At 35.2% G+C, this 136,297-nt stretch overlaps 13 protein-coding genes across 17 annotated transcripts; 6 read left to right on the forward strand and 7 right to left on the reverse strand.

Moving 5' to 3' along the window:
- Positions 1-476: 476 nt before the first annotated feature.
- On the reverse strand, positions 477-6,219 carry LOC126690596 (uncharacterized). Its single transcript, XM_050385818.1, has 7 exons — positions 5,512-6,219; positions 4,627-4,874; positions 4,378-4,533; positions 4,091-4,247; positions 3,821-3,963; positions 3,648-3,683; positions 477-1,815 (listed from the first exon to the last, which is right to left on the reverse strand). The coding sequence occupies exons 1-7, from the start codon at positions 5,585-5,587 to the stop codon at positions 1,135-1,137; spliced, it is 1,497 nt and encodes a 498-aa protein (XP_050241775.1). The 5' UTR covers positions 5,588-6,219; the 3' UTR covers positions 477-1,134.
- Positions 6,220-8,436: 2,217 nt separating this feature from the next.
- On the reverse strand, positions 8,437-11,174 carry LOC126690597 (60S ribosomal protein L30-like). The gene is made up of 4 exons (XM_050385819.1): positions 11,040-11,174; positions 10,821-10,922; positions 8,781-8,849; positions 8,437-8,698 (listed from the first exon to the last, which is right to left on the reverse strand). The coding sequence occupies exons 1-4, from the start codon at positions 11,101-11,103 to the stop codon at positions 8,658-8,660; spliced, it is 276 nt and encodes a 91-aa protein (XP_050241776.1). The 5' UTR covers positions 11,104-11,174; the 3' UTR covers positions 8,437-8,657.
- Positions 11,175-12,580: 1,406 nt separating this feature from the next.
- LOC126690598 (uncharacterized) lies at positions 12,581-18,490 on the reverse strand. The gene is made up of 5 exons (XM_050385820.1): positions 17,939-18,490; positions 15,564-16,959; positions 14,112-14,312; positions 13,870-14,021; positions 12,581-13,480 (listed from the first exon to the last, which is right to left on the reverse strand). Exons 2-5 carry the CDS (start codon positions 16,927-16,929, stop codon positions 13,016-13,018), a joined length of 2,184 nt encoding a protein of 727 aa, XP_050241777.1. The 5' UTR covers positions 16,930-16,959; positions 17,939-18,490; the 3' UTR covers positions 12,581-13,015.
- Positions 18,491-26,619: 8,129 nt separating this feature from the next.
- On the reverse strand, positions 26,620-35,268 carry LOC126690599 (uncharacterized). Its single transcript, XM_050385821.1, has 10 exons — positions 35,050-35,268; positions 34,916-34,944; positions 34,770-34,816; positions 34,009-34,076; positions 33,166-33,204; positions 32,400-32,536; positions 29,307-29,397; positions 28,481-28,552; positions 27,284-27,396; positions 26,620-26,995 (listed from the first exon to the last, which is right to left on the reverse strand). Exons 1-10 carry the CDS (start codon positions 35,130-35,132, stop codon positions 26,874-26,876), a joined length of 801 nt encoding a protein of 266 aa, XP_050241778.1. The 5' UTR covers positions 35,133-35,268; the 3' UTR covers positions 26,620-26,873.
- A 1,908-nt stretch (positions 35,269-37,176) lies between these two features.
- LOC126690600 (DNA-directed RNA polymerases II and V subunit 8A-like) lies at positions 37,177-43,692 on the reverse strand. Its single transcript, XM_050385822.1, has 5 exons — positions 43,497-43,692; positions 43,285-43,397; positions 41,887-42,014; positions 39,031-39,149; positions 37,177-37,595 (listed from the first exon to the last, which is right to left on the reverse strand). Exons 2-5 carry the CDS (start codon positions 43,355-43,357, stop codon positions 37,481-37,483), a joined length of 435 nt encoding a protein of 144 aa, XP_050241779.1. The 5' UTR covers positions 43,358-43,397; positions 43,497-43,692; the 3' UTR covers positions 37,177-37,480.
- Positions 43,693-44,768: 1,076 nt separating this feature from the next.
- On the forward strand, positions 44,769-56,198 carry LOC126690601 (MICOS complex subunit MIC60). Its single transcript, XM_050385823.1, has 12 exons — positions 44,769-45,035; positions 45,127-45,190; positions 45,508-46,173; positions 46,855-46,992; positions 47,118-47,270; positions 47,401-47,478; positions 48,990-49,082; positions 49,176-49,295; positions 53,055-53,132; positions 53,702-53,881; positions 55,588-55,689; positions 55,783-56,198. The coding sequence occupies exons 1-12, from the start codon at positions 45,025-45,027 to the stop codon at positions 56,014-56,016; spliced, it is 1,917 nt and encodes a 638-aa protein (XP_050241780.1). The 5' UTR covers positions 44,769-45,024; the 3' UTR covers positions 56,017-56,198.
- Positions 56,199-64,905: 8,707 nt separating this feature from the next.
- On the forward strand, positions 64,906-75,426 carry LOC126690602 (protein CELLULOSE SYNTHASE INTERACTIVE 1). Of its 2 annotated transcripts, none has more exons than XM_050385824.1 (8): positions 64,906-65,077; positions 65,511-65,679; positions 66,304-66,377; positions 67,181-70,238; positions 70,445-72,989; positions 73,617-74,071; positions 74,573-74,689; positions 74,815-75,426. In XM_050385824.1, exons 2-8 carry the CDS (start codon positions 65,677-65,679, stop codon positions 74,953-74,955), a joined length of 6,393 nt encoding a protein of 2,130 aa, XP_050241781.1. In that variant the 5' UTR covers positions 64,906-65,077; positions 65,511-65,676; the 3' UTR covers positions 74,956-75,426. The 2 variants fall into 2 exon arrangements, with proteins under 2 accessions (XP_050241781.1, XP_050241782.1); XM_050385825.1 differs by lacking the exon at positions 64,906-65,077 and adding an exon at positions 65,089-65,396.
- A 9,844-nt stretch (positions 75,427-85,270) lies between these two features.
- On the forward strand, positions 85,271-92,609 carry LOC126690604 (aspartic proteinase-like protein 1). The gene is made up of 10 exons (XM_050385826.1): positions 85,271-85,810; positions 85,899-86,037; positions 89,245-89,486; positions 89,610-89,837; positions 89,971-90,109; positions 90,190-90,260; positions 90,379-90,478; positions 91,577-91,637; positions 91,773-91,844; positions 92,118-92,609. The coding sequence occupies exons 1-10, from the start codon at positions 85,479-85,481 to the stop codon at positions 92,381-92,383; spliced, it is 1,650 nt and encodes a 549-aa protein (XP_050241783.1). The 5' UTR covers positions 85,271-85,478; the 3' UTR covers positions 92,384-92,609.
- Positions 92,610-105,159: 12,550 nt separating this feature from the next.
- Positions 105,160-106,395, forward strand: LOC126690606 (heavy metal-associated isoprenylated plant protein 23). Its single transcript, XM_050385832.1, has 2 exons — positions 105,160-105,671; positions 105,764-106,395. The coding sequence occupies exons 1-2, from the start codon at positions 105,515-105,517 to the stop codon at positions 106,060-106,062; spliced, it is 456 nt and encodes a 151-aa protein (XP_050241789.1). The 5' UTR covers positions 105,160-105,514; the 3' UTR covers positions 106,063-106,395.
- A 2,360-nt stretch (positions 106,396-108,755) lies between these two features.
- LOC126690605 (photosynthetic NDH subunit of lumenal location 4, chloroplastic) lies at positions 108,756-116,166 on the reverse strand. Of its 4 annotated transcripts, none has more exons than XM_050385829.1 (6): positions 115,706-116,166; positions 113,309-113,401; positions 112,393-112,449; positions 112,181-112,249; positions 111,072-111,198; positions 108,756-109,035 (listed from the first exon to the last, which is right to left on the reverse strand). In XM_050385829.1, exons 1-5 carry the CDS (start codon positions 116,084-116,086, stop codon positions 111,094-111,096), a joined length of 705 nt encoding a protein of 234 aa, XP_050241786.1. In that variant the 5' UTR covers positions 116,087-116,166; the 3' UTR covers positions 108,756-109,035; positions 111,072-111,093. The 4 variants fall into 4 exon arrangements, with proteins under 4 accessions (XP_050241786.1, XP_050241784.1, XP_050241788.1 ...); XM_050385827.1 differs by having other exon boundaries at positions 108,756-109,055; positions 115,706-116,165; XM_050385831.1 differs by having other exon boundaries at positions 112,389-112,449; positions 115,706-116,164.
- Positions 116,167-117,886: 1,720 nt separating this feature from the next.
- LOC126689593 (agamous-like MADS-box protein AGL104) lies at positions 117,887-120,413 on the forward strand. The gene is made up of 11 exons (XM_050384827.1): positions 117,887-118,071; positions 118,324-118,377; positions 118,492-118,510; positions 118,629-118,690; positions 118,778-118,805; positions 118,918-118,979; positions 119,068-119,167; positions 119,263-119,313; positions 119,478-119,605; positions 119,803-119,992; positions 120,276-120,413. The coding sequence occupies exons 1-11, from the start codon at positions 117,887-117,889 to the stop codon at positions 120,411-120,413; spliced, it is 1,017 nt and encodes a 338-aa protein (XP_050240784.1).
- Positions 120,414-121,325: 912 nt separating this feature from the next.
- On the reverse strand, positions 121,326-128,794 carry LOC126689594 (uncharacterized). Its single transcript, XM_050384828.1, has 11 exons — positions 128,613-128,794; positions 128,465-128,518; positions 125,404-125,571; positions 125,198-125,297; positions 125,021-125,071; positions 124,635-124,789; positions 124,234-124,420; positions 124,046-124,123; positions 122,471-122,607; positions 122,173-122,371; positions 121,326-121,457 (listed from the first exon to the last, which is right to left on the reverse strand). The coding sequence occupies exons 1-11, from the start codon at positions 128,792-128,794 to the stop codon at positions 121,326-121,328; spliced, it is 1,443 nt and encodes a 480-aa protein (XP_050240785.1).
- Positions 128,795-131,884: 3,090 nt separating this feature from the next.
- LOC126689595 (uncharacterized) lies at positions 131,885-132,421 on the forward strand. The gene has a single exon (XM_050384829.1). It carries the CDS (start codon positions 131,885-131,887, stop codon positions 132,419-132,421), a length of 537 nt encoding a protein of 178 aa, XP_050240786.1.
- Positions 132,422-136,297: the final 3,876 nt, after the last annotated feature.

The raw sequence follows: 136,297 nt of genomic DNA on the forward strand, positions 1-136,297 counted from the left end.
TTCAATTACAAAATAATTATTTATTCCCACATATCCGGGGAGTCTAAGATTAGTCATAACAAAAGAAGAAAAAAAAAATTATATTACGTTAAACTGGTCTGTGTATTGCATGGGTGATGTATATTGCATGGGTTACAGGCTAGTCCACATGCAAATTCCATATACATGTGAGACAATATGAGGAATACCAAGTACACTTGTTGAAACCCACACTGGCATATGTATTCACAATTCCAATTAATATTTCTCAATTAGTGTAGTGTCAATTTTTTGACTAAATATTAGGGATAATTCAACCCACCAATCAATTTTTTTGTGAGTTGAGCCATGTTTGGATTATAGCTCTTACAATCCATCAAACCCAACCCAACAAACGTGTATTTTATTACCATTTTTTTTTTTTAGTTCGATTTATTTTTGGTATTTTAAGAATTAGTTTTAATGAATTTGAAAATTAAGAATACAATTCAAGCATATTATGGAAATGTAATAATTTATTGAAAAGATAAATGAATTTAATAGTTAGTAAACAACCAATTTGTTACAAAGCACAAAACATCTAAATCCAATCAGTCAACCCAATCTAACAAAAAAACATGAGTTGGGTTAATTCCTACACGTCATGGATTGGAAACTTCTCCAATTAAAGAAACCCTCCAGCCCAACCTAATAATTTTCCAAGAGAATCCCAAATCATTGCTGATTTATCACAATTTCATTCTAGGGGCTTGACCAAATTTGTTACTTTGTTACAGATAATTTTGCCTTTTACAAGCAAGAAAGAATAGTCCTCAAATTAAAGATGACATGTACAATGATTCTGCAATCTAGAGTGACCCCAACATTTTCTCTCTCCCTCCCTTATGTTCATTACATTTTAATGATATATTTAAATAACCTAGTCATTTTTGGTACATCTAGGCTAGTTGATCTAGCCACCCTAGATGTGGTGAATTGCACGAATGGGCCATCAATTCGAGGTTCTCAATAAATCCATCCATGAAAGGGTTGTTAATAGCGAAATCACCTGTGTATCTCAAAAAAGCCAATTTGAGCAGACAAAATTTCCAAGTTCTCAAGAAAATGCATGTATGAAAACATGATTAACTATTTACCTAGCTCAGTTTACTTTTTTCACTGAGAAAGGTGAGGATTAGCATAGAATACCATCCCAGGAGGCTGAAGTGGCCGGAAACTAGGGGGCGCTGGGGGTTGCTGAGTTACTTGCAAAGTCAAAGGCACCATTGGACTGACCATATGGGGTGGGGGAGGTGGCGGTCCTGGTGGTAAGGGTGGAATACTATTATAACCATACGGGGTCATGATCCCTCCTGATGGCTGCAAATACTGTTGGGAAGATGGGTTTGGAATTATATGATATTGAGCTTGAGAGGTTGGGACTTGGTTCTGCACTGTTGATTGTGGAACCAAAACTGATTGATACGAATGGTTTGGTGGTGTAGTAAACGGCTGTGTGGACAAGAAAGCAATAGGCTCTGAAACTGGCAACGACTTCTCAGGTTTTACTGTTGAATCGGAATTTGAAGGCGTGGACACTTTTGCTAATCCAGCATTCTTTGCCTCTTCCGCTGCAAATGTAGAGAGAACAGAAGTCATTATCAGTTGAGAGGAGCTAGAAGCTGCAAGCCTGTCTGCAACCTCAGCTGCAATGGCTGCAGCTGACTTCTTAGTTGTTTGCCCTGCTTTTGAGTTTGCATCAATTGGAGTGGTTGCAGTGGATGGTTTTGATACATAATCTTCATCATCAAGCCGCTTCCGCATGTTGCTGGCTTCCTCTGCCTGTGCCTGAGCTACCTGTGATTGGTTCAGAAACATAGTGTTTAGATAATTCAATCCATTGACACCAAAAGGTCCTAAACAGTATAGTATTTTTATGCAAATACAAACAACTGCAGAGCCCAACCAGATATAAAAACCCTCTACCCCTTGTTTATGAGAGATAGAGAAGCCATTGGGTCCAAAGACCATTGTCCTAGCTTCAATACATAAACAGCATAACTAAATTGCAAAAATTACATAAAATCTCATAACTTCAAGTATAGAGTTAAGTCAGTGTCTTAACAATTTAATTAACCCTAAACAATTGTTTGGACACTTCAGATTGCATCCAAGAAATATCTGAATAGCCTTAGAGGAAACTCTTTACCCTTGATTGTCCTGGAGGATCTAAACTCAAAACAAGTTCACCATAAGTTTGAAACACTATATTGGAGCCATATGGCTGCTGACTTAGTTTATTAGAAAGGCAAATATTAGAGTACTACATGATTTAAAGACCTTCTATACTGATGAAATATGTCCATTTTGACACTACAAAACAAACCCCTTCAAGGAGGACCGGAAAATGGCAGCAGAAGTAAAAGATAGGCTCAAGCGCATTTCCTATTGAGCATCTTGAGATGCTTGACTAACAGAAACAATTTTTTAAAACTAATTATTCCGCTCTTCACAAATAAAGCTTTCACGGTCTACTTATCGGCTTTCACAGTCTTCTTATCAACACATGTGAAAGATTTACGTGTGCTGAGTTAATTTAATGTGCATGAGGAGCCATAATCAGCTTCAAGAAACTTATAGAAGGAAACTTGGAGAGTCAGCTTGAGATAAGTATAAACCCAAGAAATAAAACATCCAATCCAAGAGCAGATTTTTCATCAGCTAGACACTTAAACTGAAAGAAGTCAACACTTCAGCATATGCTTGAACTGATTGCATCTATTAGCCCATAATATTCACCTAGTAAGGAAAGAGGATGAATTGGACCTGTGAAGCTTTGGTATTGGCCCATTGACAAAAGATTACATGTAGAAGAGATTCGAGTAATAAGAAACAATAAATTTTTTTCTTATAGTAATAACCAGAGTAACAAGTTGTGTAGAGAGCAAATCACACAAGTCACTGCTAAATTATAAAATTCACAAAATTTTGAAAATCAGAGGCTAGCTAGATTTTTCATCTGTTCTTATCTATTTGACTTCTAAGAAGCAGGTTTGACATTGGCCTTGCAGTGATTTGTGGTATTCCAGGAAATCTTGATTCCTAAGTGGTACAGTTTCTCTAAGGACCAATTTTGTGGCAACAAAAACATAGTGTTGATCTTTTTGCCAACCACAAACGCTACACTGGTTCTTAGTCATTATCTAAACAATGAACTTTCTGATATTTTGATGAACTCTCATCACTTCATTTTCTTTTTTAACTTTCTGGGTTCTTTCCTTAACATAGTATGCTAGAGAAACTTGAACTTAACTCCAGAACAGCGCCCCCCCATCAGGCTAAAAAAACGACACACAATCTTCTAGCTCAACAGGGAGCCAACCCAAAAATAAAAGTTCTCAATTATTCCAACATTGTCAAATGTTTTCAGTAGCCAAGTGGATCTTTTACTGAAGAGATCAGCCCAAAACAGAATATGTAGTGTCACAAAGAAACAATATTTTCAAGCTTTTTCTAAGTTGTTAGAGCATGTAAAAGCAGGCTAAAAGATATAATTGCATAATAGTACACATGCTAAATAAGTAAATATATACCCATCTTTCTTGGTAAATAAATATACAACCATCTTACACTGGGGAATGAATGAATATTGGACTAATTTTTATGGATATAATCAATGGAGAACATACCTGCATCTGAGTTCGGACGTTCTCCAGTTCAGATTCCTGAAAAAATTCAGACGGTGAGCACATAATTGCATAGATTTGTCATTTGTAGCAGACAAACAGATCATCACTCATTGCATATGTTAGATAATTAAAAACTCATTAGACATTTGAAAAGTGGTGGTATGATCAAGTACCTGTTCATGTAGAGCTTCTTTTAACTGAGATACAAGCGCTACTCTACTTGCTTCAACTGATTTAAGTTTTTCAATACACTGTTTCAAAATATTTTCCTCCTCCTCAAGTTCTTTTGACAGAGTTTTTCGCTTTGGATCCTTTGCTGAGGAACAAAGAAAGCAAGCTATAAATACAATCCGGATATCTTTACAGAGAAACATGTAATAACAAACCAGTCAAAAGAAATTAAGTCTGAGCCACCACTTCAATACACATTGTAGGTAGCTTACCGTTAGAACAGGTGAAATCAAAATCTTTCTCCATCCTCCTCACACGGTGAACTGCAGACTTGCATTTACTCATTTCGGCATCTTCATTAGGATGTTCACTGAGCACCAAGTGAAATGCTGAAACTATTTTTTCAGCTGTACCTCCAATGGACAATTTCTGGTTTCCAAATAAATAATACACTAGTGAGCCACATCTCAGACATGCAGAGTAAAATGGAAGAAGAATATGTAACTTCTAAAAAACTAAACAGAATGAAGCAGAAAGAGAACAAGGCCCTCATTCTAACCGTTCTAATAGAGCGTGAATCCCTTTTTACAATTCTGACTGAACGCGAACGTTTTTTGCTGAACTCCAAGGGTGGAGGCAATTCCTCTCCAAGCATTATATCTTTGAGGCTCCGTGCACGGGATCCAAAAACTCTCCTTTCTTCCCATATAGCAACCTAAAAATAATACAAGCACTAGTTTAATTGGTGAAACAATGTATGGCCTATGTCATCAGTTCTTCAAACCAAATAAAGCAAAGAAGGCATTACCAATCTAGAGACCACATTTTTTCCTTGATCATCTCCTGTTCCAGTAACGCTTTTGAGTGCAGCAGGAAGAACCTTCCAAAACTCAGTAACAAACTCATTTCCTTTTCGTTTACTATTTTGTAGGATGTCATTTGCTAGATACAACAGGGGAACTTTCTGAACCATCTGCGAACTGTGGAACTGTTTATCCCATGTCGAAACAACCAGTTCTGCTTTGCTCCGGTGAAATATACACCAATGTGACAAAGCTATACAAAAGCAAAAGTCAAGACAAAACATTACGTTACATGAAATAAAAACTAGATATGACGCTTCATAATGCTTAAGATATGTTGATACATCCACTTTAGCAAATCATTGATATAACAAATCAATATAAAATTCAACAAATACACTACGAAAGTTACACAACCCGAGAAAGCACAAGCCATATCTGCTCTATACCCTAAAAGGACTAATAAAATTATAATTGGAGCATCTCTTAATCACTTATATAGTCCAGTTTGACCTAGTAAACATCCGAAGTGGGACTTAGCACACGTCCACACAACACACACCTATCCAATCCAATCCACAAAAAGCAAATCAATGTGTCTTCAAGAACTGAACTTTCAATTATCTAACCTCAATACCAACAGTTTACCCTCCAATGACTAATGTTACAGATAAAACTGTTCAGTTGACCACAAAAATTGGAAATCTTTATGAGTCAAATACATTTCCAAATTTAGCAAAACCCCAATAAAAGCCCAACCACATAAAAAAAACAAACACACAAATCTATAAAGCAACCATTTTTATTACAGACAAAGAATTTAACATGTTCATTCAAATTTATAAAAAAAATAAAATTGAAATGAGCAAATAAAAAAGGACTGGATTTACTTTCAATGCACTGCTGGGTGCTGTTGACCTTGGAGAGTTTATCAGCAAGAATCTGCTCATTGAAAACACTATTCATCACACCTCCCACCAATCCAGTACTTAGAGAAAAACCACTTCAATCTGAAAATTAGTTAAATTAGTCTTCAAAGAGCAAAATTGAATAGAAACTCCAAGTTCAAGGCACGCAGGTCGAAGTTCTGAGCTGTTTGAAAACCCTAGAAATAATTTCTTTTTTCTTTTTTTCCAAAAGAGAGTAGCTAAGAGCAAGCTTCAATTGGCAAAAGAAGAAGAAGAAGAAGAAGAAGAAAAAAAAAAAAAAACGGTGGCGTTTCTTGAAATTGGAGCAAATGCAGGAAGAACCGGAGGAGCAGAAATTAATGCCGGAGAACGATTTGATTGAAACGACGGCGTTTGCGGGAATCACAGTGAGAGAGAGAGAGAGAGAGAAGGTTTGGTAGTGTGGATTATAGGAGAGGTGTTTGTGAAAGAGAAACCCTAGAAACGGGTTTGTGTTCTTTTCTGTGCGTAGAGAAGAAACGTTTCGAAAGGAACTGAGAGGAGTTCAGAGAAGAGGGTTTGAATAGAATAGAGTTGCAGAGATAATGCGAGAGAGAGAGTGAGAGAGGTTTTAGCATGGGGTGTAATTTCGGGCTATTTGGCGCAAACCATTAGAGAGGGATGTTTTTTTGTCTAAACGACGATGCTCAAATTTTATTTAATCCAAAAATAAAGAGGAGAGTGAACTTATATTTTCTTTTATTTTAATTTCCCAAATTCTATTTCCTCTTTCAATTTCATAACTTTATTTTTCCTTAAGTAGAATTGTGATTTGTGAATCCCATGCAATGTCATATTTAACGACACAGCAAAAACAAAGGGTTGAGACCTCTTCTTTCTTTCTTTTTTGAAAATAAAAAATGCCTTATTTGCTTAATAAATAAAATACAATTAAACTACAAAGGTTAGTTTTAAAGATAAAGACTTACCCAGTCCTCATCTCTCAATCAATTATTTAACAAAATAAACCAAAAAAAAAAATAGTCTCTATAATATAATTCTAATTTTGAATTAAGAATTTGAAGCATGACATAACACTTATATATTCAAGTTGAGTTCATAAAAAATTTTAAAACAAAATTAAAAAAAAAGAAGAAGAGCTCATTAGGAAATTTGTAAATTCTTCAAAATAATTGGAAATATTATTTGTCATTCTCATTTTAGTTCATATTTCATATAAACAAAGTTTGGCTCCAAACATATTTAGAGCTATATTTTATAATTCATTACATGACAATTTATAAAACTATTCATGTACATTATTTAAACAAGTCATATAATTTATTAACAAAATCATGTGACTAAAATGACACATGAATTGTCTCTTCAATCGCCACATAGTAGGTTGAAAAATGTGGCTCCAAACATGACTTTTTCCATTTTTTAATAGTAGTGTGAATATTCTAATGGATATTTAATGGATGCTCACACAAAAAGAAGGTCAGTTCACAATGAGCTCAGCAACCTTGGTAAGGGTGGTAATGAGCACTTAGAAGTTTAAGTTAGTGTTTCAAAAGATCTAATGAATCGAAATTTGTTTGGGTTTAGAACTACGTACCTTCAAGAAAATAACAAGGGGGTATTTATACCCTTGATTGGCGTGTGCTTGGCATAAGGAATTCATCCTTGCCCTCTTATGTTACTTCTAGTTGATGTGACAAGCCCTTGCCCATCTTGGCGACATGGGCGTGCTTCTAAAGTGGTTATGATTCTCTCTTAAGAGACATGCCACATTGCATTAAATGCTGAATAAGTTTTTGAGTGTAATACATGTGATACAAAATGATTTGACCTCCTGAATAGTTTATTCAAATCAGCTATTATAAACAATACACCGAGCCAATCGATGTGGAAGTAACCATTTTACCATTGCGCCACCCCACATTTCCTTTGAGTAAAGAAAAAAAAGAGGGAAAAATGGAGCAAGCACATTACAAAAGTCTCTGGTGATCATAATTGTTAACTTTTTTTTTTCTTCGCTTAACAACATAATCTAACATTCATAAATTAATTCTTCAAAATCAAAATGTGTACTCAAGAGATAACTTAACTTTCATTGAGTTATTTGGTTAAAAAATAGGTTAAATAAAAATACAATTATACTTTCTAAAAAAATAAACTTCCAAAAACTATAAATGTAAAAGCAACCTAATTGATAATATGTGCCAAACAGAATTTAGTCCATTTTCCAAACATCTATTTCTAAACAATATCCATGCTTACGTTACCCCCTAACAAGTAACCATGTTCAAAACCCGGGTAGAATACAATAAAACCCTTAAGTTTTTTTCTTTCTTTTTTCTTTTTCCACCAATTTAATACATAAAACCTTGTTCTACAGCAATAAACCCATTATGTAAAAGTGAAACGAAAGAGATCTCACTATAAGAGCACAAAGGTTTTAGTACATTCTTTTAATGATTTTGTACCAAAAATAATAATGTTATAATAGGCAGAAAGATGGGTAGAAAGGATAGAATGAATCCATTAGCTATAATACCAAAGTTTATGTACTAAATCGCAATTGCAATAGAAGAAGCGGAGTCTTACTGCAACAATCTAAAAGTTTATACGGTCTTGTCTTAATGCATTTCACCTATTTTTGTTTGATGCCCTGAGAAGATGAATTTTTTTTTTTTTTTTTTTAAGTAAAATACTTGCACTATATCTAATTTGCTCAAAGCCAAAACGACATCATAGGAATCCCTTTGTTGTTACACTTACGCCAACACTAAATCTGGATGATGGTAGGAGTCATAGGAAATTGTAAGATTTTCTTATAATATTCATTTATAAGATCGATAAGCCAGAGACAAGCCTATGTGAACTAACCACTTTATAATACAAAAATAAAAGCTGTGTTGGCTATTTCGGAAGCAAACATGTAAACCTGCATCTCATCCATCAAAGCAAAATTTGCCATTAAATTACAACCATTTGCCGTGAACATCACAAATTGAACAAATATGTGGGATCAAATATCTTGAAAAAATTTAAAAATAAAAAATAAAATAGAAAATTTAGAAAACTGATATAATTCTATTCTCCAATGACAAGAACCTTGGAGGAAGGCTTCTAACTCAATCTGATTAATGGTCACCTGGCAGGGTCTTAATGATATCAGAATCACCTGCAAGAAAAAGAAGAGGTCAATAAATTTCTCAGGCCATTGGCTAAAAGGACAGTTCTAAGACACTAGTATATGGTGTTACCTGGATCAATAATGCTAAGGCAAGACACCCGATAATACTTGCCACAAGCTGTTCCCAAGTCATTATTGTCTAAAAATTAAGGGAAATAGAAAAGGGAGGGGAGAAGAAAGAGAGATTAGTTTCACATCAAATGTACCCAAAAAATAATAAACTTTATAGCAAAGCTATTTCAAAAGATGAGGGAACTTATGATTGATCATTGTTTTGGGTAAACATTATGAACATCACTCAAATATGGTTAGCGTCGGTTGGTGAATTAACAGATATGGAGATAACAGACACAAGCTCTACTGCCCAATTGGACAACAATTCTATAAGATCAATTATCTTTTATCCAATTATCTAATCTTCCAATACTGCAAGCAACTCTAAATCTATTTTGTTTGTGGTAAAATAATTTTTATTGGAACAATTTGTGAGATTAGATTTTGGTATTGTTGATTTTGTGTTCATTGTGTTAGATTTGAGAGATTGTACAATGTTCACCCAAAAAATGTTTTCAGTTGTAAACATTTTTCGTCAAAACAAGCACAGACTTAGAACAAACCAGGAAAACCACCGTAATAATGATATTAGCAACATAATCCAGCCCCCCCCAACTACCTGGCAAAAGTATTAGAAGTCAGCATCCTCTCCCACTTGTGCTTGAACAAAAATAACCCTTATAAAACTTAATGGGGCACTATGGGTCCGTTTGAATAACTGAAAACTGAAATCACTGTACTAAAATAATTTTTAAATGTGTGAATAGTACCGTGGGACCCATTTTTAATGAAAAATTTGTTGAGGTTTGTGGGTCCCGTGAACAGTGCATGGGACCCACTGGTGTGCACAAAAGTAAAAAAACACGGCTAAAAAAAAGAGGAAACGCAGACGCAAGCACTGTTCACATGCCTAAATGCACTGTTCATGGGACATGAACAGTGCAAGAGGCGCTCAGCTGAAAAAAAAAAAAAAAAAAAAACGCAAAACGTGGCCACAAAACGCAGAAACGCAAAATCCAAACACATACTATATTAAATTCATACATTTCCCACCCATTCATTCTTGTTACAATGACTCTAAATTTCTTTCTCTTTCAATCAATCCTTGCAAAGTTGAACGAAAACATCATGACCGCATATCTTCACCCTTTTTTTTCCATCTCCTCCAAAGATCAAACCGTTTTTCTTTATGAGTTCTATACATCTTAATTTATTCTTCAAAGAAACAGATTATCTACAGGTGCTAATTGAGAAGCAGGAAAAATATTAAATTGTTTTTGCAGTGAACAGTGGTAATATTAATTAGCAAGTGGTTTTTGTAGTTTATTGTGGGAAAGAACCTAGAATAGACCAATTGATATTTATGGCATAGTTAAAACTTAAACTCATAGAGAATCTCGGATTCAAGGGGGCATAGTTGTGGGACCCAAATTTACCTAGAAATCTGTGTTTTGCTGAGTTTGGTGAAAAAGTAAACAGTACCCATGAGACCCACTATAAAACGCAGAACACGCAGATTGGGCAAAACGCCCAATCCAAACGCAGGCTTAACGTATATAATGCAACTTGGCTAGGATTGAGCAACCAGCCTCACATTGGGATTCTATTAAATGCACAATCTTTCATGCCGCACACAATGGACATATAAGGGAAAAGAACAATTGTCAATGTCACCAAAATATCATACTACTAAAAATTTTATACCATTTCTACTAAAAGCAAGCACAACAGTCCACATCAACAAATTGACAGACATTGTCCCTAGACAGGAGGGATAACTGACCTACACTCGATAAACACGGTGATTGTATACAAGGTACAACCTGGTTTTTCTACACCAGAATACAGTTCCCACATTTAGCATTTTAAATGGGGTCTACTACACGAGATCATTACATTTTAACATTTGTCGACTATGTTAATACCGTGTCAAATTAGCTTACACGGGCAAATTTCACTTTCAAAAAGCAAACGAAAGTACTTCCATAACAATGCTAACTAACCAAATGCCTAAGCTAAACAAATCAATTCTCAATAAATAGAAATTGAGACTTACTTCCAACAAAATGGTGAACCCCAACTTTGGCGAGCATTGCATAGTACTCAATCTCGGATTTCCTCAGCGGTGGACAATTACTCGATATTATAATAAGTTTTCCTATCATTAATCAAATCGCACCAAAATTTCAAGTCAAATATTCTGTTACAAAATAAATAGAAAACGATAGCAATATAGAAATAAAAGAAAAGAAGAAAAGAAAAAAAAAAAAAAAACCTCTGGAGTTTCTGAGAGAGCGAAGAACGGTTTTGTAGCCGAGCGTGTATTTGCCGCTCTTCATGACGAGGGCGAGCCTGTTGTTGATGCTCTCATGGGTCTTCTTCTGCAACCAAATTCACATACCACAAATATAAATAAATAAATAAAGAGAATCAGAGCTAATTATATTTAATAAAATGCGAAGGCTTTGAATTGAAAAAAAGAGATCGTGTTCTGTTTTAAAATTATATATTAGATTCTTTATCTCTTCTTAACTTTTAAGAAAAAATTTAGCTTTAAATTGGTTTGTAAGTTTTTTTCGGTAAAAATTGGTTTGTAAGTTAACTTCTTTCAATTCATTATATAACTTTTTTTTTTTTTTTTTTAAGCTTAGTTAGAATCGCAACTACTCAATGGTTGATAGACTATCTCAATGGTCAATGGTTAATAGACTATCTCAATGGTTGATATTTGTAATGTGGTTTATTTAAATAATAAACATAGATCATTTTACCAATCATCATATGATGAGTTAAAGAAGATTCTTCTAAATTGATTTAAAGTTAATATTTGACCTAATTTTAACCCAAAAAAAAATTTTCAAAATTAACTTTATCTTTAAAAAAATTTTATAATGAACTGTTAACATATGCTTTAGTTTCACTTTGTCGTCTTAAATAATTTTGTTAAGATTAAAAAAAATGAAAATTTAATAATTAAATTGATTTAATTTAAAAATTAAGGGATTAAATTTAAACGGTTCAAAATTAAAATGATTAAATTTTCACAATTAATATCTCAAGAAACCAAATGTCCAAAGTCTGGTAGCAATTGATTGGCCTTTTCATGTTCGTTCAAATCTTCCCTCTCAACTATTAGATTATAATTTTTTTTTTTGAAGTATTTGAGGAACCACATTAATATAGCCAATACTCTTTTTCTTTTCTTTTTTTCCTTTTTTTGAGAAACAATATAGCCTACTTTGATTCTAGAGAATCATACAAAAATATTTGGAATTAAATAATTTCAATTACAATTGATCAAATTTAATTAAATTCTGCAAAATAGATTCATGTTATAATATTTGTTCCAATTACATTTTCTAATATTGGGTTCAATAATAAATATAACAATCCTCTCTCCCTCCATTTCAAATAATTTTGAGATATAAACCATGTTTAAAGTATAGATTTTCTTTTTTTCAATTAAGGCAAGACAAATTCTAACGAGACACAACTCAATACATTAGATTGCAAGCAATGCACAAATTACTTGGCAGTATTTTTTTTATAACAGTTAAGTTGACAAGCTAGTCCTAACTCTCATCTAGATGCACCACTGAAATCATATTTTTATTTACTATTAACAACTTGCCACATTTGCATATATCAAATTTTTTTGTTCCGAATTTCTTGTAAGGTGTGCCTCTCGAGAAGAGAGATGAGAGGGAACCAATGGGACCAGCCCTCCGAATCTCGATTGATAATAACCCGAACTCCATGGTTCTATGAAGAAGCAGAAAGTTGGCATACAGAAGAAAATACTAATAGCAGTTTAAATGCCTAAAACATGTGCGCACTCATCAACATATAGATCCTACACCTCAGACAAAATCTGAATGTTTGAATAAGACATTATCCAATAGAAATTTAGACACTAACAAATAAAGTTTACAAAGTAAAAACTAAAAACTCTGGTTCCACGGGTAAACAAGATGCCATGGTAATCAGTCCACTTAAAGAGAGCTCTAGGTTTGCAGGGTTCTAACATCAAGTAAAACTTAGCCTCAACCCAAAGCAAACTCCTGGCAAAAAACCCAAACCCAGCTACGAACTGGATCCTTCTGCTTGGCTGGAACAATCTCTTCCTACAAGCAACACCTGCAGACCTGCAAAGATGTAATCATATGATACTTTCTTACCATTATCTAACATACTGAACAACCCATAAGAAAATCCATTGAGCAGGCAAGGGATAGATTATAGCCTGATCCCCTACTGCCTGGTGTTTTTGCCCTGCGCTGTGAGTTTTGCTGCTACTTGTTCTTCTGTCAAAGGCAAATAGTAGATCCGAGGGGTTGCCTTGGTTTTCCGGAAGAGATCATCCAAAGTGACAATAGGAGGGTCAAGTTTCTCCGGAAGTGGAGGTGGAGGTGGAAGTTGAACCCGCTCTCTTGACTGAGGTGGGTTAGACAAAGGTGGCGGTGGTGGTAGAGGAGGTGGTGGTGGAAGCTGCGGCCTATGTTGACGGGGTGAGGGCTGGGGCTGCGAGGTGGGAGGGGCAGGAGGAACAATGGGACCAGCACTTGTAGGTGTAACTGGAGTCTGAGGAGCCTCCACCCGCGATTTCACTTCCTGAGGATCAACAAAGTCAGCCACTAGGAGGCGCCCACCATTTGGAGGCCATTGCAAGTTAAAAACAGCGTTCCTTGTCTCTACAGCTTCTTCCACTGATGAGTACTGCATCACAACGGTTTGCAGAATAGAAGGGTTAGAATTATATTTAAATGATCAAAAATTGAGATTCGTTTATTCATAAAACATAACTAGATGAATGTGAAGGTGATCTTCTTTTGAAGGGAATTCTCATATTTACATGACATAGATCCTAAAATGACTGCTAAAAACACCAGCCTTGGTAGCAGTAGCACAGCAGTACATCCCCCAATTTGGAATACAGAAATATAGTTATGGACTTATGGATTTCTGAGAACGGAAGGCCATTGCTCTCCCCCCACCCCAATCCCCACAAAAATATAGGTTGCCTACTATTGCCACATGATATGCCTGTGCGCACTAATGTGAAAACCTGCTAAGGAATGGTGAGTAGAGAAAAGAATTAGTCTTACAGTAACATAGCAATGGGTCTTGATGTGGTCCATCCAAAAGCTGGTAACACTCCCAGTTTTGCCAAGAAGTTCTTGCACTGCTTTCAATGTAAAGGGACGCAGAAATCGATCAATTCTAAGAGAATTAGTTGGAGATTTTGGTGATGGAGGAACTGCCCATAGATAAAAGGAAGACCATTAATAAATTATATCAACTATTGCTGGAAATTTTCAAATCCAACAAGAAAATGGCAATAACTCACCAACACGTTCCTTGGGAGTATCCTCACTATTTGTAGAGTCCGATCTAGAGAAGTTACGTTTTGTAGCAGCAGACTGGAAAGTGTCCTTCGGCGTAGTTGTAGGGGTAGAATTAGTGCTCTGGGGCTCTGGAACTTTGAGGCCTTCAGATTTCCACCTACGTTGCCTCTTGATTGGCTCACTATTTCCAACTGCTGGTTGATCTGTAAAAACAGCCAAAAGATCATCAAATACAATCAAAAATAAAAATAAAAATAAAAGTTCTCAAAGAAATACGGACAACTTAAAAAATAAAAAATTGGGGAATGAGTGAAGGATTCTAGAGATGTGACAGTTGCCAAGTATTAAATTCCATGAAAATTACAGTTTCCATTGAGTTCAGGCATTTTCATAGGTATATGCCATTTGACTTTTTAAAGGATATCACTTCACATACTTATTTCTTCAAAATTATAATAAAAAGCCAAAAAAAGAAATGGAAAAGCTGAACAGAACTTCAAACAACAACAGACTCCAACGACTCAAATACAATTCTAAGACGCTGACAAATCAATCATAGCATCAAGCTTAAAGCAGGAAATTGTACATCCAACAATTGTAAATTTTAGGCAGAAGACTAGCCGATTTAAATATAATTCATAAGGGCCAGAGTGCTACTCCTATTGAATAAGCTTTTTACTACCATACTAACAATAATAACACATTTTGGACTCACAAACCAATCTTTTACAACCCTCAAAAGTTCAAGTATTCCTCTCCTGCCAAACACATGAGACAACGAGCAATCGTACTCCATATGGAAGCATTACTGCACCTGCTAAACTTGCCCTGCCAACTATCTAAAAGCTCCACAACAACTCTCAGCATAACCCAATGAACCACAAACAGTGAAAAAACCATAGTGAGCTAAGCTTACATAGAATAAACGGTCCAAAGATGTTCAATAGAAAAATATCACTCAATCACTGAAGGCAAATATGGTCTGAAGTCTGAACATATTCACTGAAGAAAAATATCTTAATGATAAGCAATCAAGTTCAAAGAAAAGAATTATTGTTTTACATGATAACCCCACCAAGAGTATATCAAGCCTCTCACAACACAAGATATAAGGTGAGAAGAAGTATAGATATTTAAATCTGGAAGCCATGGCAATGGCAGGGTGAAAACTACTCCAATCTTGATTTCCCTTCATCAAACGATCTATTAAGTACTAACTAATCCACTTGGCAGCTACGTTCAAAGTTAGGGCATTAGGCTTTTTCAGGCATGAAAATAGGGAGAAGTATCAATGTAACATATGGAAAAGAAATGATAAGAGTAATTTTCAAAACAAAACAACTTAAAACTTCAAGACAATGCAAAAATAAGGAAGTTAATAAATGCAATAAATTTATTGATTAAATAAAATAATGATAATAGCAGTTAATAATGACCCTGACTCCAAGCCTTACCATTGAATTTTCTTTTCTCAGCAGGTGCAGCTGGATGACTCTTACTCTCAACATTGACTTCCTTTTTTTCAGCAGATAAAGCATCCCCAAGAACAGCAACATGACTTTCCTCTTTCACAACATGACTTTTCTCAATCTTAATTTCTACTTCTTCAGAGTTATACTTAGAATCAATTTGCTTACTCTCCAGCACATCCTCTTCCATGGAATCATCACCAGAACTCCTGTCCAAATTTAACTTTTCAGAGTACCCTACATCTGCACTATCAATTTTCTTGTTTATATCTGCATCTGTAGCATTGCAGCTATCTTTCCCTCCATCAGATGCCTTGTTCTCATGTGGCTCCTCAACATCCATTGGATGTGATTCACCACCAACTGGGACAACATGGCTGGATGATGGTTCCACCATCTCAGGCTTAACAACATCTAGTTCTAAATTGACATGATCAGCAATTACATTATCCTTTAGTTCAATCGTTTCATTAATTGACACAGAATCAGTAGAAATAGAATCAGATTTTACTTGAGACCCTAAAATAGGGCTGACTTCAGATACCTGGTTGTCTGGAGTAGAAAGGTCGAGCATGACACCCTCGGATGGAGGATTTAAACTCTCATTTTCCAGCTGGGGCTTTGATTCCTCACTCTCCAACTGGGGCTTTGATTCCTCACTCTCCAACTGGGGCTTTGATTCCTCAATCTCCAGATGGGACTTCAGATCATCATTTTCCAGCTGGGATTTTATGTTTCCATTCTCCTCGTGGGTTTCAACGTTCTCTGAATCTTGCTCACTCAACACTACCTCAGATACCACAGTCTCAGTTACTTCAATGCTGGTTTCGACAGTGGTTGTCTGAACAACTATCTCCTCTTCCACCCTAGAAGAATCAATATGACCAAGCATGTCACTTTCCTCAACTTTTTCTTGATCCAAGGTTGCCTCACTCTCATTAATATCAACCTCAACTGTAACATCATCTGCATTTTTGTTCTTGTTATTTTTATCACTGTCATCTGCAAGGTCTTTATCAGTTTCTGCAGCAACTTGCACTGACTGCACATCTTTTGATCCAACTACAGATTCAACTCCACATTCAAATCCATTATCCGCATCCTTTGCAGCCTTTTCCATTTCAGCAAGCTTTGCTGCATTTTCCATTTCGGCAAGCTTTGCCGCATTTTCCATTTCAGCAAGCTTTGCAGCATTTTCCCTTTCGATGAGAATAGCTTCATCCAGACGTTTAATCAAATCAGCCTTTAAACCAGTAGTTGTTAATCTCCTTCTTTTAAGCTCCTCTTTTAGCTCTGTAACCTTCCATTGATCAATTGGTCGATTGTCAAGAATTGGATACTGTGATGACATCTTTTCCAAATAAAACTCACCTTCACAACCCTGATTAAGCATTAGAAATGATACACAATCAGCCACTTAAAGAGATTAACATAACCAAAAAGAACTCGGAAAAAACAATAAGAGGTAGTCTCCAACCAGTACTAACACAGAACAATTACTTAAAAATAAGAGTAATAATCCGCATCATCTCATAAAATAGTCACAATCTGGAAACCATATCGGAAGTGCAGAGATAACAACCAACTGCCTAAGCAACTTAACTTACATATAGCCCAAGGGTAATGTATTTCTCACATACAAGTAGGAGAAACAAAATAAAAACGAAAAAAAAAAAAAAAAGGGGCAAAACCATCAACCATTTTACTGTAAAAATACCACACAATACATTGTATAAAAACCCGCATACAGGATAATAAAACAAAAGGCAGAACCAAACCCAGATACAAAAACACTCCATTTTGTTACAACAAAAATGTGTAAACTCTCCAAGAAGGAAAGCTATTGGGTGTAAAAATAAGCACAAGCTAAGAAGCAAGGACACAGACAGAGACACAACACGGTAGGGACATGACACAAAACCTCAACATGTCTTTAGCTATATGTTATTTATATATACACATTTATATATATAAATATTATTTATTTATTTGAAGTTCTCAAAATAAATAACAACCATCAAAAATCCTAAAAGATCTAAAAATCATAGATTATTTGTAGATAATTAATAAATTTTCCCCCAGGCTTTTTAGACCAAAAGCCTCAACAAATTAACACAATCCCACTACTTAATCATTCAAATAATGCCCTCCCAAAAAAAACCCCCAAAATCATTATCAAAAGATAAACTTTCAAACCAAACTCTAACGCGATTTCTTAGAAAATCATGACATATTCCACGAAACCAAACAAGACTTATACAGAACACAATGCCAGAGAAATAAATGAAAAAAAAAAAATAAAATAAAAACCCTAATTAATTGAAGCAATGACGAAATATAGGGCAAAATTAAATACTCACAGGAATATATAGCTGAGAATCGCGGCGTTGGAAACAGTGAAAAAGCCTAAAACTTCCTCAAGGGAAAGGAGATGATATGTGAAACCCTAAAATTTCACAACACAAAACCCACACATTAGAGCAAAAAAGAAACAACTCGCAGTTTACAACAACAAAAACACACACAAATTAACAAAATCCACACTATAAACACTCTCAGATTTTCGTTAATCTTCGTTTTTTTTTTTTATAAATTAAGGCTCCCCCATAGAAACCAAAAAAAGAAAAAAAAAACTCTGCCTCCAAAGCGTTTCTTTTTTTCTGTTTCCTAAAAACCAAAAAAGAAAGAAGGTAATAAAGAAAACACGGAAAACAGATTGGAAGCAGAAAGTTAAAAAAAAAAAAATTAGAAAACCAAATTGGTTTTTATTGTTTTTGTTTTTGTTTTAGGGGATATGGTTTGGTTTCTAGGGTTTTTATTGTGTTTATTTTTTTTATGTTTCGAAGTTGTGTGCGCGTTTGTGTTTTTTTGAGAGGAAGGGAGGGATGGGCGAAAGAGTACGAAGTTAAAGGAGGGGTTTGGGTTTTCCAACTAAAAATACTGATTTTTAGTTACCTATTTGACGATTTTGCCCCTTGCTTGGTACACGTGGAAATGAATGCTTCTCACATTTTCGGCTCGGCTCTGTGAGTTTTTTGGGTACCTTCAAATATTGACGTGGCAAGAAATAGAAACTTTACTCTTTTTTTTCTTTTTTTGCCTTGTGCTTTCGAGAACAAAAAAGTATTTCTCTCGTTTGAGATAATTCACAAATTTTCTATTTATCTTACCTTTAAATATTGACGTGGCAAGAAATAGAAACTTTACTCTTTTTTCTTTTTTTGCTTTTTGCTTTTTGTTTTCGAGAACAAAAAAGTATCTCTTGCTTGGGATGGATCACAATTTTTCCATTTATCTTTGAAATCAATAAATTTTCTCTTTTTATGTTTAGGGAATGAGCTAATACCCCAATTTTTACTTTCTAGTTAAATCTAACAAAATTTTGTAAAGAAATTATTAATTATACACTATAAAGTAGGGAAAAAATTGAATATTGCATTGTTGTTTTCTTAAATTGCATTTGTAATGATTGTAACTAGTATGTAGCTCCGTGCTATCGCACGGGAATGGATATATTATTAATCATGAGTTTATTCATGTTTAAAAGTCTCAATTAAGTCTAAATTCATATTATTAACCATAAAATTTTATTAACAAAACTTAGCAGTATATATATTTTACACAGAAAGATGAACCTTAGTGACAATGTTTATCCAAAAGATCCATTCACGCTTTTGAATCTTCAATCTCTATTGGTGATTGAAATTTTCGCAGCTTAAAAAATTTAAAATTAAAAAAAAAAAAAAAAAAACCCCTCAGAGTTGTACTCATTTTGTAGTTTTACGATGGGTCATTTTGTAACATGATGACAATTTGTGTGAAGAAAAAACCTCTGAAGTTTCATGGCTAATAAAAAAAATTCTCTCCAATCTCTTTTTATAGAGAGAGGGGTTTGTGCGTGTTTTTATACATCCTTCATAGTTGTATTATCATGAAGCAGGTCCAATGGATTTAGATTGGTACTACTGATTCCCAAAGCATGAGTGTTTAATGTGTTATTAATTTCATCTCATTGGCTTCTGCACATGACAGCAAAATTAAAAATAATTAGATTGTACACGTGTATAGTAAAATTGGACTCCAATTTTCAGATTCTAATTGAACAATTGGAATGATAATATATGATAGTAACAACAATAGGAAAATTCAAATAAAATTTCGAATTAAATTGTAACAATCTGAATAAAAAATTACAGTAGAGAGACAGGGTGGAGTGATCCACTCCAAGAAGGAGACCAAACTTGCGTAAATATAGAATAATAAATCTCTCTCCGGAAAATTTACATTGTTCATAACCTTTACCTTCACTGAACATTTTAAAAACATAGTGACTTACATCTGCCATCCAGACATCTACAGTCGGGTCCTCTCCAATTCGCGTGAGATTCCATTATCACTAAGTTCCTTTGCAGCCTGCAAAAAGTATCATCCATCGGTCCACAGCAGTGCTTTCTTCATTGTTATAGGTACCAAACCTGAACAAAAAGTCAAATATAAGGATAGTGAATTTTAGGCATAATATGCATCTAATCACATATTAGCAATTTATAACAAATGTAAAGATGCAAACTTTGTAAGTGAATAGTAAACAAAACTCAGTGTCAGAACCAAGAAGAAAGCACTTTAATCCAAAACTCAGTGCAAATGTAAAGATGCAAACTTTGTAAGCAATTTATAACAAAGATGCAAACTCTGGCTTTGCTATCTTTTTGGAAATTATGCAATGTACCCAAACCAAGTTCTTATCACCGATATTAATCGCTTTGGTTTTCACGTTTGACTACAAAATCAAGAAAAAACTTAATTAGCACAGTAACTCACTTGACCCGATACATAGAAGTGGTTTTAATGAGAATGAGCTCACATACATTTAGCCACATGATGCAAAATTCAACTTCAATTTCAGATTCTAGACACATGGCACAAAATTAGAGTTATAATTTGGAATTCGATCTCACACTCTCTCTGCTTCACCTATTATTTTATATATAGATTGCATTGGATTTAATTTAAAAAGTAATAAATTGGAGGTGTAGGGACACGATTATTTAACGGCCTAAGAATGACGTTGGGCTCGCACATGAAAGATCCCTCACAATATGAGTTGTAGAGAATGGGCTTAAAAGGCTTGGCTTTGATCGCGGGGCGATGGTCCGGTCCTGATTTTAGGGGGACTCATGTAAAAAAGGGTTCAACCTGAACATCCAAGCCCTACAGCGTCGTAGCCTGAGGTGTTGGACTCCTCGGACTTAGTCCGAGGAGCATTAAGTTCTTCCCCTTCTTCTCCTTTTTCTTCCCCCCCCCCCTTTCTCTTGGCTTTCGTTTTCTTTTATACTCGTATTCCTTCCTCTCTTTAGGGTCCACGTGTGAGCTTTACCTTCGGAGCAGAAGACTTGTCCTATCCGCCCATACCTCAAGTGGTTGGAAGTAGACGTAAAGGTTGAATAGCTTAGTCAATAATAGGGGCTTGTCAGGCACAGAGTTCTCTACTACAGTATGGGCAGTCTTTTCACTTATCCTATCCGTGCATTGAACTCCTCCTTGACAATGGGTCTCCTCAGATCAGGCCTTGGGCCTTGATATAGGGCGGGCCTGGGCCATGAATTTTCTGGCCCACAATAGCCCCTCAAAATCCTGCTGCCCGACTTTTAGTTGGGGAGGAGAGTTTGGTGACTTTGGGCCCACATCACGACTCGTTCAAATTCTGCATGGGAGACATGCCAAGTCAAGAGTCATCCCTTCGTTCGCGAGTACCCTGAAGTTTCAGCAATCGAAGCGCGTCTTCCCGAGGATCTTGAGATCCTACGGTTGTGGATGGTGTGGGAAATTGAGCCAGAGCTGCCTTGTCTGCAGCGCGTCTTGGGAATCTGCTCAAATTAAACTAAATGACCCCTCCTCACCCTTTATATAAGTAGGACAAGTGGTTGCTCTCCTGGCATATAAACCCTTCCTCTCTCTTCAGAATCATAACCCTTTGTCCATACTCAGTTCCCTCCTCCGGTGTCATCTTCCCTTTGCGCCGTATGTTTGAGGCTTGGATGGAGATGGAGGAACTTCACCCGCCACAGAGGCACCGGACCCTTCCGAGACGCAAAGTGATGTGGCCTGGGCAGGGGAGGCACAGATTTAAGGTGTCTTCCTGCTTAGACATGGTGGGGACGGTGTTCTCCCATCTTTTAGTCAAAATCCGAAGCAGGTTTTGGTTACGCCAGATTTTTGGTGTGTCAGAAGAAAGATTTTCCGCCATCAGCGCCGTCTGCCTTGTCGCAGGCAAATTTTGGTGTAGGCTCTTCAACTTCCGGTTCCCGGCACCTTCTCTTCAACGATGTGGGCCTTAAGTTGGGCTCCCTGCACCTTTTCTTCAGCTGCGCTAGCCCGAAACTGGGCACTCTCTGCACCTTTTCTTGAACGATGCAAGTCCCATGTTGGGTTCTTTTGCTGCCTGAGTTATGGGCATGTAAAAGTGTTGAGGAAGAACAAAGTCTTGAAGCAGCAGCCAACCTCTCATCTGTACTACCTCCTCGGCTTTATCTTATTCTCTTGTATTACCTCCTTGGCTTTATCTTATTCTCTTGTATCTTTCTTTTCGATTATGTACTTAGCTTTAATATAAGCTGATTCCAGCTTTTCATTGTAAGCTGTACTATTTCTTTGTTTTAATAAAAGGGAAATTTATTTATTTGTTTTGAATATTTTTCTTTTTTGCAACACTACTTTGTGAATGGATGTGCTCCATGTGTGTTTTTCTTCAATGATACTTAGAGCAGAAAATCTTAAAACGGAATCCAACTAATTTTAATTTACCGACATTACCAGGCAAAATAACGATAATTCACAGTAAATTAAACTTAGGAAACTAACCGAGATAACAGCTGAATATTCTGTAATAAGTGCGAGGAGACCATCCGAGAACGATAAACTCTAAATAATTCATCTGATGGGGTAGCCGAGCAGTAAGGGGCTCCGGTTATGTTTTTGGTAACATATTGCTCTATATTGCATCAGTCCCTTTGGTACTGAGGATCCGAGAGCAGACTTGAGAATCCATGCAGTTTAGGAATTAACCCAATTGTTAATGAAGAATTCTCCTCGGAGGGATTCTAAGGTCCATGCAATGTAGTTTTTCTTTGAAGTAATTGGTTTCCCCATAGGCTTGAGTCCGAGGACCATGCAAGGCCTTGATTCTGTCCAAAACTTGTGCTTTTTCTCTTAAGTACTTGGTTTCCCCATAGGCTTGAGTCCGAGGACCGTGCAAGGCCTTGGTTATGTCCAAAACTTGTGCTTTTTTCTTTTGAGTACTTGGTTTCCCCATAGGCTTGAGTCCGAGGACCATGCAAGGCCTTGGTTCTGTCCAAAACTTGTGTTTTTTTCTTTTGAGTACTTGGTTTCCCCATAGGCTTGAGTCCGAGGATCATGCAAGGCCTTGGTTCTGTCCAAAACTTGTGCTTTTTTCTTTTGAGTACTTGGTTTCCCCATAGGCTTGAGTCCGAGGACCGTGCAAGGCCTTGGTTATGTCCAAAACTTGCGCTTTTTTCTTTTGAGTACTTGGTTTTCCCATAGGTTTGAGTCCGAGGACCATGCAAGGCCTTGGTTCTGTTCAAAACTTGTGTTTTTTTCTTTTGAGTACTTGGTTTCCCCATAGGCTTGAGTCCGAGGATCATGCAAGGCCTTGGTTCTGTCCAAAACTTGTGCTTTTTTCTTTTGAGTACTTGGTTTCCCCATAGGCTTGAGTCCGAGGACCATGCAAGACCTTAGTTCTGTCCAAAACTTGTGCTTTTTTCTTTTGAGTACTTGGTTTCCCCATAGGCTTGAGTCCGAGGACCATGCAAGGCCTTGGTTCTGTCCAAAACTTGTACTTTTTTCTTTTGAGTACTTGGTTTCCCCATAGGCTTGAGTCCGAGGACCATGCAAGGCCTTGGTTCTGTCCAAAACTTGTGCTTTTTTCTTTTGAGTACTTGGTTTCCCCATAGGCTTGAGTCCGAGGACCATGCAAGGCCTTGATTCTGTCCAAAACTTGTGCTTTTTTCTTTTGAGTACTTGGTTTCCCTATAGGCTTGAGTCCGAGGACCATGCAAGGCCTTGGTTCTGTCCAAAACTTGTGCTTTTTCTTTTGAGTACTTGGTTTCCCCATAAGCTTGAGTCCGAGGACCATGCAAGGCCTTGGTTCTGTCCAAAACTTGTACTTTTTTCTTTTGAGTACTTAGTTTCCCCATAGGCTTGAGTCCGAGGACCATGCAAGGCCTTGGTTCTATCCAAAACTTGTGCTTTTTCTTTTGAGTACTTGGTTTCCCCATAGGCTTGAGTCCGAGGACCATGCAAGGCCTTGGTTCTGTCTAAAACTTGTGCTTTTTTCTTTTGAGTACTTGGTTTCCCCATAGGCTTGAGTTCGAGGACCATGCAAGACCTTGGTTCTGTCCAAAACTTGTGCTTTTTCTTTTGAGTACTTGGTTTCCCCATAGGCTTGAGTCTGAGAACCATGTAAGGCCTTGGTTCTGTCCAAAACTTGTGCTTTTTTCTTTTGAGTACTTGGTTTCCCCATAGGCTTGAGTCCGAGGACCATGCAAGGCCTTGGTTCTGTCCAAAACTTGTGCTTTTTCTTTTGAGTACTTGGTTTCCCCATAGGCTTGAGTCTGAGGACCATGCAAGGCCTTGGTTCTGTCCAAAACTTGTGCTTTTTCTTTTGAGTATTTTTTTGTACTTATTTGCTTTTTCGAAGGTCAGCCCCTTGACCATGGCGGGGAAGAGTTGGCTTGAGGCCGGAAGCCCCTAGAGCTGCCCGTGCCGTTGGCACTGCAGGACGTAGCCCCTGGCAGAAGTTTATGTCGGAACAACAACTGCATGTCACCGGAGATGGGGGAAAACCCCTCGAATCTCTACTTGCTAGAGAGTTGACTTCACCGCCACCTAGGCCAATGCGCAAGCCTTCCCACAGACAGCACCAATTGTAGGGACATGATTATTTAACGGCCTAAGAATGACGTTGGGCTCGCACATGAAAGATCCCTCACAATATGAGTTGTAGAGAATGGGCTTAAAAGGCTTGGCTTTGATCGCGGGGCGATGGTCCGGTCTTGATTTTAGGGGGACTCATGTAAAAAAGGGTTCAGCCTGAACATCCAAGCCCTACAGCGTCGTAGCCTGAGGTGTTGGACTCCTCGGACTTAGTCCGAGGAGCATTAAGTTCTTCCCCTTCTTCTCCTTTTTCTTCCCCCCCCCCCCCCTTTCTCTTGGCTTTCGTTTTCTTTTATACTAGTATTCCTTCCTCTCTTTAGGGTCCACGTGTGAGCTTTACCTTCGGGGCAGAAGACTTGTCCTATCCGCCCATACCTCAAGTGGTTGGGAGTAGACGTAAATGTTGAATAGCTTAGTCAAGAATAGGGGCTTGTCAGGTACAGAGTTCTCTACTACAGTATGAGTAGTCTTTTCACTTATCCTATCCGTGCATTGAACTCTTCCTTGACAATTGGTCTCCTCAGATCAGGCCCTGGGCCTTGATATAGGGCGGGCCTGGGCCATGAATTTTCTGGCCCACGGGAGGTATTTGTTTATTTCCCAAATAAAAGAGAGGAAAATTGGTTGGTTTCAAAGATAAAGGGAGAATTGTGAACTACCCTAAACAAGAGGGGAAAATATTTTTCCCCTAATAAAAAGTCCAAAATTTATAGCCTATTTCGTATTGAATACCAAGTATTTAATGTTATAAATTAATGTCTCAAACTTTGCGAAATTATCCATCTCCATTATTTATTTTTGTTATTCTAGACAATAATGGAGTAAAAAAAAAAAAGATTTAAGAGCAAGTCATACGTAAAACTTGGAAGGGTTTAATCGATGGCTTTTTTTTTTTTTTTTTTTTTTTTTTTCTTACTTTGTTATTACCTTGAAACACATAATTAAATAAGAGAGATAGATAGACAATTCAAATTAATAAAACTAAAAGCCTAGGATTTAATATAAAGTGTAGCATAAAGTTTTTTTTAGGTAAAATGGAAATTTCATTAAAACAAACTAAAGGCTACCAGCAACAGCAGGAATAGCCCTGTTACAAAACACACCCTCCTTGTCCGCACTAATAAGATCTAGCAAGTCCACAGGAGGATCTTGATACACATAAAAACAACAATCTTGAAGTACAACTTTCCTAGCTAAAAAGTCAACACAAAAATTAGCCTCAAAATAGCCTCAAAAATATGAAGTGTAGCATAAAGTTATCAGAAATTAATCATGCGAAAATAATATTGTACCAATCAGAATAATATATATATATATATATATATATTGTGAGAAACTACCAATCAGAATAAATAAAGTTGTAAAAAATATTATGTTTTTTTTAAAAAAATTTCTTCCTGTTGAGGTATTTGGTAGTTTTATTTACCAAACAAGGCCGAGCTGGAATTTATTTACAGTCCAGCCCATTAAACTGGACTTGCCCAGGCCTAAAAATATTCCTAGTGATACCAAAGAGAACAGAGAGGGATACAATTACTATTAGGGAGACACAACTAATGCAACACAAAAAACAAAAAAAATCAACCCAACCCAACATGAATGGTTTTTATGGATTAATGGGTTAGGTTGGGTTGAAATTTTATTTCAAGCTTTGGGTAGTTTATCTGAATCTAACACTTCCCTTACTTGTAGAGGAAAGATGCTATTTATAATGTGATCCATGTACGTAGTCATTTGATTTTATCTAATTTTTCTTTATTTGGACTTATTTATCTCCCCCGTTAACCTTGCTGTTTTCTCAAATGAACATCACATATTTTAGAAAAATTTAATAAATTTTAGGGACGTGTGAATTTGCTCATTCTTTTATATTGATTCTTAAAAAAATACACATTTTATTTTGGTGTAAGCATTATTCTTAGATTAAAAAAAAAAATGGAATTCAAGGCCAAATATTATCTGGATTGAAAACAATAATAATGAAGTAAATCCAATGATTTAGAAAACCAAAATTGTCAGGTACAATGGGGGTAAAAGGTGTTGCCCTGTAAACAACTGCATTTGATCAGGCAATAATGGATACTCAAAGTAAAAAGGAAAAGGTAACTTATATCATTTTTGAAATAAGAAAGTTGATATAACAACTAAAAACAGGAAAACCAACCTACACTAAAACGCACAAAGTAGATAACTTAAACCTAGAGATACATAAAATTTTCTTTTTAAACAGTATTATGACTAACTACATACAGTAAAAGCCAAAATCATGGTACAAATCCTCACATAGGCACCTTTTCAGGGCGTATTTTTGTTACTGTTCCTTTGTAAATACCACTTCACCATTTACTCACTTTCTTCATCACTTTCCTGTAGGTTCATATGATTCATATTCCTTTCAAGTGGTGGAAGCCCATCTTCAGAATCGCAAGAGTTCTCATCCTCACTATGAGATGCCATGTCTGTTCCTGTAGCAGCCGAGAGCAAAACATATTCTGAGGTCAGCATAAGTCATTGCCGTGCTAAGCTAAGCAACAATTTTGCATAAATAAAAATTTTCCTCTCATGATGACATACATGATTTAGAGTTCATGTTAAGGCTTATGGAAAGGATTATGAGTACAATGGCCTCCAACTGGTCTCTCTAGAGTAATAGGCATATGATAGGTCTCATGGAGATAACATAAAAGGCAGAGAAAATAAAAGGAGTGCATAGAGAATTGATTTCTTTTGTTTTGACAGCCACAAACATATACCTTTCACTTCTGGGAGAACCTTTGGGACCTGACTTTCTTGTGAAAGCCAAGAATTTTGAACCGAAATAATATCAGCACTATTTTCACATTCAGAGTATGCCTTTAGAAGTTCCCTGCATTTAAAAAAAAAAGGGTCAAAATTTGAAAAAGAGTTAAAAATTCAACTCTCCAAGGAAATGAAATTGCATCGTAAATACAGCTGCTGAGACAAATGCAATTTTTCTTCCCAAATCCTCCGGAATCAAAACACCCTGCAATTTCTAGGATCTCCTTCAATCAATTATTCCAGTGGTATTACAGTGACTCATGCTTTAGTTACATTTTGAAAGATTAACTTGTGCCATCTTAACTTATTGAAAAGATCTCTTACCATGTCAATATAGATTTAAAAATCTTCTTTCTTATTTCTTTCTTTGTTTTCTTTTCATGTGGCCAACCTTGATATTAATTAGCATGTTAAGGATCCATAGCCGACCCCAATTCTTTGAAACTAAGACTTGGTATGGTTCTTGTGATTGCAATTCCTATGCTGTAACTAACCTTCTAGAAGACTAGAACATAATAATTAACTAATTCACTCCAGCAGGGACCTGAGACCCAACAAACAGATCCTATTAAGATTAAGAACCCAAGTCAAACTCAAATATCAAGAGACAGGCCAGGTCCAGAGGGAAGAAAATATCATCTTAATGCCAACTCAACTAGGTGTTTCAGATATGAGGTTTTGTCTGTTTTACGGTAAAACTTTGTGCAGACAGGCACACTCAATGAACTGACCTGAGGTATTAAAAACCCCAGGCAATTAGTTTATGCAATTTAAATTTATATCATGTGAAAAACTATAAAATAATTTATCCAAAAGAAGAAATTAATTGCAAAGATTTATGTAGGTTCAAGATTATTAGGATTTTTGAAAGATATGTCAGATAGTTGTGTGGTTATACTTTCTGCACTCTTATGATCAATTTATAAAAAAGAAATAGAAGTTCATTTAAGGAGTTGAAGCCCACAACTTCTAAGGGGGATAGGGACACTCAATAATGATATCTTGGTCATCTTTTAGTGCATGAGGTTAAAACTTTTAGGCCTGGTCAAGTTAATCTCTAATTACTTGCATAGATGGGCCACACTTCCAGTTAATAAGTATCTTCATATTTCAAAAGGAAAAGATAAGTTGATAAATAAACAGAGACACACCTGTTGAGGGATAGGAAAGCATGGCCCCATTTGAACTTGCCAAGCAACAGATTTGCAGTTTCCTCTTCCCCACTGTTAAACAATATAAACAGAATTGTGAGAACAGGTTTAAATTCCTCTACTGCAGAACATATTTGATCTTGGGTGCAACAGAATAAGACATGTTCATAACATAGAAGGTAGAGATATCAAGCATACTAGAACAGTGACCCGTCAAAATTAGAGATGCTGCTGAAGTAGATTATGTATGACTCAACCTAAAAAAAGTTGGGAACGGAAAAAAAATAAAAAAAGAAATTAAGTAAAACTAAAAAGGACTGGGTGTCTTGAAAGTATCAGACAATCAGAGCATTTTCCTTCAGACATCAGAAAAGTTCCATCAAATGCAAGATTTAATAGCTAGTTCCACAGAGGGTGTGCCTTATGGTGGGATCAGTTGTCCCTGAACATTCATAGGCTTAAACATTATTAGGCTTTTAAAGTCTTGTTTAGCTATTCTCCCATAGGAGTCTCATTATAGTATCTCTGAACTTTTGGCTACAGGAATACAAATAATAGCAACTTCATATTGCCTCTTACCAAAACTGAAATGAGCCAGTAACCTCATCTCTCAAACAAACAATAATTACTCACATTAGACTATGTATATAATATGTGATAAGAACTCCTTGTCAAAACCCACATCTATAATGCAATCTACAGATCAAATAAGTTAATAGCTGGTTGATACAACAAAACATGCACCAATGCAAAAAGAGAGTTACAAACTTCAGCATGAGTTTAGCACTTTAAGAAAACTGTATAACTTAGGAACAGGTTTGGGTACCAAATGATTAGAGCTGCAGATAATGCCTCCACGCAAGATAGTTGACATGGTCTACCATAATTTACTGGATTTGCTGCAACCAGCCATGGTACTGCAATTTCAAGTGATTTGTCAATGTTCAGGGACAATCAAACACAACAATTCCATGACCAATCACAGACATTTCACAAGTGCAATAAATTCCAGGAAAACAGATACCAGAGACATTTCACAAGTGCAATAAATTCTTTAACACATCATCTCTATAAGGAAATTAACCAAAAGTAAAAAAGTAAAAGATTGTGTAAGAAATTATATGTGCAAAGCCACATTAAAAAAAATAATAAATAAATAAAAGAAGAAGAACAAGAACAGGAGTTGTTTTCAGATTCTGGTGCAAGCAAAAAAATTGTATCCCCCTTTGATGTTATACAAGAAAAAAATTGTATTCCCTTGCAGACATGATAACTACAACCATAGGCCAGAATATAATCTCCCTATGCCAAGGTGCTTTTAACTTGACATTTTCCACCAACAAGGATATCAACAACTTCCATTCACTTAAACCATTTAATCAAATTCAAGCCAGTCAACCAGCATACCTTCCGTAATTCAACAAAACAAAAGCTTAAATCAAGAAGTCATCAGGTGAAGGAAAGAACCATAATTTCAATCCAAATAAAAAGTAAGCCTCACTCTCTTCAATAGAAAAATCTTTGCTTTAAGGCAATTCGAATTCCCATACATTACAGATTCTGCAAGTGATCCCACTTTCTCGGTTTTGAATGAGCCTCCGGCCATCATATCTCTATCCTATGCCCTTACATATACGTTTCTCTTCAGGTAAATCAATTGGATCAATATAGAATTTAGAAGAACAATCAATGCATTATTAGTCACAGACATTTGCAGGAAAGGGGCCATTTATCAATGTAATGACCAAATTTTTTATAAGCAAAAATTTCATTAAATATAAAAAGTGACTGGCACTAAGGATGTGAAAGACCAACTTCTCTAGTTAATAGTCTGGTATAAGAAAAGTAATAAATGTTAATAAGCCTGCTTCTAATCAATGTTAGAAATTCAAGTTGTACATATGGAAATTGCAAAATTCTAACCAATGAAATACAGACAATATTTTTTCCAAGCGTTGACAAGCTTGGAATGATTTATCAAAAGTAATTTTTTTTATAGGTAAGGTACAAATCTTCCTGAAGTTAAAATTTTAGTGCACTCCATTAAAGTTTAAAATATCCCCATGGACTCCTTCCAAACTCCGTACTTTATCATTTGAAATCACATAAAGACAATTTCCACAATCAATGGGTTTTGAACCCATGACTTCATCCTCCACCCATAAAAATGAGAGGAGGAAGTGCCATTTGAACCAAGGTTCATTGGCAAAGGAATTTTAATCTTTTTTTTTAACAGTAAAAAAAGAAATTCATTCTTGTTTCAAAGTTCTTGAGTCAGTCCACAATTCTTTAGGTGGGACAATATGCAACTTCTGGTGGGGACATGGAAATGATAAGAGAAAACCCCATCTCATAAGTTGGGAAACTCTTTGCAAACCTAAGTCAAGCAGAGGCTTGGGTCTTAGGAAAACAACTTGGATGAATAAGGCAATGTTAGCCAAACAGTTGTGGAGACTTTCAAACCAACCTTCCTCAATCCTAGCTAGAACCTTGAAGGCCAAATACATTCCTAAGGGTACTCTCCTAGATTGGAAGTGTAAACCACAAGACTCCTGGAACTAAAAAAAGCCTACACTCTTGCAAGAATTCACCTTTGACACAAGCCTAGTAGAGATTGGATTAGTGGAGGGGGATAGACATCAACCACTCAGCTGGGTACCCTCCCAAAGTGAATGAACCTCACCTTCAAGAACTAATAATTCATAAAGTCTCTGAACACATTAACCTCACCAAAACTTGGAATACACAACTCTTGAATCAAATCTATGCTTTTGAGGAAGCACGATATATTATCTCCACCCCTATCTCCCTAACAGAAGGTGAAGATAAACTTATCTGGCCTTTATCAAGCAGTGGATTATATGAGGTTGAGAAAGGTAGTCTTAAGTTCAATAATAATGGTAATAGTAGAAGAGGGTTTTGAAAACGCCTATAGAAATTAACAATTCCATGTAGGATCATTGTTTTCCTTTGGAAACTGTTGAACAAAGCCCTGCCTATACAATCATGCTTGGAAAAGGAGAAATATAGTGAGAGATAAAGCACGCAGTTTCCTTTTGCAAAGGTATTGTGGCTGGGAACTGATATTAAACTTAGAACAGAGTCCCTGAAGCCTTGCAATATCCACTACTGGCTTAGTAATGGCTGCGAAATTTGGAACACTATAAGGAACTCAACCCACAATTTGACATCATTATTGCTATGACTCTGTGGACAACATGGAGATGTAGGAACCAACTCATCTTTGAAGGTAAGGCACTTATGTCTTGTAATATTTTGATTGGCAGGTACAATGCAGCATTTATAAATAAGGAGGAAGTCCACCCAAGTCCGATACACCACAACGTTTTTGATAACAGGTAGATTCAACATGATTGGCAGTTACTGCTATAGCAGGTCATAGTACACACAATACAAGCAGAGGAAGGATTTCCTTTCTAGCCAAGGACAAAGAGGGAAATGAGGACTCTCAAACACCAGACACACAACACTGTTAGAAGCTAGAGAGGCTATCTACCAAGCTAGCGAGGATTCCAAAGCATGGTTATCCTGACATAGGACAGACACATCAAGGAAGCAATAGCAGGGAGAGAGTGTGTTCCTTGGACAATTCTGTATTGTTGGAAGACTTTGATCAATGGAGGGAAGGAATTACCTTGGGCTGTTTTTTGATGACTGCTACTTTCTAGGGGTCAGTGATGAATTGGGCCAAACCTCAATGTATTCTGTAGACTATACTGAACCACAACTTCCATCCTCAAGGATGTACCATTTAACATACAGGAATTTAACAAATATACATATTTAACAGCAAGGATGTACACCTCTATTTTAAATAAGAAACTATTAATATCCCTGATTAGTGTCTAAATAATATGATCAGCAAGGTAGTATACTATTTAAAGAATGAAGTCCATACAGAGTCGAGGAGCAGCACAACGCAGCTTCACGAAAGGTACATCACTCAAACGTGCCCATGAGCAATCCACAACAGCTAATCCTTTCCTCTTCATTAAGCTATGATCTTCTCTAGAGACACATTGTGTACCAACTGGACTGGATATCCCAAAAAAAAAAAAATAATAAAGAAAGAAAGAATACAGGAATTTAAATGTTTAATATACAAATATAAATATTAATTTATAGTACATTGATTAAATTTCAACCTACGAACTACCCCACCCACCCTACCTTTGCCACCTAAGCCATAAGGAATGCAGCAATATCCAATTTCATTTAGGAGGTATCATCTTTTTTTTCCTTTTTTTTTTTTTTTTTTATAGGAAATTTAAGGGGTATCATCTACTTTACACAAATAATAGGTTGCCTACAGATTTACATTCAAATAATGAATTGTAAGTGTCTCTCCCTTACGCTTGGCAGTTGGCACACAACCAAACATTTACAGCCCCATTAACTTGCCCACCTTTCCTGGCCCAAAAATCAAACCAAACAGATGCTTCTGATCATTGAGGATTTCATTCTTTTGAGCTCCTTGGGAAAAGGGGGGCAGTATTAAGAAGTAGCATTTGAGCTAAAACTCATTGATGACATCACAGATCTCCATATTAACATAACAAAGATAAAATTTGGATTCATTCAATAAAATAATTTAATACCAGACAAATTTTTTGATAAGTAACACCACAGAAAAATTAAGGAAAAGCAAAGTAATCCGTAAGTACCTTAAAACAATTCCCCCAAAACCATTATTCACACGCAACTCCTGCAAGAATTTTTTTAAATGTCAGGATTACTGACGTGTGATAGTGTCTCTATGTCATGACAGAATGGGATGTTAATAAAAATACTATATTAAGTAAATAATTAGCTGAAGCAAATGAATCTCAGCTTGAACAAAAGTTTGGTTTCCAAATCTCAAGTAAGCATGAATCCATTGTATTAAACAATTGCTTTTTGGTAATTAGTTTAAGATTCAGAACTACCATAGAATGTTCCTCCCTCAGATTTCATATGAGAAATCCCAAATCTTCTCTAACCACAAGAGAATCCTTTCATAATTCATCTCTCCAAGGACTCAACTTCTATAGGTTATGTGTACAAGGCTCTTGCTTTTGCAAGGTCTATAAGAGGTGATTAGTAGGCAACCTTACCACAACTTTGGAGAGGTTGATTCTCTTACTCGAACCCCCGACACATTGCTTGAGCAGATGGCACTTGCCATTGCACCAATGTCTAACCTCTTCCCTATATATGAAAATTCCATATCTCATTTTAAAAGATTCAAGACTTACTTTGCTATACCTCTTAGGAGTTAGGAGTCTAAGTTTAATTGGCCAATAGAACTTAATCAAGAATAAATAACTCATGATATTCTCATTTTCTACCAAACACAATAAAATAAATGAAAAAGTAAAATACTTTAAAATGATGTTAGAGACCAAAAGCCAACCCTCATGCCTAGATAGAATCAACAGTAAGGAATAATTACATTCCAGTTAACATAAGACAGATGTAAATTTGCATGAGCAAAACATGAATAGAGACAAAATGTGAACCAGAGACTTTCTTTTAACAAGCCGAATCTTGAAAGCTTCCGTCCCGTGCACCTTTTTGCATCGCATTGCCCAAAATCCTGAACCAACAACACAACACCACTTAATCTCATTGTCGCAAAACTCCATGCAATTCAAATGTAACAAAGTTTCAGATCCTAAAAAACAGCATTGATCTTCCCCATAATAAATTTCAAATAAATTTTTTTTCATAGAAATGAATTAGAGGGAAAGGGGGTTTGAGAGACAGAGAGAGGGAGAGGGGGGGAGAGATTATCTTTGAAACTTCGTTAAAAACACTAAAAATCCAAGCAAAATACATAGGCATAGCAGTGGACTAAGAGGAAGGGCGAGTGTAACAACACAGACAAACAAAGGAGCCATCCGGCAAAATGATGTCAATCCCCCACTGTGTGTAGCCCACAAGATGGTACTAAGATTTCACCCACCCCAGCATTCAGTCAAATACAAATGGATCCAATAACAGTTATAACCAAAATATAATTACTCAAAAACAATATTTTTTATATGAGTTAATGAGTTTTAGCTCAAATAAAACTTTGTTCTCCCATAAAAATGAATGGAGGATGAGGTCACATGTTCAAAACTCACTGGCTGCATGTGGTAAAATTCGTACCCAATACACAATGCTCTCATAGTAGAGAAAAAGGCCAAACACAAAATGCAGCTCAGTTTACAATGGACAGTATGCAGAGCACAGAACAAATCAAAATAAAAGAAAATTTAAGGTAGTGAAAAGAAATTATGCATACCCACATAGCAAGTTGGATTGTCGGACCTGCTGGCTCCTCTTCAGGTACTGCAACAGCAGAAAAGTTATCAGAGTCTTTCAAACTCAATTTTTAAAACCTAAGATAAAACCAAAAAAAAAAAAAAAACCAAATTATTAAATTGTAACCTTGATTAGATGGCAGAGACTCGTCCTCCCTGAAAAAGAATGGGCAAAGTGAGAAATAAGAAACTCAAAGCTAGAAATAAAACCAATAAAAGAAAAGAAAAGAGAGAGAGAGAGTGGGAATGAAAAGGAATAACCGTTGAAGTTGATGGGTTCGGCTAGATTGGCCCCTGTGGGAGTGGTGGTTTTTGTTCCGGCCGGTCTTGTTGTTGCGGCCCATGTTTATGTTTTGTGAAGAAGAATCAGAGGAAATGAGCGAAGCTCGATCACTGAGAATAACCCTGCTTTCAGAGTTGACAACGGTGGCTGTGGCTGTGGCGGTGGCGTGTGCTTTCTTGGCTTACATTCGCTTGGTTTATATAGGTTACCCCTTTTTCGGTGGAATTAATAAAAAATAATATATTTACAATATTTTCACAACATTTTTACAACAAATTCTAAGTGGCAGGTTGTTACTGGTTGTTATTGTTGGGGCAAAAAAGTAATCTTAGTGTTAGATTCAAATTTGAACCTATAACAACTAATCACCTGTTATTTATTGTAAAAATGTTGTAGAAGTAGCATCTCTAAAAATAAAATATTACTAGAGTTTATCCTCTGTTTGAATCTTGGAGAATTTTCCTATAAATTAATGCGTGTGAGACGGAAAATTGCATATATACAAAGGGATGGTCAGATAATCAAAGAGGTTTACACATCTTCGTTTGTAAAAAAAAATAGTGGTTAACCCAATATTTCATAGTCAACTCAAAATTTGAGATATAACTTATTTTTTATTTTTTGGGATGAAAATTAAAACTTGCTATTGTTGTACCATTTCACTATGAGGTGACACATATGATATTGCTCCGAATCAGTAAGGTGGATGGCCTGGCTTCGGTGGGCTATCGAAACGGTTGAAGGCCTGTAAGGAACAAAACACAATCAAAGAGGAGACCGGAGAAGACCGGTCGAACCCCCTCCGATGGAGAAGTTAGTCTCGTAAAGAAGGAAGTTCCAAGTATTTGGGAAAATTGTCTTAGAGAAATTCTTATCGCTGTCGGGTTCAGACTGGTCCTTTATATAGGGAGCCTGGGACGGTTATTTGTCCAATAACCTCCCTAGGATTTGTGGAAGCCAACGAGTCCGGAGTTAACTACCTCAACGGCTATAAAACTGTAACCGCTAACGGAAGTTAACTTATTCGAAGGATTTGTTAAGATAGTTGCGGTTCTAAGTGTTGCGCTTTCGTCCGTCTGGTGTAGGACGGTTTGGTCGTCCAAGGATATCCGATGATTGTTCATGGACAACCCTAATGGACGATCATGTCGTCCATGGGAGACTTAACTTATAGAGTGGTGCTATTATCCATGAACGTTTCTCCTTCTTCTGGGTTAACACTTGGATCAACCTGCACTGTAGGCTCTGGACAATCCATTTGGACGAGCTGGAGATGGATTATTTTCCGCTTCTCTATCAACATACATTAGAACTAGGCTTCAATTGTGATTTCTTTATTAGAGATCCATTAAGAATATGTAAATATTGGTAATCTTTGTGACCAACATTTTCGAGTTACGTGGCTACTAGAACAAATTAGATTTTTGCATCATGAAAGTTGTACTATATTAAAAAATCAAATTCCAAAAATGAAATAAAGAGGGTCAAATTTCACAATGATAATTTTATTTTTTAGTTGAATGCAATTACATCAGCTTTTGACTCCATATGAAAGTCTTCTAAACCAAATTGAGTAAATCCTCATCACTTTCACAACATGCCACTTTGAGATTTGGGAATGTATTATGAAAATATTGTAAACATAGTATTTATTTAAAAAAAATCTTCTCTTTTTTACCAAGGTAATAAACTTCTTTTTTATGGCTTAATTAATTCAAACCTTAACTAATTATTCCAAGGAGTAGAATCCAATGATTTATTTTTTGAACGCATTTTAACCAAGAAAAGCTTTCCATTCCATTTTTTTTTTCTTTTTTACCATCACTTCTATTTGCTTGGTCATTGCTCAAAAGTATGTCACACGTTTCTCAGTATGCATCCATGGAAAAAACCAACCAAAGAATGATATAATCAAAGAACATTTTTTTTCCTTTGCAATTACTAGGATGAACTTGTGATGATTGCTTTAACCACTATACTTTAGGACCATGATGATCTCACATCCTGTACACGCCATTCACAAAATGTAGACATCAGGTGGAAGATATTGACACTTGATGTCTACACTTTGTGAGTGGTGTGTGTGTAGTGTTGACATTGAGAGAGAAATAATTTTCCATACATATATTGACCTTCCAATCTCAGGTTAATTCCCATTTCCACCAGTTCTCTGCAGAATACAGACCAAAAATTCTAGCTCATCCAGACAACACTACACTAATCATGTCTTCAAACTTTGCATGGAGAACCCAATCACACAGAAGACAGGTAAAACAAAATTCCCACCATAAATTTGGTGTCGACTATTATGAGTCATATAGTACCAGTTAACATGACCTAGTTTGGAGGTGGTTTTACAATCAAAGAAGTTAAATAGAAATTTGTTGATAGTATAGGATGTCAGTTTTCTCATGTCAGCTTCCTCATAAGGAGAAACAATTTCTGATCAAGCTCAAACCCACCACAATGGGAAGGATCACCTTTCAGCATCAACTGGAGCCCACCAAATGAAACATATATATCCCTGAAACCAAATATGAAATCCAAAATTAGATGATTAGAATGAAACCACACCCCCACCCCCAACAAAAAAAAAAATCATATGGAAATGTTGTTTTGATTAGATAATTATCTAATTTTTTTATGAAAATGAGATGATTATCTGATAAAAAGAGCTCTGTAGGGGACAAATATTCATTGCAAATATAGCAAGGAGAATACATAGATCTGGACCATTCATCTTGTTTGATACCCACATGAGCCCGTGTGGGTGTCAAACAAGATGTATTCACAATCAGTCCATGACAATTGCAGTGGACATGTGGAGTCAAACAAGATGTACTCCCAGATACCGCATACCTTTATACTTAAATAAGAAAATAGAGTCAGACAACATAGACATGGGAGCTATTAGGTCCTTGCCAAATGTGTACTGGTGGAGGTTGACTTGGCACCCTAACATAATCTTAAAACATGCATTCATTTGTTGGCTGGCCATTATGACAGGTTGAGTACACGTTACAGGTTATTAAGTTGGGCTTATAAGGTGATACTCTATGTGTTCTATAGAAGATGTATTGAGAGTAGGGATCACTTGTTCTTTGAGTGTAAATATTCAAAGAGACTATGATATCATATTTAAGATCTATGTTTGATCAAATTGAAGAAGTATTCCTAGGAAGATATTCTGCAATCGGGTGTGAGTTATTTAACAGTAACAAGAGGGTGGCATGGGCTGCATCAGTTTACCATGTATGGCTTCATAGAAATGCTAGAATCTACAATGGTGCTTTGAGGACTAAAGAAAGTGTGCTTCAACCTATTAAGAGGTTTCGAGGGTATTTTAGTCATTTTAGAGATTTCGAGGTTTTTTTGGTAATTTTTTAGATTTAGGGGTATTTCAGTCATTTTAGAGATTTCAAAGGTATTTTGGTTGTTTTAGAGGTTTTTGGGTATTCTGGACCATTTTAGAGGTTTTGGGGATATTGTGGTCATTTTGGAGGTTTTAGGGCTTGGTCTTCTTTAGAGATTTTGGGGGAGTATTTTAGTGGTTTCTTGGTTAGTCATTCTCATGAGTAAGTAAATGAACCACAATTCTTAATGTTCACATTATGGTAAGGTGACCTTGATGGGATGCACATCACGGCGAACCAAATACCCCCTAAATGGGAAGAAAAAACAAAGTTTTGCTGATGTAAAAATTATAAATTTACATAAAAAAACAAAGTAATGTGTAGTGTGGGGATTCCCTGTTCAGTTTTTAAGGGCATAAAGGATGTCGTTGAGTTGCCAGTGGTGTTTGCAGTTGCATGTGACTGCTTGTGTAAACTTGTTTGTGCTCAACAATATCTTGCTTAATCTTAAAAATAAATAAAAAAATAAAAACCTACTACAGTAATTCCAAAAGAAACACAAAAAAGGATACATAAAAAGAGTGGTTGAAAATCATGTGTACATACACTGTTACCCTAGGACCTGAACTTCCATCTAAAGTTTTAGCTTCAGGTTCATCTGAAATCTTATAAAGTTTCCCATGCATGATGTATTCAAACTTGTCTGCAAGTGACTTCTGCCCACCCTGGGAAAGGAGTTCAAAACACAGGCAACATGAAAGATTTTAATCATATAAAGAACATAACAGTCAAAAACAAAGTCAGAAAGTATTCAACATACACCTGCCCAAGATTAGGTGTGAATGATATGAAAGATTAAAGAACACAAAAAGATTATCAAAAAAAAATAGCATCAGTCAAAATCAAGCATCGAGAGAGCAGGAAACACCAGATTATCATTAGCTTCTATCCTCAATCCTTATATCATTATTATTACAGTAGGTGATCAAGCAAATCCTGGCCATTCAACAAAAAGCCACATGCAAGTCCTGAGATATACATTTTTTTTCAAATTTGACACAAGCACAGTTATGGGCAAATCTAGATGTAGATATTTCTCAGATGGAAAAATAGATACTAAAGTAAGAAGTTGTGCTCTAGAACTGCATATATATTTACTGGAGGACCACAGACCAATGTTCATACAGTTTTTTGATGGGTGCAGTCCTCAACCAATTTTGAGAAATAACAATAAGCTTCTAAACAAATGGCTTTCAGGCAATACTTATCACAATTTTTTTTTGAAAGTTCTACACTACTAGAAATACAAATTATCAATGCCAGGGCATGCGACAGAGCATCTATGCAGGCAGCGAATTTTCACCTTAGGGTTTTTTTTTTGTTTTTTTTATTAAATCAATGACCATATAAAATTTAAAGAGTTTTGAGAGATTTAAACAAAAAATTGGAGCTCAGTCAAAAAGAATTAAATATCTGCAAAGTCAAGATGATTGAATAATCTAATTGCTTCATCACAGATTCATCATGAAAATTCCTATTTAGGCCATATATCCCTTTTATGGCATAATTGCTTCAAGTTTCCATCCATATGCCAAGAATTAAAGACAGAAAAAACTTTTGGAGGGGGAACCAAATACAGAGCCTAAGAGATTGAGTTCGCTTCTTCCAACAATCTTGAACCTGATATTTTCAGATAATTACATAAATTACTTAGGGATGCAACCCTGGTTGGTCTGGGTTGGAGGTAACCCAGGCTCAACCCAAGGTTTTCAACTTCGAGCCCTAATCCAGCACAATCTGACCTTTAACCCATGCCAGCTTGACTAAAAAAAATTGGGCTCTAATTAGCTTGTAAACCAGGTTAAAACGTTTTAAAAACGGTTAGGTTTGCATTGGTCATGGCAAAAGTTCCAAGTTCAAAAAAGCTTATTCAGAAGAAAATGTCAGAGAAAGTCTGCAAACCTTAACATCAATACAGTGAATTATTAAGAAGGAATGTACTTTATTTTGGCTGCTAGGAGACATTCGAATCTTCGATTGAGGTAGCAGGTATTTACAAAGACTGCACAAAATGTGGATCAAAATGAATTCTTATGAATTCCTCCACCATCTTATACCATTCGATCACTTAGGGAACTTATAGGCAACAACTTCAGACGATATTCTAAACCCTATTACTTCCAAGAAACTCAAATAGCAAAAGAATCAATGATCTTCTAGGAGCTATTACTTACCAGAAACTCTTTTTTTTTTTTAATAAGTAATGGAAATTTTATTCAAATTGTCATAAAAGAGTCACCGAAGTATATAGGATGTACACAACTGGGAACCAAAACAATCAGGCACACAAATTACAATCATCCATCAAATCATAAATTGAAGAAACAATATGACTTCCTACGATTGACATCCATTCTAATAGTGTTTTAAAAATGAAACTTTTCAGGTGTGCTATTGACCTTTCAAAATCCTCAAAACTCCGGTAATTTTTCTCTGGCCAAATGCACCTCATCAAGCAATGAGAAGCTGCCAACCAGATAACAACCAAACTTTCATTGCCAGCATGCTAGAAGTTCAACCACAGTTTTCAGTATTACCGAATGAATTCCAAACAAGGTGAACACCATAGACCATAGCTCGAAGACAATAGGTTATAGGACAATGTAATAAAAGATGGTCTGCTGATTCCCCACATCTTTTACACATATAGCACCAATCTAGGATCTACACTCTCCTCTCGTATAGATTATCAATCATCAAAATGTTCCCCAAATTCGCGGTCCAAACAAAACGCAACTCTAGAAGGAACCTTTGGCTTCCAAATGCTCCTCCAAGGAAAAAATTGATCACAAGCACCCGTCACGGCCTGATAATAGCTACCCACCTCCAAGGTCCTTCTCTTAGAAGGTATCCAACAGATCTCACCTCACCAATACCCCTCAAAGAGACTCCATATATAATATCCACAAAATTAAACAGAGATTCCAACTCCCAATCCTGAACAGCAAGCAAGAATTTCATATCCCAATAAAGAACCCCACTGGGGAGCTTCATGAGATCAACCACGTAAGGCTCCTTATCATTACTGATTCTGAATAATTCCAGAAAACAAAAGCTCAGAGGACTATCCCCACACCAAACATCATGCCAAAATTTCACTCTTGACACATCTCCAATCTCAAACTGATAACTAAAAGCTTTTTGTCTTTTAAAGCTTCAATTAATTACAGGTAACTAAAAGATTAACATGGCTTTAGAGTTTGTTAAAGCATCACTGCATATAGGAGCTTCAACTTAAATTATTAATCTTCAACAATTGAGGTTTACAAGAAAGAAAAAAATTAATTCTCAGGAAAAAATACAAATAAATAAGTAATGACTCAATGAGTTGTGGTTCGTACTATACTCAACATCTGCAACCCAAAGAAAAGGGCCTAATATACCATAAGAGAAAAAGATTACCTCCAAACTTAGTGTGGTAGATAATGCCACCAAAAATCTCTCTTCTTTATCAATAGGATAAATCTCTGTATTCACATCTAGTTGCATGAACATGTCACACTTCTCACTCTGTGCTTCAATTCGAGTAACTACATAAAGATGTATACAAAACTATAAACTTAAAATGCCAGCAGAACAATCAATTTTTTTTCTTTTTTCTTTTTAATGATAAAGAATAACAATCAAGTATAGTTAAGAAAATTTAAGTGATCATTTTTGATTCTGTCTAGCTTAACAAGGAGGACTGCATAAAAAGTCATAGAATCTTGTAAAAAAGTAACAAATAGGTTTCAAAAGTAATGATACCACAAAATAATAAAACATACACAACAACTTATTTTAAAAGGCTAATATGTCACAACCCAAAAAACTTGACTAGTGCGCATGTCCTTTTAGCAATTACAGCATTCTAATTTGCAAGTTGCAAAATTCCAGTACAGATTCAGTGAACTTCTTTTTGACAGGACCTTCTAAAAAAGACTCATTATCAACACACTGCCAAAGCAACCTTCATATCAAATAAAAACTTTCCCACATTTTGTGCCACTTAGACTTTTTTACTTTACGCCTTAAAGGACTCCAGAACCTTCCTTAATGTGCACTCTTCCCTGTCAGTAACAGCTGCAATTCATGCAGTTTATTCATTCACAGCAAGGTGCTATTTCATGTTAACTGCAAACTGCCCACTGTGACCGTTATTGTTTCCTACGGAAACTACTGATTTGTTCCTGGTGGCAACCACTAGAGTATTGCACAATAATTTAAGGTCATAGCTTATTTACCTTGCAGTGACTTAGGACACATGATGATTGCTCAAAGCATCTGTATCTATAGAATTTGATGAAGAGAGACTTAAGTTTCACTTTTGCCTGATAGTTTTAGAACCTACCATGCCCACTGACAATGGAAACTGACTTAACACGGGGTGTCCATTTCATAATTGAAGGTTACTGCCCAAGCAAATTCAGTTTTGCAAGATGACATGTCTGGCTTCGACAAGGAGACACACATGCACATACACAAACATGTATATATATATGTACTTATACATAAATAAATAAACATGTACATATATATATGTATCTAACAATATACATTAGTCGAGTCACTGCTGACAAAACCAATTGACAATTGATACAATCATAAAGAGAGAAAAGTAACCTTGGTAACAAAGGGGAAAAAAAAAGTTGCTTCCCCTGTATTTAGTGGGTATTGCAACTTTTTAAATATTTTAATATAAAATATATTGAAATCATGTTTTATTAAGCACACAGCAAAAGCAAGAAACAAAGATAACCAAGAACTAACTGCATATATAGTTTGGTGAACAAGCAGATTCCAGAAGGACCAGAAGCATACCTTTATCATATTTTTTGCCGTCTGGATTCACGCGCTGCACCTTAAAAATATCATCAAAAATGAGCTCACCCATCCTTACTAAAAATCTGTTTGTCAACAGCAAATGTACACACCTGCACAATTGTTTGTCATAGTCAGGGCCGGCCCTTAGAGTTAGGCAATTGCCACAAAACAATCACAAATCAAAACACTCAAAACCCTAAAAAATTTACCTTTCTCTCTAGTCTCTGCTCTCCACCTCTCTCTAGTCTCCAGCCTCCACTGTTCAGTCTGTCCTCAGCCTCTCTCTGATTCTCTGCTCTCCGCCTCTCTCAAGTCTCAACTGCTCACCTCACCGTATCAGGTTCTGAGGTTCAGGAATCAGGTATAAAATTATAAATATTTGGGCTTTTATTTGTTAAGAACTTAAGATAACTTTGTTTATTTGGGCCCTCCCTGTCCCTGGCTGCTTTTGTAACTTTGTTTATCACTTATCAGTTTATCATTATGGCTGCCTGGACCCTCCCTGGACTGGGCGTTAAGTTTGGGCCTTCAAATTTTTTTTTTTTTTAAAGCCTGCAATTTTTTTTTTTTTTTTAGTTATAGATAGGATTTGTTTTGTGTTTTTTTTTTTTTTTTTTTTTGGTGGGTCTTATTAATAAGTCTTGTGTCATGTTATGGCTGTGCTTAAATTTTTGTTATGTTTGTGCTTAATTTTTTTTTTTTAATTTATGCAGGTTGAGATTACTAAAAATCTGTTATTGTTCAGTGAAACTATTACAATACTTTTTATATAAATTAGGTTCTGTTTCTCATTTGCTCTATATTTGAAAGTTATTTTTTATTTTGGTATTTATAAATATATTGTTTGTTTAAAAATGTCTACTAGAAAATATGCATCTGGATATGAAAAACTTAAAAAAAGAAAAAAAGAAGAAAAATTAATTGAGTCTCAAAAAGGATCAATGGATAAATTTTTTATTATTAATAAACAAAATATAACACAAAATTTAGATGAAAATATCACAAATGAGCAAGAAATTCACCAAAATAATTTAGAATAAAATGATGTTCAATTTTGCAATATAACAAATCTTGATAATGAACTTCAAAATAATTTAGAAGAAAATGAAAATAATGATGAAAAATATAATATAAAAATATTAAATAAACATTATTTTAATTAATATATAAGTATAAAAAATGCTCCATTTTTAGTTCTCATTTTAGGCCCCAAAATGTTTAGGACCGCACATGCAAATCTCATCAATTCTAACATGTATAAATAATTAAGCCTACTATGCTATAAAAAAAATAAAAATAAAAATAAAAAAATAAAAAGAAAAAAAAGAGAAAGAGAGTATAGTAACATGTTCATTTAAAAAAAAAAAAAAAAGACAGTAACACGAAATTGACCGATTTGACATTAATCTATTTACCTCACTTTTCTTTTTTTATTTTTTTTGAGAGGAAAGTAGGTAAGTAAAATGAAGTAATACTAATGAAGTACCCATGGCATGGCATGATAACACAGTAAAGCGTATTTTTTCCCCCTAAATATTGCCTCGACTACGCCACTGACAGCGTCGTTTGGCCGCGGCAGCCACCGGAAACTCCTCTTCGCCAAACGAATCGTTATTTTGATGCGAAGAACCTAAACTTAAATCTCTAACCCTACCTCTCATTTCTTCACTCACTAATTTCCTCAACCAAGTACCTTCACTGAAAAATTCCTTTCCCTCATAGACGCAGCCAAAAACCATGTTGCAGAGGTACACAGTTTTAACCACATCTTCGACTTAAATCTAATTCGCTTACCAATTTATAATATCCGAATGATTAATTTCTTTCGTGGATTTGTAGGTCGGTTCTTCAAATTTCATCTCGCCGAGCTCTTAGAAGAATCCCTAGGCAGATTTCAACTCAGGCATGTAAATAAAGCAACACTTTTTTTTTTTTTTTGTTACTTTGCTGCTTCAATTTCACTGACTATAGCAATATAACACGAATGCTATTTCTCTGAATACATGAATTGTGTTTACGAATGCCCTTGTGACCTGAATTTCAATATATCGTTACTGTAAACTCTTAATTAACCGTGTTTTGTTAATGTGATTATGTGTATAAGCTCTATGTGTTTGTTATAATGTTGATTTGGTAAATCCTTTTGACAATGTCGACGACTAGAAATCGTTTTTATTCTTCTTTTGTTGTGAATCATTGTTGACAAAATCGCGGCGACAGATACCTGCATTGCTTTCTTCGAGAAAGGAATTCTCAAGCGCGTCTCAGCAAAAGGTGTCATCAAAGCCTGGTTCTACAGGTAAGCCGCCTGAGTCTGGGAGTTCGTTGCCAAAAGTTATTTTTGGCAGTGTTGCGGTTGGTGCTGTTTTCTTTGCAGCTTATCAAAATGGCTATTTAGACCAAATACTTGGTAAACAGCCGCATGGTCCGTTGAAGGAAGATAAGGTTGGTTTTGAGTATAGAGATGTGAAGGATATACAAAATTCGGCTGGAAGTGAAGAGCTTAACAAGTTTGATAACCAACATCCGGGAGAGCAATTAGGTTCACTTGAAAGTCAAGAGTCTAGCAAGCTGAGTCCTGATGCTGATCAAAAGTCTGAAGGTCTTTCGGATATTCCTCATTTTGAACCATTAAGTGAAATACAAGGTGTGGATCAGTCTCAGGTGCAAGATAAACCCGACATAACACCTGTAGAAGGTATCGGCCCTGTTCAAGAGAAAGAAGTGTCGGAACATGCTCAACTTCGTGCAGAATCAAGTGATCAAAATGCAGAATCTGGTATTTCATCGAAAGAGAGTCCTGACATAAAAAGCACAGAGGAAGATACTAGGAAGACACCAAATGAAATCCATACTGCACCTGTATCTACTCAGGATGGGCCAGAGGTACTACATATATCTTGATAACAATAACTAACTTTGATTCTAATTGTTATATATCTTACAATCTGTTAGCTTTAGTCCTTGAACTATTTGTATTTTATTTATAGTTTAGAGTGTTCACCATCGTGAACACAATGTTCAATTCTTTCAATAAAAGTCTTATTACCTATCAAAAAAAAAAAAAAAACAAAAGTTTCCAAACAATGCAATTACTGTCGAAAGTGGGTCAGTGTAATTTATACCCCCCACCCCCTTTCCTTTTCTCCTCTTTTGTTGCTTACCTTCTCTTGCAAGACACAGTGTGCATCTTCCATCTAGAAAAGAAAAAAAAGGGTAAAAAGGAAAGGTGTTTTTCATGGGGAAGCTTCATTTTGAGGGTCTTTTTTTTTTTTTTTGGGCCTAAACTTAGTGGTCAAAACAGTTTCAGGACATCAAATTGCTTTAGTATTCCCGTGATAAACAATTGAGTAAAAACTAAAGGTGGCAACAGCACCACAAGTAGCCATGATGGATTATGAGCGATGCTTCTCCCTTTTTATGCTTATGTTATCCATACTTGTGGTGTTGTGCTTTAATACTATGCTGTACACCTGGAAAATCAACTTTTCTATATTTTTTTATCAAATAAAAGATCAATCTGCTTGGGTTTTGTATAAAGTTGTTTCTGGTGATGCCCTGTTTCAGGATACATTAGGTAAAGGTTCAGAACCACCGGGTTCTCTCCTTGAGGAATATCATTTAAAGGATGAAACTGAAGACATCATTGCAACTTTAATAAGTCAGGGACCTAATGGATACGATCATTTTCCCAATGAAAAAGAGGTTGTTATCAGCATTCATTGTTATATTTTTTGCTTGTACAATCATATTCTTATAGTATTGCTGAAAACGTTTGTTCAATTATTTGTAAAGACTAAAGACTAACTTTTGGTTCTTTGGGACAATAGGATCTAATTAATTCAATTGGGGAGTTGAATGATGGTTACATAACCAAGGATGGCAAGTTGGTCCTTGATTTCTTACAAGCCATTCATGCTGCTGAGAAAAGGCAAGCTGAGTTAGATGCTCGTGTTTTCGTAGAAGAAAAGAGAGCATTGAAGGTTTGGACTATTGCACAATTACTGGCATAATCATGATTTACAGTTTTGGGCTTTCATATATGCATTACCAGTTGGTGTAATAAGCTTTGTACTACGCTTTAATATATATATTAATCTTACTGCACTTTAGGAGAAGTATGAAAAGGAATTGAAGGATGCAGCAGCTAGGGAACTCATGCAAGCAGAGGAGGTGGCAATGTTGGATAAGGTTGTAGAGATTTACAACCTCTATTTTTCGTTTTGATTTTTTTTTTTCGTTTTTCATTTTGTTTGTTTTTGTTTTATTTTGTTCTATATATTTTTTTTCTTTTATGATATCTTGCTGCAGTGCATAGGAAACACTTTCTCCTAGCCCATTTAAATAGAAGGGAACTTCTTTGCAAACCTGCCACAGCCACTAAATAATGTTGGTGGCCAGGGGCAGAACTGCATAGAGAAACTTTGCAAAAATTCAACTTTCACCTTATATTTAGCTAAACTTTTCAAAAATATATATGGTCCCTCCTCCCCCCCCCCCCCCCTCTCCCAAAAAAAAAAAAAAAACTCTTCGTTTTTCTTATATAACCTTACGACATTAGATAAAATTTTTATCTTTGCCACCCCTGTTGGTGGCTGTTGTGAAAATTAATGAAGTTAGGCTGGGTGGAGCCCTCTGTGGCATAAAGATTTATACTTGTAACATTATTAAACCATTTGGCGCTTAAAATTTTAAGATATGTTACTTACCTTTTTTTCTTTTCTTTTCTTTTCTTTTTTTTTTTTTTAATTTTGAAAAACTTTTGACTTACTACAGTATTCACTAAAACTGTTGCATATAGGAATGTACCCATTTTTTGGGATCCATAAGGGCTTCTGTGTTTTAATAATCATGTGAAAATGTCTGGCCTACTTATACGAAGACTAATGAGTATTTTTTTTTCTCTGACTTAGTGTTGGATTTGTAGTGTATTTCACAATGTAAAGAAAAGAAAATATGATATAGATGGAGAAAGAGATTCCCTTTATTAGTAGGATAAGGACAAACTGAAAAGTAAGAAAGAAGGAGAAAAACACAGAGCTTAAAATCCCAAAACTTGGAAGTTCAGTTTCGTAAGTGTCATTCCCCTTCTTGTTTTGTGGTTTGTCTGTCTTGAAGCATTTCCAGTTATCAACTAATCATAATTTCTTTTGGCCTTAAAAGATTATGCAATTTTTTTGAAACATCATATCTTATTGCAATTAAGCCTGATTCAGGTGGGATGTAGAAGCCCATAAAAAGCCTCTCCACAAGAAAATGTTGTGGGGTGCTGATGAATGTCATGATCCCACCTCAACCCTAATAAGACTTGTATTGTTTTAAATTCCTCTTCTTCACCAAGGTTGCATGGACCATGTTACCCAATAATCCCATGCAGCTGCCATCCCCAAATATGAGACTGACTCTGTATCAGTTTTGATCATTCCCGTTAGGTAATTATCATAATATTTGGTTAATGAACATATTTATTTGGGCTAAGTTGACCTTGAAATATCACCCTTTCCATAAGGCAGCAATTAATGTCAAGTAAACTTGGAGGACAGCAGTAGCAAAATTGGAGATGGATTCAAGAATTCTTCTCTGCTGATAAAGACAGACACAGACACGCACATTCACATGCACTGTTTTGTTAGCTATTTCAGTACCTATAATCTACTCATGACTATCATAAATTGACATTTTTTTTAAAACTATTTTTTCAGGATTTAAAGAGGGAAAGGGCAAAAGCAGTTCTTGCTCTTAATGCACTTGAAGAAAAATTGGAAGAGAAACTAAAGATGGAACTTGAACAAAAGGTGCACATTAAGCTTTATACTGTCAAAATGGAAATAGATATATCAGTTTCTGATTACTAGTGAATATGACCTGCTTATCCTTGATAATTACAGGAAATCGAAGGAGAATTAAAGTTAAAAAAACTTCAGGAGCTTGCAAAAGCAGAACTTGCTGCGGCAATCACAAGTGAGAAGGCAGCCCAGATTGAGAAAATGGCAGAAGCAAATCTTCATGTAAGATATTCACTGAAGTCTCATTAAAATGAATAGATGCTGCTACATGTTGAGCTATGGTTCTATATTTATAAAGTGCCATTCTCTTTTCCTTTTTTAATAAATTATTTACTTAATAAATAAAAAAGTTCTATATTTTCAATTTGTTGCACATATTTACTCTTTAAGAAGGGAAGATTTAATTAAGAATCTGATGCAAGTTTTAATTTTTAGGGTTATTATCAGAGAGAAAAAAAAGAAGAATTTTAGGGATATTTCAGGAAATGTAGGGATGCTTGTAATGGTTGCTTGATAGATGATTGCACATAAAAAATTGAAGTCTATAGAGGAAATCTTGTAAAAGAGATTAATTTTGAAGACAAATCATCTGCTGTAGAGCATATACAAGAAAATTACATTCAAAACTACACCTTGCATATATCAATGGTTTAGTGCAGTCGTTGATAAAGTTTGGAAAGAACGGGAATGATAGAAGCTAGAAGTGGGTTTTGGAATCTGAGATTCCTTATGGATCTCCATGATTGGGAGCTAGAAGGGGTTAATGAGCTGATGGATTTACCTTATTCCAAACAGGTTATAGAAAGGAATGAGGATTGTTTACATTGGAATCTAGATAGGAAAGGGTGGTTTAGTGTTAAATTTTATTATGCATGTTTGAGATGCAGGCCTACATTCATGTTCCCTTCGAAAGGTGTTTGGGGTAGTAGGGTTCCACGTAAGGTAGCTTTTTTTTTTTTTTTTGGGACAGCAACTATGAATTCCATTCCGACTGTAGATAATCCTGTTAATTGGAGGCTAGTGCTTGTGAATAGATGTATAATGTGTAAGGGCATTAGTGAAACAGTTGAGCACTTGTTGTTGCACTGCATCATAGCTAGAGAGCTGTGGTCTTTTTGCATTTACAGCTTTTGGGGTACTTTGGGTGGTGCTAGGCTAGGTACTTGATTTGTTGATTATCTGGAGAGAGGCATTTAGATGTTGCCAAAACAAGGTTTTGTGGCAAGCTACTCTGAACTACATTGTGTGGACCATATGGAGAGAGGAATTGCCGAAGTTTTAGAAAATAGCTTTTTGAGATCCTTGTTTGAATATTGTACTTTTTTTTTTTTTTGATTGGGGGTTGTTTTGTAGTTCTGGTGTTGATTTTTTGGACCTCATGAGCATCCATTTATAATTCTTTTAGGGTACTCACAATTGAGCAATCTTTCTAATAAACTATTCTCCTACTTATCAGAAGAAAAAAAAAAGTTTTATCTTCTCACTGCAATGCAGTAATCTAATATAACAGACAATTACAAGTCTGCCAAAGTCATTTTGAGTCATAAAAGTAATTACTTAACGTTTGAAGTTCCTAAATATAGAGAAATGAAGAAAAAGACATGACTAGGGAATGCAGTAAGAGGATATAAATAACAAGATATTACTTAATGCTTTGAGTGAATAATTAAGATATAATTAAATATTTTAAAATTTAATACTAATTTTAGTATTTAAAGATGAATAAAAAAAAGAGAGGGTAAAATAGGTACAAATAATAAAAGTGATTTTGAAGCTATAAATTACAATAAAACACATAATCCATGATCTGCATTTGCAATTTATAGAAATTTGGAAATTTGAAGGTTTCTAATGTTCTAAAGCACTGGATATTGTGTTTATGCTTAACCCTCCTTCTTTCTTCTTTATTTTTATTTATTATTGTTATTATTATTTTTTAGCAAATAAAAATAGATTTTATGGAAAAAATAAAAAGTACACCGGGTGTGTACAATGTATCTTCCTGATGTATATTTATCTCCATTCTTAAGAAAATCCAAACTTCTACCTGGGACGTATTTGTATTGTATCCATGGTGCTAATGGTAATACTTACCCTTCGAAGAGTATATTGTGTGTCAAGGCCCCTAAGAGGGTGTGTTTCCTTTTGTGAACCGCCGTTTGAGTTAATATTCTTACTATTGATAACCTTGTCAAGAAGTGCTTATCTTTAGTAGGATGGTGCTGCTTGTGTCAGTGTAGTGGGGAAATGGTGATCCATTTATTGCTTCATTGTGATGTTACTTATGCTTTATGGTATGAAGTATTTAACATGTTTGGAGTTCAGTGGGTGATGCCTTTGGCAGTAGCATCTCTTTTATTTGGTTAGAGGAATTGGTTTGAAAAGCATTCTTTGGATATTTGGAATGTGGTGCCACCATGTTTGATGTGGTTAGTGCGGAAGGATTACAACTCTCATACATATAAGGATATTGAAAGATCTCTATATCAGTTGAAATCCTTATTGATTCGTACTTTTTTTGAGTGGTCTAGGGCTTGGGGTTTTACACATTGTACTCTTATTTTTGAGTTTCACAATTATCTTAGATTTCCAGTTTTATTCTTTGTAATTTTTTAAGATACTTTGTGGTCATCATCGTAGATGAAGTAATTCTCTTTTTCAATAAAACTTCATCAATTACTTATACAAAAAAAAAGTATTAGTGCTATATCCTTGCTGTATTTGCGCCATATACATTGTATACATATTCACATATGTATCTGATGCATATCCCAGTATATTGGATGTGTGTCAGAGACTTGATCAGCAGGTGTTTAGTATCTGTGTTTCAACAGCCAATGAACTCTAACTTAACCGATATCCCCCCCCCCCCCCCCTTATAAGTGTTAGGTGGAGGGTGAGGTTGTGAGTTCAAGACCCATCGTGTGTGTTTGTAACTTACCAATTAAAAAGTGTCTGTGCTTCAATAGAGTTTTTGGTATAGACACAGAATAACATGTTTCTATCATTTTTAACAAATCTATACCATGGATTAGCAAAAAGAAAAAAAATCTATACCATAGGAATTTCGTGGTGGGTTTGATTTTGCTATACTAAACATCAAGTGAATGAGATTGGAATCTAGAAATATCAACAAAAAAGGAGTGCATTTCCATAGATGTAGATGCTCTAAAAATTAGAAAAGACAACCAATCTCGTAGTTTTTCTAGATTATCAGGGCAACATATCTTGTTTTATATATCTATAGTACTGCTTATCCAAAAAAAAAATTTATACTTATCAAAATATATCTATAGTACTGGTTTAGAAAGAGGGATTTGCACATCTAAAGTAACCCCAGAAAGACCTTAGGAACAATTCCGTAAAAGTTGAAAACCCACCAAAAGAAACATTAGAGAAAGTCATACTGGCCTTGTAGATAATGCGTTCCATGGGCCACTAGCTTGTTGCTCTGTGTAATGATCAAGGCATTTGAGATATAAGTCTGATAAGTTCTATTTATCAGGTTGTATGCTTTGATTTTTTCTTTTTGGTAAGCATGTATGCCTTAATTCTAACTTCTAAGAGTCTTGAAGCTCCAAAGCTTTCATTGAAGCCCCAAAGCTTTCATTGAAGCCAGAAACATAACTGAAGCCTAGAAGGAGATGATAGTGGTTAATTTTTTTGTAGCTTCTTTGCTAAACTCAAACTTGCCGAAACATATTTAGTTTGTATTAAATATTTGTAGCTAAGAGCCTTGTAGCTCAACTAGCTCCTCCTGATGTTTCCAACGAAGACATCCAAGGTTCAAATCCCCAACTTCCAATTATTGATTTATCAACCAAAAAAAAAAAAAAAAAAACCCTAAAAAAAAGATGTTTTCATATAATCAAATCATTCTCATGATATTGTAGATTGCATCGCAGGAATTAATATGTTTTTACCCATTTGACTCCCTGAATTGTTAAATAATGGACACTAATTTAGTTCTCTCTTTTCTAGATAAATGCCTTGTGCATGGCATTTTATGCACGATCTGAAGAAGCTCGTCAGAGTCACTTTGCTCATAAGCTTGCCTTGGTAAAATTTTCATCTCCATGTTATCCTGCTTTTCTTTTGTTTTTTGTTTTTTTGCTTTTTTCATCTTCATAATTTTTTGTTTTTCCTCAAACTATTCTTTTTGTAATTCTTTTAAGGAAGAGTAATTTCTTTTTTTTTAATAAGTAAGAAAGATATATATTCAAAAAACTGCTTTATGCAGAAAGAGCATAAAGCAAACCAAAGATTAAGGAAGAGTAATTTCTCATTATATTAAATCATTTATATTTTATTTTTTTGATAAGTAATAAGTTTTATTGATATCAAAAAAGAGACACCCTAGTACACAGGGAGTGTACAAGGGGTCAACAAATCAAATACAAAAATTGCATGAATCTAGGAAATCAATAAGAGAAGGGAATGATTGTTTTTGCAAAGCAAACAACCAATCCAATAAAGTTCTAAAAAAGAATAGCTTGATGTCCGGAATAGATTTCTCAATATCTTCAAAACATCTACTATTTCTCTCCCTCCAAAGACACCACATTAAGCAATGAGGAACAATGGACCATATTAACATCTTAGCAATTATTTGTATCTGGGTCTTGCAGGGAGCAGTGGCACTAGAAGATGCACTTTCTAAAGGACTGCCAATTCAGACAGAAATAGATGCTTTGCGCTCTTACCTTGATGGCGGTGATAAAGACCCAATTTTAGATTTGGTCCTATCATCCCTTCCCGAAGAAACACAGAAAAATGGCACAGATACACTATTGCAATTGAATCACAAGGTAATTTATTTGTTTGTCCTATCATTAACATAAATGGTAGTGGATGTTATTTCTCCTATTATTAACTACTTATAAAAAAAAAAAAAAAAAAAAAATTCTCCTATTATTAAGCACAAATACTTCTTAATGCTTTTGATTGTTATCTTTTTGTAACCTCACTGGGACTTGCTTCAATAACTCTATTAATTACTGCTAAAGAGCACAAGTTGCAGTCCTTCTAATATAGTGCGATAAGCTGATTACAAAATTTTTGGATTGCACTGTTATTTGGTTAGTAATGTGTGGCTGTCTAATTTTTTTTTATTGATTTTTGCATTGTTATATGCTAATGTCTAGTCTAAGAAATTATAAATGATTTCATCAAGTCAGGCTTGAAATGCATAACATCTTTTGTCCCCAAAAGATGAAAGCTGTGAGGTTGGGCCTGCTTTTAAAAAATATATATATGACCAGCTAACCAGTGATGATTTTCTTTATTCATTTCTTCATTTGATAGGAGGGTCTTTGATTATGAGGCTATTGCATCTGTTAATGTCATATTCTATGTTTGCTAATAAGTTTTCCACCACTTGAAATGCATAACCATCGCTTGATGTCTCCCACCACCGTATTCTGTTATGGTCACATAGTTGCCAAAGGCGTTGGTTTGTTGTTGGACCATGATGACTTTGTTGTCCTCCTTGTTAGTACTCAAAAAGTCTTGGAATCAGCCTGTGTGAGTTCCAACCAGATCTCAAGGAGCCACTTCACACTGTTTCGTCCCATGAACACCAATCTAAGGAAGTATTTTCCCCTCATGTATTCTTAACATAGAGATGTTAACCCCTCTCTTAGGGGAGGGCCTTTTCGGAACTGTGTTCTGTAGCCTGTGCAATACTTAGGGGAGGGTCTTAACGTAAACATTTGCAACCGGCGAGGAAAGTCTGGGGAAGTTGCTGGTGATTCCTTATGGCGGGGAATACTTTTTGACTCTCTAAAAACTTTTCGCCTCTTGTTATCAGCAAGTTTCCTCATGACTATTTTGTTGCTGGACTTCTAGATAGGGCCCAAACATGTTTTTTCTCTCGCAAGAAAAAGAAATATTGGGGAGTAAGAGAAGGGAAAGCAACAATAGAAAACAAAATTGGCAGGGGAGGGAATTGAAGGTCCAGAAAAGAATTTAAGGTGGAAATTGGAGAAGGGTCTTCTTCTTCATTGGCTGCAAGCCTGCTGCTAAATTGTATGCCAAATTTCTTGTTAGTTATCCACTCTCATGTGCAGTTTTTGGAGATTATGATTTAATTAATGCTCCATTGGTTCAGATTTTCTGTTTACTACTTCCTTAGCTAAAACATGCGGCATATAGGATGAGGTGACTAGCTGTTTGGGCAATTTTCTTAGATTCTTGTAAATAGATATCATTTAATTGATCTTGTTGCAAATGTTTGAATTCTTGGGAACCATTTAATGTAACTAATGGATAGCGATGGATGTTGTTGAATACTTAAAAAGTTTTTGGTAGAAGTGATTCATGTTGTCTGTGTATGCATAGATGCATGACACATTAAAAGTTTTTAGTAAAAGTGATTCATGTTGATCTGTGTAAAGCATAGATGCTCAACCCGGCTATTGTTCCTACTGTTCTCACGATCATAAAAAAGTTTTAAGTCAAAATATTTGTACCAATATCCTTTTGTAATTTCTTTATGATCTTATGATTCTTGCAGTTTGATGCCTTGAAAGGGACATTACGGCACTTCAGCCTGATCCCACCAGGTGGTGGTGGCATCCTTGCACATTCTTTAGCACATATTGCATCCTGGTTAAAGGTATGCAGATAAGAGGCCTACTATACCCTTAAATACACACATAACTCACTCATTTTAAAGTTATTTGACTTTGGCTTTTGGCTTTTTGTTTAGGTTAAGGAAGTTGATCAGTCAGGTGATGGGATTGAGTCTGTCATCAATAGAGTTGAGGGCTATTTAGCAGAAGGAAAACTTGCCGAAGCAGCAGCTGTTCTTGAAGAAGGTGTTAGAGGAACCCAATCTGCAGAAATAGTTGGTGATTGGCTGAGGCAAGTAAGGAACAGGGCTATTACGGAGCAAGCTTTAACCCTGCTTCAATCTTATGCTACGGCCATTAGCCTTAAGTAAATCGTGAGTTTTGAATATCAACTGATTCATTGATTTTGTAGTTAAAAGTTTGCAAAAATGGTCTGGTTTTTTCAGACTACAGGAAGAACAAGATGACCTCTACCCTTGAGGCTTGAGCAACTTTTACTTCACTGCAGTTTTGTATCTAATTGCAATTTCCATTTACTGACTCTGTCAGATCATGATCTACTGCCTCTGAATAAATTTGTTTTCATTACCTAAAAACAAACTTTACCATTTATCCAAAAGAAGAAAAGAAAAAGAAATTGGTTAAATTGGTTCTAAATGGACCTATACTGGTAGTTGTACACATTCTACATGATTCTTCAATTTTTATTTATTTTCTTGAGTATAAGATAGAAACTGTACTGAAATATTTTAAGATGGAGTAAGAAACTCAATCACAAAAAACCTCTGTTTCGCTACTTGGCACTTGGCAGATCGTGGTTGGCATTTGACACCAAAGGATGTGATGTCGAGTCGTTGGGGTGCATGCTAAACGAGTCTATTTGCCTTAACAAAAAATATTTACAATATATTAACAAGTTCTTACTATGGTAGACAATGGATCCTACAATATTCACAATAAATTATTGATAGTGACAAATGTGTGCAGGGATGGCAACAGGATTTCGAATTAGGGGGAAGTGTGTATACATATATATTATACACACACACATATTAATTTGTTTACACAAGTTATGAGCAGATAGCATTACTTCCACAATATGACAACAATAAGATGTACTAAATTTTTATTCCACTCCTAGGATAATTTCTCTCATAGTTCGATCCCTACTTGGCTGATTTTGTGCGTTTGATCTTATTTGTATATATCAAAGAGTATAACTAAGCCCCTCTTCAAGCTAGTCAATTTGCACTGTACTTGGATCTTACATCGGACTTGGTTTGAAGCTTACTAGTATTTTTCCACAATTATTAAATTTGATTATAAAAATAAATAAATAAACGAATACTTCCTTATTTCACCAAAACAAAAGGAAAGAAATCGAAGGGATCTTATTGTAGCAAGGCTGAAAGTTCGGTAACTTTACTGGAGTCTAAAATACATGCATATTTAGATACACTACTGGTTAATTTGATGTAGTTTTATTTGGTAAATTGTTTGATATGCTATTGGTATGTTGACCATATTCTACTCATGTACACTGTGAATAGCTTTGGACATTTCATATACTAGCCTTCTACATTTATCTTTTATGTTTTCTTTGTTTTTGTCATTTTTTCCTCATCACAATGAAAAAGGTGACACCATCAGGGCTGCTCAATTTCATTGATGGACTGAGGTCAAGAGCTGTGGTAAAGAGACGATCATCATACGCAGTGTCATGCAGGCTAAATACTATTTTACAATTTTAACTGAAATTGTGTTTTTAAAATGTGAAAACATGATTTTAAGGGACTGTGTATGACAATGTGTAATAAGCTATACGCAACAAGTTTTACCAGCATTGTGGGACTGAAATGAAATCCATCTATCTGACCTAGCTAAGATAGAATAAATAGTTGATCCATTTGAAAGTGATGTGGCACAAAAAGTAACATGACATATTATAATTGGTGTATAATAAAAGTGGTCATTAGTGGATGTGGATCCATTTGAAAGTAATATTTCAATCACAACTTAACACCTTAACAAGTTATGAAAAAAAAAATTGTATCACTAGTATCTCTCGAGCTAAAAGACTCACGAGATGCATATTAGCTAGTAGCAAGAATGACAGAATGAACAAGATGAATGGTCAATTTGAGAGTTTGATTGTTGGACTTCGGAATTCAGTTAGATTGACTAATTGTTGTTAAAACACAATTTCCAATTGTTGATAAAGATTGATAACATAATGAACAAGATGAATAACTGTGTTGGTTAATTAGAGAGTTCGATTGCTGCACTTTCAGGAGGTTCTACATGGGGAGTTATCGGCATTACACACAGACATGCTCAAGAGGTCGGTCGAGCAAGCATGATTCACCTTTCTTGGTAATTGGGAGGGAAGATTGGACAGACTTGAATTGGAGATTGAGAAGATTGGGCTGACTAATTTGTTTTGTATTGGGCTTTATATTTTGTTTTGAAGATTGGGAAGATTAGGCTAATCTGTTTGTTTTTTTCACAAGTTGACAAGAATGTTTTTGTTATCATTCTATAAAAAAACTCTCGCCTGGTTAAAATTATTGAGTCAATTTAACAAGAAAGTTAGTTTTTGTTTAAATTTTTTTTTTTAATCATAAAATGACTTAGCAATTTTAAACATGTGAGTCTTTTAATAGAATAATGTATAAGTAATGTAGTCTACTATAAGAATCGTATAATTTCTCCCATGTTTGGCTCCCCTCCTGTTGAAATTCCTCCCATTTTAATAGATTTAAAGGTAGAAAACAAGTCATCTCAAAATTCAATTTATTTCTCTCTCAACCAAACATTTCAGCAACCCTGACAAATCCACCGAACCACCAGTAACTTCATATACTATGCTTTTTTTTGGGGTCCATTGGGCCTCTAGTTTGGAACCCAAAGGAATAAAATATATATACATATATAGGCAAATCTTCATCTGTGACTAACTGGAATTGGCAATGCATTCAGGGTTGACTTATTTGATAAGGACAATGAGACTTGAAGTTCATGGTTATTGGATCACAATTTAATAATTCTGGTAACAGTATCTACGAACTTTGATCTCAAAGTGACACTACATATTGAAAATTGTGGGTTTCTGTACATCAAATTAACCATATGTGGAAAAAGGTGGCGTTGGATCTATGTCAAAGAATTTGTTGACGTTTCCTCTTTATTTGAGAGAGGGGTTGAGCTAATTGGGGAAACGTCCAACTTTTAAGAAATATCAAACATGCTTGGATAGCATAAACAAAGAAGTACGTATTTAATATTTTTACAACATTTTCATAATAAATTATAAGTAGTAAGTTGTTATTGGTTCTAATTTGAACTTACCACTAAGGATTCATTTGAGAACAGTTTATTTAATTAAAGCTAAAACCTTTTTACTAAAAGCGTAGAAAAAAAAAGTTGAAAAAAAATAAATAGTATAATGGGATCCATGAATAGTATCAAAAATGCAGTGAGATCCATGAATAATAGCAAAAATAAGCTAAAATTGCAAATAAGCTGAAAATTTCAGCTCATCCCAAACGATCTCTAAGAATACTTTTTCGTCTACCAGTAACAGCTAATATCAACCTATCATTCAAGATTTGTTGTAAAAATGTTGTACAATTTCTTATACAAATGGGTCCAAAGTGATATTTTCCCCACCTAAAGGCTAAGTTAGAAGTTTGTTTTTGTTTTGACATAGATAGATATATCATACGGCGGACAAATCCAGCAAACCAAATCTGGTCCCTTTTGTATATTTGGGCCAGCAAAAGCAAATTCATATTCACAACTGTCAGTGGATGGAGACCATGTAGCTAACCGTTGTTGAATTGGCCATCGAGAATGTCCAACTTTACAGACTATAATCATTTTAGAGGTTACTAAACCTCTTCACACACGCATGCTTTTTTTTTTTTTTTTAAATATATATATATATATAGAATTTTAACTTTCACCAAAAAAAAAAAAAAATTTAACTACAAATAATTATAGTTTAGGTATAAATTTTCTGTCATATCAAAGTTTAATGAAATTTGAATGTCATTTTCAGTTTTTTTTTTTATAACATTTTTTTTATGTCAGTGTGTGTGGGACTTGTTAATGAAAGAAGAAATTTTAAATTTCTTAATTTATCTTTGAGTCTTAATTTATCTTATTATTAAATTACATTCAATTAAAAAATTAGGTTTTTTTTTAAAGTATAAAAAGTAGACACTATAAAATATATATATGACCTATGAATGTACAGTTGAAATCTTTTTTTTGTTATTGTTGTTGATATTATGCTTAAAATATATATGACCTATGAATGAGCTGTTGAAATCTTCAATTGGTAAGATAAGATGGATATGCCATCCCTAAACTTTTATAATTATATTATATATAGTTAATATACAATAGGCTATTGAGACAGTTTTGAATCTCCAAACTAACTCCATTATATGTTCTAAACTTGCACATGAAGAAACATACCCTCTTGAACTAAAACCCACTGATTGCTTATTGTTTATCATTTGACAAGAAACACTATGTGATCACAGTCTTTATCAATTATCTAATCTGGTATGAGTTTACATTTTCAATCATACACTCAGCCAAAAATATTTTTTAAAAAATACAGTCTCAATCATATGTGTTGAGAGATCAACTTTCATGTGTTATTATTACTTATTATTATATTTACTTTATTTTTAATGAAGGAACATGGACCCTGCCTCAAACACACACAGAGGGAGAGAGAGACCCAATTAATAAAACTATATAATATAAGGTCTCTCTGATTTTCATTTTCACATCATTTTAGTGCTGGTAATTTGGTGTTGTGTCCTAATCATTCTCTCAGGTACCAGAGCAAACATTTGGAGACAATAGGACAAGTATTCTTACTAAAATTAAAAAGATGTTTTCATAGATTGGCTTTGGAAATAACCTTCCAGAGCTCTCTATCTTTGGATTTAAACAAGGTTTTGTTGTCTATTCTATTCATCTTGTTCGTTAATTATTCTATTATGTAGAATTACTGAGACAGTTTGGTCATTATGTCAAAAATACTGATTTAAATAGCAACAAGAACTGTTAAGCATTTAATTTCCTACAGTTCAAAAAAGAAAAAAAAAGTGTGAAGCTATTGTTATTATAAATTTTAGAGAAATGCTATGTTTACAATATTTTCACAACAAATTTTATGTGGCAGATTATTATTTGGTGTTACTGATAGATAAAAAAAAAAAAAAAAAAAAAAATTCAGAGGTAGATTCAAATTAAAAACTTGTAACAACCTGCCAATTAGAATTTATTGTGAACTTAGTACTTCTTTAAATTTTATTACATAAATATTAGAAAATGAAAATGATGTATGAGGCTATGAGCTTTTAAACACAAAATAATTAAAATATCTAAAATTTGTTTCTTATATCATTTATGTAAGTTGTAACGTAAGTCATATTTATTATCACATCAATAATTTAATTTAATTTTCTATAATAAAATTAGTATTAATTTTAACTTAACAACCACACTTAGAGCATTTGCCAAAAGCAATAATTCTAGTGTTTTCTGAAGAAAAAAAATTAATGAATTATGGAATTTATCCTTATTAGGTGTATCTCACTGTCTAGACTCTAGAGCACTGTTAGACTTTCATGAATAAAAAATTACATATATATATACTCTCAGCCAACTAAGAGAGAGAGAGAGAGATACACATGGGCAGATTCTAGGTTAGTAGGCTTGGCTCACCTCTTTTTCTAACATTCGAAGCCTTCAATACCGTTCTCCTTCGGTTCCAAAACACTTTGACAGTGACACCAAAAGTACAAAAATGTTGAAATCTCTACTTTTTCATTGCTTGCATGACACATGTTACTAATAAAGTCTTCAAGGAGAATTTCCTTTAAAAAAAAATTAAATTAAAATAATTCAAGGGGAAATACTTCTCTTATTTTTTAAACAAATTGAAAACTTCATGGGTGGTAGAAAATCATTTATTAAAAATAAACTAATATTGTTTTCATATATACTAAAAAGCATAAGTGTGTGTTTGGTTTCAAATTAAAAAGTCAGTTTATTTTACTATTCAACTTATTTTTGTTACTATTCATAGCCCCACTACACTTTTTAATACTATTCGTAAATCCTACTTTACTATTTCATCTAATTTTTACATTTATCTACAAGATTTTTAGCAAAAGAATTTCAATTTCAGCAAAATAAACGAATCCTAAAAAAATAACATTATCAACCAGACTTCTTTCAATTATTATTATTATTTTTCGTCAATGGCCTTCTGGCCTGTTACCAATCTGCTTTTATAGTTATTTATGGTCAGGAAAAAAAAAAGTATTATTAATTATGATTGTTATTATTATCTTTTCTTCATGACAAAGGTATATAAGTTTTCTTTTTGTTGTTGAGAGAAATAAAGGAATATATAAGGTTTTTTTTTTTTTTTTTTTTGGTAAACAGGAATATATAAGGTTTATACTTTATAGCTCGTCTTATCATATATGGCTTTTAAATTCTAAAGTACTCACGTGACTTTTTTCATTAGTTACCAAATTTAGTCAAGCAACTTTTTAATCCAATGATCTTATAATTTTTCTTTTCTTTTCTCTTAATTATTTATTAAATATCTTTAAGTCTGATTCATAGTACATTTGGGATTTGTGTGTTTTTTTTTTTTTTCATTAATTTTTTTTAAATAAACCTTTCTTGAAAAGAAGAAGAAGAAGGAGATACAGTATGCCATTATAAGGTCTTCCACCCTTTTTTAAAAAAATATTCTTTTACCTTTTACTTTTTTTACAATGTTTAATATTTGTACTCTTCTTGAAAAGAAAAATGAGAAATCAATGATCTGAAAAATAGATTGTTCAAAGAACCAAAAAAATTAAGAGTTCTAATATTTTAAAGTCAGACCAAGGTTTAATCGGATGTTGGACCATGATGGTGTTATAAATATTTAAAGAATATGCAAGTCCCACGTTGTAAAAGCAAATGAATAAAAATTGCAAGTTTCGTATTATAGGAAGGAAGTAGCTAGGAGCCATATAACTCAATGGTATTACTTGGTCTCTTTTATAAGGAGAACCATGATTCAAATTCTCATCCCCCACTTGTTGTGAGTCTTGTGACAATTAAATTATCAAGAAATAAAAAATTTTGAATGAAGTAATATGTTACGATTTTTCCAATATAAATAAGGGAGAGACTTTAACAATAAATGTTATAGGTTCCACACTAAAAAAAGAAATGAACTTATTTTTTCTCTATAAGATAACATGAATTTTTGTGTGTTAATAGCTTTATAACTCAACTGATAATTTTTGGTGTTTTCAACAAAAACCTCCAAGGTACAAACACCCCCCCCCCCCCCACCACCTCCAACTATTGAATTATACACACACATATAAACTAATAAACTCTTTTCAAGGAGCATTGAATGTATGTGCTAGTTTTTATTGGAGCCTTGCATTTTAAGTTAAATAAATAACTTAGTACATTTATTCTTATAATAATAATTATAATAAAAATAATAAATATGAATTTTATAAATAAATAAAAAGGGTCAAGCAAATTTGAAGAAATTAACCGGTCAAAAGTTCAATGAAAATATTTACCATTTTCTAAAAATTTAGTTATTCATATCTTATTTAAAAAAAGTGTAAACACAAAGTTAATTTCTTTTATCACTAAAACAACAATTAAGTTAAGAAGTAACTAAATATTTATTTATTTATTCCCAAAAAAAAATTCACTAGAACAATTTGCATACTTTACTGAATAACATTCTTACCAGGTTTTTTTTTTTTTTGAAAGATTTGACAAAAATACAAAAAAAAGACCATTAATAATATTCAATATGTTGGATTTTTAATATGAATCTAATTATTGCTATATTTTAAAGTTATGGTTCTTGTTAACAAATGTCTTAAAGACACAAATTAAATATTAATAAATACTCAATTATGAGTTATAATGCACATTTTATAAGGAAAACTATACACTTGTTAATGATTTATTGACTTATACACATAAATTTATTGTGGTTACGTGTGTTTTTTTGGATATATGTGTACAATTTGACTTTAGGGCATTTAATAAAGCATTTAATGCACCACACATTGCATTTAGGGCATTCATTAACAATTATTATTTTTTAAATATATCCATGCATATACTTCTAATTATTTATTTATTATATACAGCACACTAACAATTCCATTAATTTATATTTATAATGTTGACTCAATCAATAATTTGGCTATAACATACTTTATTGCTTTGACCAAGCCATTTTAATTGTGTTTCCCTCAAAACTCTTATTTTTGGTATAGGCGGGAATTGAATATCAAATCTCTTATTCAACTATAATAGATTTTAACAATTGAGCTAATTTGAATTCACTTATTTACGAAGAGTTTGTATTTTCAAGTGGAATACAACTTAGGTCCAGTGTATCTATGCATTGGATCAAAGCTTAACCTGTTCAAGTATGTGAATAATGGTGTTAGGATTTTAGCCTAGAGGACAACATTGAAACCAAAATTAATTTTCTATAAATTTTAATCAATATTAATAAAAAAGAAACAAATTTTTTTTGAAAATTATCATACCCATTTAATTCATTATAGAATTATATCTACATGAGATTGTCCCTTAACCCATAAATTTTGAAAAATTAACCATTGTTTATACATGGGTTGGAAATTTTATCAAGTACATGTAATATTCTACATGTGTAATCCCATATACATGTAATAAGAAGATATATATATAACCATGGCATAAGAGCACCTTTTTCTTTGATTTATTGATTAAGTCTTTTTTTTTTTTTTTTGGGTTTATTTGCCTTATTAAGGTGGGTATAACTCTTTGAAATTTTATTTTTCCAAAAAAAAAAATTCAGTTATATAACTTAACCTTTTTTCAAAAAAAAAAAAAAAAAATATATATATATATATATAATGAAGAAAATGGAGGTTGGCGAACTCAACTTTACCGTTGCTACTTTTACGACTTATTACAGAACCTCATATTTAAAAAAAAAAAAAAACGAAAGAAGAAAAAGAAGGAAACGTTAGATTTACGGCGAGAGAGTAAAGCCAAAGGCAAAGCTAAGCCAAACCCACCAAGCTTAGCGGCGCAACTCTCAGCTCTTCAAATTTGTCGGTGGTCCTGACCTGACCCGTGTGTGAGTGTGTCTGTGATCACCTCTCTCTCTCTCTCTCTCTCTCTCTCTCAAACTCAGTATCTACGTAAAAGCTGGTTTACATAACCAAACCAAAAGAGAGAAAAGATAATTAAAAAAAAAAAAAGCTCAAATTTATCAAAATCTCTTCTCTTCTCTTCTACGAAACCCGCAGATGCATCATCAAACAGCTTCCACATTTCTCACTCTCTGAACTCTCAACTCTCAACAAGGTCTGCCCCTCTCTCTCTCTAGATTTTTTGTATGCATTGGTGGTGAAGATCGTAAATTCCTCGAAATCCGAGGTCCAATCTGTTAGGCTCTCCAAAAAAATTTCCAATAACCAAAAATAAACTCACTCAGTCACTCTCTCTCTCTCTCTCTCCCATTTTTTTCGTTCTCATTTTTTGATTCTTCATTGACTCACAAAATCACTGAAAGTCTTCACTCTTCGATTCTCTTCACCACACTCGATCTACACTGATTGGATCTATATTGTACTCAGCACAATTCAGCTTCACCACCCAATTTTACTGTGTTTTTCACATTTTGGTACTATTAGCTTTTTCTATAATCTGATCTGGTATTTGATTTGATAGTGTTAAGTGTTAGAATTTCACATTTGGAATTTATTTATTTATTTATTTATTTTGTGTGTGTGATCAGGAAGCTGATTTTTTGATGCATTGACTGGGTCTTCATAGATCTGGAGGGTTCTGAGTTTTGATTTGATTTGCTTTTCCTTTGGATTGAACCGTAGAAGAAGAAGCTGGCGACGACACTGGCTTGGAGGTACGCTGCCAGCAATGGCAGCGGCCTCGCTGCTAATGACATGGTACTTGTTCGAATCTCCTCTCTTTTTCGTGTGCTTCATTCTATTGTTTATGAATCAAGCAGTGCCAATTGTGTGAAATTGAGTGAGGAATTAGTACACATGAATTGAATGTTTGAATGTGATCCTTTGTTGACTTAAAGTGAGATATGGTGGATCTCATTAGCTGCATTATTTATTATTTCTTGATTGAAGTTTTGATCGGTGTAGTTGGTCTATAACGGGCGTGGTTGGCGATTCGGGTATCTAAAATGCATTTTTGGTAATTATATGAAAGATTTTAAAGATTAGGGGACAGAATTGGCAGATGGTTTTTTAGAATGGAGGATTTTGTTTTCTCTGTGTTACCATTAATGGGATTTGTTTACTTAATGAAATCTTTTTTTGGCATGAGAAAAAACCCGCATTTGTTTCTATTATGAACTTGGAACTTATTCTATTTTGGGAGTATGCTGTGGTTGATCTGTTTCGGTTGAAACTCTATTTTCCAATGGATTCTTAAATTTCCATTTCAATTTTGTATCGTTTTCATTTAAATTTGGAATGGTTTTCTGCTGTTACCGTCAATTGAATGGTGTATAGATATGTCATACTTATTGTTCTTCGCTTTAATTGTTATGATTGCAGGAAAGAAATGGGGATGCAAAAGTTCAAGATTCGGAGCCTCCAACCCCACATTCTGTTGTAAAAATCGGTTTGAGGTTAGTTCGGATTTTTCTGCAAAAATTGTGTTTTTTTATTAAAATTTTTTATTCTGCAGTCTATAACATTTAGGCATTTAGCCACTTTATAGCTGAGCTGCTAGTAGTACTAGAGTAAGCTTATGATTTCCGGTTCCAACTTTATCAAGTTAATACTATTGGAGAGCCATTTCAATGGCATTAACCTTGATTTAAGTGCTTAATCACTTCAAAGAAGCAGACTAGCATAAAAATTATTGAGTTGAGTAGTAATTGTCAATTATTTCTGGACTAGGAGATACTTTATTTTTTCTTAGACAATGTGAACTTCTCTGTTATTTCATTGCTTGATTTCACTTTAGTAAGTGACTCCATTGTCATTGTTATTATTATATATGTAAAACAACTTAGTTTGTTCTTCTGGAAGCTGTAAAAAAATTATTACTCTTCCAAATTACATTCAACTCAGATCCTTGCCTTACTGCTCAATTTAGGGCATTTGGCATTTGCTTATGATCCGGGCTGTTTCTCCCTCGATGATGAAGCTTATAGATTTATCTTTTTGTTTTTTGGCCCCTTGATCAACCTCATAGTTCTGACAACTCATGACATTCCTTAATTGTGCAATCATTTAACTTTTCTTCCCCTTCCCCCCCCCCCCCCCCCCCCCAACAAAAAAAAAAAAAATCCCTTAGAAACACTGTAGATTATTGAGCTTTTTAATACATTCCCAATTTTTAGATCATTGCTAAGAGAGGTAACTTTTACCATTCAATCAAATGACGATTCTAGCTGAAGTATCTTGCATTCTTAATCACTTGCAGAGACCGTAGTAGTAGCATGGAGGATCCAGATGGGACGTTAGCAAGTGTTGCCCAATGCATTGAGCAGCTGCGTCAAAGTTCCTCATCTATACAGGAGAAAGAGTATTCCTTGAGACAGTTGCTGGAACTTATCGATACACGTGAAAATGCTTTCAGTGCCGTTGGATCTCACTCTCAGGCTGTTCCAGTACTTGTTTCTCTTCTCCGATCAGGTTCACTCGGAGTGAAGATACAGGCTGCAACTGTTTTAGGCTCTCTATGTAAGGAGAATGAGCTACGGGTAAAAGTCTTGCTTGGAGGATGCATTCCGCCATTGCTTGGCCTACTCAAGTCCAGCTCAGCAGAGGGTCAAGTTGCATCTGCAAAGACTATTTATGCTGTTTCTCAAGGTGGTGCTAGGGATCATGTTGGATCGAAAATTTTTTCAACAGAAGGAGTTGTTCCAGTGCTCTGGGAGCAGCTATCAAATGGGCTCAAGACTGGAAATGTAGTTGATAGCTTATTGACTGGAGCATTAAAGAACCTTTCTAGCAGCACTGAAGGATTCTGGACTGCAACAGTTCAAGCTGGAGGAGTGGATATACTTGTGAAGTTGCTGACAACAGGGAAGTCGAGCACCCAAGCAAATGTGTGCTTTCTTCTTGCATGTATGATGATGGAGGATGCATCTGTTTGTACTAAAGTGTTGGCCGCAGAGGCTACAAAACATCTCCTCAAGCTATTAGGACCTGGTAATGAAGCTCCTGTTAGAGCAGAAGCTGCAGGTGCTATTAAAGCTCTTTCAGCCCAATGCAAAGAAGCAAGGCGGGAGGTAGCTAATTCCAATGGTATTCCTGCTCTTATAAATGCTACCATTGCTCCTTCCAAAGAATTCATGCAGGGGGAGTATGCCCAAGCGTTGCAGGAGCATGCTATGTGTGCTTTAGCAAACATCTCTGGTGGTTTGTCATATGTCATCTCAAGCCTTGGTCAAAGCCTTGAATCATGCACTTCACCTGCCCAAACTGCGGACACATTAGGGGCTTTAGCTTCGGCTCTGATGATATATGATAGTAAAGCAGAATCTACGAGAGCATCAGATCCTCTGGTTATTGAACAGACTCTGCTTAAGCAGTTCAAACCCAACTTACCTTTTCTTGTGCAGGAGCGTACAATAGAAGCCCTAGCCAGTTTGTATGGGAATGCCATACTCTCAATTAAACTAGCAAATTCTGATGCAAAACGGTTGCTTGTTGGTTTGATCACAATGGCAACCAATGAAGTGCAGGATGAGCTTATGAAAGCCCTTCTCACACTTTGCAACAATGAAGGCAGTCTGTGGCGTGCACTTAAAGGCCGTGAGGGAGTCCAGCTGTTGATATCTCTTCTTGGGCTATCATCAGAACAACAGCAAGAATGTGCAGTTGCATTACTTTGCCTTCTATCTAACGAAAATGATGAAAGTAAATGGGCTATCACTGCTGCTGGTGGCATACCTCCACTTGTCCAAATTCTAGAGACTGGGTCTGCAAAAGCCAAGGAAGATTCGGCAGCAATCCTTAGAAACCTATGCAATCATAGTGAAGATATACGTGCTTGTGTTGAAAGTGCTGATGCTGTTCCGGCATTGTTATGGCTACTGAAGAATGGAAGCCCCAATGGGAAGGAAATTGCTGCAAAGACTTTGAATCATTTAATCCACAAATCTGATACTGCAACTATCAGCCAGCTCACTGCATTATTAACTAGTGATCTACCTGAATCTAAATTTTATGTTTTGGATGCCTTAAGAAGCATGCTTTCTGTGGTCCCCCTCAATGATATATTGCGCGAAGGTAGTGCTGCTAATGATGCAATTGAGACAATGATAAAAATCTTGGGCTCAACTAAGGAAGAGACTCAGGCTAAGTCTGCATCGGCTCTAGCTGGAATTTTTGAAACTAGGAAAGACCTGCGTGAAAGTAGCATAGCTGTTAAAACTCTTTGGTCAGCCATGAAACTGCTTAATGTTGAATCTGAAAACATCCTGGTAGAGTCCTCACATTGTCTTGCTGCAATATTTCTTTCAATCAAAGAGAACCGGGATGTTGCAGCTGTTGCCAGAGATGCACTGTCTCCCTTAGTTGTGCTTGCTAACTCTACAGTTTTGGAAGTTGCTGAGCAAGCAACATGTGCTCTGGCAAATCTAATTTTGGATATTGAGATATCAGAGAATGCTGTTCCTGAAGAAATTATTTTGCCTGCTACTAGGGTTTTGCGTGAAGGAACAGTTTCTGGAAAGGCACATGCAGCTGCAGCAATTGCTCGTCTGCTCCATTCTCGCCGAATTGATCATGCCTTAACTGACTGTGTGAATCGTGCTGGAACGGTTCTTGCAATAGTTTCCTTTCTGGAATCTGCTATAGGTGAATCAGTTGTCACATCAGAGGCACTAGATGCACTTGCTATACTGTCCAGGTCAGAGGGAGCTAGCGGGCATATAAAACCTGCATGGGCAGTTTTAGCTGAATTCCCAAAAAGCATTACCCCAATAGTTTTATCTATTGCTGATGCAACACCATTGTTGCAGGATAAAGCTATTGAAATATTGTCTCGGCTTTGCCGAGATCAGTCCGTTGTTTTAGGAGAAGCAGTTGCCTGTGCCTCTCGATGTATATCATCAACTGCTAGAAGGGTGATCAGTTCTACAAACCCAAAGGTCCAAATTGGAGGAGCTGCACTTCTTATCTGTGCTGCAACAGTTAATCACCAAAGAGTGGTGGAGGATCTTAATGAATCACACCTCTGTTCCCATCTTATTCAGTCTCTAGTTGCAATGCTTCGTTCAGGAGAGACTTCTTTGGGAAATCAGGGTGACGATGACAAGGAATCCATTAGCATTTATAGGTGTACTAAAGAAGAAGGCAGGAATGGTGAATCCAGTACAGGAACAGCAATCATATCTGGTGAGAACTTAGCTATATGGCTACTTTCTGTTCTTGCCTGCCATGATGGAAAGAGTAAAAGTGTGATTATGGAGGCTGGAGCAATTGATGTCATCACTGATAGAATCTCAGATTGTTTCTTTCAGTATACTCAGGTAATTAACTTTCTTGTTCTTCTATAAGAAAAAGGAGAAAAAATGACGCATCTAATTGGTGAAATCTGAAAATTGCATATAAGGTCGTTAGTAGTATGACATTATTCTCTATCCATCTGTTTACTCATGCTTGCTATAGTGAGATCTAATGGTCATTTTTTTAACCTCTTATTTGGCCTTGGTTTGCTCCATGATAATCTATGCAGAATGATTTTAAGGAAGATAGCAGCATCTGGGTTTGTGCTCTACTTCTAGCAATTTTATTTCTAGATCGAGATATCATACGAGCACATGCAACCATGAAATGTATACCAGTACTTGCAAATTTGTTGAAGTCAGAAGAGTCGGCAAACAGATATTTTGCTGCTCAAGCAATGGCCAGTTTAGTGTGTAATGGTAGCAGAGGGACTCTCCTGTCTGTTGCAAATTCTGGGGCAGCAGGTGGGCTTATTTCCTTACTTGGTTGTGCAGATGCTGACATATCTGATCTTCTGGAAATGTCAGAGGAGTTTGATTTGGTGCGATATCCGGAACAAGTTGCTCTTGAGAGATTGTTCAGAGTTGATGACATAAGAGGTGGTGCTACTTCCCGGAAAGCAATACCTGCCCTTGTTGATTTGCTTAAACCAATTCCAGATCGTCCCGGAGCACCATTTCTAGCACTTGGGATCCTGACTCAGCTGGCAAAAGACTGTGCCCCAAATAAGATTGTCATGGTAGAATCAGGAGCTTTGGAAGCTCTGACCAAGTATCTTTCGCTTGGGCCACAAGATGCAACTGAGGAGGCTGCTACTGATCTGTTAGGGATCCTATTCAGCAGTGCTGAAATACGGAGACATGAAGCTGCATTTGGTGCTGTTAGTCAACTTGTAGCGGTTTTACGTTTAGGTGGAAGAGGTGCAAGGTACAGTGCTGCGAAAGCTTTGGAGAGCCTATTTTCTGCTGACCATATTAGGAATGCAGAAACTGCCCGACAAGCTGTTCAACCCTTGGTGGAGATTCTCAATACTGGTTTCGAGAGGGAGCAGCATGCTGCTATTGCCGCATTGGTTAGATTATTGAGTGAAAACCCATCAAGAGCCCTTGCTGTTGCAGATGTTGAAATGAATGCAGTGGATGTCCTTTGCAGGATCCTTTCGTCCAATTGCTCAATGGAACTAAAAGGGGATGCTGCTGAATTGTGTGGTGTTCTTTTTGGAAATACAAGAATCAGGTCTACCATGGCTGCAGCACGCTGTGTTGAGCCTCTGGTTTCTCTCCTTGTAACTGAGTTCAGTCCTGCTCAGAATTCAGTTGTCCGTGCATTGGATAAACTTGTTGATGATGAGCAACTGGCAGAACTAGTTGCTGCACATGGTGCAGTTATTCCTCTTGTTGGCCTTCTCTTTGGTAAGAATTACATGCTTCATGAGGCTATTTCTAGAGCTCTTGTGAAGTTAGGGAAAGACAGGCCTGCTTGTAAGATGGAAATGGTAAAAGCTGGAGTAATTGAGAGCATACTTGATATCCTTCATGAAGCACCAGATTTTCTGTCTGCTGCCTTTGCTGAGCTGCTCCGAATATTGACTAATAATGCTAGCATTGCAAAAGGACCATCTGCTGCAAAAGTGGTTGAGCCCCTTTTCCTGTTGCTGACAAGGCCAGAATTTGGGCCTGATGGGCAGCACAGTGCACTACAGGTTCTTGTCAATATTTTAGAGCATCCACAATGTCGTGCTGACTATAGACTGACCTCTCACCGAGCAATTGAACCACTTATCCCTTTACTTGATTCTCCGGCTTCAGCAGTGCAACAGTTGGCAGCTGAGCTTCTATCCCATCTACTCTTGGAGGAACATCTTCAGAGGGATTCAGTGACACAGCAAGTAATTGGTCCCCTCATACGAGTTCTTGGTTCTGGTATACACATATTGCAGCAGAGAGCTGTAAAGGCTCTTGTAAGTCTGGCGCTTACATGGCCAAATGAGATTGCAAAAGAGGGTGGTGTCGCTGAAATTTCTAAAGTGATATTGCAAGCTGATCCTTCACTTCCTCATGCTTTGTGGGAATCTGCTGCTTCTGTTTTATCAAGTATTCTGCAATTTAGTTCTGAATTTTATTTGGAAGTGCCTGTTGCTGTGTTGGTAAGGTTGCTTCGTTCTGGGTCAGAGGGCACAGTAATTGGTGCATTGAATGCCCTTCTGGTGTTGGAAAGTGATGATGCAACCACAGCTGAAGCAATGGCTGAAAGTGGTGCCATAGAGGCTCTTTTGGAACTTCTAAGATGCCATCAGTGTGAAGAAATTGCTGCTAGACTGTTGGAAGTATTGTTGAACAATGTGAAGATCAGAGAAACAAAAGCTACTAAATCTGCCATCGTACCATTGTCCCAGTACCTCTTGGATCCACAAACCCAAGCTCAGCAAGCAAGGTTACTGGCAACTTTGGCCCTTGGTGATCTATTCCAGAATGAGAGTCTTGCTCGAAGTACTGATGCTGTTTCAGCTTGCCGTGCCCTTGTAAATGTGCTTGAAGAACAACCTACAGAAGAAATGAAAGTTGTAGCTATATGTGCATTGCAAAACCTTGTGATGTACAGTCGGTCGAACAGAAGAGCAGTTGCTGAGGCTGGTGGTGTACAGGTTGTACTGGATCTTATTGGTTCAAGCGATCCAGATACATCTGTTCAGGCTGCAATGTTTGTTAAACTTCTCTTCTCAAATAATACTATTCAAGAGTATGCTTCCAGTGAAACAGTCAGAGCTATAACTGGTGAGTTCTCTTTATTCTCATTGCAGAATTTGCTGAGTATTTAATTGTTATGAAGAGCATTTATGTCCAAAAATTATGACAGAAGTGATTACAGTTTATTATGTTCTTGCAGAAAATGCAAAATAATAGTATGTTACTTTTCTAATGGTAGATGTCAAGTTGAGTTGCACTTGAACAAGAGCATTTTCTGAGTAGAATATGCAAAAATAAAATAAAATAACTTCTAATGATCACTTTCAAGCTGACTAGCACTTGAAGAAAGAAATGTGAATGGTAGGCTATTAGTGTTAACACAACTCCCCCCCCCCCACACACAAAAAAAAATAATAATAATCTGAGCAAAATGAATATTAGTTTTATCTATATACAATTTTTTAAAGTTGGCTGAAAATTCTTGAAAGGACTGATGACTCACAAATAAGGCATACAGTGAAAGTAGGCTGATATGGACCAATGACTAACTTCAGATAAAATGTGCTATTTCTTTTTAAGATTGAATTATTAAGTTATTGGTGTCAGCTGTGACTTGGGTGTCTTTGTCATGGAGGCGAATATTCTATCTTTCTTTCCCTTTTCTTTTTCTATTTTTTGGGTGTTTGGTCTGAAATGATTACTTTGACCTTGCAGCTGCTATTGAAAAAGATTTATGGGCCACTGGAACTGTGAATGAGGAGTATCTGAAAGCTCTAAATTCTCTCTTCAGCAACTTCCCTCGTTTGAGAGCCACTGAGCCTGCAACACTTAGCATTCCCCATCTGGTTACATCCCTCAAGACAGGCTCAGAGGCAACTCAAGAAGCTGCCCTGGATGCACTTTTTCTTCTTAGGCAAGCTTGGTCAGCATGCCCAGCTGAAGTTTCTAGAGCTCAATCAATAGCTGCTGCAGATGCAATCCCCTTACTGCAATACCTTATCCAGTCTGGCCCACCTCGGTTTCAGGAGAAGGCAGAATTTCTGTTGCAGTGTTTGCCAGGGACATTAGTGGTGATAATCAAACGTGGCAACAATATGAAGCAATCAGTGGGAAATCCAAGTGTTTTTTGTAAGCTTACACTTGGCAACACTCCACCTAGGCAAACCAAGGTAACATACTTTTATATACTTTCATACAATGATATTTTGGTCAACATCTTTTTCCTTGGGTGCCTTCTCTTGATTACATAAGTCACTTAATGGTACAAATACAAAATTACAAGAAATTGAATGTGAGACTCCAGGCTTGATTACATAAGTCACTTAATTTCTTGGCTAAATTATGTACAAAAATTTCAGAAAAGTGCATTTTTGACCCGTTCTATCAAAGGAAGGCTAATTATCTTCATTGGTTTTGCTACTGTGCTTTATATGATATAATGTATAAAAAAATTTATCTCTGGTCTTTGGGGTTTCAAATTTTGAGATTCCAAATGTGGGTATAGAAGGTCAACATTGCACTGAGCAAAGATGTATTTAATGAGATCTGTTTTAATCGTCAACTTTACAATTTGGTCACAGGTTAATTTTTTTGTTGCCTCAACTTCTGGTATATTTGGCTGCTCTTATCAAATTACTGCTTGCAAATTCTCATAACTGTGAATTTATCAGGTGGTTTCAACTGGCCCAAATCCAGAGTGGGATGAGAGCTTTTCATGGTCCTTTGAGAGCCCTCCAAAAGGCCAGAAGCTGCATATTTCTTGCAAGAACAAGAGCAAAATGGGGAAGGTAAAATTAGATGAAAAGTGAATACCAGAATATATATATATATATATGGAAACTTTATTCACTCATATTACTTCCAATTTTCCTTTAATTGTATCTTAATCCAGTCTTTTCTTATCCAATGACAGAGTTCATTTGGAAAAGTAACGATCCAGATCGATCGGGTTGTGATGCTGGGAGCAGTTGCTGGTGAATACACTCTGTTGCCAGAAAGCAAAAGTGGGCCGGCACGGAATTTAGAAATAGAATTCCAATGGTCTAACAAGTAAGACCCATTACTGAAGTAATTAGTAATCTGCTGCAAGTTGAATTTTTAGGAAAAATATGTTCAGAGGGTTTTTTTTTTTTTTTTTTTTTTTGGGTTATTTATCATGTCGTGTATATAGTTTCCCTGAGATTTTGATTTTCATCAACAGTCTTAAAGAATAGTCATTTGTCAATGTATTCTTTTGTAAACCTTATCTTACATTTCCTGGGATGGACATTACAGGCAGAAGGATTAAGCTTTCCTCATACTTTCTGTATTGAGTTTTTTTTGTTTTTGTTTTTGTTTTTGTTGTTGTTGTCAACTCAGAGGGTAATAAGAGGTTGGTTCTGGTTTTGGATCTGTACATCTTATTGATTGTATTCCTTAATTTTATCATTTGATTGTAAAATAAATAGCGGAGACATGTTGTAATGTTGTATGTCTTGTAAACATATCATATTTTGAAATGTCTTGTAAACATCTTTTTACTTCATTGATGTCGAAAGCCTATCTTTTCCTGGAAAGATATGAGTGATTGCAGATTAAGGGAAAGAACTTTTCCAACCGCGAAAATGTTGTATGTGTGTATTCTTGATTCATGGTTGATAAATATTTTTATTAATCTTCCTTAGTTGTTGGGGATCCATAGTAGACTTAAATTTTTAGACTAACAATTCGAAGCTCAAAGTTATAATCACTATTATCCTATTGCGAGGGAGTCAAACAGCGTATGAATGCTAGATTTAAAATGTTTTACACTTTTCTATCTATCACTTTAATTGAGGATTCCAGGGTAGTGTGCTTCATCGATGTGTTTTTCTTTCCCCTTGCAATAATTGGGTGGGAAGGGAAGATTTGAAACTAAAGTTCAACCTATTGTGAGAATTGGGTAACGATTCCTAGTGAGCAATGCTAACTTTAAGCATTTGCATAAGTTCATGCAAAAATTCATATTTATTTTAACATAAAAATCTTCTATTTTCTATTTTATCTAATAAAACATCTACATCATAATTATTTTTCTTAGACTATATTTTATTAAAATATTTTTTCTTTATCAATGTTTTTTCTCTCTCTCTCTCTCATATATATATATATGAGTAAATAACTATTAAAAAATAGATTGAATTATTCACATGAATTGATGTGGGTGATTTTTTTGAATTATATGTTCAAAATTTATCACTTATGCTATTACACTTCGATTAATGTGAGGGCTATCTTTTGACTTCCTATGGATTTTGTCCAGCATCAGAAAAAATAAAATACATTGAGGCCTTTAATGTATTCCATGTGCATATAACTTTTGATTTTGAGCAATACTAGAACTACATAATTCTGCACAACTTTGACCTCAACTCATCAAATAACAAATTGTAATTAAAATTGTATAAAATTATGTGGTCTTCACATTTTTCATACCAGCATTTTTCCATTTTCGTCAATAATGTTACTACTCTTTAAAAAAGGAACATAAATACATAGTAAAATCAAACAAATGATTTCAGGTAATAAAATTAAAAAAAAAAACAATTTTTGAAATTGGAAAAAAAAAAAATCATTCTTTAGTATAAATAAGGTCATCAAAATAAAATCCTACAAAAAAGAACGGATAAGGTTAAAAAAAAAAAAAAAAAACTATTCCACCTTTCTTGTCATCAAAGAAGATGCGTCACACAAACTACTTAATACAAAAGAATAAAGATGTGATCGAGAAGGGCAATCATCTATGGGATTCAATAAAAAGTAAAAAGTAGCAATCATTTGTGGAGCCCTAAATGAGCATTTACCACCAGAATGGATTAAACCATTATTATTAATTTTTGTTTTTTTCAGGGGTTTGTGGATGGAGTTGGGATAAAGGGTATAGAGGGCGGTGATAGGTTGCTTTCCGCCCCACTAGCTTGGCAGAAAATAAGAGGCTAATCTCTCCTAGGCTTAAGACACGGACCAGTGGCTGTCTCGTCTCACGACAAGCAGTCACTGTCTCAAGCTTTGCTCACATGGGTCCTTCTACTTTTGCAGACAATAATTCCATTTCCATGCGTCAAATCAAATCATCATACTACTGCTTCTACTACATACGTCCACCCAATCTCACCTGCTTCTTTCTCTTCGGATTAGGTTTTTTTTATTTAATTTCCTTTTTTTAAAATATATTTTTTAAGTTTCATTTAAAAAAGATTTTAATAATGTATGTCCTACGGGTACACAATAATTTTCATTTTTTGAAAAAATTTTCTCGGGAATTGAAAAAGTATTGACAATTTTTTTAATTCTCGAGAAAATAATTCTAAAAATGGATTACTTAGGGTACACATTAACCGGACACTTTAAAAAAAAATACAAATCTTGTTTTGTTAACTTGCGTGATGGTCACTTCATAAATGTAAACACTTGTGGAGTATAGAAGTAAAGGTCGGAGTTTAAATTTTCAAGAAGGAGTTTTACACACATAAATATTTAGATTAAATTAGAGTAGAATTTATATCTTATATTAAAAAAAATAAAAAACACTTTCGTAAATAAATTTTCAATAAAAATTAATCAAAATGTATACAATATTTGTAAAAACCAAACGATATTAGCTCTCTTATTTAGTCCCCCCACCGAAAAAAGAAAAAAGAAAAGAAAAGAAAATCGATAATTGAAGGAGATAGATTCGAATATGGATAACATATTATTTGAAAATACTAGAAAAATGTGTTAAATAATTGAGTTACAATGCGTTTGACACACAATTAGTATTTAGTATGCCATTACTTTAAGTCTTTTTCATTAATTTGTTATAACTCCTAAATTATACTGTTTTAAATATAATTTTCTCTTTATTTTTAAAGAGAACCAGTGGACTAACTCACATTTGGGAGGGCCAAGCTCCTATTTTTATAAGTTAAATCTTTAATTTTTTTTTAATAATTATATATCATAAAAGGATTTAAAAAATTTTATTGAGTAGTTATGCTCTCGTGTCCAACTCATGTCCAAGACAGCTTGCATAAATGGAAGATTAGATAATCTACGGGTATGGTGTCAGCCTTATCTTCTTCGATACTTAAATCAACACTTAGGGTCCATTTGATTGGGGGATGGAAAAGTGAGTGGATAGAAAATGGTTGTGATGTAGATATAAAATATTTTAGTTTTCCCTCATGTGTGTTTGGTTGAGACATGGAAAAGTTGAGGAGTAAAAATCTCTTTTGTTTAGTTAAGGAAAAAAAAAAAAAACAATAAAACAAAAGAGGATAGAAAATCATGTTTGTATAAATTTACCTTTATGTCCATATTACATAAAAAAAAATATTAATAATTTTGAAAAAAAGAGTTAAAAAACAAATCTAAATGTTTAACCTTGAAAAAGAAAAAAAAGGGGGGGGGGGGGGGAACCATCATGAAAGAGGGAGAGGGACGTACAGGTAATTTGGGGTGAAAAACACCAAAACACTCTCTTCATGAAAAGTAAGCATGGGGAGAAAACAATTCTCTCCCCCAAAATCACTTTGTTTAACCAAATACACATTCTCACCATTTTCTCTCCCTCTAGTTTTCACTCCAACTAAACAGAATTTTATCATATTTGTTTTTGTGGTAAAGAAGTAATTTATGAGTTTCCCCCCCCCCCCCCCTTTATTGCTTGGTTTTAGAGTTGGTAGCTTATATTGACTTGCTTGATTTTCTTTGTCTTTTTTATCATTACATGGTTAAGGTTTGAGCATGTACTTATTGTGCATTCACGAGATTTTAGGACACATACTTCGAGGTGGTTTAGAGTTAGAGCTTATGGTTGTTACCTTGTAAATTTAGCTATCACGTTTCAAGAACTATGCTTAAATGATAAAGATGGATAATTATTAGGTACTCCTAGAACACATTGACGTTATCACTACGCTCCGAGAGCCTTTAATAATTACTTGATAAGAAAATCTGATATCAATTGTCCAACCTTTTAGTTCATCCTTGTTGGGTGATGTTGTCTATCTTCTATGATGATAAGGGTGTTCACGTTGAATAGATTCAAAGTATGACACATAAGGAAGCCGACGGCTCCTCTGAGCTCGTCGGCTTCCCATAAGCGGATGGGACCAAAAGCAACGACACCACAAAAAGATGATGGTCCCATGATACCCGATGGTTGTCTCTATGAAGCTGACAGGAAGTTTCAGACGAAGCAAGAAACCGACGGGTCCAACGTGGTTTGTCTTGGTCTCCATGAATATCTGTGCAAGGAAATACCTTGCATCACACGACTAACCCTAATCAAAGGAATCTACAAGGAAAGGATCCTGCAAAATGCGTGTATTAACGAGGATCTTCCCTACAAGGAAAAATCTTCTTTGCCAAGAAACAAATGTCAGCTCCACGCTACAATAAAACCCCAAAACCCTCACAAATCAAAGTACGTGTAATTCTCCCAACTCTGGCACTTTAGAGTTGTAGAAATTATCTATAATTTAACTTTCGGAGGGTATTTGGCCGGTACCATACTGGTAATCTTTGCAAAGTCTTCTTTGTTTCAGTTTTGCAGGTTTTATCTAAAGCATGTGAGGACTGTGCGGCTCACTGACGATTTTTGGCATCATCATATGACATAGCACATTAGGACTCTAGGAGGAGGAGCTCATCCTATCACTTTTGATTCCATTGTTTGTGTAGAAAAAAAAGTTGGATAGTGTTAGAATCGGATTTTTTGACTAAATACCAGACGAATTGTAGTGTGTGTTTGGATATTGATTATAAGCTATATTATTGCTTATTTTTCATATTATTTGCAGGTCCTATGCGAGTTACTTATTTTATTTAATTTTTACCTTTATTTACTGTATTTTTAGCAAAAAGATAGATAAAATGTTTTCAAACAAACATATATAAAAATAAGCTCTTGCTTCTTATGATTGGCAAGCATAAAAAACCAATTATTTTGGCCTTTTGAACTTTTTATTTATTTATTTATTTTGGAGAGCTCTTTTGAACTTATTTTGATAGGCTGCATAAAATTTCTCCCTATTTTTCACTATAATATCTTTAGCAAATAAGCAATCAACAAAGCACAAGAAATTGCATTGCATTTGGCATTGGCTTAAAAAACTAGTTTTTTTTACTATTTAGCTTATATTTGCTATTGTAGGGGGCAAAAGACTAATAGGCCCATGTCGATGTCTACACTAGGCCAGGGGCCCAGCCCAAGGAAAAACCCCTCCTCAGCCATGGGGAGAATCCTCCTCAGCATGGATATAGTCGAGGATAAAAGAAGCAATCTGCCACTGGTAATGACACTCCACATTGTTCCACAGGGCAGGAAAAGCACTAAAGCAGAAAAGCACAACGGAGAAAATGGAAGCGTCTAAGGGAAAGGCTGCCATTATTGCATTCAGTGCCTTGTACTTGACACGGCCATACTTCTCTGTCCTTACAACCACTCCCAACAAATGGAGAGAATGGCTGATAGGACAAGTACCTACCCTAGGGACCCCATTTAGGAGGAAGGAAATTACTATAAAAAGGGAGTAAAGAGAAACAGAAAGACGGGGCGGAGACCCTTCATCTCACCAGGGGCACTAGAAAAAGCTCCCTGGACCGTGCCAAGGAGCAAATCCTCCCTGGAAAACTCGGTCCTTGAAGAGCACTGTGATGACCGTTGTCCATACACTAAAACCTAGATCTTTGGCCCACTCTCTACAAATTCATTGTACCGAGCTCACTGGTCTAAGGTCCCATGCATTTTGGGTTTGGTCAGAAAAACGTGACCCTACAATTGGCGCCGTCTGTGGGAAGAGTTTGTGCATTAGCAAGTGCAACGGCTGATCACGGTGGGATCAAGCTCCTGCCATTAAGAGTCCATCAGGAAGACCGTTGTAGCGGTGGTACAAGTTACATGAAAGCCTCCCCATTATTTCCTAAAATACACCATCGTTGTCGTAACTTAGCTTCCACTCAGGCCCACACTTCGAAGCGTTGATTACGTGGGAAGGGTTGCTAAGCGAAACGTGGTCATAGGGGCTTCTGATGTCAGATGTGTGCCCCGGGCACTTAACAAGGGGCTAATTCTCGCGGGCCTAGTAGTCCAGTTCGCTGAATCCCCTCCGGAGAAAGAAGTTGATGGCCTAACCAAAAGCCTAAGTGTTAGACAGAACCAAGGTCTTGCATGGTCCTCGGACTCAAACCTATGGGGAAACTAGTCACTCCAAGAGCATAAGTGCTAGACAGAACCAAGGTCTTGCATGGTCCTTAGACTCAAACCTATGGGGAAACTAGTCACTCCAAAAGCCTAAGTGCTGGACAGAACCAATGTCTTGCATGGTCCTCGGACTCAAACCTATGGGGAAACTAGTCACTCCAAGAGCCTAAGTGCTAGATAGAACCAAGGTCTTGCATGGTCCTCGGACTCAAACCTATGGGGAAACTAGTCACTCCAAAAGTCTAAGTGCTAGACAGAACCAAGGTCTTGCATGGTCCTAGGACTCAAACTTATGGGTAAACTAGTCACTCCAAGAGTATAAGTGCTAGACAGAACTAAGGTCTTGCATGGTCCTCAGACTCAAACCTATGGGGAAATTAGTCACTCTAAAAGCCTAAGTGTTAGACAGAACCAAGGTCTTGCATGGTCCTCGGATTCAAACCTATAGGGAAACTAGTTGCTCCAAAAGCCTAAGTGATAGATAGAACCAAGGTCTTGCGTGGTCCTCGGACTCAAACCTACAGGAAGCTAACTACATCAAGAAAGGCTTAAGTCCTGGACGGAATGGAGGTCCTGCGTGGTCCTTGGACCTCCGGCTTTAAGGAAACTAACACACAATGGTACATTTCTAAGTGTTTAGACTAGGTACAGTCATGCCCCGGTCCTCGGACCAGACGCCTAGAGCGAGTTAAAGCTGTGAATATCGTCGGAGACGTGGAAAAGAACCCTAGAACCCAGCGACCCCCTCGGACAGTTTATTTTAGGTTACACGTCCTCGGGCGTCCACCTCGTTCGCAGTATAGAGCATGCGGCTGTTATCCCGGTTAGTCTTATATAGTTAATCTACTCAAAGTCAGCATTGTTGTGCCCGTCAGTTTTGATAAATTCAAAGTGATAACTCTTTATTGGCAATGGCATCGGTTCTAAGTATTGTTCGGAAGAAAAGACACCAGCACATTTATTCACAAAATAATTATTGTAGAAAAGAAAGGATACGCAAAATGAGATAAAATCATCTTTTATTAGATAAGGAAATAGTACAATGTACATAAAAGGGCTTAAACAAGCCTATATCAGAGGCTAACTATAAAAAAAAAGGGGGGGGGTACACGGGAACGGTGAATCCTCAACCTAGCTCCAACAGCAATAGCGCAAGTGCGGATGGCACCAGCGGTAGAAGAGAAGAAGAAGCGGAGGCGCCTGATCCACGACCTTGCTCTAGCAGCAATCAAGCAAGTCTGGATGGTATCGACGGTGGAAGAGGAGAAGAAGCAGAGACGCCAAAATCTCCATACTTGCTCTAGCAGCAATCGAGCAAGTATCGCTCTAGCAGTAACTGAGCAAGTATGGATGGTACCGAAAATGGGAGGCCCAAACCCTTACATGCGTGGCACATGGCGCCGGATGAAAATCCCAGTGCTGTTGCACCAAAAATCTGATGCGACCTACACTTGCTTCAGATTTTGGTTAAAGGAAGAGAGACTCCTTTCTTGTCCAGTCAAGGGGGAGAAATATCTTCAACCTTTGCCTCCCTTGCCCTGATCGGGCCATTCTGAATCTCAGAGATATCCAAGGCTTCTGAATAGGGTTTTGTTCCTTCACTCTCACCCTAACCATGACCATTTCACTCCCTAAATCCTAGTCACACTCATAATAGGGACTTTGGGAACATTTGGGGAGTTAGAAACCTGAAAAACTCAAGGGTTTGCAAATAAAGGGGGACGATCTCCCACCGCGCGTCTTATATAGGGGACAAATCTGGAGGCAATCAATTCGCCCTAAATCTCCAAGAAGGAATTACAAACGAGATCAATCTCATGAAAGGGCCCTAATTAAAGCGCACCTCGTGTACTGAAACGACAGGAACGCGGCTTGGATAGACTAAAAGAATGTCTCACAGCCAGGAATGCACCTCAGACAAACGAAGAGACTTTGGCATTAATTGAGGGCAAGAATTGGCAAGCCGTGACAGAGGTCTGATGTCACCAAAACCCTCCTCTCCATCCGAGGAGCCAGACAACAAGATTTTGAGGGGCTATTGTGGGGGGCAAAAGACTAATAGGTCCATGTCGATGTCTACATTGGGCCAGGGGCCCAGCCCAAGGAAAAACCCCTCTTCGGCCATGGGGAGAATCCTCCTCGGCATGGATATAGCCGAGGATAAAAGAGGCAACTTGCCATTGGTAGTGACACTCCACATCGTTCCACTGGGCAGGAAAAGCACTAAAACAGAAAAGGACAACGGAGAAAACAAAAGCGTCTAAGGGAAAGACTGCCATTATTGCATTCAGTGCCTTGTGCCTGACATGACCATACTTCTTTGTCCTTACAACCACTCCCAACAAATGGAGGGAAGGGCTGATGGGACAAGTACTTACTCTAGGGACCCCATTTAGGAGGAAGAAAATTACTATAAAAAAGGGAGTAAAGAGAAACAGAAAGGCGAGGCGGAGACCCCTCATCTCACCAGAGGCACCAGAAAAAGCTCCCCGGACCGTGCCGAGGAGCAAATCCCCCCTGGAAAACTCGGTCCTTGAAGAACACCGTGATGACCGTTGTCCATACACTAAAACCTAACTCTTTGGCCCACTCTCTATAAATTCATTGTATCGGGCTCACTGGTCTAAGGTCCCATGCATCTTGGACTTGGCTAGAAAAACGTGACCCTACAGCTATTATTCAGTTTATTTTTACTACTATTTATGAATCCCATTGCACTTTTTAGTACTATTTATAGGTCTTACTATACTATTTTAGTTACCTTTTAACTTTATTTACAGTATTTTTAACAAATTTTTTTCAATACGGGAGGGTAAACCATACCCTCCCCCTCCTAGAGCGAGGGCTGTTGCCGCTCTAGTTCACCATCGGTCTAGGCAAAAGGGAACCTTGAAAGAGCCTATGTTAAGCAAAGTGCTGTTTCACATGGTCTTTCAAGGCAGTTAAACAAGCGAAGCGATAGAGCGGGAACTAAATGGACAATAAATATAGGTTCAATTAATTTTTTGTTGAAAGCTTTTTTATTTGTTGAAAAAAGAGAAAATGTATACTTAATAATGAGGTTTTAAAATAATTATATATATATATTTAAATAAAGTAATAAACTAAAATATTAGTAAAAAATGTTAATTTTAAGCCAATATGAATATTTTGATTTCTTTTGGTTGTAGAAAATTGACAAAACGACTATTATCTATTAGTCTATTACTTATAATTTATAAAAATGAAGTTTTAAAATCCATGTAAAAAAAAAAAAAAAAAAGTATGGGCCCAAGTCGAGACAAAATGTCCACCCCAATCATACCACGTTAAATTAGCTGACACGTAAAGGGCTTTGGGGACCACCTACGTGGCGCGTCTTCGCAGCGCAATCATACTCTTTGTTTCTACTAACTCATAAATTATTAAATTAAAAAAAATCTTTTTTTGTATTGAATGATATTATGTTATTGGTATCAAAATTTAATAAATGAGAGATATATGTGTAAAAATAATTACCTACTAACATGTCTTTCAATTGTTAATAGATTAGTTATTTTTTATTGATATGTCTCACACTTATTGGTTTTTGATACTATTAATATAGAATCATTTGATATCAAATACCTTTTAGCTTTTTTAGGAAAATATAATTTTTTTTGAGAAATAAACACACACAGGAAAGAGGGAAATATATTTTAACACAAAAATAAAATATAACTTCTTGTTGGTTGTTCAAATTTGAGATCAACACTAAAATTACTTTAAATTTGAGATCAATACTAAAATTACTTGATAATAAAAAAATAAAACACTAAAATTATTTTTCTACTCATCGATAATAAGGAAAAATCTTATATGAGACGTGCTCATGAGATCATGTCTCACTAACATACACGAGAGCTCCATGTTAGTGAGACATAGGTCTAATGAGTCCATCTCGATGAGTTTTAATTAGTTCAATTAGTAAAGTATCTGACAATTAAATAAGAGATTTAGAGTTAAATTTCCACCTACCCTAAAAATTGATTAATATTTTGATATGAAAAAGAGTCTATCTCAAGAAATACTTACTTCAATAATAGTCGGTAATAACGTGACGCAAAGGGAAAAAATGTAGTTTCTCATAAATTAATTACGTAAAATTTTTAAAATTACACTTTAAAATTACACTATGCCATTACCATTCCATCTCACACTCTCTCTCTCACTCCCTCGTTCAGTTCTGGCTCACATTTCTGAAGAACAACATAGTGCGCATTGCGCACCTCCCTCCCTCTTCTCTCGTCTTCATTCCAATTCTCCCTAGCTATTTCCTCAGAGAATCCCAAACCCTAGATCTCAACCTCAACCTCAAAACCTTCACTTTTTTCTGTTGAGCTCGAGTGGCTATGGCGGCTCAGTCTGCTTGGCTTCTAATTTATTTCTTGACGGCGGCGTGGCTCGCAGTCGAGAACGAGTATATTGCTCTGGCTTCGACGACGCTGTCGTTGAGGCTAATTCACCGCTTCTCAGACGAAGCAGCGAAGGCGCTCAAGTTTTCGCCGTCGGAGACAAACGGCAGTGCCGGAGTGTCGCCGTGGAGGAAGAAGAGCAAAGACTATTACCGAGTCCTGTTAAGCAATGACTTCCATAGACAGAAGATGAAGCTCGGTGCTCACTACCAACTCCTCTTCCCTTCTCAAGGCAGCAATACGGTGTCGTTCGGAAACGACTTCGGATGGTTCGCTTTTGTATACCTTTCCCTTTCTATACGTTACTTTGTTTCAAAATATATATGATTTCTCTGATTTCTTTGTGTGTTTTGTTAGGTTACATTACGCATGGATTGACATTGGAACTCCAAATGTGTCGTTTCTGGTAGCATTGGATACAGGGAGTGATTTGCTTTGGGTTCCATGCGATTGCATTCAGTGTGCTCCCTTAACTAGCGCTTACTATAGTTCTCTGGTACGCTTTACTTTGATCAATAATTTTGGATCTCTTTGTGTTTTTTACATCATTTAATATATATACGTTAGGATTGAAATGTATGGGGAAAATATTTGAATTGGAGGAAATTTCGATGAAGTGAAACAGTATTGAAAATTTCGATAATTCAATAGTTACAATGGGAGAGAGGGGATTGAAACACTAGGAGGTGCACAGAGTTCGAATTCAGATTTCAGTCCACTTGGTATAGTTAGAAACTACCGCTTATCCCAACAAAAGTTTAAGCTGATAGAAAATCGTGAATTATGTGTCTTCTGTTTCACTAATGATTCTTGTTAAACTTTGTTTCAAACTGATTGTTTCATTTGTTTTATCATCAACCTTTTTTAAAAATCGTTAGAATTGCGTTGATGCTATATGTTAATGGAAGGTAGAAAGGAGACAAGGTTTGAACTTAGTCCACATGCTATGATATCATGATAAGCTACCACTAAAACCCAAAAGCTTTTTTTTTTTTTTGACAAAAGTGATAGAAAAACCCAAAAGCTTAAGCAGTTAAGAAATGGTTAATTTAATTATTATAACACAATTAAATCTTCTATCTAACACTTAAAAATTAAAGATTCTTACCAAGAGTCTTCTAGCTCAATTGGCACCTCCTGGTGTTTCTAATAGAGACTTTCAAGGTTCAAATTCCCCACCCCCACCTATCAGTGTAACAAAGAAAATTAAAGATTCTTGCGAAATTAATGTTTAATACTGATTTTTTTTTTTTTTCGTTTTATCATCAACCTGTTTAAAAATAATTTGAATTGCATTGATTCTACATGTTGAGAATTCATAGAAAAGGGAATTACATGTTGGTTGGCTGCTTTGCGGAACCAATCAGTTTTATCTTTTCTTGATTTCTTAGATTCTTGTAATTTTTGTTCTTAATTGTTTGAACACTCCCTGTGTACTAGGGTGTTCCCCTTTTTTGACATCAATAAACTTATTACTTATCAAAAAAAAAAAAAAAATTATATTTTAACTGTCAATGTCAAAACATTCATTCTGTTTTTGTCAGTTAAAAGGGCATAAGCTCTAGTTTGTTCCTTGGTATTGTTTTCGAACTTAAGAACCCATTACTGATTTTTCTATCTTGAGAAGGAATATCAGCTCAAGTGGGTTGGTATCATCTCAATTAAGTGGACTTTGATAAATTTGGATGAGTTAAATGCAACTGAAATGTACAGAGAAAATATGAAATGAATGCAAATAAATCAATTAAAGTAGAAATCTGTCTCTCTTGCATTAATTGAGAAGTTATACAAAAGATTCTGGGCATGAAGCTTCTAACTCTCTCAAGAGCAAGGATCTGCAACTAAACACTAAAGGAAATGACAATTGCAAGTCTATAAGTGTTGGTGATGCTTCTTCTCTAAAGCTCTCCTTATATACGCTTCAATCCTGCCAATTATTGATACTTTAGGAGAAATATGTCTCTTTTAGTCTTTGTCACCCATGATTTTGGGATTAGTTATTTTTAGTTGCCTTTGATTTTGTGTCACTCTTTTCTATATTGAGACCTCACTTGTCAATCATGGATCACTCCTTAGTTCTCGACCATTCCTTATTTCTTAAGATTGTATTTTGGGATGGTTATTTATTCATGTATAATTTGTTTAACCTATGACATTATCCATGTGTTGATGTATATTATTTCTTGAGACCTCAAATGTTGTTCACGAATCATTTCTTAGTTCTCAAGATAGTTACTTGACATGGCTTGCTAAATTCCTTAGGCAGTTTACTATCTGTATGGCCTTTTAAAAATTAAATCCTTATGTTACATTTGGCCAATTGATCTTCTTCTAAGAGACCATACATGACTACACATGGTGATAATAATGATTCTCTTCATGCTATAACTGTCACCTGGACACATTTTTCCCCCTTTTAGTAAGCCAATTTCAAATTCAGGGTAAACATTTTTACTTCATGGATAAGCCCCTCATCTATTCCTAATGTATGTGATTATACTTTTGCATCATTCTTGAATAATCTATGCCTTTTGAAATACCGTCTTTTAGGTAACATTTAGTAACTCTATTGGCAAAACGTATTTCAGCATAATGCGTTATCATAGAATGCATTTTGAAAATTGTATTATGGCAGAATGCATTATTATTACTATTATTATTATTTTTTTAAATTGCATTTTGTATTATGCTGAAACTTATACTGAAAAGTAATTATTTTGAATGTAATTGCATTTGGTTATGAATTTTTGCATAATGCATTTTTTGCCAATAACTGGTGATGGGTTCCCATTTTTTTTTTTAAATAATATTTAATTTGTCATACATAGCCTATTCCAAATATCTGTAAAAAGCAATATACTTGCACAAACAAATTTCTACAATTTCCAATAACAAGCTAATTACTACAACAACAAAAACTTAGTCCAAATTTTTTGGGGTGCTATGGATCCTCAACAAGATAAGTTAGGATCGGTCACATGTATTTTTTTTTGGTTCATTCTATCCCATCCAAAGTTTACTTCCTTAATAACAAGCTAATTACATTTTTTTTCTTCGTGTTTGGGGTTTTACGAGTTGTATTTCTATTTTTGATTTCTTACACTCTATTTGATTAAGTTTTTGAAACTGCTGTATTTTTTCCTGATCAGAATGTTCACCATTGTGAACATGATGCTCAATATTTTTGAATAAAAGTATTATTATCTATCAAAAAAAAATAACAAGCTAATTACATTAATTTATTAATAATTAGATAATTTTGTACGAAATAAAATATCTAATAAAAGCAATATACTTAGTAACAACTCCCCCAATTTCTTAAAGAAAATTAACCAAGTTCTACAAGCTAATTACATTAGGAAATGTGCATGTGGGGTCTAGTAACTTTAACAAAATAGGAGAGTGAGAATCCCCGTTTTTGTGGATTCTCATTTTAGCTTCAGAAAATGAGAAATGAAGAATGCATTATAAGGAAAATACATTCTTGCGTCCAAAAAAAAAAAAGGAATACATTTTAAGTAGAGAAGTATGGACACCAAAAGATTATGAAGTTAAGAAAACATGTAGACAAATGAAGATGTATGGGTATATATGTTTCAGCGAAGTTTTGCAGGCTTTGCTAAGACTTGGTAACAGGTTTAGCACTTATTTCCGATGATTGATTGGCAGGTGCTCCCTCGTATATGGGGCATCTATTATGCAGGATATAGATCTGAATGAGTACAATCCATCTGATTCAAGCACCAGCAAGCATTTATCTTGCAGCCATCAGTTATGTGAATCAGGTCCAAACTGCAAAAGTCCTAAGCAGCAATGCCCCTACAATATAAATTACTACACGGAAAGCACATCAAGTTCTGGATTGCTAGTTGAGGACATGTTAAATCTTGCATCAGGCAGTGATAACACATCAAACACTTCTGTTCAGGCCCCAGTCATTATAGGGTGTGCTTCATTATCATTCCCTGCCACTTAAATTTTAACCTTTTTATCTGTTGAACATTACCAAGAGTTTTCAGGGATGGCCTAATTAAGAGTTATACCTGTTATGTATATTTCTGAATGCAGATGTGGTATGAAACAAAGTGGTGGTTATTTGGATGGTGTGGCTCCTGATGGTCTCTTGGGTCTGGGACTTGGAGAGATTTCAGTTCCAAGTGTTCTTGCTAAAGCAGGATTGGTTCGGAACTCTTTCTCAATGTGCTTTAATGAGGGTGGTTCGGGGAGAATTTTTTTTGGGGACCTGGGACTGGCCACCCAACAGTCTACTCCATTCCTGCCTTTAGATGGAACATAGTACATACCTTTTTATATACTTCTAAACTGTTTACATTTGTTTCCTATCTCAGTCAATCTGTCTTCTTAAGTCTTCATACTCATTCTGAATTCTTCATTGTGATAATTACGAACAATGCATGTTTTGATTCAGTAAAACCTATATTGTTGGGGTGGATGCTTGTTGTATTGGAAACTCTTGTCTTAAGCTGACGAGCTTCAGAGCATTGATTGATAGTGGGGCATCATTTACATTTCTTCCAGATGAAGTATATGAAAAAATTGTAAAGGAGGTAATTTCTTTTGCATTTCAACAATGTAATGTTTATTCCTATTTCATTGTTAATGCCTAATGTGACTTTCTTTATAATAGTTTGACAGACATGTCAATGCTACAAGGTCTAGCTTTGAAGGATATCCTTGGAAGTATTGTTATAAATCCAGGTGAACTTGCATGACATGAAGAGTTTGAGAGCTACCCTCCTCTCTCTTCCTTGTATGTTTATGTGTATGCAGGCATGTATGTGTTGTGCTGACATTCAGGTGGTTTTTCATGAAACAGTTCACAAGAATTGCCCAAAGTTCCCTCTGTGACACTCATGTTCCCATTGAACAATAGCTTTGTGGTCCATAATCCTGTTTTTATAATCAATGGCAATCAGGTGGGTACAAATTAACTTCTGAAGATTTTCAACTGGGTATGATGTTTCACTTCTCCCCAACCTGGATTTCCATTTTAAGGAATAACTGAGTTATAGGGCTAAAGTGATTGGACTGGAAGTTGTTAGAACTTTGACTGTAGCAATCTTTGGTTTTAATCTTTAGGTAATTTTCAGAATTGCATTTAAACTTAGCATAAGGGAACCAAAAAAAAAAAAAAAAAAAAAAAATCAAAAGTATGACTTCTTTGAATAGCTTTAGAAGTAAATTGTTCATAACCTAAGAAACTTAACAAGGATAGATTAGGAGATGATATTGAAGCTCTGGTGCTCTTCAGTATGAAATATTTTCATTCCAATCTTGGGGCAAAGATTGACATTTATATTATCTTACTAGCGTAACCATGCCACAATTTCAAGCGATCTGGAGAAACAAATTTAATACTAAGCTGTGCTGAGCACCTGTCTTGAGGGCTATGTCCTTAACTCAAGGTGAACCCCATAACTGTTTTATGATTTATTTGTATTTTGAAGAAGAATAATTATATCATAGGTGTATAACTACAAAGTTATATCATGTGGTTTTTTTTTTTTTTTTTGGCTTACAACAAGTGTGGGGAGGGGGATTCAAACTCAGCTTCTCCCCATGGAGGAGACTGGACAGTGCAGCTGAGCACAACGGTCTTGGCTTATATTATTCATGATGTACTTGTTAAATTGACTTGTGGATAATCATACTAAAAGTTGCCTAGTAATATTATCTGTAAATCTAATACTTAAATCATGGTTTAGTTATTAAATTGGGTGGCAAGTTAAAAATAATGTCATTAATTGGGGGAAATACTTACAATGACTAACACTATTTTTTTGAGCTGCATTTGTTCAATTCTTAGTAATTAATGTAATGAATCATACTGCATTGTTGGCTTGAATTAAGACTATGATTTATATGTGCACTGACTTTTAGGGAGCATGTTGGACTACATGATGAATATATTTAAATTGATCATTATATCTTCATGCGGTAGAAGCTTATAAGGTAGGAATCATATCAGTAGGGATTGGTGGTACAGGATCTAAAATTGTGCCTTTGTGGTGCAGGGTGTTGATGGTTTTTGTTTAGCCATACAGCCAACTGGTGAAGATATTGGAACAATTGGACGTGAGTATGCAACATTTTTTGGTTGCAAAATGTGTACTTTAATCTATTCTATAACAAACCTCCACTCCTCTATAAAAATCCTCCTCTTCTTTTCATTAAAAAGATTTTAAAATTTTTTTTTTAAATCTAATGCAGAGAACTATATGACCGGATACCGGATGGTGTTTGATAGGGAAAATTTGAAGTTGGCATGGTCCCGCTCAAATTGTGAGTTTCCCTCTCTTTTAATCTATATCAAAGACCTATTCTGATATACACAAGTGCATTGTGGCTTGCCCTTATGCAATGTTTGAAACAGGTCATTCCACTTGGAATTGGGATGCCAACAGCAATTTGTTTGCCTTGTCATAAATATTTATTTGCACGATAGCTTTTGGAGATATGCTAAAGTGGTTAAAGTTGATTCATCATGCTGAAATGCTATTCAAGTAGGAAATGAAACCATGACTCTACTGTATTGTTTCTTCTCTGTTGATGTAGGTCAAGATCTTGGTGATAGTAAGACAATGTCCCTAACTTCCCCTCCAGACGGCGCACCATCTAATCCATTGCCGACAACTGAGCAGCAGAGCACCCCTGGCGGGCGTGCAGTTTCTCCTGCTGTTGCTGGAAGAGCTCCCGCCAAACCATCAACTGCCTCAACTCAGCTCATCTCATCCAGGTTCTGTTTATTAAGATTGCTGCCGGAGCTGCTTCTACTGTTAAATATTATTTCAGCCTTTAAAGCAAATACTGGCATCTTCTAATAGATCTTCAATGATTTAGGTAGTCTTACATGTAAATCCTGTGTTCCTCTTCTTCATCCTCTACTTTTTAATTTTTTTTCTTTCTTCCCAAATATATAAATATGTAGCTGTCATCCAATGCCATCAGTTTTTATCTTTTGGGTCATTGGGTTAGTTGGGCCTTGTAGGAACATGTATTGTATTTTTTAGGTTTTATTAATATATATCCTTTGGTTTTATCCGCTCATCCGTGATGCATTATAAGCAATTGGAATCTTGCGTGGGGTTCTTGACGTATTGGTTGAAGTATTTTCTTTCAGTAAAGAACTGCTTGTGAAGATGAAAAAGAAAATTATGTCTATGTCGGCAAATCTTAGGAAAAAAACCAGAATAATTAATTGAGGTTGGTTGCTCCTGCAGTCCTGCTATTGTCGATAATGCATTGAATATGATATTGGTTTGGCTGGCTCTTTTGGGAAAAATCTAAAGAGATTGATATCAAATGGCATTCTTATCTAATACTGTTGTTTTTAAGTTTTTGTTTTTCCATCACTGTCTCTGACCTCAACATATTAGGTTTTCAAGGTCTTGTTATTTAAAGTAAAAGAATCCGAATGACCACTGGGTTCCTGGAATCTGTTGAAAGTTGAAATTGTGGTCTACTAAAAGATAAAAAACCTTACGTTGTTTTAATCTTGTACTCCTATCATCCAAGTGCAATTTTATGAATTCTATCAAAAAAGGTGCAATTTTACGAGTATAGTAATAATTTTTTGATGTTGTCGAACTGCCAAGTGACCAACTTGTGTAATAGTTTTATGAATTAGGGATGATATATATATATATATATATATATTTGGCTGAATAAAAAAAAAAGGGGTCTTCAAACTTATCGATTTTACGTTATGTGATAACAATGAGTAATATCATATGTAACATGACTATGATATTTTGACCACCAACTCAATATATAATTGCTAATATTTTGATGAGCTGCTTGTTCTATTATTCTATGTATTCCTCGGGGATGGTGGAGCACCAGTGTATTTTATTTTTATTTCTTTCCTCTCTTTTTCTATTTCTGCTGTCTCTATTTCCATGTCTTTTGTTTGTATTGACCCAGCCAAAACTTTGTTTGAGAAAAAAAAATCCCTCACTCCTTTGCTATATATGCGGCTATGTCCAGAGTTCCAGGGGTGTTTGGTACATATACTTAAAAATATGTGTTTTGTTGTTTGAAAATATATAAAGATACGCGTGAATGGAAAAATATGGAAATATGTGTAGTATTTTAAACAAGTAATTTTTTTTTTTTTTGAAATGGTGTACCAAACACCCCTAGTCTTCGACCCATGTCTCCAGAGGCCACCAATTATTGATCACTTCAAAATCAAATTAAAAAAAAATGGTACTACTTTTATTTATTTATTTATATTTTTTATGCTTTTAGCCAAGGCAGTTTGCCACGTGCTTTTGGAATTGAGAAATCCATTTCTTCTAGTTAAAAAAAATAAAAGAAAGAAAGAATACCAGATTCAATATTTCTCATTATTTGCTAATATGGACCTTTGTTTTCTTTTTCTCCTCTTTGGTTAATCAAGTCGACATGGTTGCAAGGAAATGTAACGGTGGTGGAACCTGAATTTTTCCAGAGGTCGATTTTCTTCTGTAGTGTTTATGATTTTGTATGGTCACTAAAGAAAGAAAAGAAAATTTAAGTAAAACGGTTGGTTTTTTCTTTTGGTTTCAAGTAGAGGGGAAGAGTAAGATATTGGGCTATGCAATTACCACACCGACATGTAAAAGTTAATAGGGTCAAAAAAAATATAAAGTTAAAAAAAAGTTACAAAGTCTTAAAAACACATAGATGTGATAATTGTTTGATACAATAGCCTTAGCTTTGAATCTAGGTTCTTTATGAGAAGACTGGATAGCACCGCTAAAATACTAGCAAGGCAAAAAATCGTTATAGGATATTCTCCAAGGGACATCAAAACATTGTTATGAAATAATATAATTAGTACCTTTATAGGTTTACTTTGTATGTAATTATGCATCACACGTGTACAACATTGCAAATATTTTTTATGTCTACGATGTAAGTTTACATTGCTGCAAATATTTTTTATGTCTACTATGTAAGTTTACATTGCTAGTACATTGTAAATTAAGAATTTTTCATAATATATTTGTCCTGCAGATTTTTCTAAAGGACCTAAACTTCAGTAGCTTTTTTAGACTCAGCTTTTTTTCCTTTTTCTTTCTTTCTTTATGTTCGTTATAGGCCAGGCCCATAATTAATCTTTGTAAGCAGTGTAGAGCATGTTATGTAAGCTCAATTAATTAATAGACAAAATAGAAAGATGTTATTGTCACGAAGTTTCTTTGCAAGGCTCTCCTTCCAACCTATGAATGGTGATTACCACTACATTTCGGCCTAATCTAGTGTGCTTTTCCTATCAATGACAACTTCTTCTTCTTGCTCAACTGAAAGTCAGTGCGGGAATCACTTGCATTGCCAGCATCTTTGTTCTTCAAATAGTTGAAGAAGCCATTCACGCCTCCCTTAAATGCATATATTCTCTGTTAAGAAAAATGTGTTTTGCAAGTGTTTAAGGTGGGTCTTGTCCCCCCAAACTTTTAGTGGAAATGGGGAAGAGGATTCGAATCCATGTTCTCCTTCATGGAAAAAAAAATGAACAATGACACTTATTTTTAATTTGTTCGAATGAAGAAAGATGCTTATATTAATCATCTTCATCACTTTTACTGAGTCAGATAATGAGTCTTATAATTGTAACATTATTCAGGGGCTACTCTTCTAGCTGCGCAAATGTCTAACACCTTTAGTCAAGTAAATGTTAATTCTTTTCTAAAGATCTCATTGAAGGCATCAACAATCCCTTGCATCTTGCAAACTATGAAATTCAAATCCATTGTTGAAACTTGAAAGTGGGACTCACTAATTTGTCCTCTTGATTTGCTGTCAAAAGTCCCAAGACGAGCAAACACGGCTGTCCAAGATTAAAGTGACAAACTGGGCCTACTGGAGCAACCCTTAGAAGCAAGAGCTTTACCTTGTCCTATTATGTTTTGTTTACTTATTAAAAGAAAAGTCATATGCAAACTCCTAAATTATTCATGCATCACATTCTCATCCTCTATCTCTATTCACTAAAACATCAGCCATGTCTAGTGCCTACTACACTTCTTTTTAATTTAATTCAACTTATTTTTAACTTTGTTATTTGCACATGTTTATATGACTTGATGTGAATGAGCTTTATGTATTATAGCGTACTTCTCTTACTCATGACCTCCCTTATTATGTCATGAATCAAGACATATCAATTATTCTTGATCCATGCATAATCAGTGCGCCCTATAGGTCAACATATATATATATATATATATATATTTAAAAAAAAAAATCTAAAATCAACACTTATAGGCCAACCATAGGTAAACATCAAATATTAATTTCTTGTAATACATCATTTAGAATAATCAAATGTAACAACTAATTAGGCCAAACTACATAAACCCTTATTTCTGGTTTCTCCTCCTCTAAATCTTGTATATTATTTTAATATGGACAGGGTTTATGCAATCCATGGCAAACAATCACTTGGCTCAATCACTAATGACCTTCCTTCGAGCTAGCAATTTTCAACCATCATTTGGACCAGTCATCATCAATCACTATCTCAATGTCTTCCATTATTTGCATAGATTCCAGTTTTAGGGGTCCGTTTTCCCATTTGAGGCTCCTAATAAGTCACACTAATTGATGCATAACTCATTCTTTTTTGGTTCAATCTATGCAAAATCCACCAAATCATTGCTCACATGCATCATCATGAGATCATCCTATGGCCACCAATGTAGTCGTCCTTTGATCATAGCAACCAATCTTTGTAACTGGTACAGTAATTTTTTTAGGCCGTTGTTGCCATCTTCTAGTATTCATCCATTGTCGTTATCTACTACCATCACCAACATTTAGCACAATTCATTCTACATTGTGCTTGGTCCATTCTACATCCAATTCTGTCACTTGTGATCATGATTTCCTTCAAGAGATTAAAGTCCCAAACTTAAGACTTCCCCTTGAGTTTGAGGAAAAATGTTAGTATATGCACAGATTTTATATAAATTAATGTATATGCTCGCTATCCATATCTTATTAGTCATGACCCATTATCATGCCCTAAAATAAGGCATAGCATTTATCCTTGATTCAAGCATAATCAGTGGCCCTTATAAGTCAACCATTGTATGTGTGTAATATACCTTATATTGGGTACACCATTAGACCAAATCAATTAAAGTTTGCTCTTTTTTTCTCTTTAAATTTTTTATTTTCTTTCTTTCATTTTAATAATTATGATGGAGATTTTTTTGGGGCTAGACACTATGATGGAGAAGCTGATTTTCTTTGGCGTATGTTTTCTCTATTTTTGTTTCTCACAGGTTGGAAATTTCGAGTTAATTCCCTACAACTTGGTCTGATGATAAAGAGGTATCATTAAAATCGGACGTCATAGGTTGAAACTCTCTTAAAAAAAACAATAATATATAATAGAGTAGCCTACTAAAGGCCGTATTACAGTTTAGGTTCCTAGCGCTTTAGCTCCATAATGTTTTAAGTGCGTGCTATTGATCTCTGGGATTTAATAAATGTGTGTTTTTTATTTTTAAAGTTTTAAGTGAATGCAATTAATTCGTTTTTCAAACTCCAAAGACCAATAATGTTCACCTAAAAAATGTGTGCTTTTTATTCTTAAAGTTTTAAATGAATGCTATTAGTCTATTTTTCAAATTCTAAGGACTAATAATATTAATCACTCCAAACACTAATAAAGTTCGCTTTTTTCAAACTCTAAGCCTAAAGCGCTTAGTAAATAAACTTTATGCACGAATAATGTAATTTGGCCCCCAAAAAAAAAAAAAAAAAATATATATATATATATATATATAACACAAAGAAAACCCAAAAATGCTAAGAGTCTAACTCAAATTTTTTCCCTCTTCATCTAGTTGCAAGGAAAAAAGTATTCAGTAATGAAAAAACATTATTAGGATTTAGGCATGCATTTTGTTAGTTGATTATTTCATTACAAGTTGAAACAATGCTTAAAAGTGAAATTCTAAAAAAAAAAAAAAAAATTTTGAGAAGAAAATTCTCTAATTTAGTAGTTTAAAGCTGTTTTTATAAGAGGGGAAAAAAAACTTTAAAACAAAATTAGTAAATTACCGACCTGAAGCAAACTTTACTAAAAATCTTCTAGCCCCTTCAAGCTTTTTGAGCAAAAGCAATATATAGACAGGGCCTTTTTACTCATCAGAAACTACCTGTCCCAAAGTCATATTTGAGGGACAAAGAAAAGGGGGACATGATCTTTCATTTAAATTATATGCGACCTCATGTCCAAACTCCAAAGGACGGAAAAATTAAAAGGACGGAAAAATTAAAAGGAAAAAGGCATAATTTATGTCTTCTTGTGCTTTTGGACCTTGGAGCCTTAGATCTCCTTTGATGATGATTATTATTATTATTATTATTAGAAGGTACAACTTTTTTCTAAATGCAGAGTTGGTGGTGGCCAGTGACCAGAGGCCAAAAGACAATCATGCTCTGTTTTTTTGAACTCAATAATTGCTTACCTTCTCTCGTCTCCATTGTCTTCATCTTATGGAATTATGGTACAGTCCAAAACCCTTCCTACTTGCCCACTATAAAGAACTCCAATTATTTTATTTTATTTTATAAAGTTCCAAAACATTTAAAGTAGTAATTTTTTACTTATCTATGGCTGAGAAGGATAAGTACAACACGAACGGGACCACGTACGTGTGCATGAATTTTAACGAGATCAAAGAATATAGAAAACCTTTTAGCATTACGTACGGTGTGTAAACAAAGGATACAAGTGCCATCCTAATTATGGAAGATTTGGTAGAAATGAGGAATAAAGTGTACAAAATGATAAAGCATGATTAGATTATGGCATAATCTTAGCAAGTTTTATTTATTTATTTTTTAATTTGGTTTTATTTTTTTAAAACTAATAAGAGAGAATAATTAAAGGTGTTTCCTTTCCTAAACGTGACCATAGTAGTATCATATTTGTTGGATGTATAGAGTCATAGCTAACCCAATCTCATCAGGATATCAATAAGCATTAGCTGATGTTTTATTAATAATCCATGGACACTTTTCATTAGGGGAGTCAAAACTCAAAATCTAGTACCCACCAAACACATGGAGTAAACCTAGTGACCATTAATGAACCACGGCTTTTGATGGTACAACGTTTTTACAATTGAGTGTTATTTCTACTTCCTTAATTCGAAGTAATTAACCACTTTACCATGCAAATGTAACTATTTCCAATTTTGGTGGGTTGATATAATTAGCTAGGAATGATCACAGGCTAGTCTAGTAGCTAAGGTTTATGTTGTATATAAAGGAATATACAAGGATAGGTTGTAATAATGATATAAGGTTGGAGAGTATTCATTTGTAAAATGAAAATATTGTATTTTGAGATCTGGAATTTTCTTTGTGAAAATTCAAGTTTCAGGTTGTTTGATCAATTGAATTGGTCAAGAAAATTGATTTGAAGTTTCTGCATGACTCAATTGATGCTCAATATTTGTTCGATCGATCGAAAACAGCCTTTGATTGATGCTCCATTCCTCTCGATCGATCGAGCCTCGTGAAAATTGTTTTTTGCAGAATTGTGAATAACGTTCTGAATGTTGGGAAATGTTTTAAATCTTGTAAATGGTTTTTTGAGGCATCGTAACTCTCCATACGTACCTTTTGAAGGGTTATAACCTTATGGGTATAAATAGAGGTTAATGTTCACTTGAAAATATGACTATTTTCCCAAAATAGTAAGTTACAAAGAAATACAAGAAATCCTGTGGGTATTCTCCAAAATTGCTATTTGTAGAACTCAATAAACTTGGTTGTATTCTGGAGACAAGTTTGTAGAAATTAGCAACTTGCGTATGGAGACAAATATTGTCTAAGGATAACATTTAACTGTACCTCTAAGTCAATCACTAATTTCTACATACTTGATGTGTTCATTTGTTCTCTCATTGTTACTCCTTAATTTGGTAAAATCCCCAACAGTTTATATCAACCAATCCAATCATGTCGGGTTTTAAAAAATTCAAACCGTTATCATTTATTGACATGTGGATTGTTAACCGATCTAGTAAAAATAAATTAAAGGTTAGAATAGTTGAATCAATGAGTCATTCATGTAAATTTTCAGTACTTTGATAAAAATATTTAGTAAATGGTGATCACGTCTTTCATTATTGAATTTCTTGATGCACCATAGTGGTAGTATGTATGGATTTTGCTTATATGAGTACTTTTATTTATTGTGAACATCATGGTGGGACATACAGACATTTTGATAAACGTGAATAGCAGGGAAAGATCCCTCTTCTGCCTTGCAATTTAATCCTTCAGTTGATCTCTCAAATTTTTAGTCAAATGTGAGATATGTGATATTTATTTAATTTTTGTATTCTTTTTAAAGAATTATTGAACTTTTAAATATCACATATTCGTATTTATTAAAATTAACGAGAATTAAAAGATTTAATTGGGAGGGAAGTCTCTCCCACCAATAATAAGGTTTCTTTAGTTATCTTTCTAGTACTTTGTTTGGTTCCTTAATTTAAAACAAATTTTGGATCCTCCTTGATTATGAGCAACAAAGAAGGGTAGTAACTACATATTTCTCCTACTCTATACAGTAATAAAGCTTCTTCTGGCAATCATTTAGCCATCAACCATTCCAATAATACAAGGGTTCTTTCTCACTGTCATCAAGTACGAAATTACGTACATTTAGCAAAAAAGTATACTAGCCCCCTACTCCTTTATTTTGTGCAAATGGTAAGCTTTAATCCTATGCTGTTTGTTTCACCAAACCAAATAATTATAAGTCTTAATAATCAATGCTACGGGAACATTCTATATAAAAAAAGAAAAGTAGTTAGGTCGAAGTTTCACATTTCCTTTATCTTTTTGTTCCTTCTATTTTATTGTGTCAAATGTTCTTTAATCGCCGAAGGTTTAGGGGTCAAACTTTGGGGAATTGGGTAGGAAATAACCTCCTTGTGGAGCAGGCAAACATGCTTTCTCTTCGTTTAAAAAATGAAAATAGAAAAAAGAAGAAGGAGAGAATGGCTATCCTTTGTTTACACACCAATGGCACATCCACCGATATCTGGTTCAGGTTGTTGGGAGACAGTGCATACCTTGGACCGATAATACTCATTATTTATTTATTTATTAATTTTATTTTTTTCTCTTTTGGAATGTTCATATCTTCTTCTTCTTCTTTTCTTTCTCTTTCTCTATTCCTTTCTTTTCTATTAAAAAGGGAAAAAAAGAAAGAAAGAAAGAAAGTAGGCAACATTTCAAAGCTAAGATGGAGTTGGGGGAGCTTTAAAATTTGAAAAAAAGAAACATAGTTTTTAATATTAGTATTATTTTAGCAATCAGCACAGCATATTATTGTTTTTTCCAGCTGTGTCCTTTGCTGGTTTTGTTCATGAAAGCTAGCTAGTTAGGGTTAATAAACTCGGATGCGGCCCACAGACTCATGATCGATCATGCCATGTCCCAGACCAATGCTGCATTGCTGGCTTGGCTTGCTGGCTGCTGCCAGTCTCTGCATATATACAATTCGATCCTACCATGGCCTCACTCATCACTCCTTGCCCCCCTAGGGTATTAAGTATTATGTGTAATGGAAATATAAAAATACAATAAGTAGACCACAAAGAGTTGAACAATCATTTTTCCTTAAGATGGGATGGCAAAGGGACAGTGTGGGGTCCGATCATAGGTGGATACCTGGGGTGGAAGCATGGTAGGTCAAGTTTGAGAGGTTGAAGGTATTTTACTAATCCTAATGAGATTACTCCAAATTTGATTAGATAGAGATAAAAACAGAAAGGGAAAGGACAATCAAGGTGTATTAAGAGAGAATGAGAGAGATGAGTGTTTTAGAGATGATAATAAAATATGTATAAAAACATAAATTATAATTAGTATATATATATATATATATATTTATATCTATATTTATATCTATATTTCGAGTGGGACAGGATGGGATGGGTGGGGTGGGGTGGAGAAAACCCGTCCTCGTCCTCTCACATCTTCAGAGCAAAGAAAATTAACATTGGATAGGTTGGTTCACACAAGACAAGACATTTGTCACCCTAATTTTTCTTTTATATATTTTGTGGTGACATTCACTAGTTTGAAACTTTGAATTAAAAGAAAATTCACTAAAAAGAAATCTAAGAAAGAGCTTATTTAATTGCATTGTCTCCATCTCCCTCGGTCCCCATATTGTTTGTTTGTTTGTGTTTTTTTTTTTTTTTTTTTTTTTCCCCTTCAAGAAACACCAAATATTTAAGAGAATCTTATTTAATTGCAATGTCTTTCAAATAAGAAGGTGCAAAGTATCAAAAACTATCAACCTTAATTTTTTTTTATTTTTATAAATTTGATAATTGCGGAATGGATGATTTAAACCTTGAATATTTTTGTTGAAAATATAAAGAAGTACCCGTTGAGTTAGAAGGCTCTTCACACTGTCATTTGAACTCTAATAAAACATGGGTATCAAATTTTTAAATCATGTAAATATTAATGTCAAGCTAGACAATTTATCAGTGGGACATCTTTAGAGTTGGAATTAATCAAAATGGAAATATAGGGCCAATAATGAAAGATGAGTGATTCGTCCACAACAAATTATAGGTAGTAAGTTGTAACTGGTTCTAATCTGAATCTATAACTTAAATTATTTTTTTGCCTACCCATAGCAACTAATAACAATCCACCACTTAGATTTTGTTGTGAAAATGTTGTAAAAATAACATTTCTCATAATGAAATATGGAGGCATATTAAGGTCAAGGTAAAATTTATGTACATTTTATTGGGTCTTATATCTTAAGTTTTCCAATTATCAACAATGTGATTGCATTGATTAATAAATTACATGGTTAAATTTAATTTTTATTTGAGATAACACTCTTTTTATCGTATTGGTCAGTAGTTAATACAAACTATGTGGTTGAATCCAATCTGAGAATCGAACGTACACACTAAAAGAATTATGCCTCAATTTTGTCCTTAGATTCGTAATGTAATATTTAATATTCTTTTAACTTATATCTTATCTTCCAAGAATCAACCTCTTTTTACAAAAAAGAAGTAGGGAAAAATGACTTACCAATCATAGTGTAAAAGTATAAGTTTGTACATCAGGTGCTACTTTATATATTTAGAATAAATTTAGGGATACACTCAATTTCATAAAACATGTTGAAGTGATCAATTGTAAGTGATGAACATTTTTTACTTATCACTCACCAATCACTTCAATAAATTGTGAAATTGGGTGCATATGTGTGTCTATATGTCTACAACTCTTTAAAAACTCATTTTTTATTTTTCATTTTTTCAAAGCATAAATTTAAAATACACTCTCAATAAAAAGCAATAAACAAAAATTCGAAAGAAAAAATTAATCAACAAAAATCTAAATAAACTTATGCTAGAGGCAAAAGTAATATTGTTGTTTTGGTTTAAAAAAGAAAAAGAAAAAGCATAGTGATGGTTGAATTGGACGTGGTTTAGAGAGGGGATTAGTTTTGAAATTTTTGACGCTCCTGAGTCCTGCCGAGTGCTGCTGACCAATCAAACTCAACCAATCCCAACACAGCTAAGCAGCTCCTAATCACTCGGGCTGCTATTACCTTCTCCACCGTTCCATTTTGCCACGCGTCACCTGATCCCACGCTTTTGATTCTGTTCGCTACGTAGTGGTACTGTTCACATTAGTAGTGGGCCATACCTCATTACTTTCTGTGGATCTCTTTCCATAAACAATTAAACATCACTTTCGATAGCTTTTCCTTAATTGTTAGTTTTTGTTTCTTGGCGCCGGAGGGGCTTTTGCAAAAATATCCCCAAATTTTCACTTTTTAGTGTACAATGCTATGTTTTGTCATTTTTATATTTAGACCTCTCATTCTGTGGATTTTTTACATGTATGTCTAACTTTACTAACTCATCATTCATTGGGAATTAGGAACCCCTTGACATTTCATACCTTTAAATCATTGCAATGCATTTTTTTTTCCTATCCATTATGTATATTAATTTAAAAGGTCCTAGCCTTATATCCAATTCTGAATTGAGTTATATTGCGTAAATGGAGGAAAATTGTCATCCTGAATGACCTCTTATTAAGCATGATAATTACAAGAAAAAAAGAGCATGTAGTTTCATTTTTTTTAAAAACCAAATTTTGAGTTCTCGATGTTAGGTTTTTAGTGTTGGCCCATTCAATGACATTTGCTTGTAGTGAATTTCAAGTTAATTGATGTAGTTTAGAAACTGGAAAATTTAGTAATAGTTTATAGTTGAAGCTGCTATACAAAGTGTTGATCAAAGTCCCTCACTCGAAGCTCACTCAAGCAAAGATGTAGGGTGTGCTCAAGTGAGAAAGAAGTTCACTCAAGTAAATTATTAAAAATTTGAAAAGTTTTCTTGAGCAAGATAATGAAAATTGTTCGTTGAGTTCGTTTTAAGAATCCTTTTTATATTAGGTTTTGTGACATCAGTTATATAAATCCCACTTTGCACAATTTTTCAATAGAGAAAAGTTACAACCTATGCTATTTAGAAAAAACCTTGTGCTTAATAGGAAACTCAATATTTGTTGTCCACTCATCTTGTGATCACAAAGAGTGCTTGATTGTGCGAAATCAAAAACCTTTAATTTAGGTAAGCTTGTCATTTGTAGGGGTTGCATAGAGAATCTAGGCTACAAAGGTTTTGTGAGTCCTAACTATTTCTTTATAGTGGATTTTCTATTAGAGACTATCTGTATTATTGGAGTGATTTTTTCTTTGAAAAAGTTCTTCATTAGTTTTCCATTTAATTGCCAAATCTTGTATTCCTTTTATATTTCTTGCTTTAAATTTGGCATATGCTAAATTGTGGCAAATAATAATTGTATGTAACTATGTATGGATCGCCTAATTGAGATAAATTGATAAATTAATAATAATTCTGCTTTATAATTCACATAAAGGTCTAAAAAAAAATATTTTTCGCTTCACCTATGAAGGATCATAAGAATGTACTCATTCATCCAACACCAAGGTTTTAATTAACGTCGACAATGTTTCATTCACTACAATCTACAAAGCCTATAATTATTTCCATACCATATCCACAGTTAGATGAAAGAGCACATGCATGTGATATAATATTATAATCTATGTTTGATAAGCTTCATTCTTAAAAGAAAAAAAAAAGAAAAAAAAGAAAAAAAAGAAGAAGTTTGATAAACTTTGTATCATGAATGAACTAAGGCCTAAGCATAGGTTAGTTTGGAGGCCTTTAAACAAATTAAAAGGAAGTGTGGGTACAGATGCATTGGGTTGAAGTCGTATAACTTAAAATTGGAGGGACATAATTGCATATATAGGGTAATATAGCAGCATTTTGCAAAGTTTCCTTCTCAAGGTGTTTTTTTTTTCCTTGCACCTTAAGCATAAGGCTTCTGCATTAGGCACCCATAATATGTTTCCTGACACAATTTGCCAACAGAAAATATCAGGGTTTTTTTAAAGTTTATGTTTACTGCTGTCCTGGGTCCACCACATTTTCTCTGTTTGAATACTGAAACATCATATACTTTCTCCTATATAAGAGGAGAGGAAGAAGCCTTGCCTAAAGAAATATATCATTCGAAGTAAAGAAGTTAAGAGAGCAGCCTTAAAGCCTTTTACTTTGTTATAAGGCAAGAAGGAATCCATTATTTGTGGGTTATTTCCTTGCAGCTTCTTAGGGAGCTTACTTCAAATATTCTTGTTATAAATTCACTTTCACATTCCCCACAAACCTGCCTGTGTTCTGTTGCCCTCTCCTCTGTCATCTACCTGATTTTTTCCTTTACATACTGCTTCTCTAGAACTCTTTGGGTTTTGTTTTTTATTCTATAAAGCTCATAAACCCTGTGTTGAAGCTCTTGATTTCATCTTTTCCAAAAGGGTTTACTTCAAAGGGATTCTAAAATACAAAATGGGAGTTGGAGGCACTTTAGAGTATTTTTCTGATTTGATGAGCAGTGGCCATAAACACAAGAAGAAGAAGCAATTGCAAACTGTGGAGCTAAAGGTCAGGATGGACTGTGATGGCTGTGAGCTTAAGGTCAAGAAAGCCCTCTCTTCATTAAGTGGTAAGTTTCATTTGTCCCATAATCTCTTTTTTGTTTGGTGTTACAAATGATGACACACTGCTAACTCTGACATAATTTGTTATGCTTTCCAGGAGTTAAATCAGTGGACATAAACAGGAAACAACAGAAAGTGACTGTAACTGGGTTTGTTGAAGCAAACAAGGTGCTGAAGAAAGCCAAGTCAACAGGGAAAAGGTCAGAGATTTGGCCCTATGTTCCTTACAACCTAGTGGCTCAGCCTTACACTGCTCAAGCTTATGACAAGAAGGCACCTCCTGGTTTTGTCAGGAGAGTAGAGAACACTGTCACCAGTGGCACTGTGACAAGATATGAGGACCCTTACACCACCATGTTCAGTGATGACAACCCCAATGCCTGCTCTATTATGTAGCCGGAGAAATAATACCAGACAATCTATCTCGTCCACTTATCCTCTTATTAGTCTGAAGTAGAAATCATTGTAAAGTTCCAATTTAGGGGTTTAACTATTTAATTTTTGTTTTGGGATTTTCTTTTTACGTAATAAGTGATGAGAAAATTTGTGACTTGTGAGCTAATCCATGTTTTCTTCTGTGGGGGTCCAGGATCCCATCAGTACTATTCTGTAGTTTTGCAATCACAGAGTGGTTTTTGTGGGCCTTGAAATGTAATGTGGTTATTGGTATTTATTGAATATAGGCTATATAGTGTGGGTTGTTATGAGCAACCTATTATTAGAGCTTCACTTGTTTTTATGCATGATGTTATGGTTTCTCTTTTTTCTGTCTGGGATGACTTTGGCTTTGTCCATATAGCTGTAATTCACCTAAAAACTAAGTACAACCTGGCTGCTATATGATATGTTGTGGTGGGGTTGATATGGCTACATGACAACATTTAGTTTACTGGTTATTGTATATGACCCACAAGATGTTACATGCTACATTAAATCGGACCTAACTCACATGTCAAAAGTTTTACCCCGGCAACGTTCCATCCACAAAGGTCTTTGATGACGTTTAAGATATAAATTACATCTACAATATGACAAAACTGAAGATTAGTAAAGATTCTAAAAGTCACTAAAGTTCAAATCGTATTGGATAGATTGCAGAAAGGTTACGAAACAATATTAGTAAAAGGGTAATAATAACTAGTGTACCCGCGCTATTGCATACAAGCACACGATTTTGCACTGAACCCGTGACTTGGAAGTCACGATTTCCAAAGAGTTCAGTGCAAAATCATGCGTGTACTTTGTGTGTAATATTATGTGTGAAATAAACATGAAATAAACACAACCATTGGGTAGAATGCAAAATGCGTACAAACAATGTTAGTAAAAGGGTAACAAATAGTGCACACACGTTATTGCACATAAAATATACACACAATTTTGCACTGAACTCATGACTTGAAGTCACAACTTGGAAATCAAAGCATACAAATAGCGATAGTAAAAGGGTAACAAATAGTGCACACGTTATTGCACTCAAAATATACACACAATTTTGCACTTAAATTGTGATTTGAAATCAAGTTGTGACTTCAAGTCATGAGTTCAGTGCAAAATCGTGCGTGTGTACTTTGTGTACAATAGTGTGTGTGAAATAATCATCACTCATTAGTAAAAAGGGCTTTTTAGTTGCAAATAAACCTATAAAAGAACAACATCATGTATTTCAAATTCCTATAAAAGAACAACAGATGGGTAATCTTAAGAATAACATTTTGTTAAGAATTTTGTAATTCAGTGACATTTCCTAATTTTCCAATAAATGAGAACTTGAGTTCAAATCTCCCATCCGGCCTACCCCACTTATTGTAAGCAAAAAAATTAAAAAGGTCATCTAAATTTCTCGTAAACAAAACTTTAGATTTAAAAAAGAAATTCCAGCTATAACACTTATTGAACTTGGAAAGTGGGTCTACCCCTAGATTTGGAAAAATGCCTTCGTATACCATTCAAAAGAGATGATACAGAGTTCAAATTATTTCAAATACATCTGGCTTCTTGAAAGAGCTAAGGTAAAGAAAAGTGATTGCTAAGAAAAGCATATCTTTTCTACCCACTCAGCCAAACGTGAGGAAAGAATCATTTTTTTTTTCCTTCTAAACTTTTTTCTTTACCTCACCTTTCTCTGAAGGAAGCGTAAAGGCACACATCAGTCCCATGAACAGAAAGATTCACGTGCAACATCTGGAGTCTCAAAAAGCACATCCACTCTATCTCCGCTGTATCTAACTATGAAAAATAACATTCACCTAATATAGAAAATGAAAGGAGCACTCTCCATCTAGTGCATTCCTACTTTGAAGCCAATTTCTGATTCATAACTTCTTTAATCCATAATCTTGTTTAAATAAACTTCACTTGGTGGGATAGTAAACACAAAAATCCATTGATATATTAAGACAAGCTTTATTAAAGAGATGCTTTTAAATATATTTATTATTTTAAGTAATGGTGTGCATAAATATGTAAAGTAGATCCTACAATAACCTACAAAACACTTGTTTCCCCCCTGTGTAATTGAATGAAAAGGAAGGAATAATTACATGCAAATTTCAGAAGGGAAGCTGAAAGAAATGAGAAGACATCCCAAGAGTGCTTGCTAATCAGCCATTTGATTTGGATAATATCTATATCATACAATAATATGCTGGTTTATTGGCAATTAAAGTGGATTTTGAGGTTAGTAGAGAAACCAATGCCATATATGCTAACAAATTTTAGAAAAACCACACACCAGAAGATGAAAGGGGCGTGGATAGTATGCTATGTGTGTCTTGATAATAGAGTTTCCACATCATTTAGTACAATTTTTTTTTTTTAAATGATTGATTTGTTAGAAGAGCATTTGCAATAGTAGATGATCAAGAAAGTGCACAATATATCCGGCAGTTACAGTTTGCATGTAGGATTCAATTAATAAAGAGCAATGAAATTGGGACTATTCAAAGCCAAGACACAGAGACTTGTCAAAGTAGCTACAAAAATCAATTTTTTGTAAACAACAATCTTTTCTTTTCTTTTTTTTGGAAGGGGGGGGGGGGGGTGTGGGGTTTGGGGGGAGGGGGAGGGTGGGATTTGAAGAAAAAAACTCATAGTAATATATACTTTTATTTATTCATTTTAACCCAACTTATATATGAGGTCACATAGAAGCCATGTGCAAAAGACAAACACCCTATTCAGATCAATCAGGATGATAAATTACCGCCAGAAATGATAGGTAGTAGTCTTCAGGAAGAACACAGTTGGCAAGCAACTGGATTAGGCAGGTATAGGCACTTGTCCTTTGTGAGAGGTGACTACTGTCAGCCATGGATTCTTCCACACAATTTTGGTCCATACTAAAAAATGAAGATGCACTTCAGCACCCTGAAGTTTGTGAACCAAGCCTATTTCAGGTAAATTCAGAGGAGAGAAAGCATCTCAGTGCCACTGTCAGCAAGTAATGTAAAGCAATCTATAAAATTTAACTAATAATTTTTTATTGTGTAATAGTATCTTGTCCTTAAGATTTTGGGGGCATCGTGTGTTGGTATTCACAGTGATTTACCACGAAGCCAAAACAAATATATAACCAGAGTTATCCAATCAGTGAACATATACCTACACGATGCTGCAGTAAGAGGCTTAGCATTATGGATGGCTATGAAGTCCTAAGCAGGACATTATGACCTTAGAGATCACTCAGTTGGGACCATTGTATCATTGCATCCTACAGCATGTGTTTACATCATGTGCACCATATTCCTTATAGGAGTCACTCCAGTTTGGCCTTAAGACCAAAGCACATATTCCTTGGCACCATACTTGGTGTTAGACCCTTGAAACTTGAGATGGAGTGGCTACATGTGGTGACACCTTGCATCCATGCACCACAAGAACCCATGGGCATGAAAGAGGCATGCCATGGGCTGAGCAAGAAGCTTGGAGGCAGCAGCGGGCTGTTCTGCCTCGTTATGGTGCATAACTACATGAGTGGGCTATGTTGGCAGCATGCTAGTGGCCTTGTTAATGTGATGGGCCCTTGGTCATGGTCTGACAGGTTGCAAGCTATGTGTACGCTATGAGCAGCATGTGCAGTGGTGAGCCATGGTAGCCTTGAGTGGGCTTGGCCATGGGCAAGATGATGACCAGTGGGTGGGCTGCTTGTGTGCAAGGTAAAGTTGGGCCACCTGAGAGTGTGACATGCAGCTTATGTGGGAAATGAAATTGGGTTGTGGCATGCTTGGCAAAGTATGACTGGATTGCATATGGGTGGCAATGTGCTGTGAGGCCAGATTTGGGAGGTGGCATAATGGCATTGGCACAGGCCAAGCCCTCCACTTAATTTGCAATGAGCAAGGTTGATTTTATGGGCATGTGCTTGGGCTGCCAGGAGTGTGCATGCATGGCTTGTAATGGTCTGAAACATGTACACGCGTAAAATAAGTGGTAACATCATGGTACAGCCTTTTTGGTGTGCTAGCATGGTAGAAAGGCTACAGGACAACAAGCACTTGTGTCCCAAAGGCAGCTCCCAGATTGGAGCAACAAGTTCAGGGCAATTACTTGGAGAATTCGATTGACAGTATTTCCAGCTTGTGTTCCTTAAAGCTGTTGGGGTGTTAAAAACATTTGTAATGGGAAAAACTGAGTGTGCTGTAAGATAATAAAGTGTACTCGTGTATTTGTGTGAGTTTTGTAAGCATTGGTGGCAGGTTTTGACTAAGGTATCCCAAGTGAGTATTTTGTGTAAAGGAAGCTTTTGTGTACTTTGTACTTTGCAGTAAAGTAATAAGGTTGGGAGAGTTCTCCTGTATAGGTAATTGTGTTGTGTATGATTATATTCACACAAAATATTGGTTGATTCCTTTACGAGTGTGTTGGGTTGTTGGCTAAGACTAAGTAAGGCATACTTAGTGCCATCATAAGGGAGAAAATTTGGAGTGAAAATCTGCCTTTTTGACACTTAGACACATGATTTTCATGTATTTTTCTGTTTTATAATTATGTTTGACCTCCCATGATGTTTCTAGAATTTTAGTAAGATTTCTATGCTTTGTTTGATAGAGAATTGATACATCACCAACCAGCTTCCATTACAGATCAACCTTTCACATCCCTGATCTTTTATTAGATGCTTAGTACTCAAACTGGGTAAGCCATTAACTGAACAAATCAATAAGAGCGGGGAAGTATGATTTATTAGGGTTTCAGGGAGATAAGTGACAGCTGCCCAATTCCCTCTACCATTTTGACAGTGCAGATCCCAATGCAAGGCTAATTTATTGCAGGTCTATGATCTCTGATTCACAGGCAAAGTGTGCAGAAAATAAAGTCCAAACAGGGTCCTGAATGCTTGGATTACCATCTAAACTTCTATCTTACAATGACAAATTTCAATTCCTGGGATACAAGAAACTCACTTGATCTTCATGGGCTTCCCATCTATATGTTATTGCTTTGGGCTTCCTTCAGTTCTATTTCCAGTGTAGATATCAACGAAATTAAGATCATACAGAAGAGTTGCATTGGCTGGTATATTGCAGTCACCTAAAAAAACAATAAGATGGGTGTCAGTATGACCTGCTCTCCATACCAACAAAAGCATATCCTAATCATGATACAATCAACAGCACTTATGCAACCAACAAGCTTTTGAAATATCAAATCTAATCCATTATTGGCATTTCGTCAACCTCACAAATGACCTAGAATGCACGGACGCGGCTGGGAGGGTGCCGCACCCGAGTCCGACGCGGTTGACCGTGCGTCGGTGATGCGTCTGCGTTTTTTTTTTTCTCAGATTCGCGCCGACTCGGCTCGATTTGTGCCGACGCGGCTCGATTTGCGCCAAACCGGGCTGATTCAGCCAGAATCGGGCCGTATCGGCAGAATCGGGCCGTATCGGCCGTATCGGTCAATATCGGCCGGCGACCGATACGGCTGAAACAGGCCAAAATTGGCCGTGAAAATCGAGAGGCCGAAATTCTGACCTCAGATGCGTTTCTTGCCTTATTCTTTCTTTGTTTTGTGAATCAAGTATATTAATGTGTTTTTTAAGAATATTTTAATAGTAAAAATATATAGAAAATATAAATAAAAATATTTTTAATAATTTTTTAATCGCCGAGTCCCGCACCCGCACCCGAGTCCCGAAACGCACCCGTGCTTCATAGCAAATGACCACACCAAGCAAGGAACTTATCAAGTCTGATCCTTAATATTGGTATTTTTTTTCAAAGGACAATAGCAATAGATAGGCCCAGAGAAAATTTTAGCAACTGGCTAAATCAGGGAATTTTCTCTGATACACCCTCTCAGCCTTGGGGGAGGGAGAGGGGGGGGGGGGGGGTGGGGGGGGAACCTCACTCACCAGGAGAGAGAGCAATCATATCTTTTTCCGTTTTGTTTGTTTTTTAGCCTCATTTATTCAGCAAATTGTAGGCATTTTATGATTATAGAACATGTCAAGTTTCAAGACTGTTAATCATTGTAAGGGTAAGACATGGAATTCCATTATATGGATCTTTACCTGAAAAGCATCCTGCTGGTTCTGGCCCATATGCCAATTCAGGGGGAATCTGAAGCTTACGCTTTCCTCCTGTGTAAGGCACAATGACAACTTTTTATTTATTATTTATTTTATAGGTAAGGCACAATGACAATTATTTTGGCCAAATGAGAAACAACATACAGAAAGGAAACTCTTTAAGTCTATTTAAATTGTTCAAATGACACACCTACTCGCATTGGAGGTACTCCTTCACCACCTAAAATTCCCTGGTCCAAGCCCTTGGTGACCTGGACGAAAAATTAAGTATAAGATAAATTTGAATTAATCTTGATAAAGAAGGTTTGAATTATCTGCAACCTCCATTGTGGGTCTTTTATTCTCAAAGGAAGAAATGGGAACTACTATAATACATAAAATTGTAATGAATGCAGTGTAGATGTCAACTGAGCTTAGCTGATAGCCCAATGGTTGTGTTTTGGCCATGTACTCAATTCGTAAAACAGATTGTACTCAATGTATGTGTCCCAGAAAAAATACCTCTCTCTTTCTCTCTCTCAAAATTAATGAGGTGAATAGACATATTTCAAGTGTTTTTCCAATTTTACCAGATGCCTGAAGGGAAGGGACAATATTTCAAGTGCTTTGCAAAACAATGTGCAGTTTGTTAATCTCATAATGCTTCTGTGACATGCCATGAACTACAAAGGCCCTTATGCTACACATTTCTTGGATACCAAAGTACACAAATATACATCGTCTTGAGCACAAGAATAATTTTATCTGTTAATTAAATATGGCAAAATCAGAACAGCCTATAAGAACAAGAGTTTTCAGTGGCTATAGCCCCAAATGTATATCTATTTAGATTTTTATGATGTACAGACATAAATCTGCAGCATGAACAGATATGAGAATAGAATGCCGATAATGTAACCTGACAAATGAAGATAAATCAGATTAAGGGATATGTAAGATGTCCAAAGAGCATCTCTATGTGCTTTAACTTTCATGAAGACAAAGTAGTATTGCTCAAGCATCATTAGTCATAAAATTAAGATAAGAGATAAGCTTCATGTCCACTCTAATGATTGACAATAAGACAGGATCATACCGATAATTTAATATATGAGACAGCATCATATATACCTTGCCAACACCAAGACGCATAGTGAGAGGTCTACCACGCTTATAGCTACTGTCGAAGACTGTCCCATCAGCAAATCTTGCAGTGTAGTGCATCTGTATTGGAAATATATTTCATAAAATTCAATTGCCTATCCAAATAGCAGGCAATTAGTGCATTCCTCACTAACATTATATAGAATCCTGTACTTGTACCCAGACTATATGATATGCTGATCTAAATGAGGCCTATAATTACAAAACTAATATCATGGGGCTAGCGGAAGCATATTCACAAGAATAATAATATAAAACAATCACAGAAGACAATAATATTAAACGTGGTTCAGCCAACTCCAAGCCTACGTCCGAGCAATGGCAACCAAAATCCACTATCAATTATGGATTACAATCACTCACAAACAAACCCCTCAAACCCAACACACATACTCACATAAACAACACTTACAAAAATCACAAATAAATACAAAAAATTTCACAAATACAAACTAACTCACAAATCTCACACTCACAAACTCATAATCCCAAAGCTCCAATACACCCAACAATTCTCTCATACAAAAATAGACAAACACTATTCTTCAAAGAAACTCAGTCCATGTTCTTTTCTACTTTCCTCATGTGATCCTTGGGCAAAAGCCACCAAACCCTTTGCAAAAAGGCCTATTTATAAGACTTCAATTCTTTTTATTTTTATTTTTTATGAACAAGAATACCCAATTACTTCTTAAAAAAGGAACTTTCATTCCATACCAAGGAAAGTTCCTTTTCTTCTACACCAAGGGAAAACCTTTCCTTCCACACCAAGGAAACCCAATAATAAAACTAAATTCAAATGGGAATTTGAGACAATTTCTAAAAGAGTGGAAGCTCCAAACATTGCCAAACAATTGTAGAAGTGTGGAACATCAAGGCAAGCAGAATTTTTGTCAGAAAAAGACTGAGAAATCTCACTGCTTGGGAAACAACACCGATGGGGTTTCCTGTTTGGTGGGTGTGTGTTGGAGAATTCAGGTATTCTGGATATTAGATCTTACAATGATAAGCAAAGCACAGTCTATAACGATATAGTTGTACAAATGTAGATAGCTTTTGATAGAAGGTAGAGGAACTTGAATCATACAAATTTAAATGATTTTAGTGACATGGAAAGCATTCATAATTCATAAACACATTCTAGCTCCTCATATATTCTTATTTAGTTCGTTTATTCTAAGAGATTCAATTTGGCTTTATATTTTTCTAAACGTATATTTTAGCATGTGCATCATAGTGGCTTTGGATATTATCCGTGTTATATATCAAAACACATCATTAGAGAGGCTGGAGGCAGGTTTGACATGGCCAGCAAGAAATTTGCTCATCTGAGCTTAACACGACCATGTTGGCCAATTCTTCAACAATCAATTGTCAAAAATCTCTTCCTGAAATTTTCAGGAATTTTGAGAAACACTATGGCAAGTGCCTTCCACCAAAAGAGTAAGTCGTGGGTTTGAGTTTGAGAATCAGCCTCTCCAAAATATTGGGGGTAAGGTTGTCTACCATGACCTCTCTCAGATACCGCAAAAGTGAGAGTTTTGTGCATTGGGTATGACTTTTTTGAGACAAAATATCAGATTAAAGCTTCTTTTTACGTACACACAGAGTCAAGCATAAACATCCTTGTGCCTCGGAAACTTAGAATAAAAGACCCATCCCACAAAATAAATCCAACCAATCTAAAAGATTACGTTGTGTCATGGCTAACCAAATTTAAGTTAGACAAGGACTTTAGTTACCTGACTTTGGATAACTTTTGGATTGATTCTTTTCTTTAGAACTTCTCAGTCTTGGTGAAAAAAAGCTATCTGACTTTGGGTCTTATATAGGACAACCCCTTAGTTTTATTGAGAGAGTTCTAAGCACAATTTGTTTAGAGAAAATAAGAATCCTATTGCTGTGTGTTTTTATGATATAGAGTGATAACTTATCAATTGATTGTTATTTAACTATAATTCTAACACTCCTTGTTACGTGTAAGCCATATGAATGGGAATTTAATTGCTTCACCATAAGACTTTTTGTGTTCATTTTTGTGATTGTAGGCCTAAGGACAAAACATGTACATTTTTTTGTTTCTTGTGTGATTGTGTTCTATTTTCCTATTTCTATATCACATTAACCCATTATATTTAATTAACTAGATTCATAGCAATCAAAACTTCCGCTATCTCAACAAATTATCAATGACACAACCTTAAAACTTGAATTATCTTATACAAACCCCAAACACCACCCTCCAAGAAACAACAACATTACAAACGAGAATTGCAGAAATATAGAACAATTTAACATATAATACTAAAAAAAGAAAGAAAAGCAAACCCAATATAATACATAAGCTAGGAAATTGAAACTCACATCGATAAGCTGACTATAAGGAACTTCCTCACCAGAGCCGACTAAAATGTCACAGTAACCGAGGCCAGAGCGAGCGAAGTTGAGCTCACACGAAGGCTCTTCCACAGTGGCGTAATACTCAACTCTCGTAGCGTTCGCATCCAACGGTGACAAAGCCATAACCGAAGCTGCTAGAAGCCCAATACCCATTTCAAATACGCGTTTTCTTGTTGCAGAAGTTGAAGCTGTGGCTGTAGAGAGCTTTGCATTGTCTGTATTGGAAAAACAGGAGCAAGAAGAAGTGGGGTTGATGGTGGTGGTGGTGAAGAAGGACTTTGTGGGATTGAAGGTTTGAAGGGAATGGAAGTTTGGGGTCTGAATTGTTAGAGCTGAGACTGCCATTGTTTTATGGTCTTTGTATATTGTTACACTCTTTTGGATTGCGTTAAGCTATCTGAATGAAGCTTTGAGGGGTTGTAGAGCTTTTTGGTTTGCAAAGCGCTTTTGAGTGGGAAAATTGGATATGACATGGGCCCACTTGGGTGGAAAATGAAATTAGAAGAATAAAATAATCTTTTTATTTTTTTTGGGTGCAAAAATATTATAGATTAGCTGTAAGTCATTCTATTACCAAAATAAAATAAAAAAGCTTTAGCTTGCTACCAAAGGAATCACCATAGGGTAATCAAAAATAGCCAAGTGGCTAAGGAAAAAAAAAAGAGGAAAGAGAGAAGAAGGAGAAGAAGTCAAGTATTTGGGAAGTCTAGCATCCAATTTAACCAAAGCATCAGAACTTTAATTTATTAATGAATATGATCAATTGTGGTTATGGGGAGGGTTCTCAACAAGTTTATGCGATTATGAGGTGTGTGAATTTGACTAAAGATCTTGAGAACCCTTTGATCTACTCGATTGAGTAATCTTTCATGAGCCCCCCCCCCCCCCCCCCACCTTTTTTTTTTCCTTGACAAGCCCATATTCTCCTAAATTGATCCATTCGTATTTACTTTAATCTAATTAGCTAAAGGCTTGGTTTAGTTGAGCTAAAATCTCATGATCCTTGTTCTAAAGGGAGAAAAGTTTTGGTACACGCCACAACCCCAAAGGAATCTTTTTTTATTTTATTATTTTTTTCCTCAATTTTATTCAATTTTTTTTTAAAAAAAAATGAAAATGTCATTAGTGTCACACAATAAAACATAAGAGAACTTATAACATATGGGTGGTAGCTGCAATTTTGCACTAATTTAAGTTGATAATGATAAATGAAGTTAGTCAATATTTGCTTAAAGAGTAGTGCTACAATTACAAGTACCTACTAAAATTTTTAATACATTTGAACCTATAAATTGATGTGTCACCAATAAAAAAGAGGAAATTTCTTCTAAAAAAAAGAGGTAATTTATATATTCAATTATGAGGTGATTAAAGTTTACTAATCACATTCATTGTCATATTTGTTTATAAGCACTATATAGTAAAACTCACCTTTAATGACTTTGCCCTCGATCCAAATATAAGGATTTAAATCATCATGGAGCAGACTTGTAGGGCCTTATTGAAAAACTTTGGGCTTATTTGTAGCTCTAACAATTGACATGGTTTGGGCCAATTCTCTCTCTCTCTCTCTCGTTTAGGAAAAGAAACTATTATTTGAGTCAGCTATTAGTTAAAACATTCATATTTTATTCCAACTATTAATTAAAAAAAAATTGTAATTTGGTATTTCTGATTCATACTCATGACCCCATAGCTTGGTTGGTTAGCACCAAAAAAAAAAGAAAAAGAAAAAATCCTTTAAATACACCATGGATAAAGATCACTGCTGGACATGATTAGATAGAATTGGAGAAATAATGTAACTAGAGGAACCAAAGAGTCTAGACATCGCTAATGAACAACCAATGCACCAAATTATTTGTTGGGGTTAGCTAGTAAATGTATCATACAACGTTGTGTATATTTGATCCATTCACTTTAGTTTTATTTTTTCAAAACAACCTCTTCCACTCTTCAAGGTGAGATTATAAAGATTTAACCATTAAACTCCGACTCCTTGTATCTCTCCCCTCTTCCATCGCATTTCTTGTCTTCTCTCTCTCTATTTTGCTTTTGAAAGTTTCTGTGCTGTGTTTGTTTTTTAATACTTTTGCTTTGTGTTTCTTAAAAGAGAGATTTCATTAAGGACAAGTTTGATTAAAAATGGGTCGTGTTAAACTCCAGATTAAGAGAATAGAAAACAATACAAATCGGCAAGTCACCTTCTCCAAACGAAGAAATGGACTCATTAAGAAGGCTTATGAACTCTCCATTCTTTGTGACATTGATATTGCTCTCATTATGTTCTCTCCCTCTGGTCGTCTCACTCACTTCTCTGGCAAAAGAAGGTGAGCAATTGTGTTTTCTTTCATAATCATTATTTATATATACATAGCCTCCCATGCATGCATATTCCTTCTTTATATAAATAGAATGAAAATGTTTAGTTTTTGTACATTTACCTTTTTTTTAATTATCCACATAATATGTTCTTATTTAAAATTAGTAAATAGCATCTGATAAATATAAAATTTGACATGTATATTAAAAATAACGAAAACATATAATTTACTGAAAATTGATTTTTTTTTTCTTTGTAGAATCGAAGATGTGCTCGCACGTTATATAAATCTGCCCGATCATGATAGAGGAGGGTATGGATTTTACAAATACTATTTTGTTTTTGTTCCTCGACGATCTTCTTTTCATATATTTGTGTTTTTCTACATCAAACCAAATTGTTAATGACCATTTCCCTTTTCTTGCAGCGTTGTTCAAAATAGAGAGGTATCGTAAAAATTTGACACAATGTCTATAGTATTATGGTAATATTTTGTGAAGGAATCAAGAAAAAGCCAACTTTGCAAATTATACATAGTTCTTATTAAACATCATATCCACGCAGTTTTTACTCGGCACCCTTCAGAAGATCAAGAATGAAAATGATATAGCGCTTCAACTTTCAAAGTATGTCTCTCCCTCGTCATTGTTATATGTTTGATCATTCCAATTTATTTTCTAATTTATTGATCTAATTTCAACTTGTTCAAACAGCCCTTCAGCCCAAAATTCAAATGTTGAGGTAAAATTACACACAAACATTGTCATTTCTTGTTAGACTAAATATAAATCTTGCTATATATACACACAAACATAATAACAATTTGTTGATTTGATTTTTTTTACTAACATAGGAAGCTCAAAAAGAAATTAGCAACATGAAACATCAGCTTCAGATGGCTGAGAACCAGTTAAGGTTAGACGAATGTGACTAAAACCAAAATTAATTACATGGCTACAATGTTGAGTTGCATTCTAAGTAATTTCCTTGGTTATTGAATAAGGATTTTTGAGCCAGAGCCAATTTTAATCACATCAGGAGAGGAACTTGATTCATGTGAGAAGAACCTTTTGGAAACCTTGAGGCGTGTTAAGCAAAGAAAGGTGGAGCCTAATTATTGTTCTCTATGGTCTAAGTATGTACTAATCCATGCCAACAAGTGCCACAATAACTCATCCATTTTGTACTTAATTTGCAGGAAGAACTACTTAGAAACCATTTATCTACCTATGATCCATCTAGTGTACAGGTGAAAACTCTATATAGTCTCATTTACATAAGATACACATATCTCCCTCACCTTTGATAGGTTTCATATGACTAGAATTTCAGTGATTAGTTTCAGGCCATGAAATTTCAGAGTTTTTGTTGCAATTTTTGACAATAGTTGAATACTTCTAGCATCAAACGCAGATATACTTCGACACCCAAGATGGGGTGCCAACATCGTTTGAAAACGAGATTGTTACTTGGTTGCCAGAGAATGGACACAATCCAAACCAAATTTGTGGAGGATCTGAATCACCTTGTACTGCTATGCGGTAAGCAATTAGTATTTTACATTTGTTTAAGATGAACATGTTATCTATAGAGAACACTACTCATCAAACTTGATAGAAATCAATTCCTATAGATTAATGCCAAGGATATTACAAAATTTTACAATATTAGTTAATAAATTTCACATTTTTGTTTTCAATCTGTGATACTTATTTGTAATTTTTAAATTTACTTTCAGGAATCAATCCTCAACAGCAATGTATGATCAGTTGTCTCAAGCCACAAATATAAATGTGGAGCCATGTAACATGGGAGGGTGTCAAATGAGCAATCAAAGAGATGATGGGTTACCTTCTTGGCATCATTCCTATACTGCAACTGAACTCCTCTCTACATTCATGCCCCCAAATTCATTTCCTTCCACTAAGGTTCTCATTCTAATAAAAATCTTAATTTTTTGAATAGTTTTTTATGTTGTTAAGTAATAATTTGTGACTGGAGCTAATGACATGAAACCCAAAAGGTGAAATTTTATTAAATATTCCCTAATTGATCAGTGGCTTGGGGTAACCCATTAACACCCAATGAAGGTTCTCTTAACCTCTTGTGGTCCTTTATTAGAACTCTTGGTAGTGTTCTAGTGTGGGTTCATATCTAAGTAATTTTGTCTTCACCACAAAATATCAATAACATATCTTTTGTATTTGCCAGCAAGAAATTGCAGGAGCAAGCATTTCATCAATGATGTCTCAGCAGCAGGTAGAGACTGCATCAAATTGCCCGCAAATGCCCTCTAGCAATGAAGATGCAAACTATGAGAGCAAGCTGTCTCAGTTTAAAGTAGAATGACCAGATGATTTTTACTTTTTTTTAACTTGTGCTGGTAAGTTATGTAATTGTGCAATAGAGGGGATTCGAACGAAGGCTTTTCTTATGGGATAGACTGGGCAATGCTGGTGAATCACAAAGGTTCTTAACATGCTAAAAGATGTATGTGATATTGACAATAACCCTCAAATTTATAAAGGGTTCTTTAATCTACAAGGAGAAATCTAGAGTCCACCAAAAAGAAAGGAGAAAAGCTCTCTGTTATGAAATTCTTAATTTTGAATTTGTTTATAGACTTGGATGCCAATTTAGAGACTCCATAAAACTGTGTTGATTAAAAAAATTCAACAAGAAATTCTAATTGATACCCTAACATAAAAGGACCTTAATTTAATTAGGAAAATATTAACCTAAAATCAAGGAAATAATAATCCTAATCCAAAATTTCAAAATTATGTTCTACATCAGACCCCTCCACACATATGTTTTGAATATTTCAACCCCTTTGCCTTATTTCCATGCTTGAAATTCATCATTTTTTAGGAAATTCATCAAGTGAACTAACAAATCAACAGATTAAAATTGTGAAATAAATTATTATAGCATGGATGTAAAATGATCTTATTAGTAGCATTTGTGTATTTAAAATTGTAAGCACGCAATAATGCAGTGATGATTTCGTCAAAATCTGAGAGCTAATTATGTACTTAATTAAGCCAAAAGAAGCATATTAGTCCAACATTTCAATTGTCATGAATTGAGCATTCATGGAGATGATGCATTATTGCATATAGGATCTGTCTCAGTTCCAGTAACACGATGTAAAATTTGTTTAAGCAACAAACAGAAGGGAAAAAAAAAGAAAAAAAGAAAAGAAAAAGGAAATAGATAATGAAACTGACTCAGATAATTTACCCCAACAAACTGAGGCACTCAGAGTAAATCATCAAGATCCTCCAAGTGAAAGTTTTTTGCTGAGACAAGGTCATCCCATTCCCTTGAGCCAACGTCCTTGTTTGTTGCATTATTCATGAGTGTGCCATTTGACTCATAACCCATCACACCCTGCTCACATGACAAAATAATTATGTTCAGTACTCATATGGTACCCTTATAAATTAAGGTCTTAATATAACATACAAGATGTCACTTAATTCAAAGTTAAGTTTAAGTTTATAAATTTTGAATCAATTACATTATATTAATTTTTTAAATTCTTCATTTTTGTAATGTGGGATTTCTTCTTACACATGTTTATTCAACATTTTTGTTTTCATGAGTCCACAAATGGAACACTTGGGGATTTGTTATGAAAATTATTTCTTTTAGGATCTATTGTTTTTAGATTTTGTAAAAGATTTTCTACCTTGTACTCCAAAAGCACTTACGACAAACTCACACACATAACTTATATATAATTAATGGGTGGTTGGATCAATTAGTACCCTTATAAATTAAGGTCTTAATACAACATATAAGATGTCATTTAATTCAAAAGTTTAAGTTTATAGATTTTGAATCAATTACATTATATTAATTTTTTAAATTCTTCATTTTTGTAATGTGGGATTTCTACTTACACATGCATATTCAACATTTTCGTTTTCACTAGTCCACAATAGAACACTTGTTGTTGATGACAATTATTTCTTTCAGGATCTATTATTTTTTAGATTTTGTAAAAAATTTTCTACCTTGTACTCCAAAAGCACTTATGAAAAATCAACACATAAAACTTTTATATAATTGATTGTGGCTGGGTCAATCTCAGTCATCTTACTTCATTAGAAATGTAAATGGGCAATTGCAAGTCCTTCGAAGATTCAGGCAGTGGAAGCACTTGACTAGGAGATCCTAGGAGTTTCTCATTTGCATCAATATCACCATTTTTGCTGTTGTTGTTGTTGTTGTTGCTGTAGGAGCTGGTGGAAACAGTATTATTACTAAAGAAAGGTTCATACCCTGGGGGAGACAAAACCCTGAAATGCATAATTAAGAGAGATTGGATCAGAATGAACAAGTTGTTTATTCAGTGAGATACAAAACATATTAAAATTAATTTGATCAATCAAAATTACCCTTCAGAGGTCAAAGGTAGATTCATATTCATAGTCTGAGAGGTATTGCTATTTCCATATGTGACCTGGTTAACCTCATTAGGATTCTCGTTCAACCAAGTCATTGGTGCCAAACTATTTTGCCAGTCAAGATTGTTCTGTTCCAGAACATGGTAGAATTTATATAAGAAGAGGGGAAATTTATATATAGAAGTATCTAATGTTGAGCAATTATTTTTTGAAAAATTAAAAATACAAAAACACTACCAAATGAGGATCAAATGTCTGTGTTGGGTATTGTTGAACTTGAACCCCAAAAGGAATTTCATGCCCAAACCTCTCCTGTAATGAATTTTCGACATTGAGCTCGAAATGGTTTCTCAAAAAAAAAAAAAAGAAAAAAAAAAATTGAGCTCGAAATAAAGTATATACTATATAGATATAAATTTTTGATATATTTAGCTTAAATGAGTCTTCATTGTAGGGCCGAATCAGTTCTCTTAACTCTAAAGCAAAAACTAAATAGGGCCTGGGGCCTTTTTCTTTATTTATTTAGTAATTTTTCATTTTAGTATAATATTTAAATGCTACTCTTTTTTGAGATGACAAATTTACTAATTAATTTTTTTATTTATGTTTTTCTTAACATCTTCTTTTTAATTAATAAGATGGCTAATTCAATTGACCTAAAGTAAAAAATTATCAATTTTAATTTTGAGAAAAAAAAAAACATTTGGAAAAGACAAAAGTAAGTTTTAATAACACACAAGAATATAGTAATATAAATAATAAAGGGGCTAAAATACATTGTCGATCTCTAAGCTTTAGCCCACGAGTGATGTTGGTTTGTGAAATTTAAAGCAATCGTGTTTAGTCCTTAAAAAATTAAAGTGGTCGCTTTTTGTTACTATGGAGTCATGGCAAATTAATTTTTAGTTTGGCCATGTCATTTAAGGGACTAAAAACAACTACTTTAACTTTAGCAACTAAAAGTGCTAATGGGTGAAGTTTTAGGGATCAACAATGTATTTATGCCAAAAAATGTTTGCGCTCTTAAGTGAGTGAAAATAATCAAATATTTGTCAAGTTACTCAACCAATAGGTTCATATTATTAAATATATTAACTTTAATAATTTGTGTTTCCTTTCTCTATAATGACATGTAATATAATTGAAATTGATTCTTTAAATATTATAACACATAATAGATATTATACATGTGTCATAATATCACTTATGACAAAATATTTTAAAATGGATAAAACTTAAATGCAACACCTTAGATGCAATATATTGGGTTTTCTAATTAAATTCAAACATATAGTTGTATTGAATTTAATTGTCCCTTGGAAAAAAAGAAAAAGAAAAAAAACTTGTTTGCATTCCATTGATTAGTATAATTATATGTTTGAATTTTATTGGAAACCTAATATAAAACGCTTCAAGTATTATACTTAAATTTTGTTCTTTCAAAATATATTGTGCATCACACATGACGTCAGCTAGTAATAATAAAATATCTTATCCCTCATTTCATACGTCTTAAAAAGTGGCCCTCAAATAAATTAACAATTTCTTTAGAATATTATCACATACCATGGATGTGCTGTCTAACACTCCCAAAGGCTGATTAGGAATTATAGGGGCAATTTGATTGTTGATTATGGCTGGAGGCTACAATTTAGAAGAATTAGTAGCAATAGGTGCACATGAGGCAAACTCTTGTTACTCAAATTGAAGTGTACTTGATTAAAAGAAAAGTTTGAGTTGTTGAAAATCAATACCTGAGTCAAAGCATGAGTGTAACCTGGTGGAACATAGGTTTCTGATGTTGTGAATGGGAGTCCAGATTGATATACAGAAGGCAAGCCAGTCATGGTGAAGTTGGGTGCACCAATTTGGCCATTACCAACTGATATACCCTTTGCCTGTTCTTCTAGGTTTTTAAGTATTCTCTCACGAACCTTGGAACTGCTTGAGAGTGATGATGTGTGGTTAATTAATGTTCGAAATATCACTTGGCTTAAACCTTACTTAGCTTGTTCATGATATTTATGTACATGCACATACAGACATTTTTTTAACTTGAATAGTGATAAAAAGAATAATTGAATTTTTATGAACATGCATATACAACATAACTTTAACTCGAATAGTGATAAAAATAATAATGATGATGAAGAACCTGTAAGGACTAATCCAGGGATCTAGTTGCATTATAAGATTGCTAAAAGCAGGGTTTTGAGTTGCAATGTTTAGTTCATTCTGACTACAGTCGCGGGAAATAGGTGCAAGAACTTGACCGCTAATCCCCACCATCTGCTTTGCCTGATCATGACCCTGTTATGTTATTGCAAGTATATAATCAGAGCAATCATACATATCCAAAGAGCATCACTATTCCTTCTTTTTTTTTTTTTTTTTTTTTTTTTGTTGCTGAATGAAAAAGGGGTTTTCTGGGGTTCTCCTGTGACGGTGATGAGTAATAACATGTGTATCACCAGGCCTTGTTGGGCATCACTATTCCTTTTAATTTAATTTATCTTGGTTAGGTAAATAAATAAATCATACCGAAACTTTGAAATCCCCGTGTGGAGATGCCAAATTCCCAAGCAAAGTTCTCTGGTAAATTAAATAATAAAAATTAAAAATGAAACCAAAAAACCCATAAGAAATAAAAAAAGAAAAAAAGATTTATGTTCAAGTATTGTTGTTCAGAGAAGAACGTATATAGGGAGTGAAGCATACTTTTTTATTCATGACCCTTTGCAAAGAGGTTTTCAAGTTTTTCTCGCACCATAAGAGTTGAGCTAGTGAAGGATCACGTTCTGGTTCTGGCTCATAATTTCTAAAATAAATTCCAATAATACAATAATATTGTTAGAAATTGGCAAAGATAAAATCACAATTTATAATAACAGTTCAGTGAATAGTGAGTTTCATGATAAAGTAACCTGAGATTGGCTTCGAGAATCTCATGTTCGATTTTGGACTTCTTTAACTTTAGCTCAGTAAGCTTTGGAGAAACATAATCGAAGTTATTAAACATCAAGATAATGATCAACACAATGTCAATAATTTGTTCAAAGGGAAATTCAGGGACAAAAGAACTTACACTGATTCTGCAAGCAATGGATTCCATGATGAATACAAGTGTAGAAAATGTGGCAATCCATCACAAGCAAAGGGAAATGTATTAGAATATGATAAAGTACGTATTTTATGAAATGTACTTTCAATAAGAATAGTTGAGGTTTGTGTATGTTTAAGAAAATAAATAAATTTACTCTTACACACACTCAATTTGCATTGAAATGGTGACTTGAAGTTACATTTTCCAATGAAATTGTGACTTTAAGTCATTCCAATTTAGTTTAAGCATGTGTATGAGAAAAAAAGTATTTTGTATTAAATGATACCACGTTGTTCGTTTCAAAACCCAATAAATGAGAGACATGTATGTAAAAATAACTATCTACTAACATATGTCTTTTATTTGTTAGTTATGTTAGTTAGGTAATTATTTTTTACTAACGTGTCTCACACTTATTGAATTCTAATACCGCTGATAGCCTGACATTGTATCATTTGATACCAAACACCTTCTTGTGTGTGTATAATATGGTGTGTGTAATAAACACCACTCATAATACTAATAAATAATGGAAAAGATTTTATGGGAAAAGAAAAAAAATCAATTAATGTTTTGGCAGTTTTTTTTGTTGTTGCTCTCAAATAGAATTCTACTCTAATTTAATCTAAGTGTATATTGAAGCTTCCTTTTGAAAATTTGAATTTCAATACTGCTACACATCATCACACCCAGGGTGCGCGACAATATTGACAGTTTTTTTCTAAAAAATGTTAGTTTTTCTTAAAATGATTCATTAACAAATGTCTTAAAGGTACTCAGACTCCAATAATAATAATTTCAGAAGAGAAATGATATGTCTATAATATTTTTACAACAAATCCTAAGTGGCAAGTTGTTACTGGTTGTTATTGTTAGGGCAAAAAAGTAATCTTAGTGTTAGTTTCAAATTTGAACAAATAACAACTAACCACATGTGATTTATTGTAAAAATGTTGTAGACGTAGCATCTCTTATTTCAGAATAATTATTAGTGAAAAACATTAAAAAAAAAAATTTATTTGAAATATTTACTTATATATTTCAAATACATTATTTAGTTGAATGAACTATTATAGTATAAGAGTAATTAGAGGAAAAATAAAGTGCAATAATAATCTATAAAATTTTCTATTTTCATGAAATACATTAAATTCACTTGAGTTAATGAGTTATGTATGATATAAGAGTAATTTTAAGAAACAAAAATTATGTATTAATCAAACCTGATGTTCATTATTTAAATTTATATATTTTTACCAAAAATAGAAAAAGGAAGATGAATTTTTGGAAAGTCAAGGGGGCAAAGAAATGAATATATATATATATATATATATTTCTTTGAATAAGAATAGTTACCTATATGTTTTGGAAAACATACTTTTGATGCTCCTATGTTAATGAGTTATATATGCTCCTAAAGTTTAAATAATAAATGATTTTTTTATGCAATTCTTTAAAAAATGTGAAAGGTGAAATTAAATAAATTTGCACGCAACTTGAAAGTTTCGTTAATAAAATAAAGGGGAAGCAGGGGACGAAAATGATAGAACCATCTATTAATTTGGTTCCACATGAGATTTGCATTGTCAGAATGACTTGCCTGTTTGGAATAGCATTTCGTTTAGCTAATTTGATTTGATTTATTTGGTTAGGTACAAATTTTTTAAGGACTTATTCTTTTTTAGGTAAAATTATATTTGTATTGAGCTTATTCATTAAAACAAAACAAGCCAAGGTTGAATTTGGAAATTTGGATTTGGATTTTAAATTAATAGATTTGAAATGCCTTGATTTCGAATCCATTGATTTTAGGAGTCATTTTAAATTCAAGCATTTTAAAGTTCTTAGGTGGATTTGGATTTCCCTGACATTTTTTTTTTTTTAAACTTCTCAAATAAAGATATTTGGATTTAAATAACCCAAACCAAATCTTGTCATCCAAACACACCATAAATAATCCAAGCCAACCGAAAGGGAGAGAGAAATATACTGGTTATTGATGTAATGCATTTTGCTTTCCTCATCCTTAAGGTGGCCAAGTTGGCTTAGCATCTGCTGCGTTTTCTGCATGCACATTAATAATCTCCTTAATTAGAGAAACAAACAAAGCAAGCAAACAAAGAAATTTAATCAATTGTCTGACAAGAAACTAATCCTATTTATTGTTCAATGAGTTGTTTAAGTGGAAAGTCCATCTCGCACAAAAGGAAGTTTACCTCAATGTTCTTAATGTGACTGTGATAGCAATAAAATTTCCATCGGACGAATTTCATGCCAAACAATTGCAATCAGAATGGGTGATTAGTAGATTCTCAAAAAAAAAAAAAAAAGAATGGGTGATTAGTAACAAAGATTATTTCAAAGGAAAATATTTCAAAAAAAAATAATAATAATAATAACGACAAAAAATATCTTTATTTAATGTTGAGTTCGGAACTGCATCCACTTGGCTCCCTTATGGGTTGAGTTTGACTTATCTTTTTTTTTTTTTTTTTGCCGTTATCTTAAAGAATATAACGGCACGTGTATCGTGAAGATAACCAATGTATAAATATTTTAGCCGACATAAGAGAATATAATTTTTTTAAAAAAGTGTTTTATATAATTCCTATACAAATTTTGTATGCAATATGTTGGGAATGGCATCATGTCGACATATTCATGATTTCCTCTATTGATGTATCAATGTTTGTAACTCTATTTTCATTATGTTAATGCATCTCCAGTTTCATAAATGATTAAAGAACAACCATAACAATAACTATTGTTATTTTGTAGTTTTTTTTTTCTTCCTTTTCTTCAAATTATTATATAGTATAGTATTTATAACAACTAAGTTTGGTAGTGAAGTAATGAAATATACAAGTCTGTTTATGTCATACCGAAATCTTTTATCTGGTGGCAGGTCAATATATCGTAGCATCACATCTTCAATCCTGTCCAATGAAAAAAAAAAAAAAATGGAGCATTTAAATAAAGGATTTTCAAAATGAAAGGGAATTTACAAAGGCAATTGGTTGATTTAAGCACCTCTTTCGGCTACAAAACTTGTTAAGGCGACCAGAGGGAGAGAAGGCTATGAGCGCGAGATCCACATCACATAGGACTGAGATTTCATGGGCCCTCCTGAAGAGACTACTTCTACGCTTAGAGAATGCCACTTGACATTTTGTGGGATTCTCTATCTTTTTCATGTCTACCTTAGGGCCCATATTACTTTTATGTGTCTGTGAAACAGAAAATGATCAAATTGGAGCTCAAAACTCAAAAGAAGATATTCACCAGATCAAGTGGAAGGAAACTAGCAGGGTGACAAAACAAAAGCCATTGGTTTATGCCTAATGCTCAATGCCTTGCATGTGTAACAAAAGTCATTTATTTATAAGCCTTTTTGAAAGTTGCGTGGATAAAGGGGACTTGGGGTCTAGTGGAAATGGCATGGGTTGGTGTTGTTATAATTGCCTAGCGTCACCAAGGAATATGTCACATGATAGCACTTTATACTGCATATTTGGATCGGGTGCAATATTTACTCGGTGTAATTTACACCTCTCTAGTCTCCACACACAAATATTTTTACTATTTTTACTCTTTTTTCATTTGTTTTATTCAAATATTGAAATTAAAATTTGTTTTTTTAATTCTCAATCTCGACCCTCGATAGCTGCAATGATCTTAATTTCATGGAATCATTTCAAAAGAAAGAAAAAAGAAAAAGAAGTTATTTCATGGCATATTATGATGTTTGACTAATTTTAAGTTTCAACTTGTGGGTTGTAATTGTTATTGGTGTACCCAATAAACCCCTCATTAAGCCGTCATTAAAACATGGAACTAGAAGTCAGTTTTATTAACGCGGCAGATTTGCCTCGGGGACCTTAAGATTCTTGATAAATTGTATAAAGTTACTTTACGCTATGTTTATTTCAGCATTAATGTTTTCTAGAAAATAGGTCATTTTTCAGAGAACATTTTTTGGAAAACTATCTCATTTTCCAGTGTTTGGTAACGACCTTGAAAATGGGCTTGAGAATGTTTTCTAGTGTTTGGTATGTACAAACATTTTTTGGAAAACTATCTTATTTTTTTGGAAAACTATCTTATTTTTTTAGAAAACTATCTCATTGTAGCTATACCACTGTAATTTGTGTGGCTCTGGAACTCTAAGCGTCAATACCAAGTGAATAGAAATACGCATAGTGGCAAGAAGTGCTTAACTTTTACCATCCCACACCTTTGTAGCAGATAGTTTTCTCAGCAGATAACTTTTACAATTTTTTTCTACGAGTTTTCATATTTTGAAATCGTCTCATGATAGTTTATTATCAATTCTCATTATCTATTGTCAATATAAGTATGACCATTTTATTTTGTTAAATTTGTATAATATTTTTGTTTTTATGCAATTGTGGTTATATATTTGTCATTTTTTTATAAAAATATTTTAAACTAAATAAATAAATAAAAAAAACTCAATTCCACTTGCACTGTATAACTATTAACTCACACAACCACACTCATCCTTCCATAAATAATACAATAAGTTGTTGTTTGATTGTGAGATAAACTGATATGTGATCAGAGTGTGTAAGATTTAAAACAAAGTGTGCAAAAATATTTTTAAAAGTATTAGATTAGTAAAGCAATATATTATATATATATATACACTTTTTTTTTTTCAGGTCAGGGGGTTCATTTAAACCCCCTGAAATGTATGTGCAACTGCCCCTGCTAGTAGAAACAATAACTATTGAGTTTGTTATTAGAAGCTAAAAATTGACAAGGTAATAGATGGTGAAGGAGGGACGTTTGCCCTTAAAAACACTCTATTTCTAGACCACGTTTTGACTGGCTTACAAACACTCTGTTTCTGGACTGAGAAACAGAGCATTGCTCCTAACGAAAACAACAACAACAACGACAACGACAACGACAACAACAACAACGACAACAACAACAACAACAACAACAACAAAAAAAAAAAAAAAACTCTTTAATAATTTTAATTCCCTAGACATTGAGAGAGGATTCTAATATGACTAACATGAAAATATATATGGATAAAACCTCCTCTTCTATATCTCTATCATGGTCGGACACATAGGCCTGAATATATAGAAAAGATACGTGCCAATAGCCAAATAGTCATTAAATCACAGGTTTATTTCCAACGTGATTTCTGATGTTTTTGTATACAAAACGTTTGACAATAATTACAGTGACGTATAATTGAATAATGGCTACCATTGAAGATCTGGATAGTAAACCGTGTGAGCATAATTGAAATCAAGAACCTTACCGTGGGAATACTGCAAGGAAGAGTTGTTGACCGTGAGAGACAAATAGAGAGAGATCTGTGAAAATTGAAAAGAGGAGAGACCAGAGGGGGAGAGACAGTGAGAATATGAGAGGAGAGAAAAAGCAAAGAGAAGGGAGAAAACTGAGAGCTTACCATGAGACTATGAGACAGAGGCGCCAAAATAGTTGTTTCCCGTGGCTACAGAGGGTAAAGAAAAAAATAATATTTATAGGAGATGTGATGCGTGAGAGAGAGATTGTTTTCCAAAAAAATAAATTTGGAAAACATCCCATAGAAAGTAAGCCTTATTTTTATTAGGGTTTTCCATTGACTAAAGATAGTTTTCCGTTGACTAATTTTCTTTTATGCTACCAAACACTGGAAAATGTGGAAAACTATCTATATAAATAGTTTTCCGGTGAAACAAACAGAGCGTTAACCCCTTCCCCTTTCTCCAAAGGGGGCTAAAACAAATTTGGCGAAATTGCACTTTTCATCCTTACATTTTGGGTTAATTCTTATTTTGGTCTCAAAATTAATTTATTTGTAAATTTCATTTCTAAAATTTGAAAATCGTTTTTAAAATCATCATTCCTGTCAACCAACAGATGGAACCCTCTTATGTGGTAGACGGATATCCACGTGTCAAGCCCACCTATTAAAATAGTAATATATAAACCAATGTGGCAAGCCCATTCACCCTAAAACGAACATGCCTCTCACGTGAGACGGATGGTGCTAGTTATAGACGGAGATCCAGAACTCCGCCCAGCGAGACCATTTCCTATGAAGAGGAGCACCACCATAGACGTAGGTACAAAAGCCCGCCTTGCAAAGACTTGGGGAACGATGCCATGAACAAAGCACTGAATCAAGTTTCTAAGTCACCCTTCACACGAAATATAGAAGATGCGAGACTTTCTCAACGATTTCATCAACCCACGTTCACCATTTATAATGGTCGAACAGACCAATAGAACATGTCAGCCATTTCAGTCAAAGGATGGCCGTTCACTCCAAAGATGAGGCCTTGATGTGTAAGGTCTTTCCATCTAACTTGGGCCCAGTGGCGATGAGGTGGTTCAACGGTTTGAAGGCGAACTCTATTGACTCCTTTAAGAAACTCACCCAGGCTTTTGGGGCTCGCTTTATTACTTGTAGAAGGGTTCCTCGGCCTTTGGGATCCTTATTATTTATGTCCATGCAGGAGGGTGAGACTCTGAAGGCTTATTCAGATAGATACTTGGAGATGTTTAACGAAATAGAAGGAGATTATGATGATGTGGCCATTAGCACTTTTAAGGCAGGTCTTCCAGCTGAGCATGATTTGAGGAAGTCTCTAACTTGTAAACTTGTTACCAGTGTACGCCAACTGATGGATCGGATTGACAAGTATAGAAGAGTAGAAGAAGACCAACTGCAGGGGAAAGGAAAGGCTAAGGTGATCCCTCGGGAGAGGAGGGATTTTAGGTCGGACCGGTACAATAATAACCGACCTCGGAAAGACTTTGTTGGGCAGTTAAGATCTGCCAACACCTAAACGGTTAAAACTGTGTTTCGTGAGCTAGTACAACAGGTGTTGGAGAAGATTAAGAATGAACTGTTCTTTAAATGGCCAAACAAGATGGCAGGAGATCCTATGAGACGTAACCAGAACCTTTATTGTCGCTATCATTAGGATCATGGGCACACTACCGAGGATTGCAGAAACTTATGGGATAATCTAGACCAATTAGTCTGAGAAGGACAGTTGAAACAACTCTTGCTTCATTCCAGTGGTCGGGGAAGCCAAACAGGCTCAGAGCTTCGAGGAGATGTTTCTTCAAGACTCTCCCTTGGCACAATAAACGTTATTTTTGCTGCCCTGGGGAGGATCGGGTCTTGTCCTTCCAGGGTAATGTCGGTATCTCGTTACCCAGTCGAGGAGTCTAGTTCAATGCCTAAGAGAGCCAAGATGGGCATCCCGTTAGTGTTAGGTTTTTCAGATGAAGAAAAAGTTGGAACTATATAGCCCCATGATGATGCTTTAGTGGTTATGCTGAGAATTGATGGGTACGATGTGAAAAGGGTGATGATTGACCAAGGTAGTGCTGCTGACATAATGTACCCTGACTTGTATAGGGGGCTAAATTTGAAACCTGAAAACTTAACAGCTTATAGTTCTCCTCTAGTGAGTTTTAAAGGTAAAATGGTTGTCCCAAAAGGTCAAATTAGATTACCTGTGCAGACCAGCATGGATGTGGTGGAAGTGAGCTTCATCGTCGTAGATGTTTTCTCTCCTTACACGGCCATTATGGGTAGACTCTGGCTTTATACCTTGGGGGCCGTTTCCTCTACTCTTCACCAGAAGATGAAGTACTCATCTGGAGACCAGGTTTTGGAGATAGTAGGAAATCAGACTGCAGCCCGACAATGCCTGGTAGCAGCTATCTAACATCGACCTGAGGCGGAGACCTCGGCCACTACTGATAATGGTTTATAGCAATCAAAAACCTCGTCATTACCCTTCAATGGACCAGCCGACGAGGCAAAATGTGAAGATCTAGAGAGGGTAATCGTTGGCTGAAAGTTCAAAAACGTGTACAAAAACACTTTTGAACGTTTAGACCCCCAAAAACCAATTTAATCAACACACGCAATATATTAAACAACTAGTGTGCGGAAACTTAACATATGCTATATCATGGAATTGATTAAACAACTATCTAAGCCACAACAAAATAAATCACAGCAGATAAAGTAAAGGCAGAGATAGAGAGGAAGGAAGATGCAAACACAGCGATAACACCAGATATGTTATCGAAGAGGAAACCGAAGACCTCGGCGAAAAACCTCTCCGCCGCCCTCCAAGCGGTAATCAATCCACTAGAAAATACAGTTGGGATACAAGGACAGCAATAGACCCTCCAAGCCTAATCTACCCAATGCACCTAAGCCCTCCAAGCTTCTTGCTCCAACGAGGTTGCGCCGAACCTTTTTCTTTTCTAGCTTTCCGGATTCCGCTACTACACCGTAGCATCCACCAATAAATATTGGTTCCTTCCTAACTGCTTCCCAGAACTCCAAACGTCTGTCTCACAGAGATGATAATGGTGAGAATCAGGTTTGGTATAATGGCCTCTCAAGGATTTGACAATGGAGAGGAAGAGAGTGAGGGATTTTGATGAGACTCTAAGGTAGAGATTGTGGGTAAAACAATCTGGTTTTTCTTTAGGGTTTCTCTCTCAAAATTCTCTCTGGAAGCTCCCTTTCAAACGTGGGTTAAAAGGGTATTTATACTGGAGTGAAGAGGAATGCGAAACGTCAGGTTTTTCCAAAACAGGGGTGGCTCGCGGCTTGACCTCGCGGCTTGACTAAGTCGCGAGTTCCAGTCGCGAGTTAACCGTATGGCCAGTTGTCCTGTTTTGTCCTGTAGTGCTCCAGCTAGCATGACTGTTCATCTTCCAGCATGCTTGGCACGTGTGCATCTTCTGGCGGGTTGAAGCCGCGAGTCCAGCCGCGAGTCCCAGCCGCGACACTCTGTTTTCTTGCACACTCTTGAGCAATCTTCACACTATCTCACTCACTACCCTTACAACAATCCCACCTAAATACAGGGTTACTAAATGCTGAATTACAAGCAAATTTGGCACGGAATAAAGCCAATTAGATGGTTGAATAAATTCAACCTTACATTGGCGATGATCCAGAGAAATTCTTTCAGGTTGGAGCTAAACTGCCTTTGCAGGAGAGGGAGCAATTGGTTGAATTCCTCAAGGAAAATGTTGATGTGTTCGCATGGAACGCGTATGAAGCCCCGGGTATAGACCCAAGTTTCATTTGTCATCATCTAAATGTTAACCCTTCCATTACCCCGAAGAGGCAGCCACCTTAACGTTCGTCAAAAGAGCACGCCGAAGCTGTTAGAAGTGAAGTAATCAAGTTCAAGTAGGCAGGGGCTATTAAGTAAGTTTTTTATCCTCAATGGTTAGCTAACATGGTGGTGGTGAAAAAGAAGACTGGGAAATGGCGTGTGTGCGTGGACTTCACGGATCTCAACAAAGCCTGTCCTAAGGACCCTTTCCCTATGCCTCGGATAGACCAGTTGGTGGATGCAACGGTTGGTCATCCTTGGATGAGTTTTTTGGATGCCTTCCAAGGATATCACCAAATACCGTTAGCATTGGACGATCAAGAAAAGACAGCTTTTGTCACTCCCATTGAAAACTATCACTATAAAGTGATGCATTTTGGTTTGAAAAATGCGGGGTTTACTTATCAACGGATGATGAATTGGGCAGGAACATTGAAGTCTATATTGATGATATGGTTGTAAAGAGCAAAATGGTGTCAGAGCATGTGGGAGATCTTGCGAGCATTTTTGGAATTCTGAAAAAGCACAAGCTATGTCTGAATGTTTCAAAGTGTTCATTTGGTGTAGGCTCCGGAAAGTTCTTGGGTAATATGTTGACTCACCGGGGAATTGAGGTGAACCTAGATCAGATTAAGGCTATCAACGGCCTGCAAGCACCTCAGAACTCCAAGGAGGTCTAGAAACTGACAGGGATGATTGCTGCTTTGAACCGATTTATCTCTAGGTCAGCTGATAGGTGTAGGCCCTTTTTCCTTTTACTGCATAAATGGAAAGGATTCGAATGGTTCGAGGAATGTGCTGTAGCATTTCAGCAGCTGAAAGAGTACCTCTCTCGGCCGCCCATCATGTCCAGCCCTGAGATGAACGAGGTCCTGTTTGCCTACCTGGCGGTGGTCTCTCATGCGGTAAGTTTTGTTTTAATATGAGAAGACAGTGGGATCCAAAAACCAGTCTATTACATAAGTAAGTCACTTCATGAAGCCGAGGTGCAGTACTTATCACTGGAAAAGACCATCTTGGTAGTAGTGCATGCTACACGAAAACTCTTCCATTATTTCCAGGCGCACACTGTGGTGGTTCTAACTCAATTACCACTCAAGTCCCATACTTTGAAGTGCAGATTATATTGGGAGGATTGCTAAATGGGGCACGATTCTAGGGGCTTTCAACATCAAATATATGCCTCGTACCTTTGTGAAAGGCCAGGTCCTCGCTGATCTAGTAGCCGAGTTTGCTGAACTTCCAGAAGAAGCAAAGGTGAAGGAACATGGCATGGATGAAAAATCGGTTGGCCTAATTTCCACACAAGACTCCTCATCCTGGAAAATATATGTGGACGGAGCTGCAAACCAATGGGGAGCAGGAGTGGGGCTAGTTCTAGTATCCCCTGAAAAGATCACCATTGAAAAGTCCTTGAGGTTGGGATTCTCGGCTATAAACAACGAAGCGGAATATGAAACTTTGCTGACGGGAATGGCTATGGTCCAGAAAATGGGTGGTAAGGCAGTGGAAATGTTCTCAAATTCAAGACTGGTCGTAGGCCAGGTAAAAGGGGAATTGGAA

The sequence above is a fragment of the Quercus robur genome, chromosome 6 (genome assembly GCF_932294415.1).
Source record: "Quercus robur chromosome 6, dhQueRobu3.1, whole genome shotgun sequence".
In the NCBI taxonomy this organism is placed as follows: domain Eukaryota; kingdom Viridiplantae; phylum Streptophyta; class Magnoliopsida; order Fagales; family Fagaceae; genus Quercus; species Quercus robur.

Coding starts and splice junctions, on each gene's coding strand:
- LOC126690596 (XM_050385818.1), bottom strand. CDS start 5,587: ATGAATAGTGTTTTCAATGAGCAGATTCTTGCTGATAAACTCTCCAAG. Junction 3,964..4,090: donor TGATTTCACCTGTTCTAACG/GTAAGCTACCTA, acceptor TTTGTTCCTCAG/CAAAGGATCCAAAGCGAAAA. Junction 3,684..3,820: donor AAGAAGCTCTACATGAACAG/GTACTTGATCAT, acceptor GAATTTTTTCAG/GAATCTGAACTGGAGAACGT.
- LOC126690597 (XM_050385819.1), bottom strand. CDS start 11,103: ATGAAGAGCGGCAAATACACGCTCGGCTACAAAACCGTTCTTCGCTCT. Junction 10,923..11,039: donor CTCTCTCAGAAACTCCAGAG/GTTTTTTTTTTT, acceptor GATTAATGATAG/GAAAACTTATTATAATATCG. Junction 8,850..10,820: donor GGTTCACCATTTTGTTGGAA/GTAAGTCTCAAT, acceptor CTTAATTTTTAG/ACAATAATGACTTGGGAACA.
- LOC126690598 (XM_050385820.1), bottom strand. CDS start 16,929: ATGTCATCACAGTATCCAATTCTTGACAATCGACCAATTGATCAATGG. Junction 14,313..15,563: donor TGAGAAAAGAAAATTCAATG/GTAAGGCTTGGA, acceptor CTGTTTTTACAG/ATCAACCAGCAGTTGGAAAT. Junction 14,022..14,111: donor TACTCCCAAGGAACGTGTTG/GTGAGTTATTGC, acceptor ATCTATGGGCAG/TTCCTCCATCACCAAAATCT.
- LOC126690599 (XM_050385821.1), bottom strand. CDS start 35,132: ATGGGCCGCAACAACAAGACCGGCCGGAACAAAAACCACCACTCCCAC. Junction 28,553..29,306: donor TCTGCAGCTCTAATCATTTG/GTACCCAAACCT, acceptor ATTGTTTAACAG/TGGGGAAGAGGAAACTGCAA. Junction 26,996..27,283: donor GGTTCTCCCAGAAGTGAAAG/GTATATGTTTGT, acceptor CGGCTGCTACAG/GAACAGACATGGCATCTCAT.
- LOC126690600 (XM_050385822.1), bottom strand. CDS start 43,357: ATGGGTGAGCTCATTTTTGATGATATTTTTAAGGTGCAGCGCGTGAAT. Junction 42,015..43,284: donor CGGCAAAAAATATGATAAAG/GTATGCTTCTGG, acceptor ATCTTTATGTAG/TTACTCGAATTGAAGCACAG. Junction 37,596..39,030: donor TCAGGTCCTAGGGTAACAGT/GTATGTACACAT, acceptor ATTTGGTTTCAG/GGATATATATGTTTCATTTG.
- LOC126690601 (XM_050385823.1), top strand. Junction 49,296..53,054: donor TGGCAGAAGCAAATCTTCAT/GTAAGATATTCA, acceptor TCTCTTTTCTAG/ATAAATGCCTTGTGCATGGC. Junction 53,133..53,701: donor TTGCTCATAAGCTTGCCTTG/GTAAAATTTTCA, acceptor TGGGTCTTGCAG/GGAGCAGTGGCACTAGAAGA.
- LOC126690602 (XM_050385824.1), top strand. Junction 70,239..70,444: donor GTTTCTTTCAGTATACTCAG/GTAATTAACTTT, acceptor TAATCTATGCAG/AATGATTTTAAGGAAGATAG. Junction 74,072..74,572: donor CTCCACCTAGGCAAACCAAG/GTAACATACTTT, acceptor TGAATTTATCAG/GTGGTTTCAACTGGCCCAAA.
- LOC126690604 (XM_050385826.1), top strand. CDS start 85,479: ATGGCGGCTCAGTCTGCTTGGCTTCTAATTTATTTCTTGACGGCGGCG. Junction 90,261..90,378: donor AAGTATTGTTATAAATCCAG/GTGAACTTGCAT, acceptor TTCATGAAACAG/TTCACAAGAATTGCCCAAAG. Junction 91,845..92,117: donor GGCATGGTCCCGCTCAAATT/GTGAGTTTCCCT, acceptor CTGTTGATGTAG/GTCAAGATCTTGGTGATAGT.
- LOC126690606 (XM_050385832.1), top strand. CDS start 105,515: ATGGGAGTTGGAGGCACTTTAGAGTATTTTTCTGATTTGATGAGCAGT. Junction 105,672..105,763: donor AGCCCTCTCTTCATTAAGTG/GTAAGTTTCATT, acceptor TATGCTTTCCAG/GAGTTAAATCAGTGGACATA.
- LOC126690605 (XM_050385829.1), bottom strand. CDS start 116,086: ATGGCAGTCTCAGCTCTAACAATTCAGACCCCAAACTTCCATTCCCTT. Junction 113,402..115,705: donor CTTATAGTCAGCTTATCGAT/GTGAGTTTCAAT, acceptor TTTCCAATACAG/ATGCACTACACTGCAAGATT. Junction 112,450..113,308: donor TGCGTCTTGGTGTTGGCAAG/GTATATATGATG, acceptor TTTTTCGTCCAG/GTCACCAAGGGCTTGGACCA.
- LOC126689593 (XM_050384827.1), top strand. CDS start 117,887: ATGGGTCGTGTTAAACTCCAGATTAAGAGAATAGAAAACAATACAAAT. Junction 119,314..119,477: donor ATGATCCATCTAGTGTACAG/GTGAAAACTCTA, acceptor CATCAAACGCAG/ATATACTTCGACACCCAAGA. Junction 119,606..119,802: donor TCACCTTGTACTGCTATGCG/GTAAGCAATTAG, acceptor ATTTACTTTCAG/GAATCAATCCTCAACAGCAA.
- LOC126689594 (XM_050384828.1), bottom strand. CDS start 128,794: ATGGGCCCTAAGGTAGACATGAAAAAGATAGAGAATCCCACAAAATGT. Junction 125,072..125,197: donor AAAGGGTCATGAATAAAAAA/GTATGCTTCACT, acceptor TTAATTTACCAG/AGAACTTTGCTTGGGAATTT. Junction 122,372..122,470: donor CTACCTTTGACCTCTGAAGG/GTAATTTTGATT, acceptor TATGCATTTCAG/GGTTTTGTCTCCCCCAGGGT.
- LOC126689595 (XM_050384829.1), top strand. CDS start 131,885: ATGGCCGTTCACTCCAAAGATGAGGCCTTGATGTGTAAGGTCTTTCCA.